This window comes from Neopsephotus bourkii, unplaced genomic scaffold (assembly GCF_033783945.1).
Source record: "Neopsephotus bourkii isolate Nb327-2 ecotype Australia unplaced genomic scaffold, CSIRO-AGI_Nbou_v1 NB_457, whole genome shotgun sequence".
Classification (NCBI taxonomy): Eukaryota; Metazoa; Chordata; class Aves; order Psittaciformes; family Psittacidae; genus Neopsephotus; species Neopsephotus bourkii.
This window is the reverse complement of record NW_026900959.1, coordinates 6,520-150,698: the sequence shown is the minus strand read 5'-3', so window position 1 is coordinate 150,698 and position 144,179 is coordinate 6,520. Positions and strand designations below refer to the sequence as shown.

Genomic DNA, 144,179 nt, shown 5'->3' with positions numbered 1-144,179 from the left:
AAAGGTCCTGCTTCCCCACGGCCTCCAGAGTCCCTACCTTGAAATCACAGTTATAGAAGCAACAGCTCCAAAGGGGGTTTCCAGAGGCATGAAGTGATGTTCAAGCGCCTGCTGAGGGTGAACATCAGTAGGTTTAAGTAGGGAGAGCTTCCCTGTATCCATTCACCCCTACTCTGGAATTCTGTGCCTGGTCCATCCCCGCAGTTCACTGTTTGCTCAGACTGTGCCTCTCCCAAGGTGAAAGTCTGCAGCTACTATTTACCAACACACAGAGGAACAACAACAGCTTGCTGTGAGCGGTTCAAAAATACCATACCTAAACCAACCAAACAAGGGAATTTCAGCTGTTGTTTGTTAGGAAACCCCAGTTACCGGGCTTATGGTGATGAAAAGCACCTTTAGAAACACAAAATGATTTTTACTTTGCATTACAGAGAAAGGTAGAAAGGACCTGAGCTGCTACCAGCTGAGCCTGCAAAACAACCAGGAGGTGTGTTGTCACGTCAGCTTAAAGGCAAGGCTTGGTAGCTGAGACATGGCACGAACACGGCAGGAACACGGCACGAACACAGCACATTCATGGCACTGCTTCCAGCTCAGCCCTTCACTTGCCCTCCACCACTTGGTACCGACACGTCCAGCAGGTTGGAGGTTCCAGTGAGGGAAATGACAGCAGGGTTCCTACAACATCAGAGGCTGCTCAGTGAGAGCCATGCAGCACTCTCCTGGCTCTGTTATATTGGAAGTACTTCAGTTCATCCCTTTGTCTTAAGGCATCGGCCTTAGTTCTGCTGCTCTGATTTCGACCTGTGTTTATCAGCACTGTCTCCATTGAGGTGAAGAGTTTCTCAGGAGGAGCAGGTAACAGCTTTCCCTGACTAAGCTGACTAAAGTGCTCAGAGGATAAGCGTGATGTGAAAAGCAGACCAGGTCCCACCGCATGAGAACCTCTGACCCATACAACTGCTACGGGTCACGCAACCCCAGTGCTATTTCTCCTTAGCAATCCCGTGCTGTACACAAAGGCAAACATGGTTCTATTTTAAACTCTAATCCAAGGCTACTGCGTGCCTTTTGGAGTGCGGATGTCCTGGAAATGTCACTGCAGAGCAGTGTGCTCAAGAGATTAGAGCCGTTCCAGTTTGCAAATGACAGAGTACAGTCACAGATGTTACTCTAGCCATGGGGTCAGGCACAGTTGCTCAGGCTTAACTTGTTGAATTGCATTAATAAAAAGGAGAAGGGGCAATACTGAAAGATGCTGAGCAGCTGTAACTTTGCCCAGGTTAGGATTTCTAAGGCTTTTATCTCAGAGAAATAAACGTCCTTTCCCCCATAACAACCATGACAAGCTTTAGAGATGACTCTAATGGATGATTCCTCAGACACTCTTGTTATGGGCCAACCCAACCCTCCTGCAAACACCTCTGCAATGAAGGTGACGGTCATGAGGCTCACAGTTAAAGGTTGTGACTCAAGTTCCCAGGCAAAAAATAACATGGCCACAACGTGCTTGAGGCCTGTGGGCCTGGTTCTCCCATCAGAACCCATTTACACTTGAGCACTTAACACTGAGCAGGGAGCAGAGCCTGCAGACTGGAAGGAAACCAGGCTGTGTTAATAATATTTCCAGAAGAGGTTAATACTATGGGATGCTTCTATTTTTACGTACCTAATTTGAGAGCTCCTGATTTGCAGATAGTGAGAACTGAGCAGCTTTTACATTTTTAGAAAACCAGGTGCTTTTAAGATGTACCTTTAAATTCAAACCCCATTTTAAACCACCACTGAGAATCTTGGCTGGTTTATAGTAATGCTGCTAGGCACTTGCTCTGAAAAACAGCCTGAGCTCTGTCCTAGATCAGCATGTAGTGACACGCATCACTCACACTAATGGACTACTTCTAGCTGTGTTGGGGGAGAGGGAAAGGGAAGGGCTGGGAGGAAATGCCAAGATGCACTGAAAAACACCCCAAAATAAAGATCAGGTGCAAGAGCAGCCCCAGCCTGCATGCTCGGTGTTCATCATTTGCTCTGTGGCTCATCTGCTCCACACTTCTGCACTATGAGCAATGCTGGTGCTCTATAAAAAGCATAGACAAGCTTGACTCTAGAGCTAGCACTGTACTAGTGGGGGTTCTGCTCCCTGCTGCCCAGGGCAGGGGGAACCCATCACCTCCTTGGGGCCTGCAGCTGCCTGAGGAAAGCTGGGGAGAGGAAAAGCCATGAACTACCTGGTTATTTACATCTGAGCCAAGCACCTGAGCCAAACACTGCTCTATCAAACTAACCTCAGTCAGATGCACTGAACTTAGGAGGGAAGCTTGGGTGGAAAATGAGAGGCATTTATTTCTGCTGCCTGAAAAGCAGTAGGCACACTTTCCATTTTCTCGTTCCAGCTACAGCTGAAGAGGTAACACAACAATCAGAGCTACTTTATGGTACGTCTAATGGAGCAGAGAAAGAGCTTCATTGGGGAGACCAGGAATGCAGAAGACACAGGCATACTATGGATAGAAAAAGCAGGACACTCTCCATTTCCTCCCTAAGCACTTCTCACAGGGCTTATGCCCTCACAAACTGCCCAGCACTGATATCTCTCTTCTTCAAGGTGTTAATGAATTAAGACACAGTTTTGAGCAAGTATTTTGGGGATTATTCTGGTTTGACCGTATGACTTCACTGGCATTGAATTTTCAGTGTTTTATTGTATGCTATCTGTGAAATCCTTCTGCAACAGGAACATCATTGTAGCATCTGCTTTTCTCTCTCTATTCTAAATGTTGGAACATCCTAGTACAGAGTCTCCCCCCCAGCCATCACTGTTCTGATCAGCAGTTCTGCTCTGGCTCACGGGGCAATTTCCTGCAGTAATTCATCCCCCTCTCCACATCAGGGTTTTGCTGGAGTCACCATCTCTTGGCACAGCAATGATGTCTGATGGCTGGCGACGATCCTGAAGAGAGATGTGATCACTTTATCCAGACCACTCTGCCAAAAAGGAGTCCTGTTCTACAGTGTGACAGAGCTGAAGTCAAGACTTGCAACGTGTCCCTTGCATCCCAAAGAGCAAGGCTTATACCCTGCCAAGCTCTTGATTATGAAAGCTGATTTTTCAGTCTCAGGCCTGCTTTTTCTCTTCCTTGGTAGCAAATCTGATCCATGCACTTGCTGACTAATGCTAACAAATCAGGGCAATTGCTGCTTACTGGAATCACCTTTCAATGGGGAGCTGACAGCAAGAACAATGCATCTGTTTGCAGCCTGCAGAGGCTGCGGGGAGCATCTGTCATCAGAGCAGCTACTTGTCAAAAGAGGTTTCAGGCTCTGGCTGATTCTCAATACAGGGAAAAAGAGGCATGTACAGACCTAGAGCTGGACTGGTGTTTTGTACTGGTGGTGCTTTCATCTTCCCCTTTCTTTGCTTCTACAGATGACTTTGTTCTATCAGACGTGGCTTTTAATTACAAGAGTTCTCTGTGCCATTAGTGGTTTAACTGAAGGGAAATGGAACCATATAAATAGCAGCGTTTTGCTATTCTCTGTTTATACTAAGCTGGGTTTCCCTTTTGATATTTATTGAGGGAGACGTGGACCTGTTTGAAGATTCAGTTCCACTAGTTAAGATTTTACTGGAGGAAGGAATTCAGCCACTGAAATTGCCATAGGCAGCATTGCAACTAGTTGGGTAGGAAAGCAAGCAGCAACCACTGCTTAGGCAAGACAGATGACATCAAACAGGCATTGCAGCAGGGGATTTTTAGCAGTCAGTAAATTATCCGTGTGCGAAGTAATAAAGGAAGTGTAATAATGCCTTATTGTTATATGGGCACCTTTCATCCTGAAGGATCGTAGTTTACAAGCTGGAGATCTCTCTCAACACTAGAGCTGGTGCTCTGTTCTGTCTTGCAGGGCTGAAGAATCAGTTACTATTTCAGTCTTAAGCTGATGAAGACATTACACTTCGGAGAATATTGTTAACGAAAAACATACCTGGAAAACTAACATTGGAAAAAGTCACTTTTGATATACTCTTCGCAAGAAATACATTTTTGTTTTCATGGAGAAAGTTCTATTTTTGTTTGAAAATGAAAGCAATTAGTCATAGGGAAAGCTGAGGGACAGCTTTACATCATAGGTGGCAGTTCCTGGTCAGCAGTGAGCTGAGGCCTGTGAGAACTCAGACAAGTTGAATCTATAAGCAGCAGCATCGAGGATAAAGAGGGGGAGACCAATGGCATAACACAGTGCTCAAAATGAGAAGACAAGGAGAATACTGGGCAAGCCCCTAACAGAAAACTCTTCAGCCTGATTCAAAGTGGCATCAATTCTCTGCAGAGACAAAAATCCCAGGTTTTAACAGCTTATTCAAATGGAAACCTACGGAGCAAAGTGCTTGATCCCTAACACCTCGCTGGAAACCGGGAAGTGCTGAGTTAGCGCTCCTGGAAACGGAGAGTGCCATTGTAGGGAATGTGAATTACTTCACACCAGGATCTGGATCAAAAAGGTAAGATGCCACGGAACCTGCTGGCTCCCAAAGCGACTCGCAGCGTATGTGTCAAGTCCAAGAAGTGCTGAGCAAGGAATTACAAATGCTTCTCAGCTCTTCCTACACAGCACTTGCAAGGGTATGAAAGCAAGGGCTGGTGGCTGTCCTCAGCCGTGCCTCTTTGGCAGGGCATTGCTTCCTTCCACAAGGATATATAATTTGGAAATACATGTTCATGGGCAAGGTTGACCAAATTAAGCAGGAATTGCACATGCTCCATTGCATCTTAGGTGATGTGGATCCACAGAGAGGTAACTGACCCCAGTGCAGGAGGGGATTTTCAGGCTCTCATCTGCCTTCTGGAAAAGGCCTCCTGGCAGGGAGATTGCTTCATCAGAAAGCAACTGAGTGTTTTAACTTCAGTTCTGTCTTCTGCTAGGCAGAGGCTTATAAGTGCACCCAGAACTAAGAATGCCAGGATGCAAACTACAATTACAGTTACATTATAAAGGGTGAGACCATGAAAAGATGGGAAAGAGTTGGTGCCTATTGCTTGGGTTAAGGCTATGCAGGCACCACCAGAAAATCCTTTCACTGTAGGGAGTATTGCTTGTTCTCATGGTAGCACACCCTCCCAGAGAACGCTGCGTGCTGGAGCCTGTCAGAAAGGAGCAGGGCAAAATGGGTAAATGTAGTCTCTACTGTATGTTGTCCAGTTTCATCTTGGCTACCTCTAATGCTCACAAGCAGAGTTAGGCTGCAACATGAGAAAGTAAAACCTAGAGTTTAATAGAAAGCAACAGACACAGACAAACAGCCATCACCATCTAAGGATGTTTGAAGAGCTTTTCTCTGAGCTGAACGTCTGTTTGGCCTTTAGGCAGTGTGAGCTGTATCAGTCAAATTTGCTGTGCCACCCCTTGGTTATGAAGAAAGCTACAATTATTCATATTTGACAAGTCAGTCCCACAAAGCCGAGTGAAGTTCAAAGCATTACCCACCTGGTAGCTCTTCTTTACAAGCATGCAACTACAAAGGGTAACTTTGGGATTTTTTTAACCTTTCTTTCCCACACACCCAAGTGTTCTTGTTCTTCCCTCCCTTTCTTTCCAGCTTTCATGTCACTGGGCATCACACCGAGAAGACTGAGATAATTCAGATAAGTGGGGGATGAGGCAGGAAAGATCTGTTTAGGATTGGTGCTGGACTGAGATTTAAAAGAAGCCTGACATATCAGATAGATTAGACCCCCGAGAGATCCAAAACAGCCCACGGGCCTCACATTGACAGATGTTAACCAAGGACTGAAATGAGCTGGAGCAATGAACTCTACCCTGAAGAACACTACGGCTTCAGCAGAGCTGCTCAGAATGCAGCCCACATTGTGCAGACAGCAAAGGCTGGCTGCAGAGGTTTCTGAGAGCTCCTTTCATACCACTTCATTATTGTAGAGACGTGTGTCTGAAGATGCCAGGATTATAATGGAGAATGTTTATTTTGTCTGTAACCCAGCTGGCTGCTTTGCTGTATTTCAGATCTCTTCAAGTAAATAAATGAGGGGACTCTACTTTCCCCTCTACACTGCAGCGTGTGTACATGAGTGCTATTTCCTCTATCAGATGCCTGTACAAAAACTGCTGTCAAGCTATTAATAATCTGGAAAAACACCTTGAAACTTGACTCAATGAGGGCACATTGCAAATGGGCTCTAATGGCTTTTATTTCTCATCTCTGTCACCTCAGATCTAATCTGCCATTTTCTCTTTTTTCATCCTTTCTGGTCCCCTCAAATCTTCCCTCAGTGCCAGGCAGAGCAGAAGGGGCTGTGTGATGGGGTCAGCAGGCATTTATTAACAGGGATAGGTCAGGGGTATCATGTAGTGGGGAGCAGAGGCTTGGACAAGCTCCCACAGCAGAGCAAAGGTGAGTGCAGGGCAGTTCTTGCCATGTCAGGCCTTGGGATCAAAATGGAGAAAGCAATGGGAGATGTTATCCTGGAGGGAAGATATTCCCACCACCACAAACCACCCTTACAACCACCCCCCACTGCTTTTCATTTTATGGGCCAGTAGTTTCCTGGATTCCAAGACTCACTTTTAGCCACAAGGAAAGAATTAGGCAAGACTGTGCCAAAAAGCCAGGAGCAAACCCCTGGATAGAGAGTGATGTGCTTGTTTTTACCCAGCCTGAACTGAAATCAAATCCTATTTTTTTGCTCTGTTCTGGGTGCACATCTGCATCTTCTGTGGACACAATCTTGGTACCATCAAAATGTGTCCCTAAGTTTAAACTCATGCTCCTTACACTGAGTTTGGTGCATCTGCCTGAATGAAAAAGGCAACTGAAAGGCTGCTGAGAGGACATTCAAAAGTACTATACAGGACTTGTGGCCTATTATGATTAGATGTTTAAAAGATGTTCAGATGCTCCAAAGTTCTTAGGAATCTAACAAACCTTACAAACCATGGACCTCAGGTACCTGGGGGAAAAGGCAGGAGGCAGTTTCTGACCAAAGGGGTACAGGATGTGACTCTCAGAGAGAAGCCCCAGTCCTTTTTCCCCCTCATCCACCTTGCCATGACCACGTGTTTAGGAGCTCCATCTTTCCTGTTTTATTTGGTTATGCAAACGTTCATTTAAGGAATATTTCTCAAGCCTCCTGTGGGAATCCAACCCAATTTCCCCCAGACAACGCATGCGCAGATGCGACTAACACCATTCTTTGAGGAGAGGAGGAGATTTAAGGCTTTTGACTCCAGCTTGATCTTTCCCCCCCCTTTTGTTTCTCCCTCCTTCTTCTAAGTATCTCTTTATTCATCACTTTCATTACCTAATCGTAAATTTCTTTAGGGGGTTACTTAGAAGGAAAATTAGCATCAAAGCTTGGCAGTGAATCCAGGGGCTCTTGGAGCAGGTCCAAGTGTTTCACCTGTGATTAATTTGATGATTTTTTTTCCTTAAGTGCCAGAGGGCTGCTGAGGTCTTTAAGCAGTTACGTGAGTGCTGCCAGCTCAGGAATTATGATTGATGCATTAGTCTGGCATTTAGGACTTCTGCTTCTTTCTGCTAGTTGCCTGGATGAGCGAGATCATCAGACCTGCCACACGGGTGGAAACAAAAGGCTTGCTGCTGGCAAACACCAGGCCTTGCTCTCATAGAGGAGTGAGGAACTGGGGACATTGGCCTCCCCACTGCTGGCAGAGTATTCAATAGGACTAAGATGAGAGAAAGGGAGCAAGAAATGCCTGCTACTCAGAGTGTGTTTTACAAAGGCACAGTTTCAACTCAGAGCAGTACTTGTTGCCTTTAAATCTTTTCTGAAGGTATGGGTTTATTCAAGAATGAGAATGAGAGGAAAACAGAACCAATCCTTTAACCTCAACCTGGAAAACTTGTGTAAAAAAGAAATAGATGGACTGGACTTAAGGAAAATAGTTTTCTCTTTCACAAAAACTTAGTATTTCTTTCCCCTGGCCCCAAAGGGAAAAGCCAAGTATCTCAGTGGGGTTGCATTTGTTCCTTCAGCAGAAAGCTTTAGGAGACAACCACATTCCAAGCCTCAGTGACTGATCTGGCTCCTCCTTCTGGCTGGAAACAAAAGTCCTTTCTCATCAAGGAAGAAGCAAGCCAACTCCAAAACCCCAAGCTCTCCATTAAAGCTTTAGCAGAAGTTAGAAACAGCTGGTTCCAAGTGTTATCCCTGTGTAACTCCCACCCACACTGGACAGAGGTGTTTGGAACAGCATCTCAACGGAGAGAGAGCCCAGTGGGCTGTGTCTGTGCTTTCACTGCTCTGGCTACATCTGTTTTCTGGGAAATGAAGACCCTTCAGTCACTAATGCTTATTAGTTGGCATATGTGTACTACAGAAGAAGTGTCAGAAGCATTAATGATGCACTTCCAGATTGCTTAATACAGTTAGCTCACCTAATTCACTCTGCATGGCCTCTTGCTGCAAAGAGAGAAGCAATCAGCAGTTAAACAGCTCTAGTCCCTTTATAACCGGCCACTAGAGAGACAGTGGGGAATAAGACATTGGCTTTATGGTATATTGGTGGCAGGTCAAGAGAGAAAGCTGAAGTAGATGGATGGGAAAGTACCAGAGAGCCCTTCCTTCAGTAGGAAGAGGCTAAAGAACCCACTGCAAATTAATGACTGAGAGAGACCTCCTGTTCTGGCATTCATTTAAACCATTAGGTGTTTGCAGTTTATCTCAGCAGAGTAAAATCATCTTTCAGACACAATACATGCTTTGCAGGAAACCGTGTGTAGCTCTCAAAGGCTACTCCTGCTGTCATGCATCCTTCCTCCCAAGTGCTCTCAGGACAACAGGATGTTCCTTCACTTTAGGAGACAGCTCCTCATCCTGCTGTGAAGCAGTTAATCTCCATGGGAAGTTTCTAGGCCTCTCACCATCCCTGCTCAGAGAATAATGACACCTGGTGTTTGCAGCCACCTCTGGTTCTGTCAATGCCCAGCCTGCCTCAGCTGACGTTTACAGAGCCTGGATTCTCCTCAGATCTCATTGACTTTGTGTCAGTCACCACTGGCAGCATTCTGCTCTGCAAACCCAGCCCAGCTCACAGCAGTGACATCCGTCACCACTCATCCTGCTGGACTGACTCTGACTACAGGAAGGAGGAGGGGGAGAAAACCTGCTTGTATGTATGGCTTGTATATATTACATATTAACCTCTTTATGGGCAAGTGCTCTTTGCAGAGGCCTGTGTTTATCTCTGTGTTTGCCCTTATCAGTGTTCAGATCCAGACAGATGCCTCAGCATGTTTGAGTCTCTGCAGTCTGCATTTCCATGCATGCATCTCTGAAGAGGCTTTTGGCTCCATTTGTCAGGTACCAGCCTGAAACAACAGTGTGGCTCAGCTGACAAGATAGACAAGACACCACTGCAAGACAGCTAACCCACCAGGTAAGCTCAAGGAACTTACTTCCCCGTTTGAAAGCATGATGATACTTGTCTGCTGCTGTAAAGAGGCTGTCCACTGTACGTCAAATGGGGAAATAATTCATCAGGTACTGCTCCATGAAGACCATTTCAACCATCTCTGGAATGTTAAATCCCTAGACAGACTGGCAAGGGAATGATCGTGTTAGCAGGAGCTCAGATCTGAGAGTGAGAAAGCTGCTAGCCCAGAAATCAGGAGATCTGGGTCCTGGTTTTATCTTTTCCATCAGTACGCTTTTGAGCAGACTACAGCTCCTCTGCTTCCTTTGTGACTGCTCTGTGTGTACCACCTAAGCTCACCAGGGTCAGGACTACCTGATCCTATCTGACACAAGAAGTTCCAGAACTCAGAAACTCCAGTAACAGTGCTAACCATTAAACCAGACCAGTATTAACTGGCAGCCACACACTAAGGTGACCTTTAGCCCTTAGAATGGGTGCAGGTTAGCAGACAGCAACACAGAGATCCTGTGACAGCCTCAGGTACCACACCATGGGTTTCATTGCAGGGGCTGAATTTCAACACATGACCCAAACAATACACAGGAAGATGCTGGTGCTGAACATTCAAAGGTGGTAGCTCAGAAAGCATGCTTGCAGGCACCCCCCCCCCCCACAGATTCTCTCCTACCCCTTTGCTTTTCAGCTTATGACAACAGATTATTCCTTGCTGGAAGAATGTGGCATTGTTGACATTAAAAAAAAAGGCAAAACAGGCCTTTGCTTTGCTTGAACAGCACAGGCTTTCTTGATCAGCTGTCTGAGGTGCCTCATCTGTACAAAGCATTTAAACCTGTCTAACATCAAAAAGTAAGGTAAGACAAGTCACTTTGATGCTCCAGAGCACATGCCTAACATGATTATTGCAGAATCTTCCTGGTGATAATAGAATTATGCAAAAGAGGCCTTGACCCATTAATGCTTTTACCTTTCTTAGGATTTCTCTCCCTTCTTTTATGAGAAGCAGAACTGCTTGCTCAGATATAGCAACTGAACAAAAAGGTGGAATAAGCAAAATGAAAGAGGTCCCTTCCCCACCTTGTCATCTCTCCCCACTCCACCTTAGCCCAGTAAATCACACACTTGAGCAGTTGCAGGTTAAGCAACTGGAAATATGCTATACTGGAAAAGGTGTGTGACTGAGATGGGCACATTCCCTCATCACAGAGACAGTGTGAATGCAGGATGGCACATGTCAGCACTGGCAGTCCTGCACCTAAGACACCTTTCAGGGAAAAAGCCCTCTCTAATGGAAAGAGAAAAGATACCTGCACCAGGGGCTGCAACTGTTTTACACCAAGCAGCACAGCTCTGCACTAACACAGTAGGAAAGCCAGCGTTTGGTGTCTTCAAGCTACAACTCATGTGTCATAAAGCAGCACTTTCAATACTTGCATCCCTTTTCTAGGCAAAGCAGATGATTTCAGACAGAAGAGTTTGCTGGCAACGTAGCCTCAGTTTCTCATCCTCTCAGGGGATTTATGAGACAGGGTTTGGTGGTTCTCAATAAAACTGCCTGAACATTGCACAAGACCTGCTCAATATCAGAACACAGAGGCCCAGGCATGTGTCGTTATTGAAAAGCAACAGAACAAAAAGGAAGAAAAAGGGATGTTACCTCCCCTGTGCCCTGCTCAGACTGAATTACAGCTGAAAATAAAGCAAGCTTCAGATGATGATAATACAGAGAACTTGCAGAGTCTTAGTATGAGGTATCCTTTGTAGCCAAAGGAATGCGAAGCCTGTCCAGGCTCTTCCTTCCACCTTTTAAGTGTCCTGCCTGTTTAAAATAACACATGCTAGGGAATGGACTGAGACAGTGTTATGGAAGCCTTGCTCTGCCAGAGGGTAAACAGAATCCAGCACACAAATTCTAATCTAAGCTTGTATATACAGTGGGTGATTTTAAGCCAAAAAACTCCTAGCAAGAGATCAGCTGAGTGTCCTGGCTCAGGCACAGGTCTGCAAAGGGCTGGCAAATGGAAAGCATGCTTCCCATGTGTTTTGCTTGCTCAAAGCACGGTTCACCGATTCCTACTTGCAATCTGTCCTGAATTGAAAATGTATGATTAGTTTGTTCCAGGAAAGACGAGCCCAACACATTAAGGCTCAGACCTGAATCCAAACTTCCCCAAGCACAGATAGGTTTTCATCCCGAGTTTTGGTCCAAGCTCTTCTCTTGTTTCTTACTCATGTTGTTTGAGTGGAGTTCCTGAATGTCCCATCCTAAATCAGTACCTATTTATGTTAGACCAGACAAATCACAAGAGACAGTCCTTTCCTCTAAGCTCCCATTATCCATATTAACAAGTATGTTATTATATTATTCCTGTATGCAGGAAGCAGCATTAGGACCCAGTTAAGTAACTCACCCAAGGTTACACAGCCAGCATGTTGCAGCGCTGGCTACTAAAGCCAGTTGCTTGACTCTTAAGCTCAGTGCTTTAGTTATTCCTCAAGAGGGGAAGTGTAAGCCCAGATCTGACCATTCCCCCTGGTAGGAAAGCTTCTGGAGTGTCTGTTCGAAACAAAGACTTTCCTTCCCCCTTTTCCTGTCTAAAATAGAAAAAGGACCAAGACCTTATTCTTGAGCTTCAGGGATCTGTTAATTGGCTCCCTAGTAAAATTACAGGGCCTCAGCTGCCTGATAATGATTGTAAATGACAGAGACTATCAGGTTTACCTTGTGATGTCCCTGGGGAGCTTGCAGTTAGTTTAGTCTGAACTCTGCGTCAGCTGTTTGGGTTCCTTTCTTCTCGGCATGTGGTATCTGGACTCAAGCTGCAGTCTTTCAAACCTAATTAGTGTTAGGGGAAAGAGAGAGAGAAAAAACCTCAAACAACAACACTCTCCTTCCCTCAACTGACTTCATAATGTACAGGCAGGACCTGATTTACGGTACAAGTTCATGGGGATTGGTTTTGCTTGGTTTGTTGGTTGTTTTCATGCCCAGCAACCCAGCATCTTCAGCTCTGGCTGCAAGAAAACTCCATTTCAGTGTGCTGGAATCTTTGCACTTTGAGAAGTTCAGCAGAGAATCTCTGAACTCAATGGAGTCATCGTGTTTGCATATACTTGGGTCTGTTGCAGTGCTCAGCAGAAACTCAAGGTTTTGCCCTTTTCTTCACAGAGAAAGCATTTTACTCTCTGACATGTTTGTTGTTCAAGCTTCACTACACGGTTTTCAGTAGTAACCTCATAGCAAAGTTAAGCCAAATTCACACTGCCACCCCTAAGGAATAAGAACATCAACATTTTTGGGGGGGGGGGTCTCCATAACTTGTACCATTTTTTACTTGCAGGGCATTTCATGATCTAACTCTGGCAGGAAGGTGTCTGCACTACCTGATTTCTTGCTTGGTAGCTGACTTCCATCCCACATCACAGGTCATCAGTTGTTGCAGTGTTGAATGGAACACCAGAGCAGCAGATCCATAGACAGCATCTTCGAATCACTGGCAGGCCAAGCAATCACCAACCTGGAAAAGCAGCAGCACATGGGATTCAGGCTGCTTTGGGAGTGAGCTGAGTAGCTGGGGTAGCAAGAAAGCTGTAGGGTTTTCTGCAATGCCTGTGTGTGCAGAATTCTTTGGAGTGAGGAGAATATACAGAGGGTTTAATTTTACCTATTCTACATATATTTAAGTGAAACTAATTAGTGTCTGGAACAGCTGCTGAAAGATGTGATAAATTTCTTGACTGCTCCAAATCTTAAATCAAGACTAAATGTCTGTCCAGGAGATCTGAAGCTCAAGCAATCCCTGAAATCCTGAAATTGAAAGAATCAGTGAGTAGAACAGGTTAGATGAGAAGATTCTCTCTGCCTGCAAACCCTCTGAAATCCCTGCCCTCAGCAGCATTACTAGCTTCATGCTCCAGTAGCTCTCTAATGCAGAAGGCTCCCTGGTAAAGATAAATCACATTTTAAGTGAACATAAGGGAATCTCATCCAAGCACCAGTAAGCACCATGTTCAGACCACACAGCAGTTTGCCTCAAATGGCCTTAGCTACCTACAGCAATGTCTAAATCCAAGACAAAAATAAGTAATTCAGGTTGCCTGAAACAGATGCCTAACCTCAAAGTTACAACTACTACCTTCTGACTTCATGGTACAGTTTGAGATAAGGTGTACTTGCCTATTCTTGTACAGATTGGGTTCTTCCATCAGGTAACAGAGCCCAAAGCAGAACATCCCAGACAAGTCTAAAGCTCTGCAGCAAGAAGTCCTGCTGTAGAAGAAGCAAACCCACTCTTACCAGAAAAGGACCCAAAGTGGACAATTCAGTCCAACACTAAAACACTTATTTAGCCAAATTCAGATCTAAGGCAAAAAAGGCCTAGTCTAGAGCCTCGCTCTTTTTGCTTTCTAATCAGTGATGCCTGCAGTGCATCAAATAACTTATTTTCCACCTTTTCTCAAGCAGCTCATTTCCTACATAGATCCACTTCGTGGAATCTGTCACCTGCATTTGCCTGAGTAAAGTACCTAAACAAGCTTCAGAGAAGCTATGGTGTTACTAAATCCACGCTGCACTCAAATCCGCTTAGGAACATCTGACCATATTGTCGGGCAAAGGGGTATAATGCTGTTAGAGTAATTCCCAGTCTTTTCAAGTAAGGAGCTATAGTCCAGGCTTATCCAGGAGTGATACAGCTCGGGGGGAATCTGCACTTTACATATTTAACAGAAGCGTGCTGAGCTCTTTAACATATCATTGCTGTACTTTTTGACATCAAAAGGATTGCATTTCCATACTTGGATGAATTAATAGGATTTGCATGTCACCCTCATTCTGTACTTTCTTTGCTGAGTTACACTGCAGGAATTTGAAAGGCGGAGAAACTACAGAGGTGTGCATGTGTGCGTGTGCACTCTGAAGTAACACACTGCATCTAGAAGGGGTCTTGAAGCTGACTTTAAAGGAACAACATTACTGCAACGTGCCCATGAGATGTTACCTCCTTTGCCAGTTGATGTTTGGTTACAGCTTCAGACAAGCAGATTTCTGGGAATGCTTCTGCACACAAAGGCAAGGCTGGAAACTTTCCTCCATCACCAAGCACTTGCCTGCTCCCACTGACTCCTGCGTTGCTATGATGCTTTTCAAACTGGTCCTGTTCAGCTTAGGAACCCACAGCTGGATCAGGAAGGGAATTCAGGGCTCGTTAGAGTACCTGAGCTGTAATGATCATGCTCATCAAACTGTTTTCTGCCTGTGGAGACCCCAAGGGTCATGTTGAAGCAAATGCTGGATCTGCTTCAGGCTTCCAAGGGTAACATTCCCCTTTACAGACTGCACTCTCCCATTCAGATTCTTCTGCCAGTCTCCTTTCAAACTAAAAGCAAGCAGCACTCCTGCACTGAGTGTCTGGAGATATTTCAACAGATATTCACAGTGACAGCAACGGGAGGTGACACTGCACTGAAGGCTCCCAACCTTCTCTTTCTTCTCTAGTTCACACATCTCCTCCCTGATACTGCCATTTGAAGCAATATTGTATTTCTCCCCGTCTTCACTGTATTTACAGGATGACTGCATCCAGCCAAAGGTGCCCCTCTACTTTAAAGCAGAGTTGAGTGCTGATTGTTCCTGGACAGACTTGGAATCTTATGCCTGAGTGAAATTTTATCCTTTAAGATAGGTCATGCTATGTCTTGAGTTACTTTTACACTTGACACTAGCAGTCATTAATTACCATCTGGCTGATTGACATATCAGTGAGTAGCAGCAATATAATACTTTCCCTAACACTGGAGCCTTCTCAGAAAAGCGTTAACTGGACTTGACACACTTCCTTTGGGCTGCTTATCCCTTGGAGAGATTTGTTTTGTATTTATTCAGTGTCTGTAAAACTGCCACCCAAGCACTATCCCTTGGACATGAGCTGAGAGTGAGGCGTGTGGAACCTGACTGCAGCGCTGGGATTTGGGGTGAAGAGCAAGAAAGGGCTTTCAGAAAAAGAGGAGGCTGTTTTGGAGACGCAGCTCAGGAGCTGAACTGCTGCTCTGCTGCCACAACCCTGCCTTAACTGCACCAAAGTGGGACCCACGTGTATCACCACTGGCAGCATCACTCTGTTTTAACAGCACTTAAAAGGATGATGTGACTGGGGGGGATCCCTGTGTTCCTTCTGTTCTTGCAGGTTTGGTGCAATGGATCTCATCTTGGTGCTCCAAATGTTTTTAGAAGAACACACTGCCAGAAGTTCACCAAAATAAGCACCTTGAAAACCTGATGGGGTCCAGCGCATCAGCAGTGGCCCATGTTGTGGAATTTGGTTTATACCTTTTCAGCATCCACATTTCCAGGGCATCTCTGCCTAGGTGCCAGATGGCCAGGTAAGAGTTAAGTGTTCCAGTTCTCAATGCCTGCTATGGTAAAGTGGTGGTAGTGCAAACTCCCTGCTCCCTAGCTCACCAGTGCACCTTCAGCCAGAGAACTCCTTTCTACACAAACACGTAAGAGTCCAGAACCCCATAATCTTCTCAGCCTTTGGCATCAATGCTGGAGCTTCCACCAAGGGCCCAGCTGGTGTCAAGTGCAATTTTGGCTTCAGTGACTGCAGTTCCCTTAGAGGGACTGATTGTAACATCACATTGTCAAAAAGCAAATAAACCAGGCTGGCTTTAGATACCTTTTGTAACCTGTCAATATCTTGGAGCTGGGAACAGGAGGAACTTCTAAAATCACTCTGAAAGTGTGTATCTGTAACAGAGAGAGTTGCTGCTGATGGCATATATTGAGAGATGTCACTTGGAGCTGCCTTTTTGTGTATAGAACCCACTACTCCAAGGAATCACAGCAGCCCACTGATGAGCAAACTGCTCAAATAGGAATAGACACGTATTATTCCCAGGGTACCATGTAACTAATCACAGCACTGATCTCTGCAGCGTTTCTTGTGCCTTTCTCTGACATGCATGGCCTTGACCATCATTAAGTCTAGCTTAAGTGGGTTTACCCTGGCTATGGAAGACTTTGTTATACACTGATGCCACTGAACAGGACAGGACATGATACATCTACTTACCCCAGAAAAAAGACAATTCAAGAAGCAGTCTAAGAAGATAGCTCCTGCAGGGGGACCAGCAGAGAAAAGCTGATCTTGCTCTGGAATCTCATAATTGCCACTGGGAGCTTGGCTAATGAACCAGACATTTGGTGAAAACTCTATTGGAAAAGCAAGGAAGAAAGAGGAAACACCTTAGCAACAGAGGGAAGGCATAGAGAATCAGAAGTTCATAACTCCAGTTTGCTATTCTGGGTCCAGCACTAGCCACAGCATGCAGCATGTGTGCAGAGTGTGCCATAGCAGACAGAAGGTACAGAATCCTAAAGCTAAGCTTGAAGACATCAGCTCCTAATTAATCTACCTGCCTTGAAAAAGAAAGGAACAATCTAATTCTTCCCCTTATTCTCCTGACTTTATAGAAATACCATTACTATTTCTATTGACTGACACTGGGGTTACAGAGTCCCTGGCACAGCTGCCCTACTGCAACAGGGATCTTCACTGGTTTCTCCACCTTATTCTCACTGGCTGAGACAGTCCTGCAGAATTCCTCCCACCCTGAAAGCAATTCCTCCTTCATCTTCTTTTCTATTTTGAGGGAAGTGTCGAAGCACCCCCAGGCAGAAGGCCCCTGCTGTGCTTATGAACATGCTAGGTATGCCCTGGCACTCCAGCACTACCAGTAAGAATGCTGATGAATGACAGCAGCACAGCAGGAGACTGAGAGGAATTGAGATCAAGAACCCATATCTTCCCATTAAAAAATAGAGAGTGAGCACAACTAACTCTGTGTGAGTAATGACTGATTTCTATTATGTCCCCTTGGGTCAGGAAGCATTTGAGTGCATCATTTTTAAAGATGACTAAAACTAGCCAGAATACCAATACTATTAATGTCTCCTGTTGTCTTGCAGTGCTGGTGTCATCCTTCAGCCATGTATTCCCAATACAGATATTTCACCCAGCCTGGATTTCGGTGTTGGCCTTGCATCTAGCATTAATCAGTATGACTCCACTGATGGCTTATACAGGCTGGGTATGAAAGCATGTCTTGCAGCCATAGAAAGGGATCCACTTTAGTTCTCCACACCATTCTTTTTCTCCTTTACATATGTCCAGGACCAGCTTCTTTACAGATCACTTTGCTTTCCTCTCCCAGGTCTGTGTCTCCTTGTGGCAAGGGCTCCTAGAATCCATTGTTTCTGGGAATAACCACTTACAACACACGCCTAAGGCCACTGAGCAACTCAGAGAAGATGCTCAACACATTGAGCTGTGCTCAGCTTGCTGGATGTGGCCTGCAGAAGCCCATGCAAAGCTCTGCCATTCAGCCTGATGCAAAGCAGCCAGTTTAGCATTTCTTGGTTTTCTGTGTTCCTCACCTCTGGGCAAGGAGAAGCAGCAGCACATCAGAACACAGCTACAACACACAGCTCTGCTGCTCCTCAAGGCAAAGTTCCTACCTAGCCCCCTGTAGAGCAGCACAGGCCCTCAGGTGATTGTCAGCTCCGTCCCTGCCTAGAGGACAGACCTCTGGGACCTCAGCACAGCTCTGGGACTCAGGGGGCTGTGGTGTGCCACTCTGGTCACAGAGGAACTGTGACAGAGGCAAGTCAAGCTTAGCAGATAGCACATTGATTCCTGGGCCCATCAAGATGGACTGCAGAACTCCTGCTGACTTCAGCTGCAGGTATGAACGATCTTGGCTTCTCTGATGGCAGGTTTTGAGCAACAGAGCTAGCAGTACATACCGTGTGGCTGGTTTGGTGTGTCAGACACACCAGTGATACAGATGGCCCTTGGTCAGCACTTGGTGTGCCTGGAAGGAGCAAAGCCCTTACAACATAAGGCACACGAGTATTACCCCTCACTGCTTGTTTCTAGAGATAGGCAAAGCAGCAAGCATTTGTCTAGACCAAGGTCTACCACAGGGACTCACAGGGAGCTTACTCAATCACAAGAAAGCTCCAGCTGGTTTTGTTTAGCTGTTTTGTGCTTCCAGGTTTTAAATTCCTGGGGTTATTTTGCTTCGTAGCCCATCCCTGTAACTCTGAACATATTTCTGTGCTGCTCAAGACTACAGCAGGGGCAGGCATCCATGTGCTCAGGGACTGAGCTCAATTCATTACTTTGTCAAAGATCTGACATGACTAAAATCCAAGTCATGTCAACAGATTGCAGATGTTTTCCCCTCCACTGACACACCACATCCTGGAGGGAAATCACAGGGGTGCAATGCCTGTCTGAAGATGTCAGCTTGACTGCACAGTATCTTCTCAGAGGAGCTGGGCCTCAGTAGCCAGCTCAAAACATTCCTGAGACTTCTGGACACAGCAAAAATAAATGCCTTAACTACAGCACAAGAGATCCAAACAGCACTCTGGGAAATGCAAGAGCTCTACTCAGGAGGAGGCAGCATTACCTTATTGTTTTGTGCCTCTTCTTACAGTAGCTCCTCAGTGGCTTGGTCTATGGAGCACGCAGGCCTGAACAGCCCATTGAGGTGCTTAACTGCTCTGGGACACAGCTCATCAGGTGCAAGTTTTGACTAAGCAGAGCTTCATATAAATAAGATATTGTTAGTGCCTGCTCCAGAGCAAGGCTGCTCACCAGCCCTGTTCCATCTGTAAACCTGGGTGCAGAAGGAGGACCCCATGTTTGCTGAGTCCATACTGGACTTCCAAGCATTGCATGGAAAAGCAAGCAAGTAAAGCCTGAGTGATCCAGGAGCAGTTATGATGCCAGAACCATGCTATGTTAATCTGATGGGTACGTTCCTGTGTCAGTGCTTTAAATGTTCCCTGGGACTGGTACCAGCCACACCACTGGTGTGACACTGATTGCTGTGTGACCAGTAGCCAGTTAACTGGTACACGTGTTCCCCATTAACAGATCCAGTTTGTAACTAAAGATAGCCAAGCGCAGCATGGCACAAGTCCATGGGTTACTTCAGTTCTGAATGTAGGTGAGAAAGGCTGAGCCTTGTGGAATGAGGACAAAAAGATTTGGGCTCTGGAGTAGAACTCCTGCACCCTGTGCACCTCGGGGTGTGCCCTGACCCACCCAGGCACTGCACCCCAAGCAGGCACTGCACAACACTGACTGTTTGGAACAGCCTCTGTTCTTCCTCAGCCACCTGGACAAACAAGGAAGCCAGCAGCTACCCCCATAATCCAGGGAAAGAGGAGAGAATCATGACCAGTGGCTCAGAAAGGGGAGGGAATAGGCAGACAGAGAGAATAGGCCTTGATTCATTCACCCCATTCTATCATGGCATAAAAACTAGGCATACAGTCTCTGTTAGTGCTTTTTAAATTCATCAAGAGAGGAAAGCATGGCCAAAGGGCAAGCTTGATTTCATTTGGGCAGAAGTGCCATTGGTGGTGCCTTTCTCCATTGAAAATAAAGGCAAATCAAGTAAATAAGCTTCTGGTTTATCTACTTTAGTGAAGTATGTCAGGGTAAGTGGGATTAAGGCAGGCCATATGACTGGGACTCAGATCCCCCGAGGTCCAGTCCAGCACGAAAGACCCCTAAGGACATTATCCTTCTCCTGAACGGATGCTTCAGAGTTTTGCTACACACGGAGACCTTTGTAACACTTTGTTATATTTATTCTCCTGATAAACCATCCTGACTCCTTCAAAGCCAGTGAATTAACACCTAAGTCAAACCTTTTAATGTTCCTTGGACATGTCGTGCTTGTCGCTTGCTGCCTGTGAATTCTAAAAAGGGCCTGGGGTAAATAAATAATGCAGCATGCATATTGCTGCTGTGAAAGTTGCTCCTAAAGAATAACTTACTCAGCTCTGTAGTGATGGGGATCCTTTTATAACATGGCTGTGATTGATTCCCCAATGCTCTCGCTTGGAAAACAGCATCTGTAGGAACAGTCAGTAAGAACATGAGAGAGGGAAGCGAGCAGAAGCAGAAAGGAAAAGGAAAGATAAAAAGGAAAGAAACCCTGGTAGAATGGTTCAGACTGACACATGCAGGAAACCTCCTACCTGTGCCTAAAACCATCACTGTCGTGCAAAAATCCCCAAGCGGCTCCTACCTTTAGAAGGTTTCTTGCCTTGGTTTGCTTTTCCAAGGCTCACTGCATTCACTTAGAGCTTCAAAGGATCAAACAAAAGCTCTCCTGGGAGCTGCTTATTGACATCATAACTAAAATACCATCACCCTCCATGGAGCACCAGTGCCGCTTACAAGGGGGAGTTGGTGCAAAGCCCCCCCTCAGCCCACTTGCTCTCAGAAGGTGCTTGAGGAAGGGGGGTGTGTTTTTCCTTTCCCTTCAGGAAGGCTGTACATGAAGAGATGGGACATGGGCTGTAGCAATGAAGGCAAAAGCATACACCGTAACTTACTGTAAACCCAAAAGGACTTAATAGGGAAATCTGGAAGTTCCTAGAAGCATGTGTCTTCATTTCCTCCCAGTTCTCACCAGCTACCTGATTTAGTAGAATCAGCCCCAATTTCATGTCTGCTTTCGGTGTTTTGATCACATCTAATCTTGTCTTACCATTATGTCTAAGTCTTTCCTGTGCTACCTAGCACAGCATCTGGGGAACTGAGTGTTAACGATCCTACTGACTGCAGCAGATAGCATCAAAGTGATGCAATCTCAACTCCACTGAAGATTTTGCTAGAAGTGGAACTTCTTCCAGTTCAGATCCTGTGTAATGGATCCTCTATGCTCAGGAGCACATGAGCACTGGAGATCAGTCACGCCAACAGGATCCTAGATGGACTGTTGCTCTAATCAGCCGTGTCTGAGATTAGGCAATGGACTGCCAAAAACCTCATTAGAGACATCAGGCATCACAATCCCTCAAACCAGGAGAAAAAGCCCTTCCCAAGTACAGAAAAGCACCTCTGGGGCAGCACTGAATGTCTGCAATGAATTGTTGCCTTCACTGCACCCTTCCCCGTTGGGTAGGGGTTGCTTTGGATGGCTGATCACTGCCTGGATGCCTTCTCCTGTGTCAATATTTTTGCTCTGCAGCAGTACACAGTGCTCTACCTGAATTTTCACAAACTGGCAGGGTGCTATTACAAAAGATTACTTAATTGTAGATTACTACTGTACATTTGAATCTCAGTATCTTATTAAGCTGTCAGATTTAATTACCATTATATGTTTAGATTATGGCACAGATTATTTAGTTGGGTACCTAGGTTTGCCAACCTGTTTGCTTTGTGACATGACAGGGTGATAATTACAGCATTACTGGAAAACCGAAATTCTTCCATGGGAAAGACTACAAGTCCTTGGCGTCAGCACTGACCTGAATCAACTCTCCTTCTTGCAAGGGTAAGGAATGCTTCCCTCTGCATGCCTCTGGTTCTGTAAAACCTAATCCCCTACCCCATGAGGGAGGCAGCGTGCAGAACCAGCCTGGGTCTGTTGCACATGAAATGCTCACAGGCAAAGCTAAAGCCACAGGAAATGCGTTTGATCTGGGCTTTGTTACAGCCTCCAAGCTGAGACTATGCCTGTCATGATGCTTACTTGGGACTGTTAAGGGAACTCAGGGCCTTCCACCCAAGTAACTATATCCACTGTGGTTAGGATGCAAAATGCTATAGCTTCATCCACAGCAGCAGGGGTGGGGATGAGAAAGGATTTTGATGGATAGGACAGGTCCAGCCAAGTCGTTGCTGTCCCATCAGCAAAGGTAACTACATAATGAAAAACATCAGCCTGTCTTTTCTTTGTAATAAAGTTAATAAAGATAGTAGATTCATAATCACCTTGCCTTAGAAAGCTCTCACAACTATTCTTCTACCTTTCCCTACCTGTTCCCTCTCCTTAACATTAACCGAGGCTAGGTTTCTTGGGTCCCAGTCGTGAATGTTACTTTACCCTCCTCCTTCAAAACCTCAGAGGCAGATGGGGAAGGTTTTGCTGTACAGATGCTCACATCTCTATTTTCCATAGAAAGACTGTAGTTCCATGTACTACAACTGTGAGTGATCAAACAAAAAATGGTGGAGGGGAGCCGGACAGTGATTGATGGGATGAAACATCCTTTTTGCTCTGAGTCTCTTTTTCATATATAGATAGAAAGGAGCATCTGTATGTGTCACTAAAATGGAGATACATTATTTATATATGTGTACATAATATTTACTTCTTTCCTATATACAACCAATAGAGTTCCATACATCTTTATATTTATGTAGCAATAAACATATTAGATAAAAGTAATCTGTTCAAGTCACAATTGCCTCTTACTCAAATATACCTTATAATTTCTCTTCTGTTCTGATTGTGTACACTGTATATTGATATAATTTTGTCTAGTTATTAAAATCCATGTCTCTACCTCACTCTAATCTTTTCTTTGGCACAGCCATTGTTTTAAAAGCCTAGAATGATAATAAAGCATAGGGAGAACACTTAGGAGAGCCATCCATTCCTCAGCCCGTCTTCAGTTAATTAATACTCCACATTCTCAAGAGGACAAATCTTGGCTCCTTCGCTGAATTAAGGGAGGAAGAGATGCAATAAATATTCTACTGGGCTGAAGTCGGTTTTGCTTCCACTGCAGTTCTGAGCTACCAGCTCTGTTTGCCTGGGAACAGCGCACCCACCCTATTCAGCATCAAGAGAAAGGCATTGGTTTCTCTTTCTGAAGGACTGAAGGAGCCTCCACTCCCATGTGACAGCAGCCACCAACACTGGTTACCGTTCACCCTCCAGTCATGGGCTCTTAATGGAACCCTTGAACCTTCACTCAGAATCTGCAGGAGGAAGTGGCATGTTTCCAGGTGCAATGCTGGCTTATTTCTCCTTCCTTTGCATACCTGTAGCTACAGGAACTGGATAGGGCTGTACAGCCAGCAATGCTAAGTTGAACTTCTGGCCCTTTTAACTTAGAAAACGATTGCCAAAGATGCAGAACAAAAATGTGATACTGCAACTCCAAACTCAAACCAGGATTCGGTTACATAAGCTATTAGATTTAATTTTCTCTTCAGCTACAAAGACTTAAACCCATTTCTTAGCTGTGTAACAGTAGAATTATGCTATATATATATATATATATATATACAAAGAAGTATCTCCCTTTAAGTATTTGGATTCCAAGTGTAACCTACATCAGTGAAAGATTCATATATGCTGGCATAAATCATCAAAACTATGGTAAAGGCAACAATACTGGGTTTATGTCAGGAGCTTAACAATGACTTTGGCTGGTGGAGTTTTTCCTGGCTACTTGATCATGTTTCTCAACTTAGCTCCTTAGTCTGGGAAAATGCAGCAGGGAGTGGATACTGCTCAGTGTGGAGCCCTATGGGTTGTAGGTAGTGTGGCCAGGCTTGCACAGCACTGCATTAACACCCACAGTCACCACCAGCATCCATGGGATCAGGATAGCCCTGCCATGTTCATTCCTTGGCAGGCTTTTTCCCAAAGAGAAACAAGGGACTTTGTCAGGGAGAAGCTTCCTGATGAGAGATTAGATTCATAACCAAATTAAATGATTGTCTCTATCTAATTAGATTAGTTTCAATTGAATAATGAAACCTTTAGCTGTATTTAATGTAACATGCCTCAAGTCCAACGATTAGTCTGCAGAATGAAGCTAAACAATTAAAACCACAATCTATTTTATAGCTTATTTTATAGGAACAATTGGAAAAACTATTACTGCTGAAATCTGCAGCGGAAACATGCAATTACAAGACCAACAAGAGCAGTCAGTGCAGTGAGCATGCAGCAGGGACAGGTGAGAGGTTCTGAGGGCACTATGGAAGGACTCAGGCCAAGAAGCTGCCCATATCTGGCATTTATTACTTTATTTTCCTGAGGTCAAGGAATAAAAAAATCACATTAATTCTCAAACATCTGGATTTGACTCTGAAGATCTCAGAAAATCTATTCTTTAATAACATCTACCGTATGTAAAAGTCAGAGGACCATATTTTGATACATGCTTAGATGCCCTGTGCTTTGCATGGACGCCAAGGAGGACATTCTGTTAAATATATATATCCATCTATCTGCCCATGGTTTCCAAACAGAATGAAATGCTGGAGTGCTATGACAAATCCAATGGGATTTACACCTTTAAGCACCTAACCAACTTTAGAAACATAACCTTTACAAACATAAAGCACAGCCTGGGACTTTATCAAGCACCCAACTCACTCCCAATAAATGCATCTTAGACTCCAGGCCTTTGAGGGCCTGTCTGTCCCAGAGACGTGATTCCAATGGAAGCTACTGCTTGAACATGAAGTGCAAGCACTATTATGCACTGATTTCTTTTGTGGACATTCTTAATCCTCATAAAGAGCTCCTTGAACAGGCTGGCTTAGCTACACAAAACCTCTCCGTGCAGAAGTGGCACATGGGGAGTTAGGACACACGAGCAGTTGTAAGCTCTTTTCCTCATGTAAACCCGCCTGTAAGGTCTTTTCAAAACATTACCCTTTAATTCACAGAGCTGCGCTTCCAGTCCTATTGGGATATTTGCCCATTTGTAATGACTAATCCTATTTTGGAGGTTGCTGGGCAATAGGGTCCTTTTATTTGCTTGGAAGGAAGCTGCAGCATTTCAAGCAGCATGAATTCCAGCCTGCTACAAGTCTCCCAGCTGGCAGAACAGCTTGAACATTCTGTATTTTTGATGAAATCTTTGATCACCTCATTGCAAGATTTGGTTGCCTACTCTCAGCTCTCTGGCAGCTCTGAGCACAACCTGCCATTGCTAGATGGGATTTGTTCTTTTACGGATTAGACACGTTAAATAAATAAAGCAAACTGTCTGAAAGATCTCCAGATCAATAATGTCAGAGACACAGGGGTCTGGAAGCACAACAGACACCATCCTAAAATGAAATAGATGTCAATCAGACCTTCCTTTGTCCATCTGCTGAGACCCTCTCCTGATCCAGGGTGCCTGCCCTGCTTTAGATGAACATGGAAGGCATTTCTGATCCCTTGTTACCTTGGAGATCTTTCTCTGTTCCCAGGTTACCACCTAAATTATGAGGGAATGTGGCTGTGGAATGAGCCTTCAGCTCGTGCCACTGCAAGAGTCTCTATGCAACCCTGGCCAAGGTACTTTATCTGCAGCTCACTCCTGGAAAAGGGTAATGGTGAATGCTCAGCCTCTCCCCTCCAGGGCAGGGTCCATCTCTTGCATATGAAATCCAAGTTAGGCATTGGTTGAGATAACAATGCTAAATAACCAGCAGCATACTAGAGAATGCTGTGCCCTCCACCCAGACCAAGGTATTGAATCTTTAGCTTATTCCTAGGAGAACAAGGAGGAAGACACATGAGCATCCCAAAGCAAATACTTACACCTACCAGCACAGCCTCTTGCAGTGGAGCTGCACCACACCAGTGGGACATTGCTGTTGCATGTAGAAGACTCTGCTGTTCTCCTCTCCTTGGCCACCAAACCCCCTAAACCGGAGAGGAACCCCTCAGCTACAGAACCACCTCTCAGCAGTGGCAGCTACAGTTTATTTGACACCACATCCCCAGCTGCCCTATTCATCATCATCACAGCTTCCATGTCTCATAGTAGCAAGGAAAAATTAGGATGTGTATGAGTCACACATTAACCATGACAGTACGGGGGACAAGGGTTGCGTGGTGAGGAATTCCTTCATCAATGTCAGCTGAGTGACACAACCAGAAGGAAAACTATACCACAAAGAGCTTCCATGAATTACTGTATTCAGCAAAATGGAAGGTAATTTGACATCTCTGACAAGGGGCAGGGAGAACTTCAATCTGGCTCTGCTGAATTTAGCAAGCTAGTACAAAACTGGTGGGAAAGGGGAGCATGTACCCCTTTAAACCTCTACGGTGTGCCTGTGCAGCTCTGTCCTAACTGCATCTGTTGGCCACGTGTCTCCTCCTCAGATAAGGAATCCTGGGGCCAGCAATTAAAAGGTATTTTGGCAGGTTATAGAATCATAGAACAGTCAGGGTTGGAGAGGATGTTAAGATCATCTAGTTCCACCCCCCCTGTTAGAGACTATCTTCTCACAAGCTCCCTTTTTTGACTCACATTTACCAATCAATCAATGTATGTCTCCCTATCATAATAAAGCCATCATCTATATACACAACCTGTCAGAAATGACAACTCCTCATTCTAATATTATGGGAAATATATATGCCTTGGAGGAAACACCTGTTGGATCCCTAAAGTGGGAGATAGAGAGAAAAGACAGCAGGAAACTCACTTCATCATAACGGCATCCACCTTGCCAAAGCCAAGCATATTCTGACTTAACAAGAACCACTCTTTAGTTCAGGGTTCCTTCTGCCATAGACTCTGCAAATGATTCTTATGGAATTCTTATTTTCATGAGAGACTCATAAATCATCCTGCACTGGACTTGGAGGAGTTTGAGGATGGGGCACTGACACAATCTAGCACCCAGGGCGACAGAAATACTCTGAGCCACATAGCCATTAGCAGGTTATGTGGTTCACAACTGACTGTGCTGTGGGTGCACAGTTACCTATGCTAGCTCTGCATTCATCAGGAAAGGAAACAGCTGCATTCACATGATGCTCTGCATTGTCATGTCTGTGTTACCTTTCCTGCATCACGTTCTCATTTGAGGTCCTTAACACTCACATTGCACTGAACAGGATGTCAAAATAGCACAAGACTGTAGGAGTGGAGCTGACTTACAGAGCACCGGGTACTCTGGACTGTGGGCATTTCTGTGACTGTGGTCCCAATGGCTGAACATTTCAAAACCCACACCATCAGGCACATAAGCCACTGGTGTAAGCAGTGTCCAACCCACAGGCAAACTGAGCCTACTTACATGAGCCCACCATAAAACTTAAGAGAAAAATATGGGTTTATACTACAATTAACTCCAGTTCAATACCTTCTGTATCATCCAAACTGGCTCCAATGTAGCAGGCTCAAACTGAGAGTGCTGCAACATGATAAAACATTTCTTTTTTGCCTGTTTGCACAGCCGTGATCTGATATAAACCAGTCATTCATGTTACTATGAATCGAAGTAGGGAACGTAGCTCTCAGCTACACTGAAAGATGGTCAGACACATCCAAGATGTTTCAAACTTCATTTGAGGACTAACATAAGTGATTAACAGTTGTCTATAGCATTAGAAGGCAGGAGTGGAAGTCTTTCTATCAAATTGTTAGCTGCCAACAACTTCCTGCTGACAAGCTATCTTTAAAGTCTTCATAATGCCTTTGCAAAGCCCTAAAGCTTTGTTGAATCCCTCGCCTGCAGTCTTCCGACATCAGCTCTTCCACTCCTTGTCATGGGAAAATGTGGCTACAATGAGTCGTAATACCACGTGCACACATCAAGGTCTGTGCTCATTTGGTTTGCCTTCTGCACCCTAACTACAGAACAGCAGCAAATCCACAGGAATCAGAGCTTATTTCTGTGTCCCAAATTTTGCCCAGAGAGAGAGAAAGGGGTAGAACTGTACTCACAAAGCAGCTCAGGACAAGCAAGGCCTGGAACAGTTGTGCCACTGGTCCCCAGGAACCCCCTCATGAGAAATCCATGCACAAAAGTCTCCAGGGAGCAAACACCGGTGGGACCTGCCCCAGGTTGCTCCAGCAGCTGGAGCTGCAATGCCCCAGCCCATCAGCACAAACACCCTTGCCAGCCTTCCCCTGCCTCTGTACCACAGCCTTGGGGATGATTTAACTCTTGGCATGTGGGCTATTCGGATCACATCCCATCTGGGAATCCTCTCATTGTTTTCTGACTGGCTCCCAGATCCATACGTATGTTAACCTTTTCCTTTAGGGAGGAGTGGAGTTTCACACACACAATGAACATTGCCTCTGAAGGCTGCTACAAAGCCCCTTTGCTCACTCCCAGGCCCACATTGGAAGAATATGGTGCTTGTATGGGCTTGGCTTATTCATCACCATGGATTATATCACTCCAATTGCAATGCATCAAAGCGCTTTCCCTACCTCACAAGGAACTCTGAGGCTTAATTAATTGACACAGAGAGGTATTATGTGTCATTGCAAAATACTGTAATGTAGAATATTCCATCCAATAATTAACAACTACGCCAGGCTATAAGTAGAACCATTCTTAAAAATGAGTAGTTAAATTTTTCTTAATTACATCCACTGAACCAAATCTGCCCCTAAGCAATGCACATGTAATCCCAGTGAAGTCAGCCTGCTCGTACAGAATACACTCAAATAAAAATAGACTGTGCTTATCATCTATATTGCCGCAATACTTACACTCCCCCACTAAGTTTAGAGACTCCTGCTTTATTTAGAGTTGTAAACATGAACAATAAAGGTAAACTAAGTTGAACTGAGAAAACAGCATGGAAGGAGAGATGTAGCATTGGGACTTACACAACACACAAATAGAAAGGCTGAATCCTCGTCTAATAGGCACTGTCTGACACCACACTTCAAAACAGAGCCAAGACTCCCTAATGACAGCATTCCAGGTGATGATGCCTTGAGAAGAACTCCTGATACCTGCGAGGCAAAGTCTGAAGAGCTGGCAGCACTGGAGAAGTTCAGACTGCATAGGGTAAATAGACTGAAGTGTCTGAACGCTGACGCAGATGCATTAGGATCTACTTCACTGAAGAAACCTCCGAGTGACACATAAGAAAAGTCATCACCTGCTTTTGGTGCCTGCTCTCCCTTTCTGCATTCAGCCTCCATCCAAATCACCTCCCTCAGCTAACGCTTCACTGTGTAAGGACACGTCGTTCAGCCACAGACAGAAACCAGGTGTAATAACTCCACCACTTTTGCAGATTAACATAGGCCAGTGATCGTGGGGAAGCTGGATCCTACTTGTGCAGGCAGATGTCATGTGTCAGAGCTATGAGCCATTGTTTCTGACAGAAAACAACAGCTCGTTATTCAGAACATCCCTTGTGAAATCTTCGCTGAAGCCTCCCTCTCCCCTTGCAAGGTCACAGGAGGGCCGGAAGAGACGCAGCTTCTTCTCCCTGGCACAGACAAGTGCATGTACATGTTTTCATGCTCCCACTACTCCTTTGGCTGGGCACAGGTTGTATTTTAAAACCCAAGGCCTGATCCTGCTCCCCACAGACAGAGTAGAGGCTTGCTTTGATTCCAGAAAGGCTGTTGAGAGAGGAAGACAGCAGACAGCTTGAGTAAGGGTGGCAAAATTCAGTTCCTAATTATTAGATTAAACCCTTGAAACAGTTGTCATGTGTGAAGGGACAAAGTAGAATTTGGCAAACGGGAAAGGAAAAAAACAAATCTTCTCATAATGATAAATAATCTCTGAAGACAACCTTGTCAGTTTGTGAGCATCTCAACAGTCCCCTGCTTTTGTGGTTTTTTTTGGTCAGTGCTTATCAAAATTTGCATGGCTAGTTAGTGGGTTAATTTAATTACGAGCAGCATTCCTGAACAGCCTGATGGGGGATCTGCAGAGGGCAACAGAATGTGTTCTTGACTGATGAAACTGCACACACTCGCACATCTGGAAGCCGTCATGGGACGGATCGCTGTCTAGTAAATGCGTGTTGAGTGTTACGATATTTTACTAAGCACTCCCAATCTGTCAAGGTTTCCAGGAGAGTAGAGACTGGGAACATTTGGGATCATTTGCAGCTTAGAGCCATTAGCTACTTCCACCCACTTATTGTGACGTTATTAATAGCACAATAATCTAAAGAGCAGAACTTGGCTTACTCAAGATCTTAGATAACACAAGTGATTTTCACTAAGGGTCAAACCCAGGGAGCCAGGACCCCACTGAACAATAGACTACACTGGGTAGCACAGCCTTGGCTGAACTGGTGGTATCTTTATGCAGACTCTGCTCCTCAAGGGCCTTACCTGCAGATTCAGCCCAGCCCTGTTGTTTCAGGTCTCTGTAAGAGGCAGCACATGGTGACACTAAACCAAAGAAGACAGTGCTGCGTAAGCAATGTGATGCTGACCATCCCTTACTAATTGCCCTCCTCAACAACAGTTAATGGTAAGGAAAGCATTAAGCACCACACACAAGGTAGATAAATTTACACTTCATTAAACCACGGACAGTGCAACAAAAGCTGTCTGCCAGATAGAAGTGAGCTGTAGCTCTATGCTATCCCTACTAAAACACAAGTTGCTGGCTAAAACCCAATGCTGTTATTCTTGCATGACACGCAGGGATGCTTGTAAGTGACATCCTAAATTCTCCTGGACTCCAAGAGAGCAGAATGGCCAATTAGTGACCAAGACTCAAGTCATGGAGAAGACCAGCTCTAGCCTGGCACACAGGAATGGATTTCATCCCATGAAAAGCAATTCCCTGCTAAGGAAATCAGAACTCAGGGCTTGGCCTGTGAAAGAGATTTTGCACAAAGTTTCTTCACAGCTCAAGGAAAAGATCTGGAAGTCTTCAAAACTTACCACTGGCTTTATGTTAAGCCACTGCATATCTGTTTAATTGAAATCCCCATCCAATCATTAAAGATGGGTGTGTTGTTTCTAATGGGTCATTATGATGTGATTTATGCCATTGGTGTAATTGTCAGAATTACTGTGGGTAATTAAAATACAAAATGCATGAGAGGCTTCAGGCCTTCTCAGCACCCTCATTAAAAATCAGGAGCTGACCAAATTATAAATAGACTGGTTTGCACAAGTTCACAGGGAAAGCTAATTATGAAACTTCTCCTTATGCACTCAGAACTCACACCATCAGTCATGCAAATTCCTCCAGTGATTATACCATTGTATAACGTGGAATGGGATTAGTATGTACAGGTGGGTGCAACTCCAGTTACAGTGTGCAGTACAACTGTGCTTTGCACAGTGACCGGGAATCCCTAAAACTCTTATGCAAGCTTGATGATAGATGTGGGACAAGGGCCTGGGGAAGAGAGAGGTGGTGCATTTTCACATGAAATATAGACAAGCCAGGAACCCAGGGAGAGGCCGCAAAGGATAAAGCTCTCTGATCTGTAATGGTAAGTCTCAGAGAAACAAGAGAGCCACATGAACACAAGGGAAGACAGCTTCAGAGAGAAGCTGGTATAAACTATGGCTTAACTGACTAAGGAATGGTGGCTGGCTAAAATCACAGGCAGTTTAGGTGCCAAATCCAGCCAGCGTGAATACAAACCAAGGTTAAGAAACACTGCTCTATGTAAGTGTAGGCAAGGACTGAGACTTTTTCTTCCTAGTGTTCTGTGTTTTTTACTCTCCAGAAGGGAAGGAAACAAGAAATAAATAACTGGAAGTCTACATACAAAATTCAACCAAAATCAGATTGAGAAGTAAATCACTGATGGAAGAAGAGTCCTGTTACAGTTAACAGTAACATCTCCAGTGACTCCAAGCCCAAATGGAGGATGCTTTTGCTTACTGTGGGCTTTCCTACAGTGAAACTCCTCTTTCCATGCAAGCAAACAGACTTGGTTTTCATGCAAAGAGACAATGCAGCCTGTACAGAACAAGCCTGGGCAGGTTTTGCACACCATGGAAGGTAGGCCCTGTATCAGAAATCACTACAATACCTGCTCCATCACAATGCCCCATCAGTCTTATTGGTTGTGCAAGTCTCAGTGAAGACTTGTGTTCCATGAGCCAGGCTGTGGCAACAGAAAAATGTACTGGGGTGTTTACAGATCCTTTTATACCAAGAAGAGTCACGTTCCAAAAGTAACGCTGATACATCTTTTGTGCACTTGTATAGGGTTCTGGGGACTGGAGATTTGAAGAGAGAAAGCCTGGGGGATGCATGCATGGACAATGTGCTCCACCTGAATTTTAAACTCAGCTTAACCTCCATCCAGCCTGTCACCTTGACTCTTTGTGAACCAGGCTTCAAGCACATACCAAGAAAAATGGGACTTCTGAACACAACACGTAGTAGAATGCAAAAGACTATCTCCTCTTCCTAGAGGAGCTCCCTGCCTAACTTCAGTTCATAAACTTCCATGTCCAAAATACCTGTTCCCCATCTTCCTTATGCATCCCAAACTCCAGAAACGCCATTAGGGTACTTCAGCAGGGACTCTTTTCAGAATTCCACCCCTGAAGTGTTGGAGAGGTACCTACAGGCACCTATACCTACAGGCATCCACCCTTCCCCGTATTCCTCTGCACCCTCTGAGGTTTGGCTATTGCTGAAATACCCCGTCCACATCTCTCTCCCATTCCAGGAATAAAAGTGATGCTGAAGGAACAGGAAACTTGTCTAACTTGTGAGGGTTTTGTGCTATGCCAACAGACTGCTAAATTTTCCACAGAGCCCCCACCCTGTAGCGTAAATACCAGGTAGTGATCAAAAGCACAATGTGCCTGCTGACAAAAGGGATCTTGCTCACTGTAACAACACTTTCTCCACCTCTATCTATCTCCTTTTTCTTGAGAACACAGTTTTACACTTGTCCTTCATACAAATAACCCGAGGGTGGGAATTATTCAGAAGGCTCGTGTTTGACACCCCATCTGTTCATTTCTGACAGCGATATATAATGTAAGGCTATAAAAACTTGAAAAATAATGCAACATAAAAAGGGATTGACTCGGCTCCAAGAGGCCATAAACGGTAACAAATACCATTGTATGATTTATTTCATGCTGTAATCTTTACAGTAAGTCATCTTTCAGACATTTCCTTGTGACAGGTTTTAATAATATTAATGCCCAGAGCAATCCAAATCATCGCCAATAGACATATTTATCAAGCTGCCAATCCAAGTAAATGAAATTCTATAAGCAATAATGTAACATGTTTAAAGGAAGCTAATAAAACAAGTCAGGAGAGAAATACTACTGCAAAGTATGCTCTCTCTAATCCAGCCCTGGATTTTATACAACCAAAATGCAAATCTTTCCCTCCATGATTTATCGCTCCAAAAATACCAATGACCTTTTCAGGAGCTCTTGCACAGCTCTTCTCACACATTTAGAAAGATTGGGATGCATTCTGCCAGATTAGCTGAGCTGGAGTGCTCAGCATTGCTGCCTTGGTTTGCCCTACCTTTGCATTGGGAAGTGATGGGTAGCATCAGAGAGTAGGACCTTAAGTCTTTAAGATTTATTACAGACTGACAAGCCTTAACATAGGCTTGGCAACTCAGCAGGTATTTACAAGCAATTATCCAGGTACTAGATAAGTTACAATTAACAGGGAGCTAAAACTTGCTTCTTTAACCTGGTTTCCCTTTTAATCTAATTCAGTTTCTATTAATCCATGCCTTGGCTGAAGTGACTACACAAGGGCAGAAGGAGGAAGAAGACGCTACAGAGTTGTGTACACATGGACTCTTGTTCACAAACATTCTTCTATGCCTCACTAGAAACTTAGCAGGAATGAAAACCAAGAGTCAACAACTCAGCAAACCAAACACCATTAAATTTGCCATGCCTTAGGCAGGAATGCATGGAGAAACCATGCCTAGGAGAGGAAGTGTATCCATGCAGGGGCTCAGAACTGCTCGAGGAATCCTAACAGGTCTTTATGTATTCACTTCTGGATGAGCTTTATAGATCTTAGGGTTTCTTTGTATTGGTTTTCTTTTCAATGCTGCTAATTAAGCTTTCCTCCTGGATATAAAGATCTGCTAACTTTCAGTGGAAGAAACAAATGCACAAAACTTAATACATGCAGTACAATGGAAGATATCTTTCATTACAATAGTCTAGGACACCACCAATATCGGCAAGTTCAGGTTAAAATATAAGGAAGAAGTTGTTCCCTGTGAGGGTGCTGAGGCGCTGGCACAGGGTGCCCAGAGAAGCTGTGGCTGCCCCATCCCTGGCAGTGTTCAAGGCCAGGTTGGACACAGGGGCCTGGAGCAAGCTGCTCCAGTGGAAGGTGACCCTGGCAGGGGGTTGGAACTGAATGAGTTTAAGGTTCCTGCCAACCCAAACCATTCCATGCTTCTATGTTTTCAGAGCAGCCTGTAAGGGACAAGAGGGTTAAGTATCAGAGTGATTTTAAAAGCACTGCCTGCTGGACACAGTGGAAGTAATCCCTATGGTAATCCAGAATGCTCTGAGAAGGAGACTTGTGTTAAAATGTCTACCTGATTGCATCTTACCATCCTACATCAAATGGAGCCACCCCTGGCCACACTCCAAACCATCCTCATTTGGAAGCAAAAGGTCAGTGTTAGCTTTTCTATTAGCAGAACACTCCAGGTGGAAAAACTCACCTTAATCTGAAATTGGGCAATTTGAGCCAAATCTATTTTTGGGTTAATAATAATAAATGATTCGGGATTAATTTGAGAGCTCTGATGTTAGAAACAGTCAGGCCCAAAGAGCTCTAATTTGCATTGTGTGGCTTCTTCTACAACTTTTAATACCTCATTTCACCATTTCCTCCTTCCCTTTGCTTTCCCACTCTTTGTCTGCTCTTTTTATTTAGACTAAGAGCTCTTTAAGGCAGAAACTACCTTTTACCATGCACATACACAGCATCCAGCCTAACAGGATCCCAGTCCCAGTAGAAGCCTCAAGGCATTGCTATAATACAAATAATAAATACTGCAACTAATAATAACAGCACAGTAAAATGTCCTCCCCAGGGAAGTGACTGGAAGACCAGTCCCTGGTGTCACTTAAAACTAAACACCAGAAAACATACCTGCACTGACAGGATAGAAGAGAGAGTCTTTATGATATGGTGATGAGGGAGAATCTTGATGGGGTTGGGACCAATTATTTACCTGCATATTTGGCTAATCCTTAAGGGGATTTCAACATATCTTGGAACATTTCTGCTCCTCAGTGCTGAGCAGCAGCAGAGATCTCTGGGAAAATAAATAAATAAATAAGAAATTTATAATCCCCAAGGTGTAATCCTGGAGTATGGAAACTCACTTCACCTAAATACCTCCCTCTGGCATAATTGACTTTTCATGTGCATGCTAATAATGATATTTCAGCAGGTTGTGAGGGCTTGTTCTTCTCCCCCCACCTGCTTTGGTAAATTATGTTCCTGGGCATGAGGAGGGGGAAGGACACATTATAAATCTAATGATGTTTTCGTTTCTATTTAACAAGTCAGCACAATCTGGTAACACGTGTGTATGTATTTACTGTGCAGCCCCAATATTTACAGCTGACCTAATCAGTTGTAGGACAGCAGCACTGAGCAACGTTTTATTGTCCCAATAGCACGTATGTGCTGGGGACAGCTGCTAAGATGCAGAGCTCTCCAGAGGACACCTCTGAGTCCTTGCCATAATGACATTTGCCTTTGATGCTGAACACAAGATAGGGTTTTGGAGGGAGGGGAGACATTTATTAAGTCTCTTCAGTTCTATAGTGGCTGCAAATTGCTCACAAGCAGAAACGAGGGAAGAAATAGTAGTCTGTGCATCTCTCTTCCCCTGCTAGGCTCCTGTTTACTCCCTGCAAATGCTGGTATGACACCATTTGCCAATATGTCCTGTCACCCTCTCTGGTGGATGCTTCGAAGAGCATAACAGCTTGCTATTACTGACAGCTCAGTACCAGAACATGATACCCTTCCTTATGCTGAATGGAGCAGCTCAGGTGGAGGAGCCCCAGTGATCCCAGTGCAAGTCAACTGGGCTGGCAAACACTGTAGGTCAGAACAGCGCACTCACACCTTGCATTGGACAGCTGATGACTGTGCTCTGCCACCAGTTTGCAAACCCTGCTGGGCAACCAGATTCTGCTGGCTAGGAAGAATTTAGATGGCCTAGAGAGGACCCCTCTAACATTACTGATGCTAGAGAGCAAGGCTGGGTGGAATGATTTCTCCTGGGTCTCCATGTGCCTTTAGAGCAAACTTCTTTTAGAGTATACCAGAGTTTGCTAATCTTGCAAGCTGCTGCCAGTGTCACACTAAATACCTGCACAAAGAGCAAATCTTGGTGTTGGCTGTTCATGTTCCTACCCTGAGCTGCACTATGCTCTCTCCAAATGAAATGTGCTCATGACTGAACTGTTCGGTGCTGGGATCATTTGGTTTCTGTCTGGAAAGCGGCAAGCACTTTCAGGAGGTGTAAGAGGGTAGGAAAAAAAGCCAGAAGGTTGGAAGAGTTCATCTCTGTACTTGCACCATCCTCATACTTGTCATAAGTGACTTTTGATTATTTACGACCCTATTCTCAGAGTCAAACCCAAGCCATTTTTCACTTCCTCAATTTCCCATCAGGAAATCAAAATTCAGAAAGGCTAAGTGGCCTAAAGTCCCAGATTGAATCTGAGGAAGCAGATCAAGAAAATTAGTTCAAGTTTCCCAAGTCCTAAAGTAGCTATTTAACAGCTGGAACATCTTTTCTCTGACACTCGATCTAGTCCTTTCTGGGCCATAATCTGAGGTCATGGGCCATTAAACCCAGCATTTTAACACCAGGCAGTGATTTGAGGATGTACAGCAGCACCCTCTGAGATGTTTTAAGAGCACCAGAGCCTACCTACATCTCTTGCTTTCCATGGTGAGGTAGCTGGTTCAGGATGCACAGTGTTCCTCCTCGCACTCCCCTGGTCTGTATCTTTGTTGCTAATCTGCATTCCTCCCCTTGTCAGCATTTGACAAGAGGCACAGCAAAGCTCTCTGTATCACATGTGTCTAAACATGTCCAGCGCATACAGATGGGAAAGGAAAGGTTAAGACTGGAGGAACATTCAGACACACGTATCTTTTTATCTCACAAACTGACAGATGAACCCTCTCACATGCCCTTGACTTTCTTGTGATGCTGTAACTATTGTGCCAAACCACACTAACCCAGCAATTCCAAACATACCCCTGGCAGAAAAGGGGACATCTCTCTGAATAGGTGATTTGTCAGCCTTAAGCTGTAATTGTGCTGTGCAGGTGTGCTAAAAGCAGGTGCACTTGCCCTTGGTAACAGGATACCACTTTCTACAGCTCTCTGTTCAGTGAAGGGGGAGCTGGATGGGAGCTGCTCTCTGAGAATGCCACGTGCCACTCGGATCCTCTGGTCAAGCTTAGTGGAAATGTCATAAGTCAGAAAATGAAAAGTCATAACAGCCTGTCTTAGACATTAATAAGTATGTGAGAGAACTCTCTTATAGACTTCTAAACCAAGATACTTGGCCAAACAGACAGAGCTGGGTCAGTCACAACCTTTATCACAGACTCCTGGGTCACTGTGAAGAACTTGTGCAAGGTCTGACTGCTCAGGGCAGCTCCAAGGTGCTCCAAGAGGCAGAACAGGGAGAAAAACTCTCATTTACTTCCCCTCCTGACCAGGGTGTCACTGCCTCAAAAAGCCCTATTACCTCCTAATACATATCTGAGGATTAAAAGCTAATAATCAAGTAGTAGCTTTTGATTAAATCTGGATGATAAAAGAAAATGTCGTTTTTGTTTTCTGTTCTGACTGAACCCCGGTAACATCATTTACACTCCTGTTAAATGACAGTAGTAGCTCCTTTGACTAAAGCTGGCAATCTGTGAGGCTCTTGTATTGCTTTGCAGGCTCATGACAATGAACTTGCTTTTTTTGCCAGCTAAATCTCCTTATTTCTGTTGCAGCATTGCAGGTACAGGAGGCATAATCATCTACACTACCTGGGGTCTCTTCCATCTGACCTTGACCCTACCTCCCTCACAATGACTTTGAAGGAATCCAGAACACCATGTACCACTTAAACTACATCATATGGAGAGTGGAGGCATGAACCAAAGTGCTTATAATTAAGCTCTGTTTTGCTCTGATACATCCAGAATCCTAGGGGAAACTGATGGCAAGATCTTATGCTTGGCAAAGCTCCTGATCCACCCCAGGCAACTACTTTCTCTACAATATAACTGGTGCAGAACTGCAGGTTTGCAAACAACTGCTTTTTATTAATACACATTTATACTGAAATGTCATCTTGTCCTTTTAAAATCTAAGATTGCCTAGGAAACAAGAAGAAAACCAACCAGGTGGAGAGCTCCTACAGTGTCAATGTCTTTCTATTCATTTGCCATTGACTTTTATTAAGATGTCTTTGCAGTTTATGCCAAGTCTCTTTTCTGGGAGGTAGCTGGCTTTCAAGAGACCTTCGTTACATCTCTGCTGATACGTGTTGGACTGAAAATGGGCTCCAGCTTCTCTTTCTACATGACATTACTACATGGAGTCCTCCAGGTGTCAGCATGTTTGTGCTTGTTCACTCGGTCTGGCTGAGCACAGTGTGAATGAGTTCTGCCTTACTCTCCCCCATCTGCAGTTGAGGCATGGTTTGTAGTGGGGCTTGGCTGCCATCTGCTGCTTACAGGATTTGCAAGTGTTTGAAATACAAGCAGGCATGCATGGGTACATCACACTCAGTGGAAAGCTCCTTGTCTACCCTTTAAAGCAAGGCACCACCTCCGTGGAGGGGACACACTGGCAGCGAAGTTCACAGGAGCCTGAAAGAGGTGTGCTTTAAATACTTCATGAATATGCAGCAAGCTTCGATTAGGTGTAGTGACACACAGACATGAGGCTGTCCTCTATTGCAACAGAAACCCAACACCTAACAGAACCCACACCTTCAAAATGCAGCTCTTCTCTGCAGTTAAAGAACAGTATTCTGTGACAAACAGGTAACAAGTGGAGTGAAAATATTGAATAAGGTATATCCTGTCCTACTCTTTTTTTTAGCAAAAAGGTTTTACCTCCTAAAGAAAAGCATAAATTGGAAATGCATTTAAAATATAATCACCATCTGTAAGACTTACTAGTAAAATAAGATGTTTCTGATGATATCAGTAAGTAAAAGGCTGTGTATTCCAACCTCTTCTCTAGTGAGAGAGTTATTTAACAGATACTTATTCAGACATCTTTTCTTTTTCATTAGGAACAAAGTTTTTCTACATTACCTAAGAAAGGTTTTGAGCAGAGTCTACTTTTCCACTGCCATCTTTTAATCTGCTCTGGTTTCTGTACATGAATGTGACAGGCTTTACAATAGAACCGTGCCCTAGAAAACAGAAGTGAATTAGACAGAACTGAATTGTATTTAGCTGATGAGATAATAACTGCACTTGTCTGCTCTCTTGGAAGTTTTTCTGTTCTAGATCTTTTTTCAACAACGCAGTAATAAAGGATCTTACCTTGTGACTTCTGCCAGGGCACGAGCAATAAGAAATCCCACTGTATTGCAATGCAGCTTCATCTGCACGGTTGGACTGATCAGGATAGCGCTGTATTGATAAACAATTCAAAGAGCAATCACAGTTTGTCTATCTGGTGCCATTTTTTTGCCTCTGCTGTGAGAATTCAGACTATGTGATCGTAAGAGCTTCCTCTCACTTCACAATCTTATAGTACTTCCTCTTTGTTACAGCTTCTGTGTATGATATGAGAAAGTGCAGCCTGGATGGACCATTTTTCCATGGGGTCATTGAAAATCCTGAATATTCACACTTAGAACACCAGTTCTGTGCAACTAAAGATATTCAGATGTGCAGGGTTTGAGGTATCTGCTCTAATGCTGAATATGCCAGGGAAAAAAAGGGGAGGAAACTGTGTTTTCTAACTCCTTGCCCTTCTAGATCTGGTGTGAGTATCCCTGCTGGGCTACTTTAAGCACATCTATGTTGAATCCCCTGCAACATAATTAAATTTACTAGTTTCTCCTACAAAGACTAATCAATGTTCCAGCTCAGTCCAAATTCCTAGTGCTTTCAACCGGTTTTAATGAATACTGGTATTGTGAATGGCTTCAGGAGAGATGACAAGGTTGTTAACATTTTCCTTCCACACAAGAGAAGGGCTGTACTCAGCTCCTTCGTATTCATGGCTCAGAGGACAAACAAAATATGAATGACTCTAATTACTACTACAGACATTGTAGCAACATCCAGAGGTCTCACTTTCAGAAGAGTTATCTATTCTGTGCCAACTGTTGTGTAAAGAAAGCAAAAATATAGTCTCTATATCTCAAAGAGCACGCAGCTTCCCTTTCTCTCTTGCTTTGTGTCTTCCATCACTCTATTTTCAGCCAGACAATGTATGAACTCAAGATCGAGTTGTGGCCTGTTTTCCATTAGTGCTAAGCAACTACATCTACTGACTTCTTTCAGTGGAGAGTTCATTCAACACTTCTGGAAGAGCCCCAGTGTGTTTCTCACAGCAGTGTTTCCCTACAACCCTCTGTTTTCTGAGTTTCTATTCTACAGTTTCATCAAAACAACCATTTCCTTTATAAAAGTGGAAAGAGAAATAATTGCAGTCAATAGTCTGCATTTTCTGGGCAATTTCTCAAGCTTTTTAAAGATCTATAGCACTTATTTATTCCCCCTTCTGAACTAGTTCCAGCTTCCCCATTAGGATGTCTTGTATTTCATCATTAGAACAGACAGAGTGTTATCTGGCCCAGGACCAGACCAGCTTCAGAGAGCAAAACTCTGCTGCCAGCATTGACAAATTATCCCTTTATGACAATGCTTTCTAGCATTTAGGAGCCTCTGTAAACTCATGTGGCTAAAAAAGTATGAGGAGGCATTTCCTTTACCAACGAAAATAAATATGCTCAAGTCACCCCAAATCAAAGTGAGTCCTGTGCTGTTGGCATGTGGAATAGAAGGTAAGAACAGTGTTTCACCTCCCATCTCTTGCCTGATTATCTACGAGAAAGAGGAGGCAGAAGAGATTGTTGTTCTAGTAAAATTCACCCCAGCACTTCAGTAACCAAATGATGCCCTGGCTCCTGGTTCCTCAATACACCACAGAGAGGGTAAGAGGTGTATAAAACCTGTGCAGACCCTGGGGCTTGTCTCTTCTAAGCTCTTTGGAACTGACAGTTTGGAATCAGTTGACTTCTTCCTAGAAGTCTTTCAATTACCTCTCCCTTTGACTGTCAAGTCTGAGTTCAGTTCCCAAGAGGATAAGGTTCAGTTTTACAAAGCACAACCTGGGGAAAGCAAGTTAGTCACAGTATCTGTGTACTGTGAAAAGACACATCTGGAAGGAAATAACTGAAACCCAACCACATCTGTGCTACATACCTCTATAAAAGTCAAGTCTGCAAAACCACTGGAGAACTGAAAAGTCATTACTTTGTAGTCTTTGTCTTCCAGAAGCAATCTGTCCTTCAAATATTTTCTCTTTGTCTAAAAGAATCAACCATAAAGATAACATATTCATTGAAAGGTAAAGCAAACAGGGTAAGTAATCAAGCACTGGGCTGATATGCTAACACTACACAGTATTAGATCAAAGGCCCTTAGTTACTGAAAGCAGAATGACATCAACTGTGTTGTCAGAGACAGTATCAGAGTTAATAAACAACAGCCAAAGGGAAGTCTCAACCCTTCTAGACACTCCCAATCCATACTATCATTGAAGAATAGGAGTTATTGCTGCATACAAGTAGAGTTACAGGGAAAGTTCATGTATGCAAAGCACTGGGAGCACGTTAAAGTTACACCTTACTTTGCAATAAGATTAACCTGCTCCTTAGTTATTCAACTGAGCACTGACCTTGTGTTAAGTTTTACCAGTCATAAGCACAGTTACAAGAGGTGTGATTTACTGCTGAATTACGACTGTCTACACCAGCATAAGCACTTTTTTCTCCCATTTGACACAGGAAGGGTTCTTTATACAAAGGCAGTTAAAACAGCAAAACATCCTACTGCTCATAGCTCCGTCAGGTTTTAGACTGCCACTCACTGTGTCACAGCATGTGCTGTTCTCCTGGCATATGAATGCTTTCCATGTCAAACTTAACAGGCTACTAAAACATGTAAAAAAGTGGTGTGCTCCAAATAAAAGTTATTAAATGGATTTTGACAGAAGAGGTTTCTTTTCCATTTAAAAAGTTTACAGAGTTTTTTATATTATGCTTTAAAATAATCCTAAAATACCGGTTTTGCCATGTCTGTGAAATATCTGGACTTGAACGAAACAGCATGGGGCAACGCAAACGCACCCGAAGCAGCAGCCCAATTGTACATGTAACTTCTGCACTGATAAACTCGGTTTATTTCAATCAGTATCTATTTAGTTTGCCTAAATTTTGTGATTGAGAAGTCCCTAAACAGAGAAATAGCACAACAAACCCTGTTGAGGACTACTGAGATTATTATGAGTATCACATACAGCCACTAGGTGATAGTAAAGGCATGTTCACTGCAGGACTAGCAAACCAGGGACTTGGTCAGGCTTCACACCAAACACTTCTGCCTGTTTATGCTTTTATTAAATCTTCTGGTATTGACTTGGAAATATCTGACCACCTTATGACAGTAAAGTCAGTATATAGTTTATCAATTTGGCATTGTAGCAAATGATGAAGGAAGATGGATACAAGGCGGATGAATCTGCATCACCTCCCTTGCAGGGAGATGACAGGATTTCTAATTGTTACTGCTGTTCTGCAATTTATCCCATAAGACCTACCCAAAGAAAGAAATAAGCCTAAAAGGATACTGAAAAAAAGAATGCTTTTAACTGGAAAGGGCACAGTGGACTGGTTTTCAGCCCATTTTTGCAGGTGTCAAGCACAAGTGGTTCCTCTGATTCAAATTATGAATGCAGGCAGAATAGAATCAAGCACAGATACAGAGAAACTCACAGGCTCCATACTGTGCAGCAATCAAAATTGATTTACTGTGTTCCCTCAGAGGCAGTGGAGTACCAGCATCACGCTATTGCTTTTGAACCTATAGCAACAGACATCTCACTGTCTCACTATCTGGAGAGAAAGGTCGTCACCATCAATAGAATTGAATACATCAAAAAATGGTGCATGGCTTGTACAGTGTGAAGAATTGTACCTGCATACCACTGAAAATCTAGAGCTAAGAGAAACAGTAATGAGTATTATTTACTTTGCCAGTTCTACCTGTAAATTTAAGTCATAAAATAGTATTTCCACTTTGGTAGATGCCATACAAATAGAAAATAAAGATAATTCAATTGGGAACTTGGACTTTTGGACTGTTTGGGGGGTATACTAATGATGCCATCAGATTTACACAATCCAGCAGTACAAAGGGAGTCCCCAACTCAAGTCTGCCCAGTACAAAGACATGTAGAATGATCAGACCTGACAGCAGAGCTGCACCAGACGGTAGTGTGCAACTCTCTCCAGTGTAAAGGAGTCAGTCTCCTCGACTGCTAATATTCAGGATATTGAAGAAGGTAATTACACCATAGTTAGTAACATTATATTCTGTATGGGGTTGCAAGGCTGCACAGCTGCTACCTGTCTCAATCCCTCAACACATCTGATAAAATCACAGCAGAAAGCAGTCAGTTGGCTTTCTGAGTTCTCCAGGCAGAAAAAAATGTGACAGGACAAATATGTTCCCCTGCCAGCAGCACTATCTGTGTCACTGTTAATATCAATCAGACAGAGAACAAAAGCACTGGAGTATCTCATCCTACCTCACGATACTGGAAGTGTCTTCAGTATAAGGCTGTGGAGAGTGAACATCCTCTAGAATGAGATGAGCATCCACAGATTCCATCTGCATTCTAGGAGAGAAAAGTCAAATCAGGATTTAACCCCAGATGAAGTACAACAATCTGACAGTGAGCTGGTTTAGTGGCACATGTCTTTGTTTGAAAACCTGTGTAAGATCATCACAATCCTATCACTTGGAGGCCTTTTCTTTTTTGGACATCCACGAATGAGACCCAAATATGATGCATGCTCTGAGGATGAGGTAACTGAGGGCTAGTCCAACTATTCAAACACAGTTTCCAGAAATACTGCTCTCCATAATGTTCTTCTTCCAAACCCAGGTGACCACAATTTGTCTTCCTCTTTTATTCTTCCTGTTTGAATCCTTGAAAAAATTTACAGCCTAAAAAGTCTGAAAGAGTCTTTAGAGTCATACCTGACTCTTGTGTTCACAGTTCCCATGATACGAGGGTATGCAGAAGTACCACTAAAATCAGTGGAGCTGCTTGAAGTGCAAATCTCAACATAAATTGAGTAAAAGCAGCTCAAGCATCCTTTCATAAGGGACAATATCTTCATAAGGTTGGCTTATCTACAAGAAAGGGCAACTGATGAAGTTCTTACCCCAGCTCTCTTCAGATCTTCAGAGTTTAGTGCAGAGCCATAAAAGAAAGTCATGTAGGGCTGAATAGCATTTGAACACAGCTTCCAGCTCCAGACTGAGAGACCTGTTCAATACAAACAACAGGGGAGAGAAAAAAAATCCATCAATCTCTCATAATTACATTCTCTGCAAGTCTCCATTTCTCAGAGAAGCTATTTGCCATAACTACTTGCTATTTAAAACAAGCTACAGGGATTTTGGCAGTTCACTTAAAGTGCCTAGTTTAGATTTTAATGAAAACAAGCTTTTATAAAACTTAACAGTCATGGAAATGTTTTCTGGATTTTTCCTGTCTTCTGCTATTGTCATTAATTTTTCATGAGTATCATTCTACAGCCATCCATGCAACTAATTTTACAGCTCACTGTTACTCCACAAGAGTCAGGAAATGACACTTCCTAGGGCTTGATTCTGCATTCTCTTTTCAACTGAAACTGCTGAACTTCAACTTTCTCTTCAATTCAAGTGTTATTTTCCTATTCAATTTATGCAAACTGTATTTCACCCAGGAACTTCTGTAACATTCTCTTCTACGTGAGCTGTACAATACATTAACAAGATATTCCTACATCAATCCCAGTAACGAAGCGTGCCCTATGGGAAGGTATCCAATCTTGGCTTCAAGACAGGAGTTGGAAAACCCACCCATTCTCTGTGCAGTTTGTTTCAGTGATTAATCTTCTCCCTCTTGAAAACATGCACACCTTGCTTCTGACTTGAGCTTGTTCAACTTGGAGCTCTATTACCTTTTGTTATGCCTATCTTTTCCAGATTAAAGAAGATTTTTTATACTGGTTGTGAAGCTACTTAGGCACTTTAATTGAACCCAACTCCCTCTCCTCTTCCTGTTATGCTTAACCAGACTGCACTCTCCATCTCTTCCTCTAAAGCACTTGTCCCTGTCTTTGAACCATTCCTGTACCTCATTTTCATGCATCTTCAATTCAACAGCTCTCTCAAAATGTCATGGTATTTCAAAAGAGATGCCTATAATATTCTGCTCACCTCTTGCCCCACCTCCACTGCATTCCAAGGCAAATCCTGTTTGTGCTCCCAGCTGCCACCCCCCTCTGAAGCTTTTGCTTTCAGGAACACATCTAATAGCTTCAGCCAGGCAGAAGAAGGGGGGCTGACAGGACAGTTGAAATGTTGCTATTTTTGGCTCAGAAAAGGGGCTCCTCTTCCCTCCCTTTTACCAAGCATTTACCAAGAGGAAGTTACAAATTTTCTCCCCAGGATGAAAAAATCTAGCAGGAATGGAGCCAGCTGACAGTCATTTTGATTGCCAGACTTGGCAAGACTTGAAGTGGGGTCTATCTGGCAACACCAGCGTAACTGTGCAATGTGCAGGGAAACATATTTCCCTCTAATTGATCACAACAGCAAACATTTCATCATGAATATTCCAGCCTGAACGCTTCAGTGCTACACTTTGGTCTGTAACTCCCATTAACCGGTTACACAGCAGCGCTTTCCTTTTCCTTCACATCTCCCACATTTCCCCTAAGTGCTCTGGGAATCAAAGCGAAGTAGCTCAGAAATCAGGATGCTCTCCCAGAAGAAGGATTTCTGTGCAAACATTTCCCTTGTCCTGAAGCAAAAAGTCTCATAGGAATGTAGTGACACTCTCCAGAGTGATATTACCACAGCCAACAATATAGCTACAGGAGGAGATGAAGCAAGATTTGTCACTTTAAAAACAGTAGAATGGCTACTGCAAAGCTGACACTGTATGAAACTACACACCTGCTTCTGGTATATTCATCTCAGCAATGCAGAAGACAGTTTGTGCCTTTGGTTTGATGGAAATTTCATTCATCGTGGCTATGTACTTCAGGAGTTATTTTGGAAAGCATTAGCAGCAGGGAATTGTAGACATTCCAAAGCCTGAGTCATAGAGGGAACTTTGTAAGACCTGGTGAAAGCTGTACCTGCCCAGTGCAGTGAGTGGCCAAAGCAAACAGAACTCCTCAGTGAAACCAAACCTACGCTGAAAGAACAGCACCAGCCCAGGGCAGGCAAGAGCCCATCCTCATTACATCCCTCTATAGGAGGGAATATCCTGGTTTCTAACGACTTAGGCAGAAACTCTTAATATCAAAAGCTACAATCAAAATGTATTTCACACCAGTGCAACTAATGTCATTTGAACAACAGATGGCACACAGCTATAGTTTGTTCAAGAGAAGCTGAAGAGAGACCTAATTCATTCAGTGGTGTAAAGACCTGGAGAATGACAGACAAGGCTAACGTGTGAGCTGGGAAACGTTGCAGAAATGCTGGAAATAACCAGATTCCAAAGGGAAAAAACTAATTACAAGAAAAGGTGAAAAACCAGAGTGGCTTTGCGTTGAGCTGAGGCAATCAAGCACTGTACCACAGAGCACCTCTACCCACGCAAGTGAACTGCTCCCAAATACAGTTCATTTTTAGTTCAACTTTTAAATCAAGTGCCCTTACCTGTAATCCAAAGTGAAGGAGGAAGAAAGCACTGAAGCCCATATCCATAGAGGATGACGTCTGGAAAGGAGATCTTGAATTCCTCTGCTTTATTTGGGAAATAGACATCACAGCCAGTGGAGGGAAGGGTAAAAAAGAAAACAAAAAGCAACAAAATGGCTATAAAATGACATTAGGTCCAGGTTTTTATTATGAAATAATCACTAAACCCAAATTTAAATGTATTCACATTTCTGTGCAACTTAAACCTCTACTTCCTCAGTGAGTTAGGCAGAATAAATGACTGTTAATAACAGGTTTTCATTAGCATTAGCTAGCACATTGAAACATGACATTATCTATCATGCAAATAGACTGGCGAGATTGGGTTTCACTTATTTATAGAGTGCTTATGCAAATCCTTCTGTTGACTTCTTCAGGAAAACAGTTTCCCCCTTCTCCTGTGGCCCACTAAACTCTTCCATACTCAGCTTAGCAGAACAGAGAGCTCCTGTAGCTGTTTCTCACTGAACCCCTTCAGAAGGCAAACTTCCCACTCCCAAGGGAGCAGTTTCCATCAGCCAGGTTTGCTTACAACACCCACTTACATTTTCCAGGCCAGCCCCACTGCCCTTGCATGAAATAGGCTTAGAGTGCTCAGAGTGTAACAACGCAGACTGATAGGAATGGTAAAATCCAGCAGTAGAAAGCTGTGGGAACAAGCTTTTCCCACTGGCATCCCCTGGTCCAGTAATGGATGTCTGACAGTGCTCAAGAGATTACAGGCCACATCCTCACCCTCACTCACTGGTACATTGCCTGTGTGAGGCTGACAGCATCAATCATGAACCACCCAAGGCATCTCCTCTACTGATGCAGGGGATATTTTGGAAGCAGAAACACAGCAAAGTAAATAAGTCCCATAGGTCAGCCCAGGTGAACATCTACCCTCACCCACAAGTGGAATGCTATTCATGGAAATAACTCCGTGTAAACAGGGCTAACTGCCTGTTTACTGCTCAAAAAACCCAACTCTTTCCCTTCTGAAGCTATTCCTGGATGTTTGTCAGATTTATAATGTCTTGGGATTAAACACAGTATTGGACTGCTCTTGATGTATAATTCTGCTTCTCAGGTTTACCTCTGCTGATTGAACTCAGTTCGGAGTGCTCCTCAGCTTTTAGATTTTATTTATTTCCTTTTATGAGTCCATTTTATTTTTCCAGTGCTATACACCAGCCCAAGCAAAGAGCTGAGAACAATGCTCTGGCATATTAAATCAAAGGGTTTACACATTAATAGCTCTTTTCCCCTGAGCACACTTTACAAAATATATGTATTCAGCTGCAGACTGGTGGAGGCTACAGTGTGCTTCCCTACTCACTCTGCTTATTTTATTCCCATCAAGTTGTTTACCAAAGGCTGGATTTTACAGAAGGGCTCCATTTCCATTTAGGTACCAAAAATAGATGGCTGGACTTCCAGAAGAGCTCTGGGTAGTGGGTGGTGAGCTTTGTTAAGAATCCAGCATTCTCTAAGCAATAGCAACAGCTGGGCTTTGAATGCAATTCCCATCTTCTCTACCAGATGTGAATTCATTTGCTTAGTTCTGACCACATAAAACATTCCCCCTGCATATACCCTGGAATACTGCAGTTCCAATGTTCTGGTTTACCATGGCCTGTTACCTCTTCTTATGCATTCCAGTAACAGCCCCAGGTTAAGACATAGATTTACTGTATAGATTCAGTTAATTCTCAATAGCTTTTGCTACAAGGCAGGATTCTGTCCTTCTTGCAAATACAGCTTTTCATAACTGTAACAACTTACACAGATTATTCAATGGCAAAAAACTTGTAAACACCTACTGGGGCAGTGGAAAAGAGAAAAAAGACCAATACTGCTTGTAATACAAGACACTGCCCTGGCCTCTTCTGTTACACCACCTCCCAGACACCAGAAGCTGTAACACAAGAACTAAAGCCCACCTCTACTCAGCAGCCAAAAGAAGAGCAGAGAAGGAGCTCAATTTAACATTCTGGCACCCAGAGATGCAGCAGCACAGGTGTTTCTTCATCTCCTGCCCACACAATCCAGGTGAGCTGAGGAGGATGTCAAGCCCTCCCTTGGCAATGATGGAGTGAAACTGCCTGTGACAGTTGTTGGAGGCAACATGCATTGAAACAAGGGAAGAGCTCTTCAGTCCTGCAAATTACACTGTAAGCAGGTATGGAAGTGCCCTGGATATGTCACATGAACCATCCTGATGATTTCTTTGGGAGCTATTAATACTGTCTCAAAAATTCCACACTGCACACAAGGAGGGCCAGGGCCAAAAGATCACAGATCAAAGGTCATAGGTGCTGGGTTGGTTTCCAGCACACTTAACCCCGTCCTTGTCCAGTCTGTTTGGACCATATTTTCACGTTTGTCAAGTCTAATCTAAAACACTGAAAAACAACTTCAGCCCATTTTTCCAATAGTTGCAGAACACAGAATGGGGAGTTCTGGGTTTGAAAGGCCGCTTGACTGCATACATGTATATTCATCATTTCTGCTATGAACTCTGTCTTTAGTGTTTAAAGACCTATGTGTATGAGATCTGTGTGCTTGTGCGCTTAAGAGGTTGTATGCAAACGTGGAGTGAAAAGGCAGCATTAGTGTTCTTGTGTGCACCAATCTACACACACAGAGGTGCTGAGGCTTCTGTATGTATCTGCTTGTGCAGCTAAAAATACCTACATTGGTAAGAACAATCTTGTATCACCCCCTCCTCTTAAAGGAGGAAATACAGCAACATCCAAAAGCTGTTAATCAACTCGAAGATGCTGTTGTTGTCAGGGAAGAAGTACAGTGTGACCTTTCCGCTGCTCTCTTCATTTCACTGGATTACCCTCTTTTCTCTAGTTTAATGAACTTTTTAATCAGAAGAGTTTTAAGCTAAGTCGAGTTTCCAATGAGATGCCAGTAGCCAAGCTGGGATAACTGCGCTCTCATGGCCGCAGGTGGCAGCATTTCCTCGGAGTTAGGCTACTTCTGCATATCAGTATGTAAAACCAATTTGCTTCCCTGCAGCCCTGGACAAAGAGAAAACAAAGCACAGCAAGCCATCTGCCAGCAACTGCTCAGTAATAGCAACAGTTCATGTCGCACCACGCAGGCCTGTCCCATCCACAGCTGGTGGGGTGGCAACGCAATCAGATGCCACCAGTTCACGCAGTAGCTTTCGCCTTTCTATTGAGACAGAAAGTCATCAAAAGCTTTAGGTCTAGTCAAGAGTTTTGAAGTCTTTCATGAGCACTGCAGATGAATAATGCAATCAGACTCTTCTTCATGCAATCAGGACAGCTGAGTATGGAAGTAGTGATTTTGCCTGAATTGGGGAAAACATGTGCCCAGGGAAAAAAACACAACGGAAAAAAAAACCCAGAAAAAGAATGGTGAAATAACAGCCAGTAAGTAATTAGCAGGAAGGCAAAGAATGTGTTATTGTAGCCTTTAAATACAGCAATATTGAATGTCAACCCCCCCCCCCCCTTTTGTTCCTTGTTGAGCATCACAGTGGTTTGTGAGGGACCAGAGTGGGGAGGGTGGTCCTGGGGACAGCCTGCGTTTTCATGGGGACTCTTGTAAGCAAACTGCAGTCAGCTCATCTAAGGCCCCAAGATACCTGTGCCCATCACAGAGAGAATTTTAAGTTCCCAAAGGAAGAAGGGGTGAGAAAAGCAGGATCACTCCCCCAGGAACCAAGGACAGCAGTAGTAGCTCCCTCACCCTGCAGATACCACAGCTTCAATCATTGTGTTTACCTGGAGTGTGGGACAGGAATTCACCCAGAAGTCAAAGGGATGAGACACCAGTCAGCAATTCTGCTCCACAGCTAGTGCTTCCGTAACACCTTTCTTGCACCTGGTCCCTGCTCTGTCTCGAATCTCCCTGTGCTGCCACTTCTCTCAATACCTCCCCTCCACTGCTGTAGGGAGGTTCTGACTGCAGATGGCAGCCTTTGCCCACTCGTGGTTGCTGAGCCGGGGCTGGCAGCAAATCCACTCCCTAACTCCCAGTTGATTTCTCAGTCCAGCTGTCCCCAGAGCAGAAACAGGTCATTGACAAAGCACAGCCACTCGGCAGGAGTGCAGAGCTGCGAAAAGAAAGCCAGTTATTAGCAGGCAGTAGCACACTGCCCAGTCTTTGCACTGATAGATACATCCTCAGAGTGCTTTATAAGCGTAAAGATGTCCACACTGCCTCCTGATGGGCAACAGCTTGATGCTACCGATATTTACAAGTAGGAAAACTGAATGAGAAAAATTAAGATCCCAGAGGAATCCAGCAGGATACCAGGAACCCAACTGCATGATTTCCTGGCATGGAAATCTGTGCTTGAAGCTGGTTCCCTTCTGCAGCCACACCACTGCAACATGGCAGCACAATGCTCAGGCTCCAAGCGGAGCATTCAGTGCCCATTGGGACACAGCATTTAGCTTAGTCTCTGATCAGCAGAATAAATGCTTTTCATCAGAGAGCATTACAGACCTCCTCAATTAGGCTCGTGTTCTGGAGCTTCCTCATTTGTTGCTCTGATAGTCAATTCTTCCAAAGGCTAATTATCTTCCCCTCAAAACAGATGTAATTTTTCCAAGTCTTGTGCTAGCTCCAGCTTCAACTGAAAGCTGAATCCTGACCTTCCAGCCAAATTTCGCTGTGCATTTTTCTGCTGCCTCGTGGAGCCATTAGAAGAAGTCATCTTCCCTGTATTTGTGCTTGCACATTGTGATGGAGTCTCTGCTTTATTTCCTCTTTGATAGCCTAAATGGATCAAGCTCCCTACATCTTTCACTAGAAAGATGCTTCCCAGACTCTGAATCATTTATATGGCTCTTTTATGAGCCCTTCCAATTTTTCAGCATCCTCTTTGATCCGCAAACACCAGACTCGAATCACTATCCCAGTGAAGATCTGGTTAATGGGGGTGGATGGAGTGGTAAGCTTATTACATTAGACCTGTGAAAGGAAAGATGTGATTTTAAAGTGCACCAGTTTGACTGAGAGGAAAGAAGGATATCAGAAGCACTGATTCGGGGAGATGTTTCTTGAAAGGATTAAACTTCTGTCTGGGTAATGAGAACATCCCCAGTCACATTAGACCGGATTAAAGAGAAAGATAAATTCTGCTGCTTCAGACCATAACCCAATAGCTGGTGGGGACTACAAATAAATGCCTCCTTTGGGTAGATTCTTCTGTAACTGTTCACTGTAGAGAGAGCTTTCATCTCCCACTACAGCAGCTGGCCACCAGCAGACCCACAACGCTGGGATAAATGGGTATAAGGGAAATGGCCCATCTTTGTATTATGTAGAGACACACACACAGGTTGGTGACAAAGGGTTTGCACTTAAAGACTGAATCCTTAAGTCATGCCTCTCTTCTTTCAAGCCTATCTAGGAAAGAAGGTTAAGAAATTAAAGTAAGAGGCATGTCTTACAGCCTGTATTCTCCCAGGCTGCTTCCCAATGCAGTCTCCATTTGGGATGGAAGTGAATGCATGTGCATGAATGCAACAGTCCTCCCTGCTTCATAAATAGCTCCCTCTTCCTGCACTCTGAACCTTCCAGGTGCAAAATCTAACAGATTGGTCTGGAATTGGGAAGGAAATGAGGCAGGCTGCTTGCTCCAGGCTTCCCATTTAATAAACATGCATCTAGATCTAATGGACAGTCTGTCACTTCCCTTTAACAGAAATCACCTGCTCCTCTAATAATCGTTAACCACACTGACAGCACATAGGCAAGGCCTCTCATCTTAATGCCACCTGCAGCAAGAGTAAAACTATCTCTAATACCTTTTCAGAAAAGCCATTTTCCTGCCTAAGACGAATGCACGTATACCCCATATGACACAGAATCAAACGTGCCCATGAAGAGAATAAACTGCATAGGAATTCTCTGTATTTATAGAATGCCTGTCATTTATTAGTAAGATCATTTCTCGTTTTCTCATAATACGGATAATAATCTCATGCTTCCTGTTGTGCTTTCCTCTGCTAGAGCTAGACCCCAAGCAGCTTTATGGGCCAGACATGCCTCCAGCTACACCTGAGGTGCAGCTACTTTCTAACTAGGAGCTTTCAGCTTATGCCAACACTGATGAGACCTAGAAAGTTCTTAAAGTCCCCTTGTCAGCATTACCAGATGCCCACCCAAGCCCCTGCTTGTCTCTTTGGCCTGGCTCTTGTTCTCCCTTCCCACACAATGATCCCAAACACAGCCCATCAAAGTTCTGCTTGCTACTGGCCTTCAAAAGCTTTCTTATCAACAGCATTCATTACTGAGGGATACTTGAGGTGAACGAAGAATTCTCTTAACAACCTTATGCAACCAGTTGGAATGGCTCAGTCATGATGATTTGGAAGTCACGTTGTACCTTACAGGTGGAGAGTGCAAAAAACATATGCTGGGAGAAAAGACCATACGCCAAAGGAACAGTGACAGTTTGACACCACAGCACTTCACGGCCCCAAGAGATACCTCTCAAAGCCTGGGATAAGCTGTAAAAGGAGATGCACAGAAAGTCTTACCCATATGCTAGTAGACAGAATATCCTAAGGAATCCCAATGTGTCCTTCAAGACACCTCTGTATGTAGCCACATACACCTCAACAGATCTTAGTCTTTTCAAAGCAGCCTGCTCCCAGTTCTGCTCCCCAGGCTGCTAACGTGTGGCATGCAGCACAATCAAGAGCTCATCCCTGTCTGAAATATGACACGTTCTCTTGCTCTCCTATCTGTGCTGAAGCTCTTCTGCAATTCCTGTGCTGCAACTGTTTTCTGGTAACCGTGCACTAAAGCTTTGCAGTGAATTACTCTCGGCTAAAGCAGAACTCAACTGTCCTTCACAAACACTCCCTCTGTGGGGGAGCAGCCACACGCAAAGTACTCAAGAGAAAACAAGGACATAGGAGGACTGGATCTACTCCAAGGCAATCCCTAGATCTAACGAACCTCATGGGGCTACTGATGCATAAACTGGGAGTTAGGATGGAGGATGTAAATGATGCATCTTAGACGGTTGTACAGGGATAAACTGGGCCCTTGCTGTTTGTCCAGTCTTTATCTCCACAGTACAAGAGCACATCAGTCATTTGCAGCGCTCTCTTCACAGCATGCCTGTGTGGGAGGGAAACTTGCACATCCCATTTTGCAAACAGGGAGGTGAAACAAAAGGAGCAGTGTATTGTTTTCCTGTTTCTCCCCAAAGTCAAACAGGAGGTCTGCAGGTGAGTTGAACTGAAACTCTTATCTCCCAAACTTTGAGTTTCTCAGCTATCTGCCCTTTACTAGAAGGAGAAACACCTCTGCAATCAGCCAGGCTGATGGCATCTCAACACATCTTTTAACCAAAGACATCCCTTTGGTTTAGGGGGTTTCTGCTTCTAGTTTCAGTTTGAGGCCTGATCCTTGCTCACTTCATTACTGTGGTGTTCACTGCAAGGCACCAAAATACACTAAGAGGTGTGATTACAGTTCACACACCACTAAAGGTAATTCCAATGGTGGTGTAGCTGAAAATTAAACTCGGAGGTGCCCATGGAGCACTCTCTCTTCCCATCACTCCTCACTACTGTCTAGCCTACATCTGGAGGCCAAATACCACCAGCTGTATTTCAAAGACAAAAGTTCTAGAATATTCCCATAGTTCCCCCATAACTGATGAAGAATCTCTTTTCTAGAACTAAAACTGAACTGCAAAAAGCTGGATACAGGTTAGTCAACCCAAAGCACATTAGACAAAGATTAACATGCCTAAATGATACATGTGTTCTAATTAGAGAACGTAATCACCTCAGGCTTGATCATTATTGCTCCCTTTCTGTTTACCATTTCAGCTGCATTAAGGACCCTGGCAGTTCTTTCATCTCGCTTTCAGATTCAAGGACACCAGGTTTTTAATCATTGAACACCTTAAACACTATTTTCTCAGGAATCTTTGAAGAATAATTATTACACCAGTATAAACTGTATACCTCTGAAGGCTGTTTTCAAATCCTCTCATTTCCAGCTGCTGCACTTGTGTCAACAGATCCTTTTGGAAATCACACTGGGAAAGTAGCTCAGAAAAAGAAAAAGTGGTTTGTCATTCTCCCCCTATTTTTTCATCCATTTTGTTCTGGTGGAAGATTTTCAGCTCTACTCCAGGCACTGTCAAAGCTGCAGCACTGTCAGAGCGAGGGGGATTTTCAGTTGAGACAGCCCCCAAGGGCAGCATTGCCCCTGACAACTGCAACTATTTCCTCTGATTTAGCTTCAGGTTTCTTCTCACCCCTCTCTGCATACACCCACATTTCCCCTCTATGAAGAGATCTCACCCATAAGAAAAAAAGAATTAAAACTGCCACATTATTTGCCTTCCAAAGTCCTTTTCTCCAGTATTAGTGATATGCAGGGAGACATTCAGGAAGAGCTGGCATAACTTCTTGCACATTCACCAATACATGCATTTATTACATGGTTGGCTTCATGTGACTCTGCAGAATGCATAAATCTGGCTCAGAATATAAAAATAGCCCACTATCAATCTTCCTGCAGTGGCAAATGTAGATTCATTGGTGCAAGCAGAGGGAGCACTGGCAAAACTTTACAGCTGCTTCCATAAAGCTGTCAGCAGTGAGGAAAAAAACAGGCTGGGTTTTAAGCTCAGGGAACAAAGACCACATCGGCAGCAAGTCTTACTGCAGGAATACTGATGAGATCCCACAGTCAGAGGTTTTGGGCTAAGATAAGGAAACATGGGTGTAGATCTGTGAGCTCTGCACCAGCACAATTCCATCAAGATGTTGAAAGTAACTGCAACTCTTCTGAATGTATCTACATTGCATTTGCTCTGCAATTCTTTGTAAGAGTCCTTCGTATGGCTGCCTACCAGACAGATAATCTGACATGATTATTCAGAACTGTATTAAAAGAAGGGGCTGATGTTGCATCTCTTGCTTCCCTCCATGAGTATCTTGCTGGCTGTTTTCAGTAATAGACTACAAGCAATTGTATCTATTCTTCTGGACTGAAAGCCAAAACTCCAAATGGGGTTCTATGTGCCAGCTGCTTTCATGATTTGCACCCTCTCTCACCACTTGAATGAGCCACAGGTGGGGGCTGGAGACCCGTATATACCTAACACTGAACTCTTTGTTTTGAGTCCTCTTGTCTTACAGATGCTAAGCATAGTTACAGCCCACAAAGCTGGCTAGGTTTAAGAATAGAAACTAGAAATTAAGCTCCTATTTTGAGCCAAATGATCTTCTCGTGAGCAAAAAGTGGTTCAAATTGTTCATGCTGTATTTTGTAGTTAGAGGCTCAAACTAACTTTAGGACACCATTACCATAAGCATTTTTTTCTTTGCCTTTTGATCACTGATAACTGGTACCTCTGCACAGCAGAATGAGGAGTACATGGGCATTCCCAGGCTCCAACTCCTATCTCTTAACTGACAGTGAAGTGACAGAGAATGTGCAATAATTCAATACAAATATTATGAAAAACCACAAACATTACTGACCCAAGCTGCATTTTTGATGCAGTTCACAGAAAACTGGATCCAAAGCCCTTTGAAATTCCTCTGAAAGCCTTTCAGAATCTGTTTGAACACTGCTGGGTTGACCTGCTGTGGTTTCTCTGTAGCGTGGCATGTATATTTTTGGTGCATGAATACCAGCAAGTCAGAATAAAAGCAGCAACATATCTTTTGAGACTGTGCCCCAGACACATAAATCAGTCAGTAAAAGACAAAAGGCTCTTTTCCCAAACTGGCAGCTTTTACCAAGACAGGTAACCAGTCTGAAGGACTTTAGTTTTTGTATCTAGAAAGTCAAGAGCCCCATAGTGCACTGCATACCATTCTTGGCTGCCCATCACACCTCTGGTCCTCTCCCAGTGTGGACAGGCAGCTACCCCATGTGAAGAAGTTACTGTATTTCCCATTCCAGCCTCTTCTCTCTTGCTAGAGGTAACCATCTCTTCAGATGGATTATCAGAGCATTTGTTTTTCTGATCTGTTTCTGTTAGGATGCAGACAGGTCAGATAGATCTACTGTTAAAACAAACCAGCTCTTTTGTCCAAGAAGGGCTAAGGAACATTGCTGGAAGAGGCAGTGGTATCCTTTACTGGTACAGTGCTCTGCAGCCTTAGGCAACCTCTGCACTAAATGGGGCATAAGAGCCTGTCCCACCCTGCCTCCAGGAAGGCAGTACCTGTTTTATCAGTACCAGGGTTCAGTGATACTCAGTGGGATTTGCCCTGCACAAAGTTGGCACTTCATGCCTCCAGGACTGTACCACCATTCAAAAGGGGCCAACAACTTTGTAGCTGTGAGAAAGGGGAATGCATTTTTGAAGGACTTGAATGTTTGGAAAGCCCCAGCACTGATGGATCACCTGCGAGCTTCCTGAGAAGTAATCCTGCCAGCCCAGCCCATAAGGCAGATCAGTGAGTCCCGGACTTCTTCCAATCTGGACTGCAGGTGATCTTTTGCACTCCAACTTCTCTCCATATAGCAGCTGTAGCACAGAGCTGGTAATAAAATCTGTAGCCAGTGGTTCATGCACATTTCAGTATTCCTCTCCCACAACTGAGCCTGGTAAATGGAAAAACAAATTTAAATCAAGACATAAGCCCAGGCTGATGCTATCCATATTGTTAACTGCTTGTCACAGGTATAGATGTATTCTGTATCCTTTGGGAACAGCACTTGCCATTTTTTCCTCACTGTAAAGCTGTAACTTTTATTGTCTCTGAGCAGGAGCTGACAGTGACTCCACCTGGATGATAGACATGCAAGAATGGAGCCTAGTGGTTCCAGTTTACTTCCTTGTACTCCTCCCTCCATTTCTCTCCCCAGCAACACACAGATTCTCTGACCTTATTTTTTTTCCTGCCTTCATTGTTGTAATTAAGGGGTTTGACTCAAAACCCACTGGCTTCAGAAAGATAAGGACCAAGTGCTAACAATGGTGTTGGATCTCTTGTGAAACCTGCAATGACACCCTGAAGGCAGCTTTTGGAGGCAAAGGTACAGATACTCATTTCCTACTGAACCAGGTTGGAGGTGGTCCTGCAAGAATCAGAGGTACAAATACATGGTTTTAGGTTTCTGTGGGGTTTTCTACATTTTTCAGCAACAATTTGGACAGGAAGGAATCTGCATCCTATTGAAGCCTGTTTCTGGTCCTCACTAAAGATACAGTTTAGTGGCTCAGCTTCAAAATAACCAATAGCTGAGAACAAGGCAACATCAGCCATAATCCTCAGTTACTTTCATGTCAACCATATAAAGAGAACTCACATTATATCACACCTTATTACATCACATGCAGGTGAGCCCTCATCACTTTCCTTCATTGCTTTATGCATGCTGGACTCTGCCTTATGTAGCCAGCCCAGCCTGTGACAAATAGCTTGCTTTAAGCTTTGTCATGTGTCAGCGATGCAATTGAATTCCACCTGAAACTCATATGGCCAAACAGCCCCATGAGATGCTCTGCTGAGCTTTAACATCTTCTCACAAGCAGCAAGGAGATTAGAATTGACAACTATTAAAAACCAAGTAGCATGAGAGAGACAAGACCAAAAAACCAGACTAAACTAACTATGAAACACTCAAGTGTGTCCCACAGAAACTCAACTTCTATGTTAGCACTACAGAGGACTTCAGAGATGCAGGAACAAAAGTTGCAGTGCTGTTGGTATTTGTATTACTATTATGTTCCTCATTTTCTCTCCCCTCTAGTGCAGTTTTCAGAGCACAGCTCAGCACAAGCCCCCCCAGAAGCAGTCAGGATAAAGGCATGCTGTCAACTGCGTATTTGTGACTGGATAAATCAGTACCTTCAGGGCAGGAGAAAGAAGAAATATTTCATGTCAAAATAGCTGACCCAAGATAGCTGCTTTAATGCAAAATCCCAGCACGAAGCACACTTTTACCCAGGTTTAAATAGTCAAGACAAACTGCAGGGTGAGTGGTACATGGCAAACTAGTGTTTTGACTGTACAGGCAGTGTGCTTCATTTCTACTGCTATTTATTTGAACCCGGTCAAAGACAGCTTTACTTTCCCTTCACAGGAAATACACAGCCTGCCAAAGCAGCAAATGGCCTGAATTGCCTTTAGTGGGCCTGTGGTTCTATTAAAGAGACACAAATAAACATGTCTGAGATGACGGTTGTAGTCTCAGCCCCAGTTTCTCTCATCCCTACTCCCTCTACGTACACCATCATCACAACAGTTAACTGTCCCAGTTCTGATCAACAGAATCCTTTATTCAAAGTAAAACTGGTGAGCTGAAGCTACTGCACGAAGTCATCAGTCACCACATTTCAGAGTGCTAACATCCTCTAATCACCAAACCATACCAAGTGGTTCCAAACCCCCATCCCTAACCCACATCTCTGAAGGAGTTTCAAGTTCTCCACCAAGCTCTTTGGCTTGGTCTGCATTTCATTTTCTGTTGATCATTTCTGTTTTCACAGCTTCAGGAATTAGAACTATTATGCACAAAAGGCCCCATTAAGATGATGCCATTTTCACTAATGAAAGAACTTTTAAATGTGTTTTTAAATATAACTATTTGAATTCTGAACTTTGAAGCCCCCATAATCCAGAGGGAATGGCCTCTTGACATCACTTTCCATGGTTTATCATCAATCCTGGTTCCCTGAGGAGGTCCCAGCTAACTGGTGAAGGGTCTAGAGCACAAGTTCTATGAGCTGAGGGAACTGGGGTTGTTCAGCTGGAGGAAAGGAAGCTGAGGGGATCTTAAAAGGTCTTTTCCAACCTAAATGATTCTATGATTCTTCATGTAGTTGCCTAATTTGCTAGGTAAATACCAGGCTGTTAACATTTTCCAAGGCACACATTTATAAATAGCATATTTAGAATGCACTAAACTTAATAGAATCCTCTTAGAAAACCTATTATACACTTTAATGTAATGTAAAGTTTTATTACTTTTTAGTAATGGCAGTGTTTGCTTTGCAGAATAAATTACTAGCTTCAACCTGAACCCAGCATTCCAGGCTTCTCCTCCAGCTTTGGGTCTGGGTCATTGGCATAATAACCAGAGATGAAGAGGGAGATTTGTTTGTGTTCTCTTGTATACTTGACAAAAAACATACTTCCTCATCAAATATTCTACTTTGAATTAGACTTTGAACAAGAAAGGTAATAGAAATGACAGTTAAAAACAAAATACTGGAGTCTCTTTTTGCACAGGCTTAAGCATCTGAAGCTCATACAGGAATTCTGTCTGTATTTTGTATTAGGAAGAATGAAAGCCTTTGAAAGATGACTATGAGGATTTTTAATGCTATTACTACTGTTACTACAGTGTCTCAGTGAGGTTCCCACTGTAGTAGGTCTTAGACGAACACTGGTCAAAAGAGCCTCTGTGCTCTGTCTTGTAGTAAGACACCAGCAAGACAGAAGATTACTCTGTTTTTTATGAGGTCTATAATTGTCCAGAGGAACATTCCCTGAATGCGAAATGCATCCCAACAGAGATCTGGGAGTATGTATCTCAGGGCCTTTCAGTTCTGTTACTCCATTTAGGAGAAAGCTCTGTTCTATTAATACTCTTCAACAGCCAGGGAAATTGAGGAACACAGAATCATAGAATAGTCAGGGCTGGAAAGGACCTTAAGATCATCCAGTTCCAACCCCCTGCCATGGGCAGGGACATCTCACACTAGACCACACTGTCCAAGGCCTTGAACACTGCCAGGGATGGAGCATTTACCACTTCTTTGGACAACCTGTGCCAGCACCCTTACAGTAAAGAACTTCTTTATATCTAATCTGAACTTCCCCTGCTTACATGTGTCATGAAAGCTCAACACAAAAACCGTTTCATTCCACTCCTTCACACTGTTAACATGACTGTACTCACAGAATGTTAGTAATCCATTGTAGCAGCATCTTTTCTTGATAAATATTTGGATATGAAAAAACCACAATGTATCTCCTCAAACAGAACTTGGCAGAAACCTGCATCAAGACAGACTAAACACTAATCCCATAGAAGTTTGCCTTCTCCCTTGTCTTCACATGCATGCACACACAGCCTCAGTTCTGTAAATTAAATCCACACATGGACATATGCAAAGCCCCACATTTTCACAGCAGCTCTGAATGCAGAACTGGGTGCCAAAGCTTTCCAGCCTTTCTGTGACTGCTCAGAGAGGAGCTGCTGTATGTTTGAGATCTGGCTGCAAGTGAATCAAGTTATACATATGCTGCCATAATGACATGATCAAGGACATAATAACTACCAATTGTTTTACATTTCCAAACTGAGCAATTGTTGCATTCTGTATTTTTTTAAAGCCTGCAGTCTCAGGAATAAAACCTCTGCAAACCATTCTGTGCCTTCCTGGAACTAGATCCCAACCTCTTCCTGCTGAGCCCATAGATCATTAACATTGTTAATGTTCTCACTAAAACTGTTTGGAGAATGTGACAAGTCTAATTTGTTACTGACAAACCAGCTGGGAGTATGTTTAAAATGCATCAGTCTTGCTGTTGTACCCTTTGCATGGATGTGTGGCTCCTGTCAGGTAGGCTTGCTATTTTGTTACAGACTATCTGTTATTTCATCAATCTTTTTAGCTGGTACCAGAAGGGAAAAGCCTTCATTTTGCTTACTTTCATTTCTGCTTTTAGATTAAGAAAAACTGTCTTTAAAACACAATGATCATAGCCCAGGGAGGGAGACAAAACAGCTTTTCAAGGCAAAGCCTGGGAGCCCAGAGGTGCCCAATTCCTCAACTAGAGCTATTTTTAATTATGTTTCATAGGTAGTTACCACCAAGTTAGATACTTACATCTACCTTTCCACCTTTAGTTTACACATATATCTCAAAGTACTGAACTTCAGCAGTGACTCAGCAGGGAAAAAAACAAAGGAGTATTTTAACAGCCTAAATATCAAATTTGGCACCAGCTCTTCACGCAGGAAGTACTTAACAGAAGGAAACAGCCCAGATGCCCATTCTCTCAAATCACCCACCTCCATTGCTTTCAGAAGTGTATTTGACCACTTTATTTACCTCCCCAGATCAGGCCAGGGTGGATATATCAGTCTTGAAAATGCAAGAGATTTTCAACTGCCGTCTACTTCTGATAATGAAAATGTGCTAAATCTTTCCAGCTTCTTAGGAGTTCAGCCCCATGTGGGATTCCCTTTTCCTCTATCTTTAAAGCAATGGAAAATAAGTAGCCTTCATGCTCATAATTTCCAGCAAATAATGTCAGTTCTGGGCTGGTGCGTTTGCCTGAACCAACACTGGTGAAGGTTCCCTCTTCCCCTCCACCACTTCTTCCCTTGCTTCTTCTGCAGAATGGCAATGGATCTGTTCACGCAAATGTAGAACCAGCTTTTGTTTTAAGCAATAAAGCTTATATAGAAAGTGGATCCTAAATTAATCTCAATGTTAATTTGGGACTTCTTACCTTTTAAGTATTGCTAGAATCACAAGGATACCAAGAGCTGATCAGAAAGATTCGTGTCTCCTTTGGTGTAGGGGTATTTATGTTAGTGCACACCCTGATAATTACTCAGTGAGAGTTCCAGACTGCCAGAAATACCTTGGGAACTCCCCTATGGGTGATTCTGTGGAGGAAAAGGAGAAAGTGAATATTAAACATACTGTAGTCAATATTTTTTTATCATAGCAGCACTGCTCCAGAGCCTGAGCCAATCTGTGATTTAGCAATGCTGAGTCTTTCCATCTCAGCTGTAACAATCTGTGCCTGTTGCTGCCTAACTCAAAAAAATCAAACCTGCTCTCACATTACAGCAGAGAAGATGCATTTTTCATTTCATGCAGTGAAGGAGACCACAGCTCCAGAGATTTAGCTGGCCTCAAAGCTCATTTGGAGCTAAAAGCCCTATGAGAAACCCATAATGAGAAAGATCTGATAGTTTAATGCATTCCTGCAAAGAAGGGTAATTTGCTAGGAAATGGATAGGATAATACCATTCCTGAGATCACCTGGAGGTTGGTGTGTTAAATTTCAGCTGTGTTGGTACAGAGGGATTCAATTAGGAATGGGTGATACAGTTCAGAGACATTCACAGACTCTGCGACACCTCTAGGGACACTCAGGTGAATTCTTAATCAAAACCTTAACATTCAGTTATTTTTCAGTCTTGATTCCTGCTTCTGGTCAGGATGATTCAGTTCAGTGTTGCATCTCAGTAATATGTGGATAAGTACTCAAAGCAAACCTCCAAATGTATTTATTCCTGCAAGATTCAAAGGCCTTGAATAATATCCTATAGTAATGTACATGGTACAGAACACAGTACTTGAACCATAGAACATAGAATCTAAATAGACAAGACAGGAAACCAATGTTGTCAGGTGGAGAATGAAGTGAGCAGCCACCAACTTCTCATTGATTCAGAAAACTGAGCACCACCTAAGGTAAGCAAATAACCAGTTGGAGAACCAGGAGGAGACGACTCCTGGGTGCACATTCACCCAAGCAAACATCAGTAATTCCACAGATTTGGAACAATGACCCCAGCTGCTACCTCATATTTCATATACGGAGAAGTGCCAATTTTAAGGCGAGACTGACTAGGAAATGAGATAGAATAGGAAGGAGAGAACTATCATTTCCTTCTAAGGATGCTACTGCAGGTTTACAGGAAAATAAATCCAGAAAGACCAGAACCAGTGAATTAAAGGGAAAATGCTGAAATACATCATGCTGATCACTTTGGATCAAATAAGAAAACAGTGTAGAACAAATCCACTACGTGAAGCTGGTGAGATGGGTAGAGTGAACTTCAGAAACATTTGTAAAGCCAGAGGTGGGACTAATGCATCTTTAGGATTAATGTAGTCATAACGTAACACTGCAAAGAGAGCTGGTCATAAATTGCTGCAAGGGCAGGAGATGACAATGGGGAGCCTGTGTGGGTTTACTGAACAACAGTATCATAGCATCTGCTATACAATATGGTTTGAACTTTGCAAAGCCCCACTGTGGTGACAGCCTCACTTGTCACTTGGGCTGCGGCACAGGTGACAGATCTGCAGCAGAGCTCAAAACCAGGCCTGTTTATTACTGCTCTTTCCCCAAAGAGAAGTCTCTAAGCCAGCTGTTCTCACTGGGACAGTGTTTCAGCAAACAGATCAGCTTCTACTTAAAAAAGCAGTAGCAGAACCTAGTAAAGGTTCCTGTAATAAGCAAGAAAACGTTCAAAATGAACTGTGGCAGCTCCAGTTAGCTTCCAGCATGAAGTGATTTACAAAGCAATGGAGAAACACTACACTGGAAGGGACCAACTGGGCCATCAAGCCTAAACATTCACGATGTGACAGTAACAGCAGTGATATCACCTATTAACCAGCACACCTGAAGATGCTTCTCCCTCTCTCTAGTAATATCCAAGACTGTTCTGAGAAAACAGAGTAAGACAGAGGTTGCTGCCTGTCTTCTGCTTGAAGTGTGCAAGTGAATTCAGCATCTATTTAAATAAACTGTGACCAAGGTACCAGGGCAGTGGCTAAGCTCATGTGTACACTTGGCGGGGAGGGTTTGGGTGCTGATCAGCTGGGAATCTCTCAGAGTCTTTTGGTAAAGGGAAGTTCTCCCAGATCTCTTGGGCAATGCAAGATCAATCCCGTGCTGTCATCAGCATAATTACTAAAAGGTAGAATGAAGTTGCCTTTGCAAACTGGAAATGTAGCAATTACGCTGATAGTCTGATTTGGACCAGGATATCATTGTACTTTGATTGTAAAAAGAGAAAAACAAGTCATGTTTTCCTTCCCTAATCATTCTTCTGCCTTAGCTTCTTTAGAGTATACGTAAGAAATGGCAGCTTTATAAGGATGGCAGAAACAGACACAAATTCACAACAGCAGCATTTGTTTCTTCCTTTCACAAGACATGTAAGCACTTGGCCACTCAAGCTCACTGGGCACTTGGCTGGTCATTCAGGCTGCTTATTGCAGGTATTCAGGCACTCCAGCTGCCCCTGATGTGGAGTTTAGGCATGTGAATAAATTTCAAGCTCAAGACTTGTTCTCACTTCAAATGACTTGTTTTTCCTGACAGATGTATTGCACAGATACACGCAACAAAGCATCATATAATTACCCAGACACCAGGGCTTATGTAGGGCTTGCACTCAAGTCTTTGTGCTTCAGTTCTTTAAGAAAAGTGATCACCTATTTAGTTCTTTCCTGAACTGTCACACACAGATTCATCAAGAACTTGAGAACAAAGTGTTTTGATCATTGAAAAAAAAGAAAATACAAGCAAAGCAAAGACAGTTGCAATGACATCTTTGATGTTTTATAGATAAGAGTCTCTCATGAATAACAGTCATTTCTTGTGTCATCTCTTCTCCAGCTTTGGGAGTTTTCATTAACTAAGATTAACACTAACTGGAAAATAATTAAACTGGCTTAGGGAGTGGGGCCTTCCCATCATCACTAATAGTAATTAATCAGCATCAGCAACAGGTTTTAATAGCATTAAAATTCTGATTCACTCTATTCCTCAGCCCCACATCATTCAGTTCTATTCTTAGCTTAAGTGAGTGCAAGACACAGTATTCCTTTAGAGAATATCAAGAGGACAAATAGAGGAACTAAAGTTAACTCTCATTTTCACCAGCTGTGTACAGAAATGCCATTTTTTCCTATGTAATTACTCCCCATCGTTCACCACTGATGTGTGAATCTAAACTCCTCTTTCAGGTTCCCTGTTCAGCTCCAGAAAAAGAAACTTCTATAAAGAAACCAAAATATGGAGAGAAAAAAAAAGGCAAAACTGGCACAACCCCATCTCTCGTTTCGGTTGTTGCTGTTTACTCACTGGCAACAAGCTCAGCCTAAACTCGGTTAAATCACATCAGAAATAGAGGAGGGCTTTTCTAACGTTATCTTCATTTAACTTCAATGAAACTGAATCTTGCGTCCTGAAAACAAAAAGGAAGAAAAATCAATAGTCCTGCTGGCACTAATGCATACATGACTTGCAGAGATGGAACAAGCATCTGCTCAATTTTTCTTCATTCTTTCTGATCACAGAAGATAAGTGATGCAACACCTGCTTTTGTTCTGGCTAAATGAGGCATCATTCTCTTCTACGCCACTCCATTCCTACTTAGAACAGGCAATTTCTTGTCAGCAGCCAGGACAAAACTACAGCCCTTGAGTTACTGAAAAATGAGTGGAAGGTGGAAGTAATCCCAAAGATCTTCTGTTCTAAAGCCTTATGTTGAAATACAGGTATATTTTATAGACAGAGAAGTGAAAATACATCATATTTTGAAACAGTAAGAAAGAAGCTTAGCAGCAAGCACTGGTCAAGCTTCTGATATAGCCAAAGTGGATATTGCATTGTTTACTTCAGTTAGAAGCTCTCATTTCCATTCATAAGATCCAAAGGCCTGATTCTCACCATCACTGCAGCATTTGTGATCACTGGTGTTCAAGTAGGAGTAATTTCACAGCTGCCCAAAGGAGCTGGACCCATACAGGATCGAGAAGCCCTACAATGCTGACAGCTGTGGCTATTAGGGATTCTATGTGTTTTCTTAAGCCACGTTAATTATTTTAGACAAGTTCCCTGCTTTTTGCCTTTTCTTGAAGTGACTCTCAATGCACTAAGTTACATTTCTGCCCTTCAGATGAGAGCTCATTTCACCAGCAGAACTACTAGCCATTTAAAAAACCCCAAACCCAATATGGTTATTCTGACCATACCTCTATCAGATTTACTACTTCAAGACTTGAGATGCAATGCAGAGATAAAAACAACCACCATTTCTGTCAGTGATGCTTGCAGGAAAGATTTGTACTCAGATCTGAAGCAAACCCATCAGTGAGACAGAAGCAGGACAGGAACTGACCAGATCCTCTGCAACTGAAGCAAACAGGAGTCCCACAGGTTTCAGTGGCCCAAACCACTGTAACTGTAAGCAAACCTAAGCTAACCAAAGTTGTCTATGGGGAAAAGACCAGTATATCTACATTTCCCCTCAGTGAGATTGCCACAGTTTTGTTCTATTGAACAATTTACTAGTAAATGCTGCTGGAGAGAGGAAGACTCCAGCTCCATCACTTACTCTGGGATTTCTCTGTGTCTAGGAACTCCACATGCAAAGAAAGGAGACACGTCTCCCCCTGTGGCAGAGTCAGTGATCTCAGAATTTTATCAGAAGGGGCAGGTCTAATTCTGTATCTCTTTACATCTATGGGGTTCTTTCAACTAAAGGTTCTGCAGTAAGCTCAGTATTACATAGCCTTCATTAGAGATGAACTAACCATTTCCTTATCACCAGGAACCACGTTTTACTAGTGCAACATCTGTTCCAAAGAATACATGCACTTGAGACCATGCAAAAGCATCTTGGCACATGATGGAAGCCTGCAAGCCCTGTATAACTGAGTTCTACAACTTGAAGATGCAGGGAAAAAAATTCCAGGTACTTCCTAAGCCTCTGAATGCAACACCTAATCCAAGTAATCCAAAAGCAATCTTGCTGGCAACCTAATTATGTTTTCTAAGCAGAAGACTGCAGTAACAACTTGTTTACATACAATTGGATCCCTTCATATGTTTGTATTGCGCTTATTTCTGAAGCCTTACAAAATTAAAGGGTCTCCTGTAATATTTGGCTTGGCTTTTCACTCTAACCTAAGGGATTACACATTAGTTTACACATAATAGCCCAGACAAATATGAATTTTTTATTTGTACTGATGAGAAAGTGCAGTTGTCCCTTGAGAACCAGCAACAAGAACAGGCAGGAGGAATTGAGGAAACTGCACTGATTTTTAAATTGCTTTTTATTTGGATTTGTTTTTCTTCAGAAGCTCTTACTGTCTCCATCAGATTCTCCCTTATAAATACAATTCACTGGGGAAAACAAGGGAAGAGACTCTACATTCGAGACAATTTTGGAAGCTACCACAACTTTTCCATGGGGTATTGTATATTTGCATGTGTACACTGAAGTGTTTAACAGACAAGATTTCAGAGTATGCATCCCGCACTGGTACTATTCATAGCTCTCACCAGAAACACTTCATTTGCCTCTTACATTCAAAAAGGGTTTCCACAGGACTACACTGAAACAGAAGACCAGAAACTTCTTGTGACTGAGGAGCACACCCTTACCTCTGCAAAGAAACAGAATTCTTGTGCAGACAACAGCTAATGTCACATTCATTCCAAAAAGCCAGCATTGACTGAATTTTCCTCCTTAGTCTTGTGGCAGATGCCCAACTCCAACTTCCCATACTTTGCTCCTGTCGAAGTTCTCTACTTGGAAGCATTATAGCCTAGGGGTGAATTGAACTAAGAATTTAACAACACAGGATTTTGCCAAGCTACATCAACTCAGTAGCCCACCAAGACATTACACTGACTCCATCCATGGCTACTAAGTGATGTTTGAGGAGAAGCTAAGCCTCCCATCAAGCTAAAGCCACTGTGCAGTAATTTGCAGCAGGGGAATTCCTTCTTGACACCATCACCCCTCCCCAAGTACTCGATTTGCAGAAGTGTAGGAACTAGAACCAGAAGAAACTCCTTAACCCCATCACTCAGAACTCTCTATCACAATTTGGTTCTTAGCCTATTTATTTCTCCTGTACCTGGAGAACACTGTTCCATGTTCCTGGAACACAAACCTGACTGGAATAGAGCAGTCAACATTTTTCTCCTGTCATGTCCCCTTTTAAGTATGCGTATCTGCTTGACCAGTCAGACAGGAAGTCAAAAGAAAAGCATTATCAAGTGAAATGCATTTGACAAAGGAAGAACACTATTTGCTTAAAAGCTTACTGACAGTTGAATCCCAGAGTTCTGGATTGCAGTAAAACAGTCTTCCCTAGACTTTACTTTGGAGGAATGCTGAGGTACAGGAACAACCTGAGATTTGCAGTACCAGTTCAATCCAGTCATTCTACACAGAAATCTTTTATGCTTGCTCTCAGAGGAAACAAAAGATGCAGTCTACATCACTATTTGACAACTCCAGGCTGACACTTGTAAAGCTATTCAAACCAAGCACACTAGATTTGTCAGAACAAAGCTGACATTTTAAATGAAGAATAATGATGAAATCCCTAAAAATGTGCTGCAGAAACACTCTCATAGATAGTACTGGCAATTTGAATACAACAGCAATGTTGTATTCATCTAAAAATCAAACCACAAGTTCTTTCATATAGCTAAACATGGAATTACATTATGTAAAAAGCTGCAGGTACTCTGATGCACAAGGGGAATTCACAAGTCCTTATTTTGTGGCTTTATGTATATGATATGGACATTTTGCATTAAGAATTACACTTGTTTCGCTTCCACTCTTGACATAAGTACAGCTATTTCACAAACAAACAGTAGACGGTAAGTAAGGATTTCTTACAGGCAAAGGAAACAAAGTCTCTTCCATTCTGCTGAGTTACTCTGAATCCTTAAGTGTTTCAGGTATGTGCACTGCTATAACAGCACTAATAATGCTAATCTATTTTATAAAGCTGAAGATTGTGAAAGAGCTATAATGTGTGGACAAGTCAGCTGAGCATGTACCACTGAGTTTTGTTATCCTCTGCATTTGGTAAGGCATAGAGGAATCTGTTGTCTTTTTACAATGAAGCCCAGATCTTTAACATTCGCATTAGTTAATTTCATTGAGAATTTAAGAGATTTATTCCGCTTCCCCTCATCCTCCCTCCCGGTGCAAGGTAAGCATGCCTAATCCTACGAGAGTCATGTTCCAAAGTTTTAATACAGTTTTCAACCATCCTGGTTGCAAAGAAAATTTGTGAGCACATCTAAAGTAACTGATGTCCAAGTTGAAGACAGGCTAAATCATTTCCGAAGTAAAAATCTACTGGAAAGCTCCAAAGACAGAACAACTTCTTGGGACAAGTAAAGTGGAATGGGAAACCTAAGTACATACACTTGCTTTATACACTGCTAAATTCTCAGAGAATGTAGACCCCTTTTAGGACTGCTTTACTGCACAAGTGCTCCAACCGAGCACTCTACCCCTCATTTGTTTTATCATCTCACTAAACCATAATTAAAAATTAAATAATTAAAGAAATCCATTAAGTTCCTTAAAAATTACAGTAAAGAGTCAGTTAAACATGATGGGCCATTAAGCTGCAGAATGAGGTTGCTGGGTTTGCATAGTACTAACTTTCTTTCTCAAAAGTATGTAGTGCCTGGTAACTTGCACCCATTTAAGGTCTGTTAAATAGAATTCTATCCAACAGTCCAGCAAAAGCAGAGTGTCAAAATGCATCTTCTTCCACAGCTACAGAGCTTGCTCTCTCCTGTGGTTTGAAGGTAATTTAGCATGGAACATTTCCCTACTAATATCAAGCAAGATGAAGCATCAGAGCAGAGGTGGTGTCAGCCAGCAGATGGTACTGTAGGCTGCCATCGTGCAGAGGACAAGCAAGGCTGCTGTCAGCTTGCTGCATCTCAAGCTGCCAGAAGTGAGCCCTGGCAGAGGTTGTGCTCTCAGGCTCCTTGTTTCCCAGGATCCTGATGTCAGGAGACAGGCAGCTCATTACAGCATTAGCCCGCTGCAGGGAAGTCAACTTTTCACACGGCCAAAGCATCTTTGGGAATAGTTTAGACAGGCAACGTATACTAGAAAACATCACCTTTACCTCACAGTACCACTTCCCAGTGCTGTGCAGGGTGAGGGCAATCACTGCTTCTCATGGCTGGGAGCTCATTTGCCCTCCCTCATTAGTTCTATTTTCACAGTATCACAGTATGTTAGAGATTGGAAGGGACCTCAAAAGATCATCTAGTCCAATCCCCCTGCCGGAGCAGGAACACCTAGATAAGGTTACACAGGAACGTGTCCAGGCGGGTTTTGAATGTCTCCAAAGAAGGAGATTCCACAACCTCCCTGGGCAGCCTGTTCCAGTGTTCCGTCACCCTCACTGAGAAGAAGTTTCTTCTCAGGTTTAAGTGGAACCTCTTGTGCTCCAATTTGTACCCATTACCCCTTGTCCTTTCATTGTTTGCCACTGAGAAGAGCCTGGCTCCATCCTCGTGACACTCCCCCTTTATATATTTATATACACTAATAAGGTCACCCCTCAATCTCCTCTTCTCCAAACTATAGAGACCCAGCTCCCTCAGTCTTTCCTCATAAGGGAGATGCTCCACTCCCTTAATCATCTTAGTTGCCCTGCGCTGGACTCTCTCCAGCAGGTCCCTGTCCTTTTTAAACTGAGGGGCCCAGAACTGGACACAATATTCCAGATGAGGTCTCACCAGGGCAGAGTAGAGGGGAAGGAGGACCTCTCTCGACCTACTAACCACCCCCCTTCTAATACACCCCAGGATGCCATTGGCCTTCTTGGCCACAAGGGCACAGTGTCGGCTCATGGTCACCCTGTCGTCCACCAGGACCCCCAGGTCCCTCTCCCCTACACTGCTCTCTAACAGGTCGTTCCCCAACCTATACTGGAACCTGGGGTTGTTCCTGCCCAGATGCAGGACTCTACACTTTCCCTTGTTATATTTCATCAAGTTATTCCCCGCCCAGCTCTCCAGCCTGTCCAGGTCCCTCTGGATGGCAGCACAGCCTTCTGGCGTGTCGGCCACCCCTCCCAGCTTAGTGTCATCAGCAAACTTGCTGATAGTACACTCAATTCCCTCATCTAAATCGTTGATGAATATATTAAATAATACTGGTCCCAGTACCGACCCTTGAGGCACTCCACTAGATACAGGCCTCCAACTAGACTCCGCCCCATAGACTACAACTCTCTGGCTTCTCTCCTTCAGCCAGTTCACAGTCCACCTCACTACCCGATCATCCAGACCACACTTCCTCAATTTAGCCGCAAGGATGCTGTGGGAGACCGTGTCAAACGCTTTGCTGAAGTCAAGGTAGACCACATCCACCGCTCTACCATCATCCATCCACCGTGTTATTTCCTCATAAAAGGCTACGAGATTGGTCAAGCACGACTTCCCCTTGGTGAAGCCATGTTGACTGCCCCTCATAACCCTCTTATCCTTGATATGCCTTAAGATGGCACCAAGGATAAGGTGTTCCATCACTTTCCCAGGAATGGAGGTGAGGCTAACCGGTCTATAGTTACCCGGGTCCTCCTTCTTGCCCTTTTTGAAGACAGGAGTGACATTTGCTTTCCTCCAGTCCTCAGGCACCTCTCCCGTTTCCCAAGACTTGGTAAAGATGATGGAGAGCGGTCTAGCAATGACCTCAGCCAGTTCCCTCAGCACCCGCGGGTGCATCCCATCTGGACCCATGGATTTATGGATATCCAGATTGCTCAACTGGTCTTTAACCCATTCCTCATCGACTAAGGCAGACCGCTCCGTTGACCTATCTTCATCCGAGGTCTCAGCGGTACAGGGCTCTTCAGGACTGCCTCCGGCAGAGTAGACAGAGACAAAGAAGGCATTCAGTAACTCTGCCATCTCTGTATCTTCTGTCACCAGGGCACCCGTCCCGTTCATCAGCGGGCCTACATTGCCTCTGGTGTTAGTTTTACCTGCCATGTATTTGAAAAAGCTCTTTCTGCTGTCCTTGACCCCTCTCGCCAGCTTTAATTCCAAGGAGGCCTTAGTCATCCTAGCAGCTTTCCTACATCCTCTAGCAGCAGCCTTATATTCTTCCCAAGTGGCCAGCCCTTCCTTCCATGACCTGTAAACTCTCCTCTTCCACTTGAGCATACCGAGCAATTCCCTATTTAGCCACGCAGGTCTCCTGACCCTCTTCCTTGACTTCCTACGTGTCGGGATGCTCCGATCTTGAGCTCGGAAAAAGCAGTCCTTGAACGTCAACCAACTATCTTGGGCCCCTTTCCCTTCAAGCAGCCTAGCCCATGGGATTTCCCCTAGCAATCGCTTGAAGAGGCCAAAGTTTGCCCTGCTAAAGTCCAGGGTTGCGATTCTACTTGCTATTCTACTGACCCTACCACACAAGATCCTGAATTCTACCATCTCGTGGTCGCTGCAACCAAGGCAGCCCTCAACCTTCACTCCTTCAACCAGACCCTCCTTGTTAGTGAGGATGAGATCCAGCAGCGCACCTCTCCTGGTTGGCTCATCCACCATTTGCATGAGGAAGTTATCATCCATACACTGGAGGAACCTCCTGGACTGCGGCTGGGTTGCCGAGTAGTCCTTCCAGCAAACATCAGGGAAGTTAAAATCCCCCACGACGACCACGGCCTGTGACTGTGAGGCCGCTCTCAGCTGCCTGTAGAAGGCCTCGTCAACTTCCTCACCCTGATCCGGTGGCCTGTAACAGACCCCCACAACAGTATCGCCCCTGCCAGCCTGCCCCTTAATTCTCACCCACAGACTCTCGACTCGCTCATCATCTGTCCCCGGACAGAACTCAACGCATTGTAGCTGCTCTCGCACATAAAGAGCAACCCCACCACCCCGCCTGGCTGGCCTGTCTTTCCTGAAAAGGACATAGCCCTCCATGACTATATTCCAGTCATGTGAGCTGTCCCACCACGTCTCTGTAATTGCCACCAGATCATAATCTCCTGACTTAACACAGGTTTCTAGCTCCTCCTGCTTATTTCCCATGCTGCGCGCATTGGCGTACAGACATTTCAGGGAGCGAGCCGAGCACACCGATTTCACCCTAGGATTACAGGAGGCCTCCCAGTCTTCATCAATTCCGGAGCGCTGTCCCACTGAGGCAAGCCCAGCTACAACCCCATCCCCCTTCAAATCTAGTTTAAAGCTCTCCAAATGAGCCCTGCTAATTCGTGCCCCAGCATCCTTTTACCTCTGTGCGATAAACCTTTCCCACATGCCAATGTCCAGGCCGGTGCCCTATAAAACCAGCCGTTATCAAAGAATCCAAAGCCCTGCCTGGAGCACCAGCCTCGAAGCCAATCGTTTATGGACTGCATTTTCCCATTCAGTCCCACATCATCAACAGAAGATGGAAGGAGCGAAGAGAAGATCACCTGAGCCCCAGAGTCTTTCACCATCCGCCCCAAGGCCCTGTAGTCTTTCTTTATCTCCCTCAGACTGCGGGAAGCAACTTCCCCTTCACCCGTCTGGAAGACCAGCAGCGGGTAGTAGTCTGTCGGGCGCACCAGGTTGGGGAGCACCCTGGTGATATCCCTGATCCGGGCTCCAGGCAGACTACACACTTCCCTATGATGAGGGTCAACTCTGCATATCGGGCCCTCTGTTCCTTTCAGAATGGAATCACCTACTACAATGACCCTTCTTTCTTTCTTACCAGAGGCAGTCTTGAGGTGCGAAGTCGACCGCTTTTTCCTATGTGGCCTTGTAGGCGGGCCTTGCACCACATCCTCACCTACCTCTCCTTCCAGATCCAGAGCCTCAAACCTATTACAGAGGGACACCTGGGGAAGCGGGGCAGGAAGGGAGGAGGGCTGCCCACGACGCCGAACCGGAACTCGCTTCCAACCCTCCTCATCTTTTTGGTCCCCTACCTCCGGGCGACAGCTACATGACAGGGGCTGTCTCAGGCCATCCCCCTCTGTCTGAGAGGGCAGGGGGTCCATCCTCTTTTGGGGGGTATCTCCCTGGAGCCGTTCCAACTGGTCAGCCAGGGAGTTACTCCAGCAGTCGATCTCCCTTTCACACTCCCTGATGCTCCTCAGCCTCTCAACCTCCTCCTTAAGTTCAGCCACCAAGCTAAGCAAATCTTCCACCTGCTCACACCTCACACAGGTGGAATGCTGTCCTCCCTCCCCCGGCAGCAGCAGGCTCTGGCACTCCCTGCATCCAGAGACCTGAACAGCCACGGTTAGGGCCGGGGTCTCTGTCTGAGTTGCTACAGCCCTCTTACTGCTAGCTCTCTTTCTGGAGGCGACCATACTGGTCAGCACAACGACCTACCTGTTCCTCCCTGCACCTGGTGGGCAGCGACGTCGCTGCCCTCTCAAAGGCTTTTTCAAGTCAAGGGGCAGGGGAGTGGTCGCCGTTCGCCGTGGGAACGCCCCCCGCCACGTCAGCCGCTCTTTCGCAAGGGCTGCTGGAACTTCGGGAATCCGGAAGTGTTGGCTAATGTGGGGAATCGCGGTGGCTCCGCTCTATCCCCTCTGATTTTCCTGATCTCGGTAGAAGATCGCGGTCGCTGTAGCGTGCCGGCTGCGGCTCTAGCTAGGCTAGCTCCAATCAGCTGACTGAGTGTGAGTAGCGAGTTACAGCCGAATTTAAATCTCCCGCCGTCACCGTGGGAACGCCCCCCGCCACGTCAGCCGCTCTTTCGCAAGGGCTGCTGGAACTTCGGGAATCCGGAAGTGTTGGCTAATGTGGGGAATCGCGGTGGCTCCGCTCTATCCCCTCTGATTTTCCTGATCTCGGTAGAAGCTCGCGGTCGCTGTAGCGTGCCGGCTGCGGCTCTAGCTAGGCTAGCTCCAATCAGCTGACTCAAGGACAAGCAGCTTTTCTAAGGCAGTATGGAACCAAGCCCTGTGTACTGGTATCACAACCCTCTCCACTCCATTTTAGTAATTGCAAGTGCTACCTTTCCCAGTTGCCTTCCCAGAGAAGCCAGACCACGTCTGTAGAGCAAGCTTCAGCAGCTCTCCCTTTGGTTAACTGGGATGCAGTTATTACCTGTCTTCTTTTTAACACCACACAAGACACCTAAAGTAGCAAGCTCTTACTAGCGTTGCATTTCCTTCCTTTTTCTAGGGATCAGAGGCAGGTAATGAATCAAGCTCAGGGAAGCAGTGTAACTTGCAAAAAAGCTTAACTTCATGGTACATATGATTCGTCTGCTTCAGGAGACTGGGGCTTTGTTGAGCGTATGGAGAGGTCTCTGGAGGTCCACTAAGCTAAGGCAGGCACTTTTTTAGCACCTCGGTCTATTCCTGGCTTCTGATTTTCTACATGTGCCCTCCTCTCCTTCCCCCAAGATAAACTGCATTGCTTATAGAACAGGGAGATTTGTTTAGCAAGATAGGTGATGACCCACTTTAGAATTGCATGATTGGCAAGTGAAGGGGAAAAATGTGCTTTAATTACTAGTCTCTCTGGGGAAGATCTTAAATAGTTGAGCTGGTTCTAATATGACAGCACTTAGCAGATTGTTTTCTTTCCTCATTTTGAGACTCTTAAGTTTACAGCTCCATGAGGCATCATTTGGAACAGCTACAGGAGTCTTTACTAAAGACCTGTCCCTCCTGGGGACCCATTCCCTACTCCTCCGAGAACGCACATACCATACCCTAGCTGAACAACAAGCCAGTCTAATTAGGGGAAGCTTCGTTAGTCATTAACTAAGTTAATTGGGAGAGTCAGGATACCTTGGATTTAGACCTCTCTGTACCTGCAATTCTCTGACAAGTCAAGTCAGTCACTTCCACTAATGTTTTCACAAGTGGTGTGAGCTCAGAGATTCTGAGGTGTCATAGCGCCTTTTGGGGTCAGAAGTGAAGGAGCTCTTTGGAAAAAAGTGGAGCTGGGCTTGTAAAACTGTATTTCCCCAGCCTTCAATTTCACTATCTGTAGATTGCAAACGTCTTAGTAACTCCTCAGACTTTCACAGACCAAAGAGAATTTCAGTGGATGACTAAGAAGAAGAACAGGTCTTATTTTTTCCAATCATTTCTAACAAAACAATGCCACTTTCACTATACAGCAGTAACATCTCTTACCCTGGTAGCACCTGTTCTATCATGACCCCAAAAAGCTGAAAAATTCAGTCCCCAAATCCTCCAAACACATTACAGATGACCACGTGCTGGAGTTCCTCAGTGAAGCAGAATCTCTTGCCAAACTCAGCAAATATAAACACCACATACATACTACAGGCTAAGTAAATTACCATCTCATAATTTAGGTGTAACGATTGAGTTGTAGCTACACATACTCAAGGGGAAGCCAGGAACTGCAGGTAGGTCTGAAGCCCTGTTTTACCACTTCAGCCACTGCATCATCCTCCTGTCCTTCCACCCCATTGAACTCCCAGCAAGTTACCAGCTGTCCTTTAGGCTGCTTTGATAGGTGGCTCACAGGCACAGAACTATGTACAGCGTTTCACTACCTGGTTTTTCTTTGTCTTTCCCTTGGGCATTAAAGTTTTAAAGACTGAAAAATGAGGATTGAAAAAGTTTCCTCAGTCAGCAACCTGCAATCTAATATGGCAATTAATCAAAGACATACTTTGTCAACTTCTCCTTGTTCTCTTATGCTTTATGATCATGTTATTTCATCAATACAATAAAAAGGGATTAATCTTCATTGCTGGGAAAATCGTTTTCAGGACTAAGGGAAGCTGCCTTAGGGGCTATGCTCCTGATCTTGTGGTCCAAATCAATCCCCGAGAGCAGGACTCATTCTTTCTAACCAGGATGCATTCATTAAGCTTATCAGGTGCATTTTCAAGTTCTGCACACGATCATACTACAAATCTTTCAATCAAAGCAGCACAGTCACACAGTCACTGCAGGTTCAGCAAACAACACACAGGGGCTGCATACAACCAAAAGACTTGTGGTGACCACATATATGGTGGTGTAATACACCTCCAGAAATACATCAGTATGTTCTGGCATTGGTTTGTTATTGAAAATAATAACTCTTATGATGAGTATTCTAAAAAGCAGTAACAATCATTTAATCATATATATAATGATAATTTAATCATATATATGATGTTTCTATAACATTAGAAATTGGTTGGGGGTTTTTTTTCTGATCTGGACACTAACAAAACAGCAGATACTCCACAGCGCAGGCTGATATACTGTGGTATTATGGTAACAATTTATCAACACAAGTTCATAAAACTTTGCCTCAAAGCTTTCAGAATTTGGGAGAGCCCAGCCAGGAAAGGCCATGCAGGATATCCTGCAGCCACAGAGACCACCTGCAGCCCCCTGGTCTCCCCATTCCCCTGCAGTTTCCTTTAGAATAGCATCTGATCTTCAATTTTTGTCAGAGGCCTGGCTGATGTTCCCAGCTTGGACTTGCTGTAAAGTGCCATCCCAAATCTTGCCTGGGTCACCTGGAGTATAAACTCCATAAAACCCCAGTATCCAGTAATTTACAGAACATCACTTTTCAATACTCAAAAACATCTTCAGCATCCCCAAATACTTTAAATTCCCTGAGGCCACAACATCTCATTTCAGTGGTGACAGACTTTATTGTGTCCTTACCAATGCATTTCAGCAGGATTGCCTAGACATTAGTACTGTAAAGGCCTAAAATATTTGCACCCCAAGTCTTTACACTGACAGTGGAACTTCCAAGCACCAAGCTCATATGTTCTTTGCTTTTCCCATTGCTCAGTTTGGCCTTAGCATTGGCTCAATGCCCACAAAACATTGATTAGCCACAGAATCTGTGTGTAAAACCAGATTTGCATTCTGGAAAGAAATTCTGACAGAGCCAATAACAACCTGAACCCCTTATAGGCTCTTTTACTACCAAGTGGATAGAGGGCTCATTTCACCAACTCAGTAAATAACTGGATTCAGTTTAATGTTCTTGTAGTTAAAAGGATTACTCACAAAACTCAGGAAAAAATACAGCAGTAGCCTCAGGTAAATGTACTAATACACAGTGGTCTTAAGTACGTAATAATACTAGTAACAAATTTAGCTCAAAGTCAGATGCATAACGTGAAAATCTTCCCTCTGGACACAGCCAGTACTCTTTTTAATACCTGCAAATAAGGGCTGATGCAAGATAGTTCAGATAGATATGGCACTTACTACTATTCAGCCATCTCACAGATCACAGCTAACTCCTGCTCTCTGGTATTCTGGGGGTTACCTCAGAGGAACTTCACTAGCAGCACAAACAATTGTACTCTGGTCTAAAGCAACTATTAATGTTCACATGTCTAGGGCCTTGACCAGTGGATCAGACACTCATCAGTTCAAAAAGCCATCTAGACCACTGCCCCTCCCAAGCCCCAGCTCAATGCCCCTGTATCTCTGGGAGTTTTTTTGCAGGGAATTCAACAATGGGAAAACTCTTCTCTGGTTTCAGTTTCTGGAAGATCGATTTTTACTTCTTAAGTGCAAATTTCAGAGATACAGTTTGTTCCTCACCACCCAAGGGAAAATCAGGTCATTTTTCAGGTTTTTGTCAGCTGCACTCCATCCCATGCCACAACACACCAGCAACCTTACAAAGGCACCCCGTGCACCCATCTCCACAGCACTGATTACAGATCTTATTAAATATTTCCTCCAGTAGCCATCAGAGAAAAACTCCTTTTCCTACCAGTGTGCTTCCTGCTCCTGACACCTCTTTAAAAAGCCAGCCCACAGAATATTCATCCACAATTCATCAGCTTAATACCTGCTCCAGCAGCACACAGCTGCTGCCTGCTACAGTCTGGAGTTCATGCACTGCTAGAGCTTTGGCTGCTACCATTTATTTCCCCAATTAGACTCAGACCAATCAGACTTTTCCCACTCTTACTGAGTAGGGAGGGTGGGTGCAGGGAAAGGAGTTCCTGTGTAATGGTTTTGTTACTATAGAAATTTTAGAGCATTAGCAAAATGAACTGCTAATTTTCTGTAGCTGCCAATATCCAAGCAACACATAAGTTTAGACGCATTTCCTTACGATTCCCAAGGTAGGTGAAGGCAAATACCAATTTGAGAAGAATAGTCAGATTTACTACTGATGTTCTGTATGAAACTGGTCTGTTCCACCCTTGGGAATTACTCTTACCTCCCTCAGGCAACCTTTCATCACCCTCCAAGCCGTAAATTAATCTAGAAAGGAAAAGACAGCAGAAAGGCATAGTTTATTTCACTAAATCATCAGTATCCCAGAAACAGCCATAACTGAGCTGAGTTTTCATATGGCCAAATCAGGTAACTGTTGAACTAAGAAAAAGCCAAGAAAAGTTGGTGGCATCAAACAGGAGAATCCCATGGAGGGGCTCTTACATTTCTTTCTGATTAGCCCAAGTGTAACATGATAGACTTTGAATGTTATCTGAAAGCTTACACCCTCTGTAATAACAGTAACAGCTCAAGTGAAGATGCAGACACAAGATAACTAACTTCAATGAGTAACTTTGGAAAGCTGCAAGGAAAATTCATGGGAGAAAGCTTTGATCAGCATGGCCCATCAAGCTTAAGAGTGAGCAAGAGCACTCTGTGCTACCTTGGTCTCTAACCACATGATACCAGGACAGACCAACGCATGAGATGCTCCAAGAATGTGAGCAGCAAGGGTGATTTCCTTTAATTTTCACTGAGTCATTCTACTCAAATGTAATGAATTTGAACTCTCTAAATAAGTTTAACTTCTGCAGCAAGAGCCCATTTCTAAACCTTCAGAAACCAGCATACAATGATTTCAACTACTTAACTTTCACTGTCCGAATAATAAAAATCAGGGCTCTGAGTTGAAGGGCTTTCCAAAACTCACCCCTCCTCAGCAGGCCTAAAGCAAGTACATGAACCAGCGTAAGAGCAGAATAACAACTGAAGCTCTGTTAGGAACAAACAAGGAACTCAAATGACCAGGCTGCTGGCACCACCCTCATTCACGGCTGATTTAAGAACAGAGAGGCATTAGAAATAAAAGCTCCCAACAGCTCAATAGCTATAATCATCTCTCCCGATTTCCAGCTGCTTCAGCCCTTACACTTTCTGTAAGCTTTTCCAATAGCTCATGAGTTAAAAAAGCCATGCCTTGAGTCATAACTCCTCTGTATTAAAGTGATCATAACAGATTAGTGATAAATACAAACTAATTGATTTCTTTTCCATTTCCTTCCTCCTCCAACAAGCTTAAACTAACAGCAATAATTACGTGAAAGTATTTCCATTGAGAAGTTTGTACATTTCTGGCAGTGAAATCAATTGTGCCAAGGACAACTTTTATCACCAGAATTAATCATTGCTATATTCAATTACTGTATCACACAATCATCAATGTTATTCACGAAGCAGGAGGGTATCTTAATTACAAAACAAGACTTGGTAGTTACTGTACAGTCTTCTGAAGGCAAGAATGGGAAAACATTCCTCGACGGTAGAGCATAGCAGTATGTATACTCTGTCACGTCAAGACTTCCTGGGACCCACTTTCTTGACCCACCATGGAAACTGCATTCTCTAGGTGCTGTCCTGTGATGAGTTTGAAGCCAACCCCCACAAAAAAATCAGATTTCAGCCTGAACTTCCTAGAAAGTACATTTTTTTATTTGTCATCTCGAATTATTTTTGCTGTATTAAAGGCTACCTTGATAATTCTGTTCAGAACAGGACAAGAGCTCCACATAATTCAGCTCAGAACACTGATTCACATACAGAAATAAACAGGAAAAGCCAAAACCTCCTGCACAAAAAAACACACCAGGCAAAAAGACCACCTGTGAGTTTGGTTTCCTGCTCTTCCTCAGACTTTTTGCATAACCTCAGGCAAGTCACTCATGCTACACACACACTGCTTTGATGGCACAGTGGTAAGGACAACCACAACATGGTTTCACTAGTGCAAAAGTTAGCACAAGGAGAGCCACAGTCAGCACAGAGCTCTACAGAGGGCAGAAACCGCTACACAAAGACAGATAAATACAATGGCAGCTGCCTATGCTGTCACAGCTGGGCAAGTGCTATCTACCTATTGTACAGCCAAAGCACAGGCTGCCGAGATAGGGTAGGCAGTTACCTTGGCTATTTGGATTAGAAGACGTATACCACAGTGAGGGCTGTCACTTGGCTCTGAAGTACCTCATTAGAAGTATTGGTGCATCACTAATACAGATGATAATCTACATTGACATCCCTCCCATCCTTAAAGACTTTACAGAGCTACTGCTTTTTTCAGATAAGCTGCTAAAATCTAAACATTACCTATCTGGTCTTTTTGCTTTGATACAGCAGCCTTTTATTAGTCTAAAAGTCACATAAACAGCTAATAGTTCGTAGGCTGGTATTAAGGTGAGGCAAGAGCTGAGTAATCTAGCTAGGGTACCCTTTCTGCTAGATCAGGTACTCTATTTTACTTCACCTTGTTAGTCTTCATTGGTCAGTTACAACTGCTGTCAGCACCCACAGACACAGCTTGCCTACTTAGGCTTTTCATATAAAAAATAATTTGCCTCACCACTGTCCCCTTAAGTGGAAGAAAATGAGTAAGTGGCTGCATGGCACGAAGGTTTTCTTTGACAGGCAGTCAGTGCATCCCAAGCAGATGAGCAGTGCCACTGCTATCTCACCAGTAGCTCATTTACACTCACACCTAGGTCAAAACCAAACTGTGCTAGCAGTTTTATCAGCTTTCCTTTTGTTTATAAAGGGACATTCATAAATACCTGGTTCAAATTCTTAGCCATCAGTTGCAATTGCTCAGCTGATTTATACCTGTAAAGGAACTAGTCCTTGATCTTAACTTTCTAATTCATTTTCTTAGTAGCAAGTATAACATATGTGTTTGGTGAGAATGACTGCACCACTGTCACACTGTTCCATGAGATGCACTGTATTTATCATGTGGTTCTAACCATGTCACTTCCACAGTGCCCTGTAATTTATCTCCCATAACCCTTACTTCATTCTGAACCCTTGAGCAGATCCCAAGGGATATTAACTGTTAGCATATTTGTCACGCAAGTACATCCCCCTTCTTACCAAAGACTGCCTGGCTACTACAACAGGCAGCATTTTGTCTCCACTCTGAAACCTCTAATGAGCCTCTACAGTTGTAGGGTAATGTCTGCAGTGGGTAGAGTCTACAGAAAACCTGATCACAAACTTTCACTGAGCAGCACATATGGCATTATCCAGGGCTATTAAATCTGATTTTTGTCAGGCAATAACTATGACAAGATAACTGGTGCTGGGAAAAAAGCTTCCTTAAACTTAGTGTACATGGGAAATTGTCTAGACAAAACAAAAAAATAAATAAAAATCAGGATCTGGCCTAGAGAACACAATTTTACAAACAGCCTGGCAAGAAGCCCCATGTGTTATAAAATTAAAGTGAACAGTAAATTGGTAAGTTAAGAAAATGCTTGAATCATGTCCCAGACGGATGTAGCTTACTGCAAACCTGCTTTTAGAGGCTAGGTACTTCAATGTCTACAGTGCAGCCTATGTTTGACCACCTCTTCTTCAAATACATCTCCAGTCTTGTGCAACCCTTGATTAGAAGAAAAATTTAATCTGGACTTCCTGCTGTGGTAGCTACTTTCCTTTAAGTACCTCCCTGGTACATGTACAAGCACAAGAGCTTCAAGAACTTCCCAATTCACAACTCATTTTTACTGCATGTCTACATAAGCCAACAGTAGGATGACAGGAGGCAGCGCAGGGCTGGAGAACACAATTCCCTGTGCAAGGAGAAAAGGCCCTTTCTTTGGCTAGCAAAGGGGCTTTCCACTGGTCCTCACAGCTCACAGGTGTAATTAAGGTAAACTGCAAATTTCCTCTCTTAAGTGATACTAATTTCCCTTTGTGTACACTGCTGTGGTCAGGTCACCATGCCTCATTAGCCACAGCAGCTCAGGTGCCCAGCTATTAGGGGTTCAGGCCTTGGGAAATCTTTCCCACAGAGTCCTCCTTTAATAACTGTTATTTAAATAATGCTTTAGGGACCAAAGAAAATTATATATTTTAAGCATTAAAGTATCATTAGTAGTAAGCAATAGAAATGATTGTTCTGAAATAGAAAAACATTTCCTAAAAGAATCTGTGCCAGCCTTAATTACACTCCCATTGTATTTCATCTCCACAGTCCCCACACAGAGGGAGGGGTGGGTGGGAAATAATTGGAACAAGGTGAAAATGAGCACTCATTAAATCGCAGACTCCACAAGTGCTCATTCCATGTGAGAGGGCTGTAAATAGGACTTGTAATGAAGTTATGACATGCTTGCCAATAAAAGTCATTTACTTCACAGGATTACAGTTAATTATACACAGCTGGAACCATTTATTGCCCATCCTTGTTAACTTTGCTGGGTTCATTAACCCTCTCACAGCCCCATGCTTATGGTACCTCCCATGCAGGAAGTATAGGTCAAAGAGGCTGCAGGAATTTTAGGAGTGGGAGTGTGGATACTGGAGAGAATCTTTGGAAAAGTGCAAATGCTCTAGGTGGAAACTGAATGGCACTCAGTTCTGGAGAAATCCACAACAGAAGCATTAAAACCTAACCGAACATGCGCAGAATCACCAGAAGCAGCATGGTAGTGGCAGGTGCAGACAGCACACTGGGCAAAGTTATCAGGGCTGCAGTGCATCTACAAGCAAGTGTACAAAAGAGGGACAACAAAGTGCAGTGGATTTCAAACAGTCGGTTTGTAATAGTCTATTCTTGATGTAAACCTACAGTTAGTCGGAAGTCACATCACACAAAGACCTGTTTTCCCCATAAGAAACCTCCACATTCTCTAGATAATAAAAAATAAATAAATAAATGACATTTTCTGTAAAGGAAATGCACAACAGGTTTGCCTATTTCTTGATTCTTAGTTGCTGGCATTCAGTCCTTTTGGCAATAAAGAACTTTATCCAATGCTGTCAGAAGCATACATCACCCAAAAGAGAGGGACATGCTGCTGCACAGCATGGCAAGTTTATGAAGCCTAGTACTAGATTAGGTTAAGAGACAGTGCTGAACTAGGAGAAATTACATCTGCTGGTGGAAGTTCACCAGAAAAATGATAAAGGGGTAACTATCCCTGCAGCTCAGACTTCACTCCATCAGGAACATTTCTTCCACAGCCAGCCATTTCTTTTTATTATCTGTTGCAAGTACAAAAAGCTTCCCAATTTGCATTGCTTGTACATGGTTTTACATCTTAAGAGCTCTTTATCATCTACTGTTCCAAACAGTGCAGCACTCTAGCTGGAGCTAGAATATATTGTTTGAGCACTTTTACTGAAGCAATGCAATCCTGACCAATCCCTCCCCCCAAAAACCTCTTAAAGACTAAATGAAATACAGGACTTAAGAAGTGTTTCTCAGCAGCTTTAGCATCCCTGCAGTCAGGAACACCCCAGCTGACAGCAACCTGGCTCACAGTTACCCAGGGATTTGGAACACTTGCCAGGACACAAACTTTTATAGTGCCAATAAAAAGGTTTACCCCATAAGCTTCAGAGTCAAACAGCAATCCCTTAGCACTGCTCCTAATTAGCTTCTAACCTGCTGGCTGGATTCCCCACCCCCACCTTCCTTTTCACCTGCTAATGAATTCTGAAAAATTGGACTTTCCCTTGATTTTTCTAGTTTGATTCAGTTAATACACTTTGATAAAGTGACACAAGACAACAGACACTGCATCTACAAGGGTTTGTTTAGATGGAAGAGAATAAAAACTAAAGCACTGCAATGAAACTTTTTCTAGGCTGTTCAAGCACTTTAAGAAGCATGTGCACAAAAGGGGAGTTTTGAATTTAACCATCATTCATACTTGAAATCAGTTTCAGAATATCACATTTCTTACCAGATGACCAAGAATCTGAAGACAGCAAAGAGCTCAGACTTGGCAACTCTGTACTTCATGTCACCAGCTCCAAAATCCTCAGCAACTCTGGGTTAATAGTCTGTTTTTCATCCTTTCTCTACTTTGCCTGCAACTGCTTCTATCTGACTACGCATCTACCCAAAGCTGAGTCCATCTGGAGATCAAACACTGGTAAAATAGTTATCTGCTTTTTGATACCCTGGTGCCCTGAAGGCATCATACAGAATCTGGGCCTGGTCCAGGTGGAACATGAACCCCAAATGGTTATGTTATTCCCTTCGCTTGCTTTACAATCTGTTTCATTAAACCCATTATCTAACAAGAACTCTAATCTACATTGCTATCTTACAGATAGCATAACAGTGAGCAATAATAATTTCACTGGCAAAATGAAATTGTCATAATTAAGTTTAAATTAATCTAATGAAGAAATTTTTCTTCATCAGAGCTACCTTCTGCTTTCCTTATCTGCATTACTGGTTGCAGATAAATATGTTCCTGTTGCAACGAGCCAGCAAAGAAAGCTGAATGATAAAACCATACTTAGCAGGAAAGTTCACTATTGTCTTGGCTTTTATCCTTCACCACAATGATTCTCAATCCCTTTCTATAGCATACCTAGTTGTAGAGAAAGCAATGACTAGAACCAGTTCCATATGGTTTACCATAAAATCATAGATTTGCTAAAAGCATTATGCCAAGTGCTTTATCTTTGTGCTGCCTAGCAACTTTTTAAACATAACAGCTATGAACAGAAAAGCAACCATCACTGCAGAACAGGTTTAACTCTCTTTGCAAATAGCATTTTTATAGACTGCTGCAAGTTTTTTCTCTGCTTCTCAGCACCTCATCTCGGGCAAATGACCAGTCTGAGACCACTGAAACTGGTCTGGCATTACAGCATGAGAAAGCAAATTTGTTCACAGTAAACCACATCAGCCTACCTTCATCTTGAAAGTGATCTCCCTGCTGGGGCTGTGAAAGCAGTCCCACTAAAAGCATTCAGATATAACAAACGATTAAACACAAGACTCTTGTATAGACTGTAATAAATTTCACATTCATGATCACTAACTCACGGTTATGAAGTCAGAAGCTTATTCTCAAGTATCGTCCTCTAAGACTGTCTACATAGTTTCTTGTACCTTATCTCTAATACACCTCACTCCCGTCTTTGTTAGGGTATCCGCCAGTTAATACTGTGATGCAAATCAGATAAGTAACAGCCCTCTGCTGGGAACACACAACAGACTGCACTTCCCTGTGAAACAAGGGCTTGATATTGCAGTACCCTAATACTAGTGCACTATAAATACGTCACATGGACAGATAACATGCATGCACAGTAACAGACAGTTCTACAAATTGCCTACTAAATCCTTCCCCCTCAAAATTCAGAAGTGTATCTATTACATAATGAAGCTTTTTGTCTATCAGGGCTCAGAAAGAGGTCAGGGTCTAACCAGTCATCACCATTATCTTTTGAAGCTACTCTAGACACCCTTATGAAAGGAAGGCTAGCAGAATAGGAGATGTTTGTTCTACCTGATACAGCCACATAAAACAGCAGTAGTAATGGGAGTAGATTATAAATCACCTTTTCTTAACCTGCTGGCAGAACAGTCAAACCCAAGACTAGTGTTACTCCAACTCTCCCTCCAGCGTGCTATATAACCTTGGCACTGTATCAGAATTTGCTGATGAGGATTAATTACCCAAATAATTCAACATGACTATATTCCTGACCACTGCAAATCATCCTGCTGCTCCTCAAAATCCTGTTTGTTCCCTCTCCCTTCTCTCATTTTATGTTCCTGACTGTTCCAAGTGCCTTTTATTTAAAGAGAAATTGGTTACCTACTGTGTAAATTTCTGCAGAGAGCCCTTTAATGTAGACTGTTGCAATTTTCTTCAGGAATATACTAATAATTACAACAACTAGGGACTTGCACTTTGTTATCTAAGAGGAAGCAACAAAAACATGATGAAGACTTATTTGTTAAAGTCCACAGAGGAAAAAAAAACTGTGTGTGATGAAGTCACGGGGTCTTCTTAGGTAGTAATGGACTAGAGAAAAACTACAACCAGAAAAGCCATCAGGGAAGAAAGGAAAGCAGGGGCAAATAATGAACTGCTCACATTAACTGGGAAAGCAGCTCTTCCTCTGCCTCCATGGACCTTCTGCTACAGAGCAGTAGTGCAGTGTAAGAACTACTGGAGAGAGCAAGATGACTCATGTATGCAAACAGATGCATAGTTTGTTTAGGAAGCCATCAAAGTACTGCCTCAGTCAGAAGGCAACTGTGTTGAAGGCCAGTAGTCCAGCACACATCCATCCCACCTCACAAAGCAATCTATCAACTACAGGCATTATAGGGGCCCATTCCTTCTTTATGGAGGAGCTTAAAAAGCTACTTTTTCAACTTCAGGCATCATTACTATTAAAGCTCTAGTTTACTGCAGAAGAACATATCTAACAAAACACACAAATATGCGCATGAGTCACTCTCCTAGTTATTAGAGAAGTCATGAGGCAGAGACAACCATTCCAGTCCCTTTCTTGCCAAACACTGAGAAGCCAACAGTGAAATATTAATTACAGAAGAGGCTAAAACTTGCAAAGATAAAAATTTCAGGAATCATTTCCTAATAAAAAAGCAGAATACAATGTCCAGGGAGTAATACTTAATCTGTTAGATCTCTATCCACTGGAGATTTTTAAGGAGAGATTAGAAAAACATGTGAGGAGTGTTAAGTCTTACTGATACTGCCTTTGAACAGCTGACCTCAAGAGATTCCTCTCAGTTCTGTTTTTCTGTAATTGCATGTTGTGGAAGGCTCTGAAATTCAGCCTTTATTGAAAGACAAATGTAAAGCTTGAGTGAGTGCCTGAATATGAATATACCATTTTACCCCACCCCAGAATCTGGGAAAGCGATTAGGAGATCTCATGAGCATAGTCAAGTCTCATACTAACTTTCTACCACAAAACCTCAAGTCTCACTACTGTTGTAATACCTTATTTTAATTATTTGAGCCTTCTTACTTTCAAGCTGTAGCAAGGCCTCCACAGAAAATGCATTAAGAATGCTCAAGCAGCTAATACATCAAGTGCTATACAGGGCAGGGGAAGCTTCCCTTCTCTTAAGCATTCATTATATTCAGCAACTGGACAGATGAGGGGGAAAAAGAAGCATACAGAAAAAACAGCTCTCCAGAATTCAAGAAACCTAAATAATGGAGCTGAAAATAGAATCTACGTATTTTAGCTCTGATTTCAAACAGAATCCAAGCCCTAAAATAAATAACAACAAAGGGATACAATATTTGGTTTAATTAATTAGGCAACAGAGCAAAATTAACAATATGGCAGAACATAAAATCTTGGCCAAATGAAACTCATTGCTCCAGTTATTTTATGGACTGGCACTAAGAGAAAAAAAAAAGACAAAGGGAAGGACAGATCATCTGGAAAGTTTTTACAAGTTAACTTATATGGGTTAGCAACACAGTTCTCCACCTCAAATAGAGCAATTTTCACTACAGAAAGTCTCCACTGTCTTTCAGAATCCCATGGAACTACAGGAGCAGTATCAAGCAATAAATAAAAAATAATTAACCACAACACACACAAAAATAAGAACCTCAGCAGAATATAGACCCATAATACTTGAGAAAATCCAGCCACAGCCCAGCAAGCATGAACCCAAAGCAACAACTCAAAAACAGGACTAATGATTTTCCCCCATACAGCACAACCTATGCAAGAAATAAGGCTACAAAACTGAGTTGGCTGCAGGACTGAGCTTATATGGTGCTCCTGAGCCAGCAGGGAGGGGCCTGTGGGTGGAGGCCCAGGTCAAATAAGCCAGTAGGGGAGAGCCCTGCTTTACTTAGAGCCTGAGAGATAGTGTTGCTGGGGTTACTTTTTTTGCTTAATAGGTTTTCCTTCTTTCTTCTCTCATTTGTTTATAAAGCACCAGGCTCTACAAAATTAAACCTTTTAAAAAGCAAAATGCATCAAAATTTTCAGTTAATGTACAGAAGGATTAGAAAGAAACACCTTTAGTAAGTAGTGACTCTTTCTTACATGGCAGGCCCTTTATTTTCCAAGTTAATGAAGTAATAACTTTAGTTAAACAATAATTGTAGATTTTAATCATTCTATGCTGAAGCACATTTGTCTGATAGCAGCAGTTGTTTGCAGAAGCTGTATTTACAGTTCAGCATTTTCTTTTCCTCAAAGATTTTTTTCCTGAAGAGGTATTTGAGATCAGAATATATGTTCTCAGCTACTCTGCTCCTAGTCATTTGAAAGGTTCTTGGCTTTGGGTTTTCAATGTATTTTCTGGGGTTGCTGGAGACTGCATGTTATTGTCAAAGACCTATCTTCTTTCTACCTATGGCAGTTTGGAAATTAGCGTAAGTTAAATATATCACACCGCAGTCAAACAGGGAACAAGAGGGAAAAAAAAGGGAAATCTACCTGAGGAAGCTTTTAGTCAGTTTGTGTGGGTGAATGTGGGCATATAATGTAATAGAAAGGCAAATATGCTGTTAAAAGAAGATTTATCAAGTTTTCTTTTTCACCAAGGGGTGACAGACTTGCACCACTAACTCACTGTAAAGAGCAGCTCAACAGATATTCCCCAAAAAGGTACCTCTGGTCCTTCTTCTATTTAAAAAACTGCTTGCTCATCTATTCTGAGCTCTTTCCCTTTTAATTTTTTATGATGGCAATGGTTCTCCTATTATTCCCTCACTTTTTATTCAAGGCACTTCACTTAATGCTTGTTATAAATAAAAAAGGGACCAAATTTCTATAGCATTATATATAAGGGCATAGAAACAGCAGAGCTGAGAGTTGGCTTCTGAGGTTTTTTCTTTTCCAGTTATTACAAATTACAGAATATTCACAATATAGCACTTCAGCTAGTGCCAACATGCATGTTAATAAATAGATCATTTGCCTGCTTCTGGATACTTTTTTTTTCATAGCACTGTTCCATGTAGGCTCCCACAAGCTGCTTCATTCAGACTGTCTTTAATCTTAATTTCAAGAGGTACAAGATTGGCTTCTTCCTTTTCTTATACAATACTTGTGAAAACTTGTTACTCCCATGTGTGGCTGGAATATATATTTGCTGTTCCTAGAAATGTGGCACTTCCGCTGTCAGTTGGATCCCTTGAGGTATCCATTCATCACCTCTGTGCTCCTCCCTTTCAGTTTCTTTTATTAAAGCCTTGTGAATTCTGGGTTATCGACACAGCACCAGAGAATGGTCTTGGGGTGCTTGTGAGGTGCCTATTCTGCAGGGTGGCATGGAGCAGGGTACTAGCTAGACTTTATTCCAAAGAGCTAAAGAAACAACTTCACATACCAACATTTAAATGATCTATGTCCAGGTAACTGCTCTTGAAGCAACTCCTCAGACTCTTCCGCATTTTGAATGAGGATTACCCACCAGGAAATAAAAATCTAAGTAGGTGTAGCATTCAAACTGCAGTCACAAGTCTAGCTGAATAGGCCAGCCTGGCTCATCAGCCTGCTGTAGAGAGGTGTGTGTTTCCAACCAGCAAACCCATTTATCAGTCAGAGAGGAAGGCTTTTTGTAGGTTGCATAGCTAGACCACTGGTTAACCTTTTAACCTTAAATACTGAAATAAGGGGAGTCACTTCTTATGTGTCAGTCAGTTACTATACCTTCCTGCTTTGTCCCTGACATATAAAGGCAAATGGGTACAGTTTCATGTGATTTACACAGGCATCAAGAGAAGAGCCAAGTTTAGTCAGACAAGTTTTGCCAATTTGAACGGGGGTAGCTGAAATACAGCACCCCACGCCCTAATATACTGCTGTGCTGCTATAGGAAAACACACACAACCTTGACTTTTCATATGAGACTTTTATTTATAAAATTCTTATGGGCCACAGGAAAGAAAGTAAGATTTTGAGATTACTAACAATTTAATTTCTTTGATTCCTAATCTCTCTGCAGATTGTGTTATTTTAGATGCTGTGCCTTATCAGGCTTTCTAATCCTTCTTCAGTGGAATCCAGGGAGGGCTTTTCAAATAAGGTGCTTGGGAAATAGGAGGGAAACACAGATTACCAAGGAAAGTCTGATCCAAAGCACATCTAAGTGTGGATATCCAGAGGACCAAAGACTGAAACAGACCCCCATTCACAGCTGTCAAAGTTTAATTTTGAGGATGCTGTGTTTTAATTTGGCACACAGCATGTCTCAGCCATGGAGCACAAGTCTGTGCAGGGGACTTAGGACAAGCTGGCATCTGCTGTGCCTCAGCTCTGGCTGTCAGAAAATGAAACGCAGTACGGAAGGAGAAGCACAGTACTACATTTCCAAATATGCTTTACTTTCTAGCTTACAGCTAGTGTTTTTCAAGTCCCAGTTGAGATACTTGTTTCGGAGATGGGGACGTCACATTCCAATGCAGAGAGATGTTACTTACACTATTTGCAAGAACTTGCAAGTTAAGATGACAGCATGGCTGTGACTGCATTTTACAAACTGCAGACATTCTCTTAGCAATCTTATTTTATCAAGAAAAATAAATTCAGAACAGACACCCCAAACCTGAAAACTCATTTAGCCAAAATGGGGGCAGTATGCTATGAATCATAGAGTCTGGGGCAGGTCATAAATTCAGGCGCACTCTTTGGCTGAACATTTACGTAAGTGTTCCATTAGAGTTGATGAAATTGGAAGAGCTGATATCAGAGACATAAACCTGGCTTTGAGATGCTAATGTGCTTTGAAGATAGCAGTATTTGAACACCTTAGAGTGTCATTTTGTGGTAGGCCATGAAGGGATTGATGCAAAGATTGGGGGTGTACACAGTTTATCTTCACTGTAGTAGTGCTTATTCTTGGAATTTAACTGCAGACTGATGCAGAGTACAGAGCACTACTGTAAATGTGTTCCCTGCACTGAATATTTAATAGTAGTAATAATAATTAACAGTAGAGACATGCCAACGGTTTTCACTTAATAGTAGAGTTGCCTGCAAGTGCTTCCATTGTTAAAGAGTTTGTCAGAGCTTTGTACTTTAAGTGAACATAATGCTGGCAGAAAGGTGTTAGATTGACACTCCCTGAAAAGGAAATCCCCTGCTTACCTGCTACCAAACAACAGGCGCAGCTGCTTAAGTGCTACTTCTGGAATAAATTTGGGAGGGCCAAGCTCCAAATATATCTAGGAAGATATTGCCTGTACATTTCAAACAGTGGTGAAAAAGATGCAAGGATGTATGCAGAACTCAATAGGTAAGAGTTCTGCACTGCAGACTGGGGCTTTGGGAGACCTAACTGCTGCTCTGCGACTGGCATCTTGGAAAGTCATTACTGTGAAGTTCAGGACACCAAACAGTTCTAGAGCACCCTACTTGAGATGTAAAGCATGGAAAAGAAATAGTCTTATTTTCATGATTCACTTATGAAGACCTAAACTTCTTTCTAGTTTATGATATGTTTCAAGAAACAACTGCTTAGCCTAGAACTAGAGACAGCTCTCTGAATAACAAAGCAAGATTTTAGCAACTTGGAAACTAAATTTAACATCAAAATCCTGGGAATGCCCATTGGAATTTCATAACCTGTAAGTCCCAGCAAAATTCAGAGCTCAGTCCTTAAAAAGTGTGTTGGTACGGCTCTTTTAACCAAAGATGTTTGGGTTTGTTTTCAACTAAAATATTAAATCTGTATCTTCCTAGTTATGGAAGACTAAAAGGTAATTTGTACCAGTCTATTTTTATTCCAGTTGCAGAGGAATAGCAAAGCAGCAAAACCACCTTTATTCTGCTCCATCACTTTAGCCATACCAGTAAAGGGGTGCAGAAAATCAGATGAATTCTGACTCTAAGGGTCCCAGACTGAACCTGGAAAAGGTTACACCTTTGCTAATTTCCCAGTGAATGATCAACCAATGGGTTGTAGCAGCTGTGATAAAAAGATCCTTGTTTACAACAGTCTAGATAGCCTGTTTTTGCTTTAATAGCACCTTTTTCATCTTCGGTCTAGGAGTCTGTCATAGCAAGGAACTATAAATTACTGCCAAAACAGCATGCTCCCTACCACCTACAGCCTTTCTGTGGCAATATATGACCCATAAATCTTACTGACGTTCTTCTCCATGCTTCTTCTAATGCTCTTCCCTTTCCTCCCTTTCCCTCTCCTTTTCTTGCCCTTATTTGCTGTGAAGAAGTCCAGTGGTTCCACCAGAAAGAAAGAGAAAATGGGGAAAAAAAGCATGAACCAATGTATCAGGTTTTGTGGGGAAACCTGAAGGTGAGCACAGTAAGAAATTAATGGACTCTGCATACAGAGTCCTTCTGCCTTAAATACTCCGCAACACAGGAATTGTTAGAGGACCGTGCAAGGACAATAAGCTCTTTCACGTAAAATATCAGTGACAGATTTCAATTCATTATGGATTTCTTCCCAGAGATCACTCGGTGTTCTGAGTAGCCACATGTTCTAACGGAAATGGAATTACATGAAGTTTTTGAAATAACTGTAATTCACTGAAGTAAACTTGGTTGGTGGGCGAGTGACGAATCTGGCTCTAGAGGTCCATTTTCAGAGTGACTCACAAAGACAGATATATATATATACACACATATACATATACAAACAAAAGACTGTAAGAATCCATTTCAGTTGCTTTACATTTAAGATTCCAAACTACTAGCATCCTCTTAACAAAGAAGTTCCTTAAATGACTTATAAAATAATTTCCCTTCAAATCTTCTCCTTGGACAATTCAACAATATCACAGGTATCTGTTTCTATTATTTCTTCATTATTTATCTTTCTCTTTGTTCTGTTACATTTATTCTATTTAAACAATAACATTTCTGTCAACTGCAGTTTAATTGGTATCTAAGGCCTAGTCTGCATTTACATTTTACTGGAATAATAATGTTGGTAACGGGTTTGGGTTTTTTTTATAGAAGAGTTATGCTACTATGAAGTCCTTGGTGGATGCAATCAAGTTAGTATAAAAGTGATTTATACTGGTTTAGTTCTTCCCTTACTCTATGGTAATAGCTATCTAATTGTAAAGTATGTTTATACTGACACAACTATATCCACAATCCTGTTTTCATTCTTCATTTGTCTTAATGTAAATTCTGACGGAGAAAAGTGGCACATGCACACACATACACCCACAAGCAACATCATCAAAGTCCTCAAAATCCATTTGGTCGAATTCATCAGAAGATAATTCTGTCCCTGGGGCTTCAATCTCTAAAGAGCAAAATCAGTCTGTGGTGATCATAACTGCTTGATTTGCATTACAGCAGTAATAAAAGACTCCCACAGTGCTAAAAAACCCCACCATTTATGGAACTTCCTTGAAGAAAATAGGATCAATAGCACAGTAAGGTGCTAAACTGCTGTTACTTAAAATGTATACCAGATTAATTTAACTCTTAAAGCTCTGCACACAGCAGATGCACTAAAATCCTTACATCAAAGTGTCTTAATAAGAGAATCACAGAGTTTGTACATACAATTCTGCAACCCCCTATGGAATAAGCACAGCCCTGAACAGATGGCATACAGGGAGCTGATAGTTGGGTGGTTGTGTTTTTATTTAGGGTGGGTTTTTTTGCATTTTTTTTTATAATAGACTCCATATTAGGCACCACGTGGAATATGGTGCTCTATTCTGCACCACCTCGTATTTAAAAAAGGGCATTACTCCAGGAGCACTCGGATTTCTGCCCTTATAGAAGATAAAATGGGTCTTACAAAAGGGGTTAGTCTGATAGAGGAAGGGTTTGTGGACATTTACAGGCCGCCACTGTCCGTGCCAGTTCGTAACAAGCCATAGGGATGGCAACAATAAGCACCTGCGATGGGTACGAGGTGATGAGGCCCCCTCTGTGCTCATCACTGGCTCATTAGCACTCATTAAAGGGCTCACCTGTGGCAGTGAGGGCGGTACCATTCTCTCCCGTACTCCAGGCACACGACTCGGTGTGGGGAGAAGGCTCCATGATGGAAACCACTGCTCATTCCAAAGGATCCATGCAGTTTGGGCTTGGTGCCGTGGCCGCGTGCGGCGGAAAGGAGGTGAGACGGGAGGGGTGGGTACAAATCCTTATTTTGCCTTCCTTCTGCTGTTGCTTTTGAGCTCCGTCTGGACTGCTTTTGGGCCACGTAGTGTGGTGGCGGTTCCTTACGGAGCCATGATGGCCGCCGACCCTGGTTGAGGAGTGTCCTCCCTCAGCCACGAAGCTGTTCCTGAGGCGGCGAACCCCCGCGGGGCTCGGGTCCCCCTTACTGCTGGTCCCGCAGAGATGAGGGGGAGAGAAAAAAATAAAGCCTCAAAGAAGCTGATTGAATGTATTCTGACTTTAAAATGCCGCCGGCCGCGTTCCTTGCCGCGGGTGCTGACGCTCGCGAGCCGCTGAGGGCCGTTAGTGGCCGTTAGTGGCCGTTAATGGCCGTTAATGGCCGTTAGGGGCTGAGGGGGCCGGCCGAAGGCTCTGGAAAGTCGCGGAGCTGAGGGGGGACACCGGCAAGTAATGGTGTAATGACATATACGCGTCTCTATTTATGTTTATAATGTAATATACCGTCTTTTATGGTCCAGGGTCGGTTTGTGGGGTTTTTGGGAGGCGTGTGGAAGTCTTCAATATGCAAATATACTTCTTTTTGTTTTAAATTGGTGGTCTCTTTTCGAATCCAAGCCTGTTGGTGAGGAAGAAAAAGGGAACTTTGCCTTAAGAGCCCTATTTTCAGTTCTGTAATAGAATGCATGAGGGGAGAGCCCAAACCAAACGTGCTTACTGGTCACAGAATTAGTCAAAGTGTGTTTGGGCTTTGACCTCGGTGATTTGAAAAGAGCAGGAGCCATTAAGTGGGATAATGTGACTCGGATGACTATAAAGTGTGGTGAATCCCTATGGAAGAGAAAATAATTGTTATGTTAAAAGAGTAAATAAAATGAGCTTTATGGGAAGATCAGTTCGGGGGAGCAGTACTTGTTTAGAAGAAGCAATTGCATTAATTGAGGCTTAAATTTTATGAGGTGGGAATTTGGCAGGGAAAGGGTCGAGATTTTGAGTTCAGAAGTCACCCAGAGTGACTTCTAATCGAGAGGTACCATAGTAATCTTCATCATGGAAGCTTTAGGAGAGATGAGAGTAATTCCTTGTGCTCTGTATTGTATGGCATCTCTCACAAGCAAAGGGTGGGAAAGTTTTCTTCCAGAGATGAGACATTCTGCTTTGAGATGAGTCAGAAAGGTCTCAGCCTTTGTCCTGTGGTCTTCCGTGTCCAAGAGGATGTGACTGTGGGAAAGAAGACATGTGGCAGATGCAAAAGCCATATAGGCAATATATATGTATATACAACAAAATCATTCCATCTTAACTCATTAGCGGCAGTAAATTTCCAGCTAAAGCTAAGAGAAAGTGAGGTAGAGCATAGCTGCTGTTGAATTTGGCCAGGGAGAACATGTATTGTTGAGTGTAATCATAATGATGCCATTGTCGTTTTCTCTTTTGTGAATTTGTTCCATGACTGAAAACCTATGTTTCTCAAGTAACTTCCATTTAATCTGTAATTTTGTCTAGCAATCCATCTAGCTAGTCATCTAACATGTAGCAAAGCATTCCTTATTCCAGCTTGTTACATATCTTAGAGCTGTGGCGCTGGACTTTCCAGTTCAGAGACTGTGTTGAGGGGTTGTGTTGTTAATTCACTGCATGAAATTACATCAGAGTTACATGAGGAGGAGGTTTTAAAGCCAACATGACCTCTGGCAGGTCCAGCCCTGGGTGCATCCGTGTCCATCTGCTCCCTGTGTATGTGTATCTTACAGAGACCCTTTCACTAATGGTGACCCAGCCAAGTCCGTTTGCTTGCTGCAGTGATACGGGGGTAGGCTCCACAACTCCTTAAAGTTGTAAAGTATTTACTAAGCTTTATTCAGCACATGGGGGATTGCTCCTCCAAAGGCATGTGTACCTCCTTCAGATTTATCCTCTAAATTATTACATATTCATGAGATTACACAGTACGCCTATACTTAGTCATGACCTATCCCCGCTTCATATGATAATGAGGTAGAAGGTCCTTGCTTGTGTTGCGTCTCCTGATGGTCTGAGCAAGGGTCTCAAGATGAAGTAAACGAGTCTTCCCTGAACTTTTCATCTCCAGTTGTTGCCATGTTCCCTGGTGATTTAGTCACTGTCCAAACCGCAAAGCTGATTTCAGCCGATTTAGGGGTCCAAAGAACAGGAGTTACTGTTCCTTCCTCTTATCAGTAGCCTTGGTCCTCCCACCCTATTCCGGTAAGCATTGAGCACGCATTTGTTGAGTAAGCAGTAACATTGTTAAGCAGGTGGTTTAACCCTAACCCCCCTGTACATTGGTTAATCCTTTGCATCAGCAGCACCCCACAAATCCAGTCTTATTTCATGGAAGTTTGTGTTTCTAGGGGCTGTTGAAGGTGTCAGTTTCAGGGGTGGTTTTGTTTCAGGTGTCTTTCCCAATAGCTTGTGCTGGATGTGGGCAGTGTCAGCCTGTGAGGCTGGATCCAGCCCTGTGCAGTCAGGTAATCCAGGTTGGTTTGTTTTAATCTGATTAAGTTATTTCAGTACCACTCAAGATTAAAAAACATGACCTGACTAAAAGTAAAGTGCAAGCAGTGTTTTCTGGACCTCTGTGTAAGTGGGTTCTGATATCTTTGCAGTCTGGTATTAAGATTGAAGAAGGTGAGCTCCATAGATGAAGTGCTGGGGTAACTTTTTATCTCCCAGGATAAAGATAAAATGAAGGAATTTTAAGAAGAGTTACCCTGAAGCCGTGCAGTGTGATGTAATTCTAAGATCATAAAAGGAAAATCCTCCTTGAGGGATGCCCACATTAGAGATTTGGGATTCACCTATTCCCTGATGTTAGGGCTTAAGTGGCTGAGGATGTGGGGGTATGGCTGCTGCTGGTCTTCCTGGTCCCCTCTCCTGTTCCGGTGAATGTAAGGAGAGATGATGGACAATGGGAAGAACATTGGTTGTGTCTGCACCAATGTGTTGGCTGGTTCCCTGTGCAATCGCTCTTCAGTTCCTTTATTGGATGGGGTGGAAAATCTGCTGGGATCTGGCTGAAACTGGGACAAGAAGGGAGCCGAGGCCTTTCTGAAGTGCCAGTAGGGCAGCAAATCAATATTCCTCTTGTTCAAATAGCAGAATGAGCAGAGAATTTAGAACGCAACTAAGGGGGGGGGGGGGGGCAGGAAAGAAAAGCCTCTACTGCTGTTGCCGTGACAAAAAAGTGACTGAAGCATTTTAAAGGTAATGTTGCAATAAAAAAATATCCTGTGGGTTGCTTGGTTGTAATTGGGCTGGGCCCTGTCAGCACTTGTTAGGGCTGAGAGCAACTGCTCTGCAGGATGCACAAGCAGTGTGTGAGCTGGCAGATGCAGAGAGGGAGATAAAGCTGTTGTAAAAAGGCCCTGAATTTAATTCCTCTGGGAGCACTCTTTTTTTTTTGTTCCCCACTGCAACTAGAATTTGGATAACTGTTTCTGTTCATTCCTTTGTTGTTCTCACAGCATATTGTTTTGGAAGTTACAATTTGGGAATTTGTTTCTCTGTCTCCTGGCTTGTTCACCTGTGGAAGTGGAAGGAGTAGGGCTTGGAAATGTGAATGAGGGAATGAAATTTGGTAGGAGAAAGAAAAAGGGAGGCAAATAGTTTTGAATAGTTTTTGACGTCTGGGGTGTTTCCCCACTGTGTGAGAGGTTGAGGGGTAGAGCATTCCTCAGTGCTTTGATAGTGACGATTAGTTTGCTCTTGAGCATTACAGAAGTACTGTAACAAGTATAACCCACTGGACTGCTGAATTACTCAATATGACAAGACATATATGTCGAATTTCTTGCCCTACTACAGTAATCCTGTGTGTTTTGGAATTTGGCCATTTCTCAGTCTTTCTAAATAGATTGCAAAAAAGCCGAAGGTACCTCACATTAACAGGCTTGATTTTGGGCATTGTACAAACACTGATAGCTAGTAGTTTCTTTTGCAATTTCAAGGACCATACCTTTTCCTCTGAGAAACATGCTGAATGAGTTAGTACCAATTCCAGTGTGGAAAATAATCCAGCAGTGTAGGAGGTACGTCATTTTAATACTCAAACTGCTCCCGTTGGCCTGTAATGACCACAGGCTGTCCGTATGTAGTAATTTCAGCAGGGAGTGACGTTACAGCAGTAACAGTGTGTGTGTGAAGGCATCAAACATTCATGACCATATCTGAGGCTTTCTAGTCTATAAACCTTCTCTGAACTCAAGTAATAGAGTTATCAAAAAGATAGAGCAACTGTTGTAAGTGTGTGATATTCACAGGCTTCGCTGAAATGCTGTAGTATATTGAGTACATTGGTATAATTTGGTCTATAGTATAATGTATTTACCAGTATTGAAGAGACCTAAACTTCTGTTTTTTCCCAATCCCTCCCCCCCGCCCTTGTTGAGGAAAAGCACGTTATTTGGAGCAAACTTCTTTCTCGTTTGTGATCCTTCTAGAACATGGAGAATATATAGAACTTTGTAGCATCATTTCTTTGCTACTCATTTAAACCCCAAATATGCACATTCATATGTTTATTTCAATTTCCAGAGTCTCTGAGAGAATGTTTTTGTGTCAATGCAAAAACTTAGTCTTAAATGTTTAGTATGTTAGTTGTCTTTCAGATCATGTTTGGATTGGATCTGTTAGCAGATTTACTTAATGGATTACATGTTTTAAATGGAGCATTGCATGAGCTGAAGATTTCTACAAAGCCATTTATGCAATGCCACACCCCTTTCAATGAAAATTGTGTTCTCCTAATCCATGTTCTGCTGAGCTTTCAGAGTGTGGGTTGAGTTTGTGTGCTGGTGGAGAATATCCTGTACAACAGTGTGCACTGGGCTTCACTCTCCCTTGTAAGTGGATATTACAGAGGTCAGTAAGTTCCAGCAGACAGTGCTGTGTGTAAAAATGGATTTACTAGAATCATATAAAACGAGCTTTTGCTTCAAGTTTTGCCACTGAAAAGTCCTGTGTTGTTACAGGCTTTAACAGATTTTCATATTGTCCCTATAGCAGAGAGGTGACAGACTATGCTACAAATTGTTCTCGTACAACAGGACATTTTAGCAATATTCCAGACAACCTTGAACAAGTTTCATCAGGAAAAAAAGGTCAAATTCTAATGCAGTGTGGCGGTTTGATGCTGTGGGTTTTTTTATTACCTTCTGAAGGATCTTGGGAACCCCTGCTGAAACTGTTGCTTAATTGAGTCTCCTGTCTTTGCAGAAGAGGATAAGAGATTGACTTTAAAGGGGTTCTAATATTTTCATTAAAAAAAAAGTATATCTGTTGTTTAGATTCTGAGAGATTTTTTGCAGAAAAGCATGAATACTTGGCTGCCAGTTCTCCACCATTGATTTTTGTATCCTGTGTCACTACTGAAATGTAATTTAAATTTCAAACTGAGGGCTTGTTTGTAAATTGAATCATGAAAGGTATATGAGAACATGCTATCTAAAGGTTTACTTTGTCTCAGTGTGTGTTTTTCCCCTAGTTCATAATATTTTTCTGTGGTTTTGCAGTGAACCTAATACAGAGTAAATTGTTTCTTTCTAAACAGATTAGTATCAAACTTCTGTGAGTGTTCACTGATAGCAAATTCAGCCTTTCAGTGATGTTTTCAGGTGTTTTTTAAGCAATTTCAACTACTACATTCTAGTACATAACATTAGTCATTATGCGTCTCCTAAACTATAGAATCATTTGGGTTGGAAGGGACCTTAAAGCTCATCCACTTCCACCCCCCTGCCATGGGCAAGGACACCTTCCACTAGAGCAGCTTACTCCAAGCCCGTGTTCACCCTGGCCTTGAACACTGCCAGGGATGGGGCAGCCACAGCTTCTCTGGGCACCCTGTGCCAGTGCCTCAGCACCCTCACAGGGAAGAGCTTCTGCCTAAGAGCTTATCTCAGTCTCCCCTCTGGCAGGTTAAGGCCATTTTCCCTTATCCTGTCCTTACAGGCTCTTGTCCAAAGCCCCTCTCCAGCTTTCTTGTTGGCCCCTGTAGGCACTGGCAGGCTGCTGTCAGTGTTGATAGCTAGTATGTGCAGCTGTAATTTGCTTTCTTATGTGCTGTTAGGTTGAGTCAGAGCAAATGCCTTTCCCTGGTGTTGGAGAGGTTCAGAGTGAGCTGCACACTAGATTATTTGCTTGGCAGACCTTAGGTCTCGGCAGAGAAGGCTCTGCTTTCTTGTAATTGCATTGCTGCATGTGTGTTCAAGTTGGATGTCTGCATCTTCTCTGTTGCATGTTCTGGGGTTGGTAGGAGCTCAGCACCTGAAACAGATAAACCTGAAAATTACATGTGTCAATCTGTGAATGAGCTTTGTTCATTCAATGACAGACTGACTAGAGCAAATGTTTAAACTTGTCTTACAAATGGTTTTCTTTGAGGACCATCTTGCAGGGAAGTGTTTTTTGCTGAAAGGATAAACCTGGCATAGAAGCAGCTCTAAAGAACTCTTAAACCCTTGTTATTCAGTGAAGGATAAACTGACAAGAAGCTGAGGCTGTTACTGTACGTTAGCTGTCTGGCTTTAATCCTATTTCCCTGTTGTTGTGATCTTCCTTTCCATGCTTTATGTGTCTGACCTATATTCAGTTCGTTCTTTAAATTAACTGATGAGTTCTTTGAGCTAAGAATTGCCCCTTTTCAATGCATATTTGCAAGAAACCTGGCATAGTTGTGCCTTGACCTTTATTTTACACTTAACAACAAAGAAACTAATGTTGATCAAACTACTGTTGTCTTCATCAGTCTGCTATTTCTGAGCTCTGGTTATTTTTGAGATGGTGTGCAAAAAAACCCCCATCAGATGACAGTTACAGAACATGTAACTGCAAGGGAACGGTTTCATTTTTCTGGCTACTTTAACCTAAAATAACACCTAAATGGGTAGAACCTCTGTTTAAAATCTCCCAGAGCAATTACATTGATGTGTCTGGTTGGCCTCAATGTGTCCTGCAAATTCAGGACTACTGGGTGCTATAATTTCATGTCCAGGTATCTATAGCCATGCAGTTTGAGAGCAGTGATTCTGAGCCATTTACAAGGACTGAGGAAGAGGTTCTGTGGATTAGGGTGGTTACAAGGTCACTATGACCAAGTTAACATTGACTGTACAGGAAAGTTGTCAGCTTGATAGAGCAGCATTTTAGGTGATTAGGTGGTAATAAGGAGATCTTAAACCATTGCAGTCATATAGCATACAGTACTTAAAATAAAATGGAGGATGAGTAGGTTCTTCATGGCCAGGTCTCTAGTTACAAACAGGGAAGAATCTGGAATTATCTTGTTAATCTCGTATGCCTTGAACCAATTCCACTGGATTTATATTTTTTTTCCCAAATTAGATTTTTAACATTCAACTTAAATCAGCGGTTAGGCTTATGTAATTTTTATGTCCTTCTGCGCTCTTCCGTGCTCCCTCTGCTGCGGGATATTGGCAGAATCATTCCAGGACCAATCCCAGTGACATTCCAAACCCCTAGGCAAAATGGCTGGGATGATGCTTTGGCCTAAGGGCTGCTCAGGAAGCTGCAGGCAGTTTGGGTGCAGCCAACTTCCCTACTTGGCATAACTTGTTTCAAAGGGTAGAGGCCACAAATGGCTTTTCCTTGCTCTCCGAGAAATAGATGACAAAATCTTTCACTTGGGCTCACCTGATGTTCTTACTGAATTGCAGCATGAGCAAACAAATCGAAGCTGATGAGGTTGACTCTCTTCAAAACTTTGCAAATCATAATGCATCATCCCTGTAATGGTACAGTGCTCCTTACAGTTGCTCAGTTGCTCATACTTGCATATCTGCGTGCACAAAGGATTTCAAGTCTCTTCAGTGACAGGTCTGCCACCCACTAAACTGAAGGGGAAGGAGGAGAAAAAGGGGGAGACACAGGATGGGGTGATGATGATGACATGGGAATGTGGACATTAAAGTAAGAAAATGGTTATTTGTTTGACAGGCAAAGGTTAGCTTTGAAATTGACTGACATACAGCCTGAAAGTTCTTATTACATGACTTGGAGTCTTCAATGGAGTTCTTGTGACGGGCAGTACAAATATATGGGATGGATTTATAGTTCATTCACAGTTTTGAAGCAATGTCGGCTAGAACAGAGGACAAACAATGTGTCTTTTATGCATTTTAAGACATTTGGTTAGTTATTCCTGTTTTGTTAGTTTTACCAATTTGAATGAGCTAAGGATCCAAACTGTGGATTTGAAAGAACTACATGACTGAGCTTTCATTTGCTGTAAGGAGCTTTAAAAAAAACCCCAACCTGTTACTCTTCAGAAATACTTAAAAAAGCAATTAAAGAAAAAGCTGAAATTAGATCAATTCCAGCTTCTTCCCATTTGTCATCTTAAACCAGGGAGAATAAAAGCAAATAACATGCCCCAGTTCATTCCCTGTTGTTTGTTGAGCTTCAGCTTTGAAGCCAACTTTTATAACTGAGTAGTAAACTTCCGAAAACATGATTATGGTGTGGAAGTTGCCAACTCGGGCTCAGCTAAAGCTCTCGGCAGTTATCACCAGAACACATGCAGTGCAAGTGGCCAGCTGATGACAACAGTGAAACACTGTCCTGTGCCCCTTTAGTGGAAGAAGAAAATCTGGAGGGGATCCAGTTCGAAGTGAAGTCTGCACCTACGAGCGCTGTAGCACTTTGCACAAAGCCTTGCTGCCTTGCCAGAGAACTGGAAGCCTTGCTGTTACTATGTCATCTGCAGGCTAGTCTCTTGTGTGTGTACTCTTGCATAGAAATTGTGGTGCTGCCTGTGGATTACGTTAAATATTTCACCCTCTGCCTGTCTAAACTTCTAAGCATTACAATTGCAGACCATCCATGTAAATAATTTATGAAAAGCATTGCACGGATTTTAAGTTTTACCCTTTTGGCATTTGCATTTTTATGTCTGAATGTTACTTGTGTATTATATGGCTGTGATAAATTAGCATTTTAGTGAATTGGTTATGGTGGAATTTTAGAGAAAGCAGAAGTAGCTGTTACAGAAATATGCAAAACTTTGCTGGTAACAAACTAGAAAAAAAAGACTAATTAGTGTAATTACTGTCATTATAATTCTAATTTAACTGCATAGACTTGTACTGCAGCAACATCAGAGCTGTCACATTTGCAAACTGCATAATTATACGTATTAAGATCTGTCTGCATCTAATATATAAAATGGGCTGTTACCTTAAGCTGATGCAAAAGAAGTCAAAATGTCATTAAAGGGCTGACTTAATCTCCTTGATTTTCCTGATTGCTAGTAAAAGTGAAAGAAAAAAACTTGCCTAAATAAATGTCTCTTTAAAATATACTTGATAAAATTCATAAATAGACTGTGAGCAGAAAATAACAAATCTGAGTGTACATGTATGTATGTGTATGTGCATTTATAAATCCTCCTGCTTTGTAGTTACTGGTAGTACAGATCCCCCTTTAAGTGTCAGAGGTCCTGTACCACACATAGTTTTGCATTATGACTCCTGATCTAGAGAGAGCAGCTTTTTCCAGACAGGATGATCTGAGTGCAGCCTTGCTGATAATGTGTGAAATTGTTTTGGGAGACCATAGCATATTGAATAATGTTGCTATGAAATCTTAAGTGAATATGAATGTGTGGCATGTTAAACTTCTAGAGGTTTCTTAGTTACTTAGAGCTTGGACAAACCTGGCAGGAGAGGGGGGTGTTGTCAGTGCTTGGGAAGATGGAATATAACTTGAAATAAGTTTGATGCATTGGGAAAATGCCTCCAAATCAGATGACATTTAATAAAGACAAGAAGAAAGGAAGGAGCAAATACACAGTTTCTAATAAGGAACAATTAGTGGGAAGTAGAGGATGTGGTATTACAAACTGAGAAAGTCAAAATGGGATTCAGCTGCAGAAAGACAAATGGCATTTTTGGTTGCTTGACCCCCATCAGGTGTGAAGCACAGGAGGTAACTATTCCTAATCCAGCTGAGTTAGCAGCTGAAGACTTAATTTTTTTATGCACTGAACTACACAGTGGTTTCAATATCTACAGATGATGCAAGTGCCAATTTTATCCAGGATAATTCCTGCACAAGAGTTATGCCTTTGATTGTCTGGAACTTCTCTCAAAAGTTCCAGTGTGGTCTGAGGTTGCTTATGTGGTTTGTGTTTGGGGTTTGTTTGTTTTTTGTTTAAACTTATGCATCAGTAAAGTCTGCTTCATAAACCAGTGCTGTGTTGTTCATTTAGTATCTGTGCTAGGGAGCCATCATTCAACATCTTGCATGCCCAGTACTGATGCAAGTGAAAGAAACTGTATACAGCAAATCGTGTGAATCATGGATGTTTTCATGTAGATGATTCCTTCCATGTGTAAGTTCCAGAATTGCCTGAAATCAGTGGAAGAGTTTAAAAGAGATGCCAGGAGGAATGCTGGAATTTCTCTTTGATTTCATTATTCAAAGAGCAAACACCCAGGTCTGCTCTAGCAAGAAGTAAATGTTTTCTCAGCAATTGGCAGTATGCTTCAAGCTGTCAGGCTTTCTTCCTTTCATAAATGAATGAATCTTTGCAAATCTCCATGTTCCTGCATCATGTACTCTCTGCCCATAATCTCCTAAACCTGCTGGTTTTGAAGAGTCATCTCATGATCTTGAATAATCCAGTATTTGGTATAACCTGAGCTGAATAGCTGAACCACCTACGCAAGGCAGTGTTGCAGACCATCAGCGTGCAGAAACTGTGATTCAGTGCCTCTAATGATCAGGATATTAAGTGTAAAGACAGTTTTGAATAACGCATTTTGATATTGCCAAGATTTCTTAGTTTTACAAAGCTTGAAAACGTAAAAATAAAATCTGAGAGTCTCCCTAATACTGGGACTCCATTAGAAAAAACCTACAGGCTTTTAATCCCAAACTAAACAATTCAAAGCTTGTCAGAGTTTTAGGAATTAATACTGCTGTTATTATTGGTGTAGTAATATGTTTTAGTTGCATGTCTAATGTGGAGGTCTCAGATAAGTCTATGTTTAGGTGAAGTGAGAAGTTGAAAAGTCACAAAGTTCTACTTTAGTGGCTCCTGTAAAGGGCAAGATTAGTTTCTTTCTCAGGCAGCATTTAGTTCCTCTAATTTCAATCTTCAGTGCTGTATGTTTCAGAATTGGGCTTGTATTTATCACCAAAGGCTGGGGCAGTGATGGCAGTTCTTTGTTTTGCTTGTCCAGTGTTTCCTGTGGAATGAACTTGACTAGCTAATAACACAGACATAACTTATGCCAGGACCTCAACCCAACATCCTGCTGAGCTTTGAAGCTAAGGGACCTGAACCCAAAGTTACAACCCTCATAAGGATGAACAGAAAACTTTAATAGGAAGAGATAGGAGTTTTGATGTGATCCAAATCAAATTTTGATTGGGAATTCGTCAACTTGGTTTCATTTCCTGAAACCATGACATGTTGCACGCCCTTTTTGAGCCCCCAACCCTCTTTCAACAGACTGAGAAAGTACATCCTGTGAGACTTCCTTACTTAATATGTATTTATGCTTCTGGAGCACTCTTGACAGTTTTTCTCCCCTTTCTACATAAAAAATGAGTTGCTTTTGTACTGCTCAGCATTGTGTTATGAATATTAATCCAGAGGGTTTATTTTTTGTTATTCTAAATCTGCCTGTATCCTTTGTAAAATGAAAAATGGGACATAATTAATCTCTCTGTTAATCTTGATATTTGCATGGAACAAGTGAAACAAGCTCTTCAAACCACTTGCTCAACTCTTAAGAAGTATTTACACTACAGTTCAGATGGAAACTTGAGGGCTTTTTATTTATTTATTTTCATCATCTAACATTCAATACACACAGTGGGAGGCAAATGTTTGAATTCCCAGTGAATTTTAGCTGGTTCACTGTAGTGGTCGGAAGAGGATTTCAAAAGTATCTGCAGGAGAGGAGTGGGAAGTTACCAAATTTGAAGATGCAGCTTATTTAATAAAACATGGAGCTCCTCATGTACAAGCTTGGGACTAGTGAGTGCTCTGCAGTGAGTGTTTGAGCAGCATTGTGAAGCAGTGGGCCAAGCCTATCTTAAGTAGGGTGACCACTAACTGATAGAGATAAACTGCCCTATGTGCCATACAGAGCAATACAATTAGTAGGTACAAAAACAGTTGTTTTCGAAGCATGACCTCTGTGTTCAAATTTGTGAACCAAAATCAGCTTTGGTGTCTGCTTTCCAAAGACTTGTGATGGGGATGAGCTTGGCCCAGCATCTAAAAAAAAACCTGGAGCTATATTGAATCTTTGGAAATGGTAACCCTGCTTTGAAGGTCCTGTTTTCTGAAAGGGGCTTTGAACGTATTCATTCACTCTGAGATGAATTCCTGCTATTCATTCTGCCACTCACAAAACAAGATATAATAGCAGTCACTCCTGATTGCTGTCATCTATCAACGGCTCATTACATGCCGGTTAGAATGAGGATCCACCATTTGTGAAGATTATTACTGTGTAGAGTTTGAAAAGAAAAAGCCATCAACTTTATACATAAAGATACTGAGCTTGTTTTTGTGCAAGACTGGATGTCTGATACTTTGAGTGCTTTTCATCAAGTGAAACTGCTGATATACTGAACAGATAAGCTAGTAGAAAGTGGTGCCACTCCAAGGAATCAGTTACCCCAGCTGAGGATTAAGCCTCTTCTGGACCATCTTACCCCATATGGTGCTTTACTATACGTAATGACTCACACCAGTATAAGGTAGCTGTGAAACAGAAGGAAAACAGTGTTTTACTCCCACTTCCCACTAACCAGATGCGAATGAGATTCTTAGCATAATTTTTCTTTGGAGCTCATCTCTTCAGAATGTATCTGCCAAACTGCTGATGTGTCTCCTCTGCTTTTGCCTCAGGAGTTCAGCCAAATAGCCTTTAACTAGGTGGGGAGATGGGAGCTGCCAGTTTGATGTGACTGGGATTTACTTGTAAGGGAAGTTGGATTCCTTTTGGTTGCTAAAACAGCTAGTAACCGATTGCTGTATAAATAGAGAGGATCAGTGGTAGAATAAATAGTTAAGTACTGCACTGTAAGAAGCACCTATTAGGCCAACTGCATCAAGTTTAAAAGGTGAGCCATGAAGGAACACATATGTCTACCTAGCCCCATTTTTGCACTTGCAGTGTGAAAATCTGAGTAGGCGTAAAGATGACAAGAGGAATCTCCAGATAACAGTCACTTCATGCACATGTTTCCCATTTACAAATAATTTACTACCAATTTGCTATTATTTAGGAATGATGCAAGCATAGGGTCATCATGTGTATGATGGGGCTGATAACAGCATGGAAACACTATAAAAAGCAGTATCTAACACCTGCATAATCATTGTAATCTGTGTATCTCAAAGAACAAGATCACTACTGCTATTACTATTTCAGAGCTGGGGAAACGGGAGGGAAAAGAAGAGAATTACTAGGCCTAACTCAAGATGCTTTCTTTTTCAATTGGTCAAGGAGCATCCTTTGACTGGAAAAAAAGAAGCCCCTAGAACTGCAGCTTGGAATGTGACTCTTCTTACAGTGTATTGATGCTAAAACATGTTGGGGTTGATACTGATCTCTCCTGGGGACCTTCTGCTGTATCCTCATCCACTCAAACAGTTCATGCAGCTTTTTTGCATAGCAGCGCATGTGCCGGTTTGGCTCATCTGCTTGTAGTTATTGCATACGCTGCCTCTGCTCAGAAGGGTTTTCTGTGTTAATAATGTATAACCAGAATTCTAACAAATATCATGTGGAGTGTTGTCTGTGTGTAAACTCTACTACAGTTTATCATCCTGTAAAATGGTTATAGGAGTATTCCTCTGTGCAACTTACAACTTAAGGAGTGGTTTTAACATGGTTTTAATCCCTTAAATGACAACTCGGTAGATTGAGGAGCATGCAAAATAATAATACACAGGCTGGATCAGGCACCTTAGTTGAGAGTATAATTTCTCCCAAATTTCTGAAGAGTAACTGAGTTAATAACTAGTTAACTACTTGCTAATGTCTGATTTTCTCAATTAGGCAAGTAAATTGTAATTAACACATGTGGCCTACAGATGGGAGAGTGGGGGGGTGGAGAATATCTCATTTTCCTTCCTCTTTTCCCAAGTATGGATAGATTAAAATGTCCTATTTTGTGGGAATTACATTTTAATGAACTCTAATATGCACAGATCCATTTAACAAAAGCTTTTTTATCAGCTCTTTTAATTACGAGGATCAGCTTGAAGCAAAAGGACTTAAAAAGCTTTGCATTTAAGGGGAAAAAAAAAAGATGTTGGAGGAATCCCTGCAACTATATTTGGAAATAAAAACCTTAGGAAAGAGTTTTGAGGTTTTTTTTCCTCCTGTTAATTGCATGGCATCATTGTCTTCTCAGTTTCTGTCTTCTAGGTCAAACCTGCACAAACAGCAGCTCATCATAGAATAGTTAGGGTTGGAAAGGACCTTAAGATCGTGAAGTTCCAACCCCCCTGCCATGGGCAGGGACACCTCACACTAAACCATATTACCCAAGGCCTCGTCCAACCTGGCCTTGAACACTGCCAGGGATGAAGCATTCACAACCTCCCTGGACAACCTATTCTAGTGCTTCACCAACATCAACATCATTTTGAGGTTGGAGAAATACTTAAAGCAGAAATTGGGGTGGAATGTAGCCTTAGTGACAAGCGTGGTCTTGAAATCTACTGTTATCCCTGATGTTTTCATGGAAGAGGCTTGACAGCCAATAATTCAGTAGAACAAGTGCTGAAGAAGACTCTAAAGCACAGCTATGTGTATGGCATGCTGTCTAGGTGGGTTTGCATCACTTTCTCTAATGTTCTGCCTGCTTTTGCTGGTAATAGGTAGTGGTAGAGCACATGACATTAAAATGTGGTGTACCTCTGAAATACTGTCTGTTTACCTGTCCCAGCTGCATGCAGGGTTGTTGTTTTAGTGGTTTAGTTGGTTAGTGCTACCATGGAGATGACTTCTGCTTTCTTGCCTGTGGGTTTTCAGTGCAAGAGGCCGTCTGTTTGGATTATTATTTTCATAGCAGAAACCCCCATCCAAAGGATTTCTGCAGCCTGGCTAATAGATTTCTATAACAAGGAGTGTGGATGTGGCAGCTTTGAGGCAGGTTGGCCTTTTATGGCAGATGTGAGCATTCAAAGAGTTAAAGTCTCTCCCTTTATATGGATAAAAAGAAGAAATAGTTACATTAGTTTTTTTTAGAATTAGAAGAAATGGTTTCATTAACAACAGTGTCATTTCTGCTGCCCTGTGCATCTAAGGCAGAAGTTGCTTCTTCCTCACTGTACTGTGTTACGAGACAAGCATGAGAAGCTGAATTAGGAGAGGGAGGTATCCTTCTCCTGGTGTTGCATCATTTGAATGTGACAAAGGACAGCATCATGTTATAGAAAAGTTCTGATGCCTTTGAAGACGGGGTGGAAAGTGAAGACTTTGAACCAATACCGTGGCTTGGGGAAACAGTCTAGTGAGGCAAGTTGTTCACTGTCTGCAGGGTGAGTTCACATCCCTGGTTTGTTGACCTGGTGCTATTTTTTTAGCTCCTGGGATAAGCAGTATTCACGTTTGCATGGTGATCCTCCCCCATGTCTGGGCATGGTCCAGTTCCTGCTTTGAGGAATCTCAGTGGTGAGGTCAGGCTGTGTATTTCTGGATCCTTTGACTCTTAGTAACTCAGCGTGGGGAGGCATCTAAATATCCTAGTGATGCTGTTAACATCCTGTCATCTTGTACATCCTGTTCTTTCCTTCCTTGTCCAAATCCTCAAAGGTGCTAACTCCAATTGAAATTCACTACCCTTTGTCTGTATGTCTTTGAGGTGTGTACCTCTTCTCCCATGTCACCTCTGGCCATTTCCTGCTGAGGCAGAATCTTGCATTCACCTGCTAAGGATACCTCTGCTTCAGCTGCTTTGCTCGTCTGGCAGGGCCCTTCTGAGAAGCATGGCAATACATTTGGGTTCTAGCTAAACCTCTGTCTGCTTTGAAGATGAGGTACTCAGTTTATTCATGTCGTAATACAGCCATGTAACAGGGACTGTAGTGATAGGACAAGGGGTAATGTATTTAAAATTAGAGGAAGTTCAGGTGAGATATAAGGAAGAAGTTCTTTACTGTGAGGCATTGGCACAGGATGCCCAGAGAAGTGGTGAATGCCCCATCCCTGGCAGTGTTCAAGGCCAGGTTGGACAGAGCCTGGAGCAATACCTGTGAGGTGTCCCTGCCCATGGCAGGGGGTTGGAACTGGATGATCTTAAGGTCCTTTCCAACCCAAACCATTCTATGATTCTGTAACCCAGATGGATAGGGTTACTCTGATGCAATTGCAAATGAATCCTGAATTAAGCAAAGTATTGATCATTGCTATGATCAGTATTGATCACTGCATAATCGCAGGCTGTAATATTTGAGGTTCTCTTCCTGTGCCAGTACTAACTCTAGGGTTTGTAATGTTACCTGTTGCCAGCAGGTGTCCCTTCAAGCTCACCAATATTCTGTATTTATCGAGGAGATACTACATGGGGGCTATTAACGGCAAGAAGTTATTTTTTATAACATTGGGTAAAAAGTCAAAGAGCCCTACTTGTTTCTCTGAGCCTCCAGTGTCCAGAATGACACTGTGTAAACCAGTGAGGTACATCATAGAGATGTCTCATGTGAATGCCCCACATTTTAGGAAGGTTGTCCCTCCCACCTGGAGGGAAGAGGTCGTGATGCAACCAGAATGTATTGATGGGTCCTGATTTATTTCTTCCTTCCTTTTGTTCCACAAATCTAAAATAATGATCAAAACCCAAAGTTGTGTTTGCGGACAGGGATCCTCTTTGACCAGCTCTGTCTTTACATCATGCCCTGTTATATACAGCATGTGGCAAATGAGCAAAACCTGGGTTTGAAGGGGAGGGTAAAAGGCTGCAAAAATTGCCTTGTGAGAGTTTCCAATTTTAAAACTCGATGTTTCTGTAGCTCATACTCTGCTAATGTCTGTGAACCAAATTACTAGTCTTTAACATTTTTGGTGTGTGGGAGGTTGTTTAGATGGTCTGGATATTTTTGCATGTTGCCATTTAGTAAGTACTGCTACTATACTGGTCTCAGACAAGTAAGAAATGCAGTGTTGTGATGGAGGGACTCCTGGGCCTGCCTCTACTGTATGTGACTGTGGAAAACGAATTGGAGGTTGAGTCCCTCTTCCTTCTTTATCGTAACGCATCCGCTTGTCTGTGGTGCTGCACAACCCAAAGGGCAGTAGATGCCTTGGACAGTGTTTTGATTCATGCAGATAAATGAATGACACAAGCCAAGTTTTAAACTACTTTATCAGAGCAGATGACTGACAGACCCTGTGAGGAGCAGCCTCTTCATTTCCTGGAAGGATGTGTGTGGTAACGTGCTGAACAGCTGCTGGTTCTGATGTGCAGGGGATTGACAGCTGGACTTGTAGATTTAGTGGATTTGATTTCTTGTTTGTACTGGATGTATGTCTCAGCAGAGTTGGGTTGTGAGTGCTTCATTAGATCAGCTTAAAAATTCTTCACGTGTGTGTTAATGTACACTGTCTTCACACACAAATGAAGACTTTAAGATCTTCAGGCCTTAGCTGGCATTTGGATCTTGCTCTCATCAGCATAGTAAGTCTCATTTTAGAAAAAGAAAAATGTCACTGAAAAGAGAACCTTGTTTCAAATGTAGGTTGTTGATTTTTGGTGCTTTCTCCATAGTGATAGTAAGCTGCTCTGGGATAGTGGAATCTTTGGTAAACTGGACATAGGTAGGTTTGTGTTTGGTCCACATGGATCATCCTGAATAGAGTCTGTAGAGTGAATCTGTCCTGAACCACCAGCCAAAGTTCTACAGGGAGTCCGTGTGTTTTTACTTTTGCACTGGTTTGCCTCATCCTTCAGAGGCCCTTTTTCTGTGCTCACTGCTTACACCTCTTGAAGCCCATGGCGTTTAGTATGCTACTGAAAAGTACAGAGGGTTGCAACTCTCAGACATACCCACAAACAAATGCCTGCTATGGTAGAAGCAACAAACTGCCTCAGAATCTCTCTCCTGTGTGATGTTCTCTTCTCCTCTGCCTCCCCATCCCACTACTCTTCTGGAGTTACCTTTCAGAAAGCAGCGAGAGCCATTCCCTATAATGTTGCCCTCTGCATAGGTATCTTTATGCCATTCTGTGCTTTCAGATTGGCAAATAAATGCCTTGTTGTCAAGGTGATGGGCATTTTATGATAGTTGAATAAATAAATATGCTGGGAAATTAAACCTCTGAAGTTTGCCAGTTATGGTTAGTATTCCTACTCTATGTTGCTGCTAACATGGAGGACATTTGCAAACTGTTTCTATTGTTCTTATACTTTCAACAGAAGCCTATGGATATATCTTACCTTGAACAAAATGCAATGTTGCCATCACATAGTAGAGCCACAGAGGCTTTGCAGCTGGCACTGCAGAGGTCTGTGCCAGCACCAAGTGTTTAGGGAAAGAATTCAGACATCTGTATGGAAATGGGATCAGATTATTCAGTATATACGCATGGGATGCTCTTCGGTTTGTTAGGCATGAGCTATCTGAATGTGCTTAAACATTTGGCTTATGGGTCATCACCTACCTGTTGATTATCCTCGTTGCATCTTATGGATCACACTACACTTGGAGCAAATTCTTTCCTGGAGTGAAAGGTATCTTTAAGTTAATTTATTATTGTAACTGTGGATAAAGAGCAGCAGCATTTGAGGACAGACCCAGTCGAAGAAACACCTCACAAATGATTCCTGAAGAATTCTTTCACTATATTTTATTCCTTTTGAGTTTGTACACACCAAAGAGAGAGCCTCATCTTACTATTATGTATTTGTGAATTTGCCTAGTTAGGGGTTATCTTTCTTTCTGGATGCATGTTTATGATTCCCAGTGTTTTTAGACTGCCCTACATTACAAACAGTGGGCTCATCCATCTGATCAGAGTCATTATTGGACTTGTAATGAATTCCTACCCAGATGGACTCCATTTCTTCTCTTGCCCCTAGAAGCTGATGGAAACTTCCCCCACTGTTAGTAGCATCATGTGCAGAAAGAAAAAAATGGAAAACATATGATAAGTTGTTAGCCTTGTGACAACTTGTGCCCATTCTGTCACTAGAGCAATCTGGTCAGCTATTCATGGTGTATTAACAGTTGGTGTTTTGATATCTAATTTGTTAAATTTCTTGTTGTTGTTTAAATCTTGACTGTAGATAATAAAGGCTTATCATAAATAACGCGTTGGAAGTTCAAGAAAGTTCAGATTAACTACAAAGTTAATTTCTTTATAAAACAAAAATCACAGCCTCCATGTTAGCACACTGCTGTGTAAGCTCACTGCATGCTGGAGATGCCCAGAAAAAGCGTGTTTTCTGCAGCACTAATAACATGGAACAAAAGATGCCTGGAACTTTGAGGCTTTGGAGCTTTCTGGTAAATTAACTGCTTACGTATTTTCTTCCTTCTTTTCACACTGTGTCAGATCCTGCTGAACTACACTCTTGAGAAGTGCTTCCTACATGAAGAGGTTACAGTCTAAATGGACAAAACAGAACAAAATAAAGCACACAATGTCTTGCACAGAGCAGTGACAAAGGCAGAACTAGTAAAGTTGGAGCTCATTCCTCAAGCATCTGAAACCTGCCCTTTCTCTTTCATCTCTATTTTAATGCTGCCCTAAAGCGTCACCAGGATGGCTATTGTACTTCACTTCTGCTTCTTGTGTCATCTTCTGTTTAAATTGTATGTGCTTTGGAATAGTGGTTTATCCTATGCTTTTTTTTTTTCCTCTTTTGCTGAGGAAAATTATACATGAGACATGTGAACAAGGTCTGTTTGGGACACTGAAAAATAATTTTGGTATGTTCATGATGATCTTCACTTACTAACACCTAATTTATTTGTGTACACAAAGTAAGGAAGAGAATGGTGCTGTTTTCCACTTTACCTCCCACTCAGTTATTCAGAGTACCACGTGTTGCACAGTTTAGCAGAGGACTTTAAAGGTCAGTGCTCTGCAGGTTTTGGTGGCATTTGTGGATCTCTCTTGGGGTGCTAAGTCAGGCAGCTCTCTGTGGAACAGTGGGCTGGAAGTAGAAGGAATGTAATTTTGGGGATAGCTCTTGTATAGCTTTGAACTGATCTGGCTCAGCAAAGAGAAACAATTCAGTTTGCTTGAAAAGATTAAATAGAAATAGCACATTAGTGCAGAGGTCTCCAGCTTGACAGGAAAAGCTGAAGCATAATAGGATATTGTGTAAATGAGTTTTCCCTGATTTGAAATAATTAGAATCTCTGCTGTTCCATGTTGGGGCTGTCATCACTCAAGCCTTCTTTTCCAGGAGTGCTTCACCATGTGACTTACCTTTCTCTTTCCACCTGTTTAAAGTAGTATAGAAAGTTAACCCCTAGTAAAACTAAGACTGAAGAGTATCTGAACTAGGCTGAAGTAAAGACATCTCAACATTTACACAAGTCTAATTTGTGTGGTTTGGTACGCTTAAATTTGATACAAGACTTGTACATACACTAAGCTCTAGCAAAATGGATCTGATTTGCTCTTTTTTTCCTCTTATGTGAGTCAGAATCTGGTGTGTTTGACTTTCAGTGTGAAAACATGGTAAGATCATGGAGGAGCTGGAAAGGATCAGTATCTTAGTAGGGGGAAGGAAAGGAATGCGGGTAACATGCATGAGTTTTTCAGACTTGGAGTTGATGTGGGAGTTAGGTGTGTTCTGAGCATGAAAACTGCGTGCCCAGAATAGGAAGTTAAAATCAGCATGAACCTCAAGGAATCCTGTGCCAGTTACTGTGCTTACAGCCTTAGCAAAGGCCATCATTGTAGACACATTTCCCTTATTTGCAATTCCTTGCTTTTCTCCGTATTTCAGTGGGAACTTTTTCCACACACAACATGGACAGAAGGAAAAGCATACAGATAAATTGGTGTGTCTTTCCAGGATTTATACTTCAAGTGTTCTGCAGAGTTTTAATCTGTTATTCATGAAATAGAATGATTGCACAAGAAAATTTATTGGACAACAGAAAAAGAACAGTTTAGTTGTGTGATAGAAATGAACACCACCACCAAAACCCAACTTGCAAGTTCAGTGGTCAGCCAAGGCAATTAATGAACAGGCTGAGGTAAAGCATTACATAAATAAGAAAAGGTATTTTGTCAACTGGTGCTTTAATACGATGTTCATGAAATAATTGGGAGTGAAAAGCAAATTAAAAAAAATCAAAAGTCATTTATTCTGTAGAGCATACAGGGAGAAGGGCTAAATGGGGCAGAATAAGTCTACAAGGATGCTGGAGAGAGACTCTTCATCAGGGACTGTAGCAACAGGACAAGGGGTGATGGGTTCAAACTGAAACAGGGGAAGTTGAGGTTAGGTATAAGGCAGAAGTTCTTCCCTGTAAGGGTGGTGAGGCGCTGGCACAGGGTGCCCAGAGAAGTGAAGTGCTCCATCCCTGGCTGTGTTCAAGGCCAGGTTGGACAGAACATGGGGTGTGACATGGTCTCCTGTTAGGTGTTTCTGCCCATGGCAGGAGGTTGAAACTGGCTGTTCTTAAGGTCCTTTTAAACCCAAACCATTCTAGGATTCTATGATAAATTACAATAAATAGCAGAACCAGTCCTGGTGCCCAAAGAAAACAATACTTCAGAAAACAATAACTCGTTTACTGATTTCAGCCATGCTGATGGAGTATGATTTTGAGTTAAAAAACCACACCTGAATTTATTAAGAAGAATGTGTGGTGTGAAATGAAATATCAGAGGATTATTAAAAGTATTCTGGAAGAAATAAGAATCTCAAGGTAGCTGTTGTCTTACTGTATTTACACACAATTACAGAAGCAGCACATGCATTATCAGGATGGAGAGCTGTATATGAGTGCACTGATGTGGCACCAGGTTACAGTGTAGTTGCTCCTGTTGCAACAGGATTAATGCAGTGAGCAGGCTATTTATTTCAGAATTGGTTGGGACTGGTAAAGGTGTGTGCATGTTTGTATATACATATAGAGCTCTAATGTATTGGTTCAGCAATCCAGCTGTAGTAGCACTGCATACAGGCTAATGTATCAGGTAAACTGCTTTTGGGATCTTGGGTGATTGATTTAGAAGGAATTTTGGTATTGTATGGCAATGAGCATGCCCTGATGGGCACAGAAGTGGTGAATAGACAGACGTTGGCTTGGGATAAGGGAAATCAGAGCTCTGCTCCTGTTTATGCAGCTTATCTCATGGGGGTTTGTGTGTTTTCTGTTTGTGTTTTGCTCAGATTCTGTTGGCTTGGACAGAGCACTGCACAAAAGGGCATCTATATCACTAGTTTTGCAAACTGGCACAGAGCCTCAAGCTTTCTTCTATCTGTTCATGCTGACACTGTGTTGCCTCTGATCTTATTCCAAATCAGTGCAAGTACTCGTTTTTTGGTAGTTAATCAGACTCTGCCTATCCACAGGTTAATCTTTCTCAGCTTAACCTTTAAAAGAATAGATGAGCAGCCTGATAGGAGAGGACAGGGAATTAAAAACACCTCAGTAATATTTTGTTGGCTTTTCCCCCATTAGTCACCCGAAAGCAAATATCAACAGCTTGTTACAAATATTCAGGGGTTCAGGCATGGTCTCTTGTCTTTCTATCAAGACATGCACAGTATGCGAAGGGCAAAGACTGTATGTAACACTTCACTGCAGATTGCTGTCGTGCAATGTTCCAAAGAGATTTGCAGATACAGCACTAATAAAAGAAGCTGCACAAGCCTATGGCTTCATGTGATGAGGGAAGGAAAAGAAATGGCAGTTGAGCACATTTTTCTGTCAATTAGTTGAAGCAATGTACTGCATAAATAACCAGTTTTGGCCTTTTCTCTGCCCTTTGTTATTAGCAATGTGCTGCTGTGAAGGATGGAGAGGGATAGACAAGGACAGTTTAAATGAATAGCAGGAGATGGAGCATTAGCATTGCAACGAGGTCTTTTGCCAGGGGTGCAAGGAATAAGTGGTGTTAAGTGCAATTGTTTTCCTAACTACACACCCCCCTGTTGCAGACTGTAGTGTACTGGTGAGAAGTTTGAGTGAAAGAGGAGCCAGTCCAGTTTGGTAGGGAATTCTATTCTGCTTGCTACCGCAGAGCTCAGTGGTGGTGCTAAGTGACAGCAAGCTTTGGATGGATGGCAGGAGGCAGCACGGGGCTGCTCGCAGTTGAACTGTCTTTTTGTTTGTTTTTCCTATTCTTCTCCTTTCCTCAGTTGAAATCTTACTTGTTTCCAGTGCTGAATCTTACTGTGTCGGGGTGTATGTCTCTTGTAAGAAGTGTTGCTGCTTTATATGTTCATTCCTCTCTCACCTCTAGGTATTGTTCAGTTTACTGCTTCTTTCTAAGAGTAGTGTGTGAAGTTAAAAAGAATTTCCTCTTTGCTTGTATGATCAAACTCTTGTATGCTTTCTGTAAAGATGCAGTAAGGAAACAGAATATACCTGGGAAAGGAAAGAATGCATTAGCTTAATCATTTCCTCTTGTGCTTGAACTCAAGAGCATAGGTTTGTGGTTTAACTAGGTGGAACTACCTAGTGGATGTAGAATATCTCAACAGGATTCCTTCTGAAATAAATGAGCAAATCTGGTTTCTCTGGCTTTGCTGAGCATCTGTTAGCTGGAGCTATAGCCAGGATTTTTCCAAGCTTCCAGCTAGGGTAATTCAGTAGCTTGTTCTAGAGCATGTGGTGTCTGCAGTGAGACAGGGTTTAAGGTTTGTATAGCCAGTAGTTCATACAGTTCCAGGATCGATTGCTGAGAGGGGAAAAGGAGGAAAAGGCAAGAAACAAAAGCAGAATTTACAGGAGGAGTTTACAATAAGGTTTTAAATTCAGTGCTAATGTCAATACAAAACAAACCCCCAGCTGGACTAAAACACCTGGGTCTGCCTGTCATTTCCCTTACAGTCCTCAGAATCACATTAAGCCAGTTGCCAGTAACAGGCAAGGTTTTTTTTCCCAGTTATTCTTCATTTTAAATGGTTTAAGCAGCTCTGGAAGTATTCATGAATTCAGGTTTCCTCACTCCCCTCATCATGTTGCCAGCTTAAAATTCACATTTAATTAACCTCTTCACCGAAGGCATAAATCAATACTAAACCTCTAAATGTTAACCATACCGATAGTGATTTTCATTTGGGCTAGCCTGCTGAATAATAGGAATTAAGATGCCTGCAGGAAAGGAACAAACTAGTTGTATGGAGTGAAGCATAACTAACTTGTAAACTGTAATAATGAATGTCCTTGGATGGGATGGGAAATCCATTCATTAAGGTTCCAGGGAAGAAAGTGAGAACCAGCCTAAGCAAAGCATGATACTGCATTCTGGACAAAATCCTCCTGAGCAGTCGGACTCCTGTTCCAGTACAGATTGTCCATGTGTGCTCTAGAAGTCCTTAGAGTCCCAGAAATACTCTTGAAGTAGCAACAGCAGAACAAAAGTAGTCAGAATTACGTGAATTTTCACATGTGCAAAGCCTTGCTATGAAAATCCTGTATATTAGTGTGATTTCCTTCTTTTTATTACTGTTACCAAGTAATGCTATAATGTATTTTTAGTATGGCAACTCCGGGGAGCCTGGATGTGCACATCTTTGTAGCCTTGTATTGAAAGAGGTGTGGGAGACGCTTGATGTGAATGGGTAGTATGCACAAAGAGAAAATGTCTTTACTCTTCTGAGGGTTGGGTAGAAGTAGTACTCATTGATTATTATACAAGTACTGTGGCACCCAGCATAAAAATGGTTGTATTGTGCTGTTACAAAGTCTAAACCACCTATTTATTTCTCATTTGGTTAGTGTATTTTGCAAGGGCTTCATTCCTATTTGGAGCTAATGATAGAATGAACAGAAAAAGGGGGCTCCTATGTTTCTGTGCTTCAAGAAGAATTTCTACATAGTTCTGAAATTCCATTTTTTTCCCGTAAATAAGGATTTGATGCCAAATAAAGAGATTTCTTGTCAGAGTAATTTTGCTAAAGACAAACAAACAAAGAAATCTTAAAGCAGTAAGCTTAAAACTCTCCTTCATTTCTTGCTAAAGTGTCACTATCCCCTGAAATAATAATGACTGATAATTGAATAAATAATTAATAATCATCTGAGATTTAATGAGATGATGAGGCAGTAGAATGAGGTTGTTTAGTGAGATGGGAGAGCTTTCATCACTACCTGCTGCAGTCGGTATTCTTTTTGCATAAAGAATTCAGTCTGTGTGTGCTAGAAATGTAAAAGCTGTTTTCTGTGGTGGTGAATCAAGTGTATTTTGCAAATGAGCTGTCAGCTAAGCAGTCTCCAGGCACTTAGGCTATGTTTCAGTTATATCCCTACCTATAAATGTGTGAGGTGAGTATTGCCTTTATTTGCAGTATATACTTAGGAGTCTTGGTTAATCTGGGTCTTGAATAGCAGTGATAGACAATGTATCAGAAGCAGTTGTGCCTCCACAAGTGGTTATGGTTGTGTTCTGGCTCTCAAGGCTTTTCCTGCTTCAGTGGAATAAGGTTTCCAATATAGTGACTAGTGAAATGGGGGCTCTGTAGCATTTGAATTCACTGGGTTTTAGAGCAAGGACCCCAATTTCCCACTGTCAGATGTTTATAGTAGCAAGGACAATGTGTTACTGTGTTCTGAGAGCGTACAAGATCTTTATTCCAGCATGCTAACACCGTGCAAAGATGTAAGCAAAAGTTGTTGAATGTTAAATTCAGCTGCAGTGTTGGTTTTGAATCTCATTTATACCAGGAAGGCAGAGGATATTGTCATAACAAAACAATGTTACTGTAAAGCTATCTTGCTTTCAAATGGTGAAATGACATATATTTCAGGGTTATCTCTGCAAAGACCTTGAGAACCCTCTGGTCAGCTTTGCAGGTCACAGATGTTATTTCAGGTGCAGTTTATATTTTGCAGTAAATGCAAGTCCACGTATGTGAACCTTTGAACTACTTGAATTGCACACCTCATTTCGCTGGAGTCTGGTGCTTGGTATATCTTCAACAGAACCATTAGATAAAGTCTGAGCTCAGCAAAATGTTTAACCATGTGGTTAAAGCTCAGCACACTCGGGTCTCTTGGTACTTGAGGACCTTCAGGCAAAATTATGTCTTCAATTACACGCATGTTACTTCCTCAGTTAAAATGGAATCGCTCAGGTGTAATGAAAGGCAGAATGGGGCAAAAAGAAGGCCATTTTATATAGTCCTTTTGGCTTTTCCTTGGAATTGAGGCTTCTGGTACAAAAAAGTTGGGGTAGAATACAGGTTTGATCCTGTTATCTCTGTTTATTTCTAGTGCTCAGATTGGACAGAATGTTTTTATGGTTTGTAATACAGAGTTGAGTTTCTAATAGTAAATAAGGAGTGGAGAGGGAAATCCAGCCCACTTCTTAATGTTTAAGTTCAGCACATTTTATTGGGAGTCTCTGACAAATGTGGAACACCACAATGCTCATTATTCAGAGACACTACTCGGAGTGCAGCAACATTGAAGGCTCATAAACTTCTTGTTCTGCACTGCTTGGCCAATGGCAATGATTAGTCCTGTGTTCTTTATTACCTCTTTTCACACCTCTCTTTCCTTTCGGTTCTCTTTAGACCAAAAAGAAAAGGCAGACAATGTTCAACAGCTTTCTGGCTGGAATTTCTGAGTATTTTTTGTAAGAGTCTGGGGATTGGGATTTTCTTGTTTAAATAAGTGGCTGGTGCTGTTATGCCTAGGCCAGAAGCTACATAATTTTCACTTCAAACCCTGCTAGAATCAGTACGGTGTTGCTGATGCATTCATCCTGCCAAAAGCAAATACAGGTTTTGGGAACAATATCCTGCCTTTGTCCTTTAGTAAGCATCTGCTTTCTAGTACCTGTAAGGTTATTTGTAGCCTAAAGTCTGTTTACTACCATTCTGCTGCGTGACAACAAGGTGCTTCAGAGCTCAAGGAGCAGCAGTTATAATCTAGTTTCCCTGACCTGAGAAATCATCATTTTCTGTAATTTGGAAAGCAGTTCTTGCTGAAACAAGCTTGCTGCATATGCTGCTCAGGTAGTGGCTGTTTAGTGCTTATATAAGCAGAATGGGTTTGCTCTGCATGTTGAAGCTTTTGTTGGTTTTCTGTTCTCTCTTGAGTATGAAAGCCTCCTGTTGTTTTTAGAGTCGCCCTAAAGTTCTTCTGCTCCTTGATATGTGTAAGGGGAGGCATTTTGATTCTTTTGAAGGTAAAATAATCCAGAAAGGATGGTAGGTTTAAAAACCCCAACAAAGCCAAGGCACTCATCACTTGGCTAATATGTATAGTATTTCTTTCCCTCCAAATGAAGGAAAGGAAACTTGGTTAACATCCAGTTAGGAAAATCCCCTCAGAACAGGATTTATTAAGAGGAAGCCTTATATGTACTTGTAAATGAAGCTTTATTTTCCTGGGCTTAGGAGTAAAAAATCCCAGGTTTGCACAAGTTTGGGGTCAGGCAGGTAGCAGTAAAGGACCCCCCCCCATCATTGCTGCATTCTGCATGCAAAGTACATGTCAGGGTTTTAGCAGTGCTTCCCTTGTGCTCGCAGCCGCAGAGCTGCGCAATGCATTCCCATATGAGAGCCGTCACTTCAGGCTCTATTTCACCTTGTCACATCCCATTTATAAACTGGGGGTTTGACTAGGATGACAGTCACTGAAGAGGGAAGGCCTTAGAAAATAAATAAAGCTTGAGGAAGTCGGAGATCATTAAAGCTGCCACAACCTCGCATGTTCATTAATTATGAATCTGCTATGAAGAGCTTTGCGAGGCTGGTGGCAAGTGTGTTTTCAAAAGTGCTTGACTCAATTCTTGGAAGACCTGAAATAGGGGAACCCAGAAGTGAAATTCAACCTGAGGGTATTTAAAGGCAAGTGTGCAGTCAGCCCAGGATTTAAGCTTCCTTAAGGCCGAAATTCATGCCAAGTGGCCTCTGTTTACAAACTGACCTCCCGCGTGCTCTCTTCTTATAAGACTCTTATTTTTGTGTGGAAGAAGAAGTTCTTTGTGTCTGTGCATCATGTCATCATGGTTGTATTTCCCTAATAAAATCCCAGCCAGCCCCCAGTATGTTTCATGTAGACAACTGTACATAAATGAATGTTTTTGCCATGTGTGGCAAAAGTCAGGAGGAGGAGATTGCTCTACTTATTCAATTCCTTATCACATCTTTCCCAGAGGAATCTGTTGGTTGACGGGTTGACTGCCTGTCACAGCAGATACCTGGGAGAAACAGGGCAGTGCTAACTCTTTAATTTCTCTACTTATTATTTAACTCAGTGAACTAGTCTTGCTTACGTTCCCCCTCTCAAGTCCCATGTACCTTTTAGACTTCAATTTTAATAGTTTGTGAAAGCTCCAGCAAACCTCTGGTGTCTATTGATGGCTTTTGCCATAGCAACATTAGCAGCAAGACCATAGTCTCCGACACACGCAAATTAAAACCCCCTTTACAAAGAAATGAGCAAATAAAGCCAGGAAGAGGGTTGTGAAACCAGACCAAGCTGGTCTTGAACTGAACTCATGTTTTTAGGAACATATGAGCAGTTGTGCTCCTGGAGAACATACAAGCTGTAGTCAAAGCTTTGATGTTCTATGTTTTAGCCTCTCAGTTACGAGTAAGTGAATGTTGATGATGGTAAGGGCTAGTATTGTCATGAAAACAAACCTGAAACGCCTCCATATCATTGTGCTGCTTTTGCTCCTGGAAGAATCACACTCATATCCTCATCTTTTCTCTGCCTTTTCTCTATAGGTTTCTACAGGATCGTTGATTTCAGTCTGAAAGGAACCATCTTCAACTGCTGTTGCTCATGGAAGGAGGACTCCAGGTGTCCCACAGACTGCACACCAGAAAATGTAAGTGAACAGAACAAAACCACACGTGTCAACTGGGTTTCACTCATTCTGATAGGTGTCATACCGCCAAATGCACTGCGTGACAGAGTGCTGCCTTTCTGACCCTTGGTGTAATGCTCATTAGAAGAAATAGCCTTGGAATTACTTTCTTTAAAGAAAAGCAGAAGCTGAAAAGTAACCAGGTAAAAACTGCAGGTAATGTGTGGGACAGTATTTCCATCAACTGAGGTGTTAGTGTTTCTGTGCTGTGTGGCTTGCACTCGTGCTGGCAAGGCAAGGGAAAGCAGGCCAAATGTGCACCCAGCCATAAGTCTTCTGTTCCTCTGACAACCAAATGATTCAAGCATCTGTACAACCAGCTGATGAAGAACAAATAAAATGGAACTTCAAGTGTGCAATTTTTCGGTTTGCTCATAATCAAAAACAGAAAAAAAGACAAATTAAGCAACTTGAATTTTCAATAGGGCATTCATAGAGCCAAGCACTGAAAGAAATCATCACAACTTAGTTCTGCTTCCAGGAGAAATACCTGGCTTCTTCAAACTGCTAGGTGTGGAACTTCTGTGAAAATGAGATAATTGGAGCTGAGGAATCTTTTGTGTGCAGAGTTGCATAAATTTAGTATAGACAAACTATTACCGTGACAATGGTGGTAGCAGTGAGTAATGTTAACCAGCTGACTTTGTAATCAAGCTGTCTATAAGCAGTGGAACAAATCTTTGGTGGGTGACTGCATCAACTAATCGTGAACAGTGGAGGGTGATGAGCTTTAGCAGTTTTAGATGGAGTAGTTTGAGGTGTTATTTGCTCATAGAGTAAGGTGTGATTAAAGTTGGCGAATTAACCTTACAAAAGGCTTCACTGACATTTTACCCATAGCTTATTTTTATTTGACTCAAGAGGAACCACCCAGTTAAGTCATCTGTTTAAACTGAATGTGTCCACCTTAGGGGTTTGCCCAGGTTTAACTAAAACTCTTGAGATAAAAGGGCAGCAAGTTCTGTATAGGGAAAACATTCCTTTTACTGTAGTCTTGGCTGTTCTTAAAATGTAACTTCTCTTGTGCTTCCTAAACTAATTGAAACATGAAGGCAGGACAGGGAGCCAGCTCTGAGGAGCTAAAACATTTCTTTATCCAAACTGTTGAGTCAATTGGTCCTTTCCTTATTCATGCTGGGGCAGCTGGAAGAATCCCTGAAGCTTTTTCCAAATGCCAATCTGTAACATAAGCTAGGGAAGGGTAGACTTTCAATGCTGCAGCTGCTGCCTGACCCTGGCTTGCTTAGTTAGTGACCTCAGCAATATTCACGGTCTCCACAGGCCTAGAGAAGGAAGCCTGTGGTGAGCTGCCATGTGGTCTGGTTTGTCGGCCTCATGTGCAGGTTCCAGGCCACTGAGGTACCTGGAAATCATCACACTGTGCACGTCAAATGGCTCTTAGGTTCCCACTTGCATGTATCAGTGATCTTCCCGTTGTGTGTGCTGACTCTTTGAAACTGCAGGGTTAAGTGTTTCTTTGCTTATAAGAAACAAAGCTGACTTTCATACTGCTTTTTGTAGGTAATTCCCTTCCATGCTTATTGCTACTGTCTCCTTAGAGCTGGTGTTGCTTCGTATTGAAGACAAAAATTAATCTTTGTGTAGTAAAAGCTGTGTGCAACTTGCATAGCACCTTTTAGCCGAGGACTTTGGGAAACATTGAAAGCATTAAACTCCTGTTATAAACACTAGGGAGTCATGAAGTTTTTAATCCTCCTATATGAAAAGGTCAATTAAAGTGAACAGAGCAATTTGTCCAAAGTCAAATCGTGACTGACTGAACTACAGTTCAAGGCCCAAGGGTCTTGATTATTCATTGTGTCTGGTATTTACTGTAGTAGCTATGTCACATAAACTCTCTGGATCTGGTGGTAGAGCTTTGGAGTCCTGACGTTGTCTTATCCCAAATAAACAGCAGAATTAATGAATTCTGGTTTCTGTGTTCTTAAGCTATACCTTGTACCAGCACAGCATTGTCTAAAGCACAGAATTCCTTTAGGACATGGAATGTGCTGTGGATCTAAACAGACTAGTGTTTGCATCTGGGTTTAGACAGCACTTAAAAATACCACTCAGTTATTCAGTTGGAATCTTTAGGGTAGTTCTAAAGAAACAAAAGAGAAGGAAAGGAATAAAAAAACAGATGGTGTGATTGATAATTCTTCATTTAATGATCTCTACAAGGAGGTGGTGCACAGTCTTAACCAGGGACCCTCGTGTAGTAAATGAATCTGGATTTAGTTTCAAGTATTCTCAACAATGTATCTGCATGTTTGTAAGTGTTACAAATCAAATTCAAATGAAAAATATGCCACTTTTTAATAGTCTTGCACATAATTGCATTTTGCCTGCAATAACGTTATCAGAGCATCTTTCAAGTTCCAATTAATGCACACCTAATTTTCCCTTGATACCAGTACCAGGAGGATTTGAACTTACGAACACACAGATTTATCTTGGAGGCCCTAGATGATTTTCAGGTGCCTTTTGTAAAATTTGTGTACTGTTTGTTTACAGTTCCTGGAATGGAACTATGCTGGTGTTATTTACACTGCAGTTCCTTGCAGAATGGAATTGTGACCTATGGAGACGACGCTGATAATGCCAAATAATAAAAGACAGAGCCTGAGAATTAATATAGATTCCCTGGCTTCTATTCATAGGTTGCTGTTATAGCAATAAGTATATAGAATTATTGACATTTCTGTGTAACTGCAGTCTTGTCTTGGAATGGGGCAGTACTAACTTTAAATTTGCTTTTGATTGCAGGATGAAGTTGATAAAATTTTGGGGGTGGTTGTTTTTTTTCAGAAGTATTTTAATATACTATTGCTCAGAATATAAAATTGAAATGTGCATAGCACACAGCAGAAGTTTTGGGGGGGTTTTATGGGTGCCCATGAAATGGAAACAGGTATAAAATTTGTATCTGGTTTAAAATTTTATAAGTGAAGTTACACTGAACATTAAGTAGGTCGTTTTCTAATCCCATAAAGCATAGTGACAGAAGAGGGGAAAAAGGCAAAGGCTTGAACTGCCTGTGCATAACTGGGTAGATCTGTATCAAGTAAGAGGCTTATATCCCTTTCAGAGGTAGGTCAGTTGGGAGAGATGGTGAGAAAACATGGATCACTTTTAAAGCTCTGTCTTTGAGTCTAAGGTCATCCAGAATCACATCAAGTTTCACATTTAGAGCCCAGTTTGTGAATTTCAGACTGAGTCATCTTGCACACTAAGCCTGATGGAGCCACTCCTGAAACTCGGATCAGCCTAACACCATCCCTGTGCTGCTGTAACCAGGCTAATGAGTCAGCTAAAATGGGATTAACTTGCCTAGATGTAGTCTAGCAGGTTATCCCCATTAAAAATAATCCTCATTATTAATACTGCCAATGCATCCTAAGGTTGTTCTGCTGCTGTTTGACTGACCCATCCAGTATCCTTCCATGTGGGGTGTGCTAGGAAGACAAAGGCACATGAACCAATACAAGTCCAAAGGGTCTCTCCTCATCCAGTATAATTGCTTCTCCACACAGGCATGGTTGTATTCCCTCAAATTGGAGTTTGTCATGTCAGTCTCTTTGCATTATAGAAGGGGGAACATCTAACAGTGAGGAGCTGTACGTACACACACGTGTGTGCACAAACAATCCTGCTACCTCATTTTATTCTTGACTGAGTGGGACTCCACAAATTGTATAGTCCTGACTATTCTGCAGAAGAGGGACTTGTAAAATTGAGCAGTATTAAGGGAGAATTGAGTAAAATTGTTAAAAGCAAATTTATGTCATTAAACCCCTTCATTTGCTGCCTTCAGAAAATCTGCAAAAGCCTTGAACAGGATTAAGGAAAGGGCATCAAGATGAACAGAGCACAACCATATCAGCAAAGGGTTTTGCAGATGGCATCTCTCCCTCATGTGAAAAGCTTTTTATACCTTAAAATTATGTTCAGACAGCTTAATATAAGGTAATAGGCAATCTATACTCAGGTGGATAAATACACAGGAAACCAGGATAGCAGTTTTAGCTAAATGCAGAGGAGAATCTTTTGAGGCTGGAAGGATTTTATGCTCTGCTTTAGAAGAGCATCCTTATTCTAACGCTGATAACTGGTGACATTTGGTGTTTCCTCTGCTTTTCATTTGTAACAGAAGCACCCGTCCATTCAGCTTGCAGGGCAAAGCTTAGGAGTCTGAACTCTTAACGGGTATAATTCATAATAAAGAAAACCTCTGTTCTTGCTTTTTAGAGAAATTCAAGTGTTTCAGAGAGGATGGATGCATGGTTCTTTCAGTGTACACAATAGCAACATAACCACTGCTGGAAAGGGATGAGTACCTGTTGAGCAGGGTGAAAACCAGTTTCTTTCTGTACTGAAAAACTTCAACTGTAATGTTTTTCTATTCTGTTAGGAAAGAAACAAATGTTGTTAGCTTCTAAAGAGCGGAACTAAAGCAATACTGGTTGGAGATGTTAAAGAATGTGATGCAAGTCCCTGTCTCAATGTGTGATATACAAGCAGGACATTATGCTGTAAGCTCTCCTGGGCAGAGAATCAGCTTTCATTTATTCTGTAAAGCCCAGGCATACATTTGTGCCAAGATGAGTAGGAGCCCTTTGAAAGCAGGGGACCCTCAAGGTCCTTCTGGTGTAATCGGGCATGCAAAGAGAGGGTTTTGGCAAAAGAAGTTAAACTAAGTTATTTCAATACATGTGAAAAAAAGCAGGGTTTTTGAAGTACCCAGCTAGATATGAAAGAAGGTGCAAATCAGACAAATAAAATCCTCAAAAGAAGTTTTTGTAGAAAAGAAGCTGTGTGGAGCCCTCAGAGCAGCTTCCAGGGTGTGAAGGGGGCCTACAAGGATGCTGGAGAGGGACTCTTTGTCAGGTGCTGTAGTGATAGGACAAGGGGTGATGGGTTCAAACTGAAACAGGGGAAGTTCAGGTTAGATGCAAGTTCTTCACTGTGAGGGTGTTGAGGTGCTGGCACAGGATGCCCAGAGAAGTGATGAATGCTCCATCCCTGGCAGTGTTCAAGGCCAGGCTGGACAGAGCCTTGGGCAGCATGGTCTAGTGTGAGGCATCCCTGCCGATTATGATCTTAAGAACTAGATGATCTTAAGGTCCTTTCCAACCCAGCCCAGTCTGTGATTCCATGATGTTTCAGACCTTTAGCATTCTGTACCCAACTCTCATAACAACATTCACAGCACTAAAGTGAGGCCTGCATGTGTTCCTGTTTGGTCCCCCACAAAGGAATCATTTGTTTCCTTTCCTTCTCTTTTAGTGGCAGTTAATTCCAAGACTCTTAAATACAGTTCACAACCAAAGGTTATTTATGCTGCTTTTCTTAGCTGCATCCAGCAACTGCTAATGAAGGCTTTTTGTAGCATGACTCTGAACTAATTAGGGTTAATTGAGCCTGCTTGTGCTTTAGCTACTCCAACCTTGTCCTGATAATCAGGAGTTCTCAGTGCCTTGAATGTTTTTGTGATTAGCTCACCTAAATTCCTGGTTTCTGCTGGGTTTCTGGTTCTTAGGGCCTTTTGTGATTACTCTGATAGTAAACATGAGTAACCCTTTTCCGTCTCTCTTATTTCTTGTGGATATATAAGTCACTGGTCAGTGCAGCAGGCTTTTTTCAGGCTACTTGGTTGCATGAAGTGGTAAGTTAAGAGTTTCATAGGTCTTCAGTTACATGTTGGACGTTGCTGAGGTGCCAAGCTGCTATAGTTTGAGATTAATTAAAAATCATTTCTGTGTTATATAGCACTGCGTTGTACCACAAGCTGGTGTTGGAACACTACTGCCATGGAAGGCAGAATGTCCGCACCTGAACTGGGGTCACTTGCTTCAGTGTAATGATTTTAGGTTTTGTCCCCACTCCTTTTGAAGCTCCTTCCATCCAGGCCCTTGATCCACTCTGTCCATCCTGAGCTCTGCTGAGGTTGTTGCCGGATTAGACACAACAAAGCAGTCAATCAGGTGACAATTCACCTTCAGTGTTTGCTATGGTTAGTCAGTGAGTGACCTACTGCGTCTGGCAAAGGCGCTTGATTCAGTAAGTTAAGGCTGGCACTGGCACTACCTGGTCTCCAGAAGCAGTGTTGCACTAGTAGCTCTAAGCCGCAGGCCACCACTGCAGTTAAGGTCACACAAACGTTGTACATCTTGAAACACAGCTTTGTATCAGCTCTGTCCTGTGGCAAAGCCCATGGTGTCCTAAGCACAGTAGTGCTTTAATACAGGTGTGGCCATAGGGGAAACAAATGTTTGGGTTCAGCTATTTCTCCTGCTGTCAGGAGTTTGAAAGGGTTTTGGCTGTCCCATTAACACCAGCAGGAGCCTTTCCTCAGTGGTGTTAGTGAGACCTCAACAGTTACAAATACATGACATTTCAAACTTCTTAGCTCAGAGTGAGAACTCATTGCACATACGGTAGTAGACCATTAAACAGCATGCTGTAGATGAATATTCATTCCTGTTGCCTTTGTTATTTACATAAACCTAGTGCAAGGCGAGTCTTTTTCCTCTTGCTTTAGCTTTTTTGACACACATTTCCTTCAGTTAGAGCAATACCTTTTATTTTTCTCAGCCTTTTCTCCCCCCTGTTGGAACCAAAAATATTCTCTTTTCTTTTTGAATATTAGTTCTGGAACTATATAGCTAACTAAAAGGGCTACACAAGTAATAGATTTTCTGAAACTCTCAGCTTAAAGGCTTCTGAACTGTGGGTTCAGAACTGCAACTGCACGGAGTAGATGTGGATGGAAAGGGTTACAGGAAATCAAGTATTTAATGATCCTCTGATCCATTCTCTTGGCTTCCAGCATTAGACAGTTGCATCTGAACCTTTGCTTCTAATAACCAAGGGGAATGACAGAACCTGAAATTGCAAAATAGGAAATAAAGAGAATCTAATATGGAGACTTATAATAAAGCCAATGGCAGGGCTTATTTCATGATGAACACAGTGATTCTGGGAAATGGTGAGCAGAGTTAAGCACATGGATGTATATATTGCATTCCTCCCACAGGGGGAGGTGTTAGAATTATCTGGCAGCATTGACTGCATAAATATTTCTTTTCCCACCCTCCCTTTTCCCTCAGATGCCTTAGTAAAATATGAATAATACTAATTGTTCAGTAGAATCCTTATTGTTTGTATGAGTAGGAGCAGGTTTTGTACTGCTCTGGTTATTTGTATTTGAAAACCCCAACCATACCATGATGTCTTCCCAGACGTGTTCAAGGCCAGGTTGGACAGAGCTTTGGGTGGTATGGTCTGATATGAGGCATCCCTGCCCATGGCGGAGGGGTTGGAACTGCATGATCTTAAGGTCTTTTCCGACTCAAGCCATTCTATGATGTGCCTAGAGATGTTCTTGCAGCCTTTGAAACCCTTCAACCATTTGAATTCACTTTCCCCTATCTCTGATGCTATTTACAGGCCTTAAATGCTTTGTTACCTGAAGCCTGACATTGCTGCACTCCGTATCAAATAAGAAACAAGGTTGTTTTCCACAGAAAGCAGCATAATTATCACTTTGGCTGCATCAAGTGTTTAATGAAAATATCATGTCATTACGTTTATTATCTTTCTGGACACACTTTGTAAACTTTTCCATTTACAGTATGTGTGCCTTTGCAATAGATAGCAAGGAAAATGGGGCCACAACTAAATGTAACGCAGGTGGGTTTGTCTTCTCAGCCTAGTGCTACTGCATTGAAGGTAATTTGTTCAGTAAGTAGTAGAAACAGTATCAAGTATCTGGAGAAAGAGTTTGTCTTAAAGCCAAAAGTAATGAAGTCCTACAAGGTTTTTTTTTACTGGTTTAATTGTTACTAGTAAATCCAGCCACAGAAAAACTGTTGATACAAATACAAGTATCTGACCTGGTTAGGAAATGCAGCAGTTATTTCTGTGATGGTGTCTCCTGAAAATCACAAGTGCATGTTTACCCCAAGTGCAAAGCCTGGAAACACTTTCCTGTGGTGACAGGGGGAGGAGTTGTGCATTTTTAGGTGTATACCAGTGGTTTTGATCCTTTTTGGTTTGCCTTTCCTATTCCAATGATAAAGCTTTGTGAGTGAGACTCCCCTGCAGTTACACTTACATGGTGTGCAGCTTTAACCTTTTTTATCCAGAAAAAAAGGAGATGCGTGTCTAGGAACTGTTAGAATAATGAAGAAAACAAAAGTGTGCTCCACACAGAACAGGAGCTGTGAGGAACCCTGCATCAATCAGGACCCCAAATCAGAAAGCTTATTTATGCAGAGGTGAAACCCATCTGCAATACCCTCAATACGCCCGCAACCTGCATAAAAAGAATTTAAGCACTGAAGCTATTTAGTTTAACTACTCTGGTTTTCTCCATCCTGCCCTGGTGGGAGTAAAAGAAACTCACTATCAGTCCTCACAGAGAGCTTTACATTAAGATATTTTTTTTCTTAAAGCTAAACTTCTAAAGCAAAATCCCAGAGAAGTGGAATTAATTGCTGGATCTGCGTTGAATCACCAAGAGACATGGCTTTATTTCTGTGTGGCAGCAGAAAGTGCTTCATCAGGAGGAATTCATGAGGAGGTAAAACTAAGCATGTCCCACTTACTGAACACAAATGTGGCCAGGATGTTTAATTATTTTTTGGATTAATTCTTTTAACATTAAAGAAATCAAGGACTGCAGCACATCCAGCACTACACAGCTTGCTATACTTGTATGTACCTCCAGCTCTTCTTAGTTAAAGGCACCTTGTGGTTTTCACCTGCAGTAGTTGTAAATGAATTACTGCTGCTTTTCTAAGCTGCCTTCATTACCCTGAGGAAATGCACAGAAACATGCTGGAGCAAAGATGATTTGCAGCATCTGTGGTTAAGATTTAATATAATGTACTTTATGTTTTCAAGGATAAAAGATGAGGGGGCTCAGTTAAAACAGGTGTAAGGCATTGGATTAATTACTTGGAAACCTTTCAGCTGAGCAGTGAGAAATAATAAGACAATATTTATGTTGGGTTTTGTGTGTTTGGATCAGTAGCATTAAGAAATGATCAAGTTTTATTAGTTAATAGATCTATTCTCCTAGATCTAGCTAGTATGTCTAATAGATATTGAAGGATACTTATACCAGTGTGAATACAACTGTGCTCTGTTAATGAACCTCTGTGTAAGTTTAGCCCCACAGTAATCAGATGTTGAGTTCTGTGGAGTTACTTGTGGTAGTTGGAAAAAAATACTTCAATACCCTTCAGAAATGAAACAGGAACTGCAGCTTCTAGGTGTTACACACCTTGTAGTGAAGCCTGACTTCAGATCCTGATTCAGTGAAGCTTCAGGCATATCCTTTGCAATTCCTAAAGAGTGCGATGACTGTTTCTGAAGCAAACATTGAATGTGTTGAAGCTAAAGCTAACACTTCTGTGTTAGAATGCTGCATCATGGTAAATAAAGCTTGCAGCTTCCAAGAGCCCACGTCCCCTAGTTAAGTATCTGCCTAAGAAACTCGGCCTAGCTCTTTTCACCAGAGAGGGATTTCCTATGGGCTGCCTGGATGGTAATGATCCAAACCAGAACAGAACCCTGCCCAGAACTTTTCCTCCTTCTCTATACCTTCCATATGCTGGGGAATGAGACCTGTCACACAGAGCTCTTTGCTGGTTTCTCAGTAGTTTGGTGGTGATGGTGGTGGTAAAAGTAATTTACAGTATGAAATACTGAATTCCACCCCTGAATTACCCGTTATCCCAGCGACTAGAGTGAAACGTTCCGTTTCTCTAATTTGGACTGATTCAGTCATTAAGAACTTGTTTCTTTTAATTAGCCTCTCTGCTTTGTTTCCTCTAGATTAGAACAATTCTTAGCATGCTGGTTTGCATGTATATTCTGGTGCACATTGGGATCACTTGGGAACTGTAAGGAAGCCTTAGGTTTTGCCTGCCAGAACATGCCTCAGAAAGCTGGGTGCAATTTCAGTCTGGAGGTTTCTTTCCCTAGTGCCTCAGGAAGAGGATGGTATGAAGCTGACCTCATTAATGTTTAAGGCCTTATGAACAGATATTTGCAGTCTTTGTGAAAGGATTGGTCTGTGTTGAATTCTTTTGTATGCCTGCTTCCCCACTCAAAGGAAAATTGAGCCTGGGAATTGTGATGGGACAGTACTGTCTGTTTTGAAATGTACCATACAGTTGCTTGCTTATATCCTGCTTTACATCAAGCAGATAAAGACAAACGTGTGCTATGACCTAAAACAACAATAGCTCAACTGATTGAGTTGGTGAGAAGATGCTTTTGGGTGGCTGACCATCTCTCAGTTCTGCTTTCTGTTGTTCACCTTGCTGCCGCTTGCTCCAGTGTGACTATGCATTCAGAAAAGATTGTGACAAGGACAATATATTAGTGACAAACCTTGAGAGAATGTTAGGAAACATCATTCCAGCTGTTAGAGTCAATGAGCAAAACTGTGAGGCTTGTCGAGTCCTTTTGCTATTTAACAGCATAAAACTGGCACCTTATCAATCAGAGGAGTGTGTCACCACAATACCCCAGCATTCATCACCCAGTTTGGCAATTTCTGGGAATAAAACTGCAATTTGATAATCTCCACCTTATGCATTTGAAATGTACGGTGAAATTTGTGTTTACTGGTGCTGTACTTGATTGATCAACTGGAGAGGATTTCAATACATATATTAGAAAGCATAATTAAAAGGCAGATAACTAAGATGCTTGTCAGGTAGGAGGTTGTTACAGTGAGAAAAACCCCTTTTCATGCAGAACAGAGAATCTTGGCTGTAATTATGAAGCTCCACTGGCTTGGTACTTGGAAGCATGACTGAGATGGTCTGGAAATGTGATGGGACAGAGAAGGGGTGAGGTTCTGTTTCATTCGGAGTGTAACCCTGACAGAGCTTCCCAGACAAGGATCTATCTCTGTTGTGTCAGTTTTGATAACGTTACTGTTATCTGTAACTACAAAGTGTAGGTGAAGTACAGGGGTTTTATCAACCTTTCTTACTTTAATTCTGGATAAGTGCATATTTATGAACCTAAGAACCAAAGAGAAGATTTGCTTCCCAATTGCTTGAAGAATTACTGTCCATTTGTGTAAAAAATATAGTGGTCTGGAGCATGTAAAAGAACTATTTACTTATTTTAAATGCCAGATTTTGACTTAAGAGTGAACACTGAGGAATGAACGAATGGGATTTCTTACTTTTGAAATAGTTTTTGGTCTTTCAGCCCAAAATTCTTTGTTCATCCCTCAAGATAAAACAGATAACATAAGTGTTGGGTTGAACTGGGTTCTCATTAACATGCTGGAGGCTTGAGCAGTTTCATCAAGGTTAATGAATAATGTGAATAAGAGATGAGGTCTGGTAGTAAAATGTAGTGTTCAACCAAGTTCAGCTTAAGTGTTTTGGAGTAATCTAAGTAAACATGGAGTATATCCAGGATACCTGCAAGTATAAATGGTAATAGGGATCTGAACTTCATGGCTTAGCTGTTTTACAAGAACAAGTAAAGATCATATGATGTGTAACATCACTTTTTCTTTGGAGTAGGCTGCTGACAATAATCAGGAGATTAATCTGCCTCCAAAGCTATTAATTTTATTCTTCCTTGGAGACTTCTAGACTCTGGCTTTGTGCTCTTCCACAGCTTTTGATCAAAGTAATTCTTTGCCCTGTGCATCAGATGCCTTCATCATGATCGCTTTAAAGGGAAGAACTCGGTTACATGCATTTATACATGTCACTTCTCATAAATGTCATCAGCTCTGTTGTGTTAAGCTGTAGTGAGGCCAATAAGTTATTAATAATTGAACATGCAGTTACAGAAGCAAAGTCATGCTTTGATCAAAACTAGGTAACACAAAAGCAGGGAGTGTTCTGATCGGGAAGTTAACGGACAGAAGTTAAACACTTGGCACTGTAACTGGACTGAAATAGAATACAATGGGAAGTCATTTTCAGAATTCAGAGCTCACACACTTCCTATATCAAATCCTTTACAGGGATGCGCATGCTTGTTCGTTGAGGAAAGTCTCTAACTCAAGAGGCTGAAGTTAAGTATTATTAAATGCTAAACCTATTTCAATAGAATTAAATGCTGTTAGTGCATGTGCCCACACAACCCTGTCCCTTCGTGCAGTTGTATCCTGAATGATGGTTAAACATTCAGCTTGGGGAGTGGAGAAATGCTGTTGCCCGGTCTTAATTTGTGCTTGTGTGCCAACAAATGTAATGGAATCTTGATTTGTGACTGAGGATTGTACACAAATAAAACCTACTAAAGAAAATCTGCATTCTAAGCCTTGCTGTGTAGGACACGCCTACCCTTTAAAGTTGAACAGCTGGTATGTAGTTCAGTGTTTGCAAAAGGACTTGAGGTGTTCTGTTGAAAAGTGGCATTAATGAAAAGTATTCTTTTAAATAAGAGGGAACTGAATTTGAAGCACTCAGTTTTTTGTCTTGAGAAATCCAATCAGAGGGAGCTGAAATGGCTTTTACATTTAGTAAGCATCTCAGAGGTACAGGATTGAGTTATGCTCAGCAAATGAATGAACTAAACCAAAGGAATACCCCTTGCAATAAGCAGTAACAAACCTGAGTTGCAGTGGGATACAGAGAGGAGCCATCACCAGGCAGCCACAAGGAATAATGAAGGGCTAAGCAAAAATGAGGGGAGGATGGTTCTGGGCAGCATGTTCTGTGTTATACTGACTAGTTGCTTTTTGAGAATAGGGTAAAATGAGCACAAACAAAATTCAGGAGTACTGAAGCCACTAGGAGCCTCCTACAGTCTAATAGTGAATGTACTATGGCTGAATGCCCAGGTTTTGCCTAGAAAACAAAAATTTGCTGTAAACATGTGCTTTAGGGAGTGAAAAGCAGGACAAGCCTGAGCATGGAACTACAAAGCTGTGATACAGTGGAAGCCTGTCCTCTAGTACCATCAAAAGTTTGTCAATAGCTCATAAACCCAGCTACAGTGAAGTTTGCCTGCTTCCAAGTGTTCCTATATGTTATCTTGTTATAATTGCATATAAAGAAGCTCCTCATTCTCTTATATATGTGAAGAGTTCATATGGATATAAGGCAGTGGAGAATATTTTATCTAAATTGGGATTCTGAGGTCTTCTTAAGGGTTTAATTCCATTTTCATTTCACTCCCTGGGAAAGCTCCTGAAGGAAGAGGCATGAGCATACCCAAGAGCTGCCAGCTCTGAGCACAGCGTGACTGCAGCTGATGGGGTGCAGTGTGGGGAGAGGAACATGGAGCCAGGGTGTGTGTGCTGGAGGGGGGACCTGCAGGCTCTGTGAAAGCCTGGCTGCAGAGGGGCTCTGGCTGCTTGGGAGAGAGCTCTTACAGGATAGAGATGTGATCTAGTCAGGAAACGCTGCTTGATACTAGATGTGTTAGCTTGTAGTTAAGACATGTAGTATTAGGTCTCTCTCTTTATATCATTCTGTTAATGAACAGTCTCTGATAAGAGTGTTTCTGCTTCTGGGCCTTCTATAATATCAAAGGGTAGATTTCTAACTGTAATTACATAGGCATTAGCCTTTCCTTCTTTCAGCAGCTACTATTAGGTTGTTGTGATAGGAAGATGAAATACAGCATTAATATACCCCAGATATAATGTTGATCACATTTGAATCAAGTGTTTTAATTTTGTCAATATTTATAGGAGATGTCTGAGTCAAAGGAATAGGGTAATTGCTGGAACAAAAGGTAGGACAAAGCATTTCGAGGAAAAAATCCTCACAGGGATATATCTTTTTACCAGAGAGCATTCAAAATAAGAATGCATCAAGATTTGCCTGGTTTTAGCAAATCCCACAGTACATTTCAAGTCCTGTATTAGGAAAGCAGTTTCCATGGGTGGAGGATACACCCTAATGTCTAGAAAATTCCTGAGAGTTAAATGAGGGAATATTTTATATGACCAGACAGATTGATTGCTCAAAGAGTAGTAATCTGCAGTGCCTAATTAGTCCATCAAGTCAAATTGTACTTAGCAGGCATGACACAATTACATTACAATGGAAACACAAAGGGAATTCAGGGTTTATTACCATATAGAAGGTCAGTGGCTCTGCAGAAACACTCTGGTTTCTTTGCAGAATACAAGGTGGGAGTAGCTAGGAAAAGGCTTGTTTTGTGAATGTCTTTTCTTTCCATTCATAATTTCTTTAAATGGTGAAGCGACTTAAAAGACAGTATTTTATTACTGCTCTGTCTGCTCTAAAGTTGGATATGGAAGCACTGGCACACAGGAGAGGAGCAAACACATGATAACCTGGGGTGGCTGTGAGTGCTGTTGGTCATCCACATAGTCTCCTCTGAAGATCCAACAGAGACCTACTTTGGTCTCAGTACTTGCTCAAACTCTAGCTTGAATACAGTCAATTTCTGGCTTTGGAACCCCCCCTGTGTTTTTAGCTGAACAGAAGTTTCTTCTTCCTCCAGCATTCTGCATGTGGCCATGCCTTTCTGTGACACCACCCATCACTGGCTGTCTCTCAAGTAACTGATGTAGTGATGGCTTTCACAGTTACTCTAAGCTAGTCCTGCATTTCTTCTTCCTCTGTGTTTCCTAAAAGAGTGACCAAATGGGGAGGGAAAGGGAAGGGAGGCAGAATGCCTTAAAAGCTTGAAATTAGAGGTGAAAGTATTATTAAAGTCTGTATTAATTAAATCTCCTGAGTGTGGAAATCCTAAAACTAGAGTTGGTGTAAACAGGTAGAACCAGCGAGTTTTGCTTTACCTTTCCACTGACACAGGAATATTCATTGCTTTTCAAACTTCCTCATGAAGTGTAGAAACGTGGACACTTAGAGGACAATGCAGTGACATTGTAGGGGATTTTTTTACTGTTTCTCTACAAATATTGACACCCAGGATCCATAATTAAACATGCATGCTTTTGAGGATGGAGAAATGTATTTACTGATACGTGAGTCAAAAAGTCGTAGAGGAAGAAATAACTGTGTGCATGACCTTCCTTTGTTGGAAGAGGTTTTTAGTTTCCTGCCTAGCAGCCTTGGAATAAAACTTAAGTTATGAATCATAGACGTTTGTGGGGGGTTTTGTGTGTGCATTCCCCCTCCTCACCCCCTGTACCCCCCATAAATGCTTAAGTAGATAAAATATTCACCATGCAGGGTTGGTACTCAGAAGAATTAATCAAACTGTCAGGCTGTAGACCAGACACTGCAGAGAATACACAGTGGTGTGTCATGGTTACTTAGCAACTATAGCTGAAGAGGTTAAGGTAGAAAATACTGTCAGTTTGCTGTGTTTGAGATCTCCTTTTCTCCCCTCCTTTGTATACATATTTTTTTTCCCCCAACAGATAAAGTCTTTTGTATGGTTTAATGATCTTATGTTATAGCTTTCAAAAGAACCTACGATTTCTGTAGACCAATTTGAATTAAATGACTAATTGTGAAAATGTGAGTGTAGCTCCTAACAAGAACAGGAGGTGTTACCCAGAATGTGTATAAAAAAACCCCCCATTGTTGAATGGGAAGTGGTTTAATTTTACTGTCATTTCTTTTCCCTTAAAAACCAAGATAAGTTTTTAAGGGCTAAGTGCAGTTTGACTCAGACATCACTGAAACAATGTTCTACCGTGGTGGCAATGGAAGTGGGACCTGTTTGGCACTTACATTATTGGTGGTAATATTTATTGCCCTGATAAGGAAATGGAGCTTGCTTACTAGGAGGAAACAGATGACCCCTCTCAGCTGTGTTCTGCTGCAAGAGTTGCCTCTGGCAGTAGGTTAAAAATAATAGCAGTTCTGAAAATTTTATGAAAGCTTCAGGGTAAGTGTTACTTTAACATCAGCAGCTCTAACACAAACAAGCCTTAAATCCTGCAACTTATGAAATGATAATGAGGAAAGGATCCACGATTTCTGTTGTGCTCACGAAGGGCGCATGTCTGAACGTAGGAGTATGTATGTGCATATACAATGTACACAAAGGGAACTTTGTGGAAGGAGTAGAAGGATTGCCAGGAGCTGAATGTAGGCATTGGGACCATTCAATATCACTAATCTTTAGCTCTTCAGTTTTGTATAATGCAAAGGGAGTGAAAACAGCCCACTGACCTTCAGTATGAGTCCCAATCCGTTTCTGTGTGTACATCCATGCTTACTGTTGCCATGTGGTAAAGCGTGTCCTCATCCAGATGACAGCATGCATGTGCACCTCATTGCCTTTATTGAATTTTGACTACTATTTAGGATTTGGATTCTGAATATTAGCTTCTCAAGAAGAATAATATCATACAACCCTTTCTAATGTCAGGTAGGAAACATGTGGCTTCTACAGGAGCACTGAGAGTGGAGTGTGTGTGGAAATAAGTTGTCCCACTGCAATCAGGGTGACCACTGATGCTTAGAGACATAGTTAAGTAAATGGTTACAGATGAATCAGTGAGGAGGAAATCAAGCCCCTTAAGAATATAGGGTCCACTTTGGGTTTCCAGAAGCAGTATGAGCAAACAGTGCAATCAATACATTCTATATACATTAATTTGACTGCAGTTCTCTTTTCTCTCCCTTTGTCTTGAGAAAGAAATGGGAGCAAAGAAAAAGCAGGCTTTAAAATAATCCTTCTGAAATATTTGAGATGATACTGTTCAAAGTGCATGCACCTTTTGAGTGTGGTCCAACTTGGTTGCTAGGCATATCCAGTCCTCTCAAACATCAATCCTAATGGAAATGGTAGTTATGTGTGTGCTGCGTTCAGAAACTCTGAAGTATACAAAGGAAACGCCTGTAAGTTTGGGGATATTTGGCAGTTGAGCAGAAGATGGATCCGGACAGCTGCACTGTTTGTAGGCTTTTATTCTTTGATAGTAATTTGCTAAGGTGCTGACAGTGTGCCCAAGCTCTACGTTGGATAGATAGCAAGACAGTCCCTAAATATGGCTTTGCTTTATTTATTGTTAGCAGGATTTTTATATCCGACTCTTATATCTTGTGGTTCCATTGATTTTTTTTACTGGTTGTGTAATTTAACTGTGTATTGATTCATTGGCTTTCTAGAACTCTACATCTGTTTCTGTAATCACCCAGCTTTGGGGTGGGTGTGTGTGAGAGAGAAGAGGAATAACTATGAAATCCATGTCTATGCCTGCCAAGTTTATTCACTGGTTGCTCTTCCACCCCCATTCTTGCTGGTTTTTGTACTGCGCTTAGCTCTTTTTAGGAACTAATGATGATCCTTGCCTTATTATTTGCTCTTTCACTGCATTGATCTGGGGTTAACTGAACCAGAGTCAGTAAGTTGTGGTAAGGAGCCACGCTCGCCAGATTCACTGTGTTTCTCTGGTGCTAGCATGTTCTTTTGTGCAGGTATTAAATGACTGCTGGCGAGAACCCACATATTCCCCAAAATTGGGTAAGAAATCCTCAAGAGCTGGCTGCTGTCCATAAAGGCAGTGGTTTGCTTACCATTAGACATTATTGTTCTAGATAGTATCCTCTAAACACCAGGTGGGTGTTACCAGTTAGCTGAGTACCTCTGAAGAGGTTTGTAAGAATCCATCACGCAAATGGCATCTGTTGTCAACAGCCATTGAGAGAGAATTTACTCTGGTGGAGTAATGAAGTGGTGTAAGGACATAATGTTCTAAGCCTGAAGAAGAAATTGCATCCCATTGTGGGCCTTTTTTTTCTTACTTATTGATAGATACCTTTTTTTATTCACCAAAACCAGTGTTGCTTGCACTCAGTTTACAAAAGATTATCACAGAATGTGTATATCCTCTGAAGACTTTCTGACAAGAGAAGGGAAAGAAAATCATTGTTTAAGCATTTCCTGACTGTTAAATGGTTTGGAGGTGTTCTTATTGATGTGATTTTTATTGGAGCTATTTTCCCAAACAAGTTCTCAGCGGCAGTCCACTGGAGTGCAGTTAATTCATTAGAACAGGAAGAACTTGAGTTAAATGCATTATAGATGAACTGTTCGTACGTAATAAGGTCAATTCATAGAGGGCAAAGACACTCTAGGTTATTAGCGTTTGCTACAGGAGCTCACCAACACATGCCTTCGTCTTACCTGAGTTTGAGGCAATTTCTGCAGAGTTATTTACTGACTTTGCTTAATATCCGTTGGCAGAACCTGTTTAAATCTGCAGGTGATGATGCTGTGCATGTAATTCTTTACTAAATAAAGATGTGAGCCCAAGTGTCTGGTTTGCATAGTGGTTTATATTCAAGATTGATACTATAAAAAACAGTGTTGTTGCTGTAGGTGAGCATCTTTACATCAAGTATTAAGATTCAAGTTTCCACAGCCTTTGTTATTTAAAAAACCAGAACTGAAATGGAGATGGAATAGGGATAATCCCAACACAGGCTGTGATCTCAGCTTCCTGTACAACCTTATTTTGGTGGCATTAGCTGGATTCTCATACCTCTATATTTGCTTCTCAAAGTTTCCTGGTCAAATGTGAAAGGTGTTCAATACTTCATATTGTAATGATTTTGTACAAACTTCCAAGGAATACCTTTGACCTAGTCTGCCTCAAATGGTGTAAATTGGCAAAGTTCTTTTTTGCTTCAGTGAAGCAGTGCTGATTGAGATGGTCTGACCTGTACAGGATGCAATTAGGAGAAGAATTGGATCTCCAGTGCTAGGAATGGTGCTTTTTGTACTGGGGGGTGAACAATAGGTTTAATTAGCTGGTTTGTAAAGGGCTTGAAGAAGGTGAATGGTTAGAGCAATGTTAAAGGTCAGCCTGCTGTTTTTCACATCTAATATCCCTTGGGAGAAGAATCAGAGCAATAGCAAGAGAGGAAATCTGAAAAGCAAAACTATGAATAGCAGAAATGATTGTGTTTGGGCTTCTCAGTGCACTGCTTGTATGTCTCTTGTTAAACCCATGGCCATAGTGTTGAATAGCAAGGATCGCTCATGACTCACATGAATCTCTGGTTTCAAACCAAGCCTTGCAGCTATCACCAGTGGGAGTGTCCCTTCATTCCACATTATTTGTATTATTCTATGGACTGCATAGTCCTGGCTAGTTCTGAGAATACCACTTCCCTTGGGGAATCTCTGTGTAGAGGGGTGGTTAGGTGGGGTTTGTCCAGATTGTCAGTCTGGTAAGGATAGCAGCCACTGACCGTAATCGATTTACACTCTGGATGTGTAAAAATGATTGCTTTAGTGGCATGGGAATGACCATATGGTACTATGAAGTCTGGTAGTACTTTAATTTAATAACCTCTCCAGTAGTGGCTACCACTAACAATTATGTTGCAAAGTGATTTTGGACACTTTTTAATTAAGACTGGCTTGCAGGAAAACTCCTAATCCATTAGAGGTCGATCTGTGCCTTGAAGCAAGGTCAATTTTTCTTCTTGAATCAGTGCAAGGGTGGAATTTCCTCATTGTGCATATGGTGAGTAACTGAGGTTTGCTTTTTCATCTGTTTAGAATTTTGATACCAGATTTAATGCTTCTCAGCACAGAGCACAGAATGTTTCTTATTGTAAGTTTTCTCTGTTTCTGGTCCACTGATCTCCGTTGTGCGTTGAGTAGTGAGAACTGGAAATGGAAGCATGAGATCTACCATTTTCTGATATATTTTACTCCAGTGTCTCTTTTAGACATACA

The 144,179-nt window shown here is 42.5% G+C and overlaps 3 long non-coding RNA genes across 7 annotated transcripts in view; 1 reads left to right on the top strand and 2 right to left on the bottom strand.

Annotated features, from left to right (window-relative positions):
* The window catches only part of LOC133210351 (uncharacterized), a 33,029-nt gene extending 7,127 nt beyond the window's left edge, over positions 1 to 25,902 (bottom strand). For 4 of the 5 annotated variants that reach the window (XR_009724921.1, XR_009724922.1, XR_009724925.1 and 1 more), the window contains exons 1-4: positions 25,798 to 25,902; positions 16,491 to 16,630; positions 12,140 to 12,253; positions 167 to 316 (exon numbers count right to left, since the gene is read on the bottom strand). This is a non-coding gene — a long non-coding RNA (uncharacterized LOC133210351). Of the gene's footprint in view, positions 1 to 166; positions 317 to 12,139; positions 12,254 to 12,801; positions 12,936 to 16,490; positions 16,631 to 25,797 lie in introns of all 5 variants that reach the window. The other variant, XR_009724923.1, reaches the window with a different exon arrangement.
* Positions 25,903 to 57,057: 31,155 nt separating this feature from the next.
* On the bottom strand, positions 57,058 to 88,251 carry LOC133210327 (uncharacterized). The gene is made up of 4 exons (XR_009724913.1): positions 88,160 to 88,251; positions 62,408 to 62,567; positions 57,405 to 57,539; positions 57,058 to 57,327 (listed from the first exon to the last, which is right to left on the bottom strand). It is a non-coding gene; the product is annotated as an uncharacterized LOC133210327 (long non-coding RNA).
* A 7,129-nt stretch (positions 88,252 to 95,380) lies between these two features.
* LOC133210328 (uncharacterized) lies at positions 95,381 to 126,226 on the top strand. The gene is made up of 2 exons (XR_009724914.1): positions 95,381 to 95,500; positions 124,393 to 126,226. It is a non-coding gene; the product is annotated as an uncharacterized LOC133210328 (long non-coding RNA).
* The last annotated feature ends 17,953 nt before the right edge of the window (positions 126,227 to 144,179 follow it).